This window comes from Polyodon spathula, chromosome 6 (genome assembly GCF_017654505.1).
Source record: "Polyodon spathula isolate WHYD16114869_AA chromosome 6, ASM1765450v1, whole genome shotgun sequence".
Taxonomy (NCBI): Eukaryota; Metazoa; Chordata; class Actinopteri; order Acipenseriformes; family Polyodontidae; genus Polyodon; species Polyodon spathula.
The window spans coordinates 61265400-61388565 of NC_054539.1; the positions used below are offsets into that span (position 1 = coordinate 61265400).

At 37.5% G+C, this 123166-nt stretch overlaps 4 protein-coding genes and 2 pseudogenes across 8 annotated transcripts; 3 read left to right on the top strand and 3 right to left on the bottom strand.

Annotated features, from left to right (window-relative positions):
• The first annotated feature begins 22211 nt into the window (after positions 1-22211).
• On the top strand, positions 22212-43613 carry LOC121317428 (cerebral cavernous malformations protein 2 homolog). Of its 2 annotated transcripts, none has more exons than XM_041253350.1 (10): positions 22212-22567; positions 33019-33195; positions 35262-35345; positions 36137-36320; positions 36850-36986; positions 37444-37579; positions 37904-37961; positions 38198-38336; positions 38886-39024; positions 39846-43613. In XM_041253350.1, the coding sequence occupies exons 1-10, from the start codon at positions 22538-22540 to the stop codon at positions 40124-40126; spliced, it is 1365 nt and encodes a 454-aa protein (XP_041109284.1). In that variant the 5' UTR covers positions 22212-22537; the 3' UTR covers positions 40127-43613. The 2 variants fall into 2 exon arrangements, with proteins under 2 accessions (XP_041109284.1, XP_041109286.1); XM_041253352.1 differs by lacking the exon at positions 22212-22567 and adding an exon at positions 32359-32504.
• Positions 43614-52410: 8797 nt separating this feature from the next.
• On the bottom strand, positions 52411-53718 carry LOC121317720 (annotated as a pseudogene).
• Positions 53719-59050: 5332 nt separating this feature from the next.
• LOC121316580 (protein FAM167A-like) lies at positions 59051-66164 on the bottom strand. The gene is made up of 3 exons (XM_041251621.1): positions 66064-66164; positions 61524-62415; positions 59051-59751 (listed from the first exon to the last, which is right to left on the bottom strand). Exons 2-3 carry the CDS (start codon positions 61902-61904, stop codon positions 59488-59490), a joined length of 645 nt encoding a protein of 214 aa, XP_041107555.1. The 5' UTR covers positions 61905-62415; positions 66064-66164; the 3' UTR covers positions 59051-59487.
• Positions 66165-69800: 3636 nt separating this feature from the next.
• LOC121317429 (bis(5'-adenosyl)-triphosphatase enpp4-like) lies at positions 69801-78785 on the bottom strand. Of its 2 annotated transcripts, none has more exons than XM_041253353.1 (4): positions 78628-78785; positions 73452-74354; positions 72898-73068; positions 69801-71187 (listed from the first exon to the last, which is right to left on the bottom strand). In XM_041253353.1, the coding sequence occupies exons 1-4, from the start codon at positions 78644-78646 to the stop codon at positions 70817-70819; spliced, it is 1464 nt and encodes a 487-aa protein (XP_041109287.1). In that variant the 5' UTR covers positions 78647-78785; the 3' UTR covers positions 69801-70816. The 2 variants fall into 2 exon arrangements, with proteins under 2 accessions (XP_041109287.1, XP_041109288.1); XM_041253354.1 differs by lacking the exon at positions 78628-78785 and adding an exon at positions 78496-78551.
• A 1530-nt stretch (positions 78786-80315) lies between these two features.
• LOC121317721 lies at positions 80316-86134 on the top strand (annotated as a pseudogene).
• A 4603-nt stretch (positions 86135-90737) lies between these two features.
• On the top strand, positions 90738-120327 carry clic5b (chloride intracellular channel 5b). 3 transcript variants are annotated; one of them, XM_041253355.1, is made up of 6 exons: positions 90738-91489; positions 113804-113913; positions 115733-115858; positions 116656-116762; positions 117822-118003; positions 119368-120327. In XM_041253355.1, exons 1-6 carry the CDS (start codon positions 90893-90895, stop codon positions 119530-119532), a joined length of 1287 nt encoding a protein of 428 aa, XP_041109289.1. In that variant the 5' UTR covers positions 90738-90892; the 3' UTR covers positions 119533-120327. The 3 variants fall into 3 exon arrangements, with proteins under 3 accessions (XP_041109289.1, XP_041109290.1, XP_041109291.1); XM_041253357.1 differs by lacking the exon at positions 90738-91489 and adding an exon at positions 105810-106080; XM_041253356.1 differs by lacking the exons at positions 117822-118003; positions 119368-120327 and adding an exon at positions 117040-117796 and having other exon boundaries at positions 90740-91489.
• The last annotated feature ends 2839 nt before the right edge of the window (positions 120328-123166 follow it).

Here is a 123166-nt window from a genome sequence, read left to right on the forward strand (position 1 = left end):
TTAGGTATTTGAATGGAAGACTAAGAAGTCCTCCAGTAGAATGACGGACAAGCATTTCCCTGCTGGAAAAATACAGCCTAAAATCCTAGCCAATGTGACACTACACGTACAACTATTTTCAAAAGCAATGGACATAAAGACTGGGGGTTTATTAGAGGTTGTCATCTTTCTGTTGCTGTACGGTATATGTTTGCTGAGTTTTAAAGTAATTTACATACATGTCACTATAGTATTTATCAGCTGACCCCACGATCTACATTTCATTTACAAGGGGGTCATGGCAAGAGAAGCTGTCAAGAAATAGCATTGTAAAATCAGTGACACTACATGCAAAACTATTTTCAAAAGCAATTAGATGCATGGGCAATTTGGAACAGCCACTTTACCATCACAGTCAAATGTTTGTCCGCATTCTTCAGGTAGTTCTGTTTCACTTCAGAAACTCTGGTACACTGCTGTTTGCTGGAGAATCTATCTTTAGTCTTCATACTATTTTACTAGAAGAAAAAAAAAAAGTTTGCTGCCTAGCACAGAAACTCATACTTCATGGTGCATCTTCATTGAAATACTGTACTGTATATAACACAAGAGAGAGAGTTGAATCCTCTGGGTGCTAAAACACTGTGATTTTTTTTTTCTTCTCCACATCAAATGACTATTGTAATAAGTAAGAGCCTTTGCACAGTTACTGCTAGTCATAATAACGATATTCTTGGTGCACTAGCCTGCTATGCAGAGATAATAGTCTTAGTAACCAGAGGGTTTTCTGTCTAGTTTTGATTGGTTATTATATCATACCTTTTTAGTCTAGAAAAGGATTGTATAAGCTTTGTTGCTTTTGTTTTCTCCAACCCACCCGGCCTATTTTGTTCCATTGGGGGCATTTATGAAATGTTGATCAGTTGGTCTAACACAGTTTCAACAAAGAACTGCTCAAACTGTTCACACTGTATTATGTTACTGTAGTTGTGAGCTTTTTAGGATCCCCAAGAAGCAGGTGGGCATTACTGGTATCAATTATTTTAATATAGTGAATTTTCCAATCCAGTTATCCTTATCCTTTTGCAACCAGATTTTGAGCATGCCTTGTAGAATAAAAAAGGCATTATATGATAAACAGATTGCTGAAGAAAGAAATCTTCATTGCTACTAATGGAGCTGAAAATAATGCAAACGTGCATTAGTTTGAATAAAACTTTACTTTCTATTCACTTCTGCTCTGCACACTATCACCTCATATTCTCATTTTATAAAAACAAATATCATTAGCTTTGTAAGTAAATGCAAAAAACTACTGTCAGCAGGTTACATCCGTGGACCTTCAATGCTACAGACATTGCAGGAGCTTCATGTTCTGTAAATATTACAACCCCCCTCCCCCATCAGCAGCAAGAGAACGAAATGTATTTTGACAAATTCTTTTTTTTTTATTTACACATTTATTTATTAATTTCCTTATTCTTAATAAATTTGTTATATACATATTTTTCACATCTGACTTTGGCCACAACACCGACACATTTAAATAAACACTTGAAAGTATTTGGAATTGCTGCAGCTTACACAGTTTTAAAGCACTGAGAAATTGAAGAAATAAAACTATATTGGGGAAACTATCCATTTATTAGGACTAGCAATTCTAGTCAACCAATCCATCCATAAAACTAAGCAGCAGTATTGTTTAAAAACTTCATATGCAAATAAACAGTTTCTCATATATATAATATATATATATAGATATATAAATAATTACAAGACATTACAAATGTACTGTAAACGTCATGACCCGGTTAGCACTACAACATAAAAACCTAGGTTCTAGTGGTATTAACCCCATACAACGCCTGTCTATATGTATGAAATAAAGCGATTAAGGCCACAGAGACATCGCTTGCACAAACTGTCTACTGAAAGCCTTGACAGAAAAATCCCTTTTGATGAAAAAAAAAAAAAAAATTATTTGTTGTTTGTTTTTAACCATAGCCCTTTTGTTTGACATTTAACAAAGAAACACACACACACAGAAACAAAGGTAAACCAACAAAACATCTCGTATCTTATAGTGCCATTATTCTAGGTGCTTATAACCCCTATGGCAGCCACTTTCAGCAAACAACAATGCCAGTAGGTTTTTTTTTTTTCTTTTTTTTTGTTCTGTATACATGTGCAAGTCATTGTCTCATTTTTATATATATATATATATATATATATATATATATATATAGACACACACACACACACACAAATATGTATATATACATACAGTATATCTATTCTAATGTTGTTATTATCATGGTTATTATTATATTCTAATAGATGTGAGGTTCTGATGTAGCTGTATTTAGAATGGAGCATTCCCTTACAGAACTCCTATACTGTTCTAGAGGTGAATAACAAGTGTTTCGTAAAAACCAAGGCAATATTTGATATCTGCTAGTGAACGTTCTTTTAATATATTCATATAACTATTTTAAAGGGTTTTGCGTAGAACTTAAAACGCAATTTTTGTTTGCTCATTGCATTTGTAATGCTATTAACATTTAGATTTTGTTTGCCGCACCTAAAATGAGAGAAACTGTCCAAATACCGTCTTTAAAGTGACATTGGTAGGGTAACCAAATGGTTCCTTGTTCACTGAGACAGACTGGGACAGTGCAGGTTTTTCAACCTCGACCGCAGTACATTCTCGTACACTTACCTATTGCAGGTACTTTTCATTTTTTTTTTTTATTTAAGACTACCACATATGGAGTCATATGGTCACCCTAAACCATACATGGCAGAGAACATTATTGGGGAGGGGGGGGAGGGGGGAGGGGGGGGGGGGGGGGGTCTATTTTAATCACCTAAGCAGCAGCTAATCTAAATACCATTGTCAGTAAACCTGCTCTAGCACAGACCTCATTAAACCTGGAAAGTTCTAAAAATGACTTTCATAAAACCCTGTCCTGGAAAGAGGGCTTTTTTGTTTTTAGGCTATAGAAAGAAAAAGTCATGATTTTAATGTTGTTGTTGGAATGGAAAATTATTCTTAGTTCAGTTCAGTTGTTTGGCACAGGTTGTGTATTCTAAATATTTGTATGTCCTACAAGAATATAAGAACAAAAGAAGGATTCCTATTGAGTTACATAGTGGCTATATTTAGATTGCTCAGAATTTAGACCATTAAAATAGACCCTGTAAGTAATGCTGGGCAAGAGCTTTCTGTCAGACATATCTTGTAGTGATTGAAAACAATACTGTGTCTGTAAATTGTATTTAATACGGTGCTGGGTTACACACAGTGATCTGAAGGTGCTAAAAATTGTGAACAACTGAAAAGGCAGTGTTTTAATTATATTGTGTAAAAAGCAGTCTGAGAGGGACTGAGTGTTAATTAAAGCACTGTTTCTTTAATAAATTACCAAATACATTTTTAAAAAGCAACTAAAAAAAAGTGATTTTAGCAGTTTTAACTACAAACATAATTGCAATTAGCTTCATCACATTGTGCTGTTATTTTAAAGTCATTGTAAATCAATGCCATGATTAAAATTGGTCATTTATTAATAATAAAAAAAGAGAATACCCTCTCGGCATGTTTTTATATAATTTAAACACTGCATGACACGTTCTAAGTAATGGAAAAATTATACCCTTTGTTTGAGTATAAAAAGGTATGCAAAATGAGGCAACTATTTTATCTGTTGTGTTTGTTTTTCTATAAACAGTCAAAGGAATACTATCAGCATTCACTTTTGTTAAATTTGAGATTAGAAGTTAAATAATATTATGATAGATTTCTTTTGGTATTATTATGTTTGTTTGGATCAAGGGTGTCTCGTATCTGCCCCTCCCCCCTGTTTTATTGGGAACAATATCAATAATCCAAGGTGCTAAAGTCGAACCTCATTTTGTATACTTTGGTTTTAAGAGACATATTACACAGAATACTTCCTGTGAAGCCTTATTGTAGATTGAAAAAACCCACAAAGAAACTGTACATAGTGTATGAAGAAAAAATTACAATTTCCTATATAAATGTATATGTTTAATGGTATGTCTGGTTTTGCCTTTGGGAGACAGCAACAATTTAAAAATAAAAATTGCAAAATTCCTGTTAATAAACATGGTATTTGCAAAGGGGGTGCTGTGCTAGACGAGTTTGTTGCAGTCTTTCTTCTAATCTGGCACCATATGCAGGTTTAAAAGAAAACCTGAATTTGAAACTAAATGGGTATTTACTGAAACGTGCACACCACAAGAATATCCCTATGCTTTTGCAACACCTCTATTGCTTGTAATTTTAAGCTTGATATAGAACAATTTTGAATTATTGCTGTCTCTTTGGGATGTTAGTAAACTTCTCTTACCTCAAAAGATAGCTTGACATTCAGTTGGTTATCTCCCCCACCCCTCCTTCTTCAAAACAAAAATAACGTAAATTAATATGTTGAATTAAATATTTTAAAACATAACGGTGTAACAGCCAGTTATCGCCAGGTGCTTTCATTCTCTTTCCCTTCTTGAAGAAAATGATGAAGAAGAGGTGGCTATAGAACGATGTTAGGAAACGTTAAGGAGAGATGTTAATTGTATTAAAAAAAAAAAAAAATCTGCATGACTTAAATAAGGTTGGACTTTCAATGAAAATGGCTGTTAAAATAGGGAGTTTGATGTTAGCATGTGCGTGTGTACTGTATATATCCCTGCCTGTCCTAAGATTATACAGCCGACAACAGAAACAAATGAGGGAAGAAAAGTTTAAACACATAAATTAGAGGTCATTTTAACAGGAAACAAAATGCACTTTTTCACCTTGATACAAAGCCACATTTCCAAACTATGCAATCTTTCAGTCTCTCCGTTACTCTCAAATCATCAGACTTGAGGATTTACTCCATATTACAAAAATATTTTCTAAGAGGTTAAACCACATCAAAACTCAGGTTCAAGGTGAGAGTGCTTGCTTCCCCCCCCCCAAAAAAAAAAGAAATGAAAAAATGACTTTTTCTTGAATGATTACAATATGAGATGTTTTATTATGATTACAATTAATTTCAAAGTGGCAACTTGATGTCTTTTCTCCTGTTAATCATTGGTAACGAGATAATAATGTCCTCTGTAGTACATGTGCCAGTATTTTGTCTCTGTTATGCTTCTATCTTTGAAGTTTGTCCCTGTTTACACTACCATTTGTATGCATCAACCAAGAAAACAGTTTTGAGAAAAAAAAAAAAAAAACAGCTTTGTAATAGAAAGCAGGAAGTTTGTATATTTAAATTCAAGCCAGTAAGCCCTACTTTTGTTCTTTCGGGACCAGAGCTTCTATGCATCTTGTTTATTAGATCTCTGACTATTAATGGTCTGACAGCACTGTACCCCTGGTAGTGGAATACTGTATATATAGTAATATCCCACTGTATTCTGCAGTGATAAAACTGTGGTCTTCTGTTGTTTAGATCGATTCTGGGACCCCAGTAGCATGTATTGTAAATTTTAGTTTTCATTGCTTTTTCTGTAGATTCCGAGGACTGCTTTGAATTGAGCCAGATTGCCCCACTTTCGCATACAAAAATTGGGCAACGGGCCTTCATAAAAGCTTCCCATTCATGTTAAATTACAAAGCTTTCTTCTTTTTTTTTTCAAAATTGATGAATTGTATATCCTAGTCAAACAAAGCCTTTAAACAGGGCTGTTTCTAAGATGCTTTGGTGAAAAACAGTTGCCTGCAAATAATGCTACCATAGAGAGTACAACATGCTATTTGTATAGTGTAAACAGGTTTGTAAATGTATTATTATTATTATTATTATTATTATTATTATTATTATTATTTGCATCTTATTACTGGGGGAGAGGAGTTCAGAACAAATATATATATTTTTTTTTTCAAACACCGTATTCAACTCTTTCCCATACACTTGTTGCAAGGTAAAAAACCCATCCTGGAGATCTACTATCAGGCCTTTGAAATTAGTTCTAACTGTTTTGGCAATTGGGTGAGGGCATCCCTAAATATCAGCAGAGCTTTCAAGACATCAATGCTGTTTGCAGCACAAGGAAAAATAAAGTAGTGTATATCAGCTGATGGGCTCTGTCTCCAAGTAGCTGGAAGACAATGAGTTAATGAACAAACTGCGTTTATGTTTTCATCCAAAATTGTTATGGAGTTTTAATGTGCCGCCCCTCAAATTATTCCTCAATAATGTTGGATCAATTACTTCCATGCGATAACTTGATGTGCATTCTTGACCCTGTTTGCTAAATCTATATCCATTGCAAAAAAGTACCTGGTTGAAAAGTACATACCCGCATACAGTGAGCATTTATTTAATTGGGAAGCCTTGGTTCTTCTTTTTCCCCCAGTTGATATGTTTCTACCTCACCTACAAGTCATATGGTTTCAAGTCCTTTCAACCACCTACTTCTTGAGTCTCAATGTTGAAGGTCCTGTCACTTGTAATACTGTTATGATGGTAAGGGAATATTTTTAGTCATGGACCTTGTCCTTAATACTTTTTTTTTTTTACATAGTTATTCAAAATCTTGAAATGCCTGTCTCATCACAGCTGTGACATTTACAAAGATTGCAAATCTTGTGTTCAATGTTCTAAGATGTGTTGTACGTTGGACTGATTGAAGCTGTAGTTCCATTTTGCTTGATTGACAAAAGGTACCCCAGTCTGTTCTGCATCATTAAATGGGCTCCTTTTCCCACTGAACACAACAGTATACTTGCAATATACCATAGATGTGTTATGTTTACTTCTTTTTTGCAATTTCCAAAACCTAAACACTGTTGCCCATGTACCCACTTCCCAGCAGGTTACATTCCCAGTAATCACTAATAACAATATGTATTTATATATGTTGCTGGTTGGAAGATGAGGTTCATAAGATTCATTTATATTGACATACTGTACATAGAAAAATTTGAGAGCAGATTGAAGGTACATTTCTAAGCATTGTGGCATTGCACCATGGGACATCCTAAAGTCCCTTTCCCAATTCCATAACAAGTTCATTTTCAACAGAAAGTGTAATTTGCGTTTTACAAATGACCTTTTTGTTATACTAGACGTGAACTCAAATGCAATCGTATATTGTATTTTAAGCAACTAGAACTGGACAGTATTCTAAATGGTGTCAACTCAACTAGGGCATTAGAAAATCTTCTCTAGAATTCTACATGTCCCAGCTATGACTTGAAACAATGAAACTTGAAACACTTACATGGTCTTTAAAATAACACAGTAGGTTAATTACAAAAATTCAACCTCTTGGATGTAAAAAATACTGTAAACAACACTGGTTTTCCTAATCCTAAATTGCATGTCATGGGTCAGATACTCTTGCACTACCTGATGATGTTATCCAGCATGGTTCCCCATAATATTTTGTGATGTGATTTGTAAACCGCCAAGGAGAGTATAGAGCAAAGAATCTGCACATGCTTTTGCTTGTTGAATCCAGCAAAATCTGTCTATTGCAAAATTGACCTTAATCCACTGAAAATATAGTGTTAAATGAACAACAACAGCAAAGTATAATACACATTTTAGATGTCTTTATAAAAGAACAGTGAGCACGATAATTTTTTAGATATATTTGTAGATATAAATACAGGTCAGATTCGGTGAAATTAAATGGTTCAACTTAAACTCCTGACTAAATAAGTAAACAATACAGTACATAAAAACTTGGATCCTGGAGTTAGCAAATTCATTGTTAACAAATTTAACAAAACCTCAGCTGGGCTGGGATCTTAGAGCCACAAGGTGCAGCAGTAAACTCAGTACTGGGATAGAAAAGTCAACACATTCAATATGAACACATCTGTGCTTTTCCAGAGCCAACCAGCTCAATATGGAAGTCTATGCACCAGCATAAAAAAGCTAACAAAATAAAGCTGGAGGGTGACATTTAGAACTTAATCATTGAACAAATGGATGAAAAAAATCACTGTAAACATGGACCTTTGCCAACAAGCCCCATGTAGAGTGACATACAGAGCCAGAAGAAGCATTTATTGAATATAATTTTGTAACAGAGCTGGAATTCAGTCTACATAAAAACAAAAACTACGAAGGGTCATATTTCCATTCAATTGGAGGTGAAAGAAATTTGTAACAGTTTGTTTAAAGATTTTTAATTAAAATGTAATTTATATTAACAAAACGTAAGTTGGCAACCAATTTTATTTACACTGTGATTACACAAGTAGCTGTATTGTTAAAGAGCAGTTGAAATGTTACCGTGTGAAATGAAAGTGTATGGCCACCAAAAATAAAGCGTGCCAATAATTCATAACCAGCACTGTGCTCTAACAGCCAACAGTATAAATGCATAGATGATCTTAGTACTGCAGAATTAGGGTATTTGTCATAACCACTTTTTTTATTGGAAAAATTAGTGATGGCTGGGATAAACCTAGTGAAGCCAACATAGAAAAACAAGTGTGTATGATAGAACATATACGACTGGTAACCAGATCCATTCAGCATTCTACCAAGCTATATTCCACACTGTGCTTCTTCACTCACAGTATTAAGTGTACAATTTCAAATAACTGAATTAATCAAAGGTGCTGATTTTCTTTTCATTAAATTGGGAGAGGGAAGGAACTTGTCACTCAGCTATGCTGCACACGTTTTAACTGAACTTACTTTATGCTACTAAAACACAGATTACAGCCACCAACACTTATGTCAAAGGAAGGAAGACCCCGATCAGTAAGCATGGGTCTCTTTTTGGGGCTTATGAAAAGACGATAGCACAACTACAACGGCATGTCAGTTTTGTTTTTCCTTTCTCTTTTAAGAATTGACATGCACTAAAATAATATACATACACGCTTATCAAGAAAGACCGAAAAACTCTGGAGATTAATCCATGCTGTTAACATTTTATATATTAATAAAGAAAAGGTGTGTGAATTGGTTCATTTTATTTACAATCCACTTTAGAGATTTAACAACTTCTAAAAACACTAAAACAGCGCTATAGAAATTTGCAAGATAGGTAGGTATAGGTATATGGATAAGAGGTGAAAGTAGCACAAAATAAAAAAAAAAAGCGGCACTGAATTCCAGTGGAAAATCTAATACAGAATTCATTTTAATCACTAAAACTGGGACCAGATAAACCAAAGATTAATTAAGACTGGGATTTTGTTATGTTATTTATAACTTTGTCAGCACTGTTGCCAATGAAACCGTGTTAAATATTTATTTCCCTTTTACCATGTAAACTGCCGAGCTGCAGCACACCATGGTAAATGTATAGCACAACATGGAATTCCATTGCAAAGCTGCAAAATCACTGTGCAGGTTCATGGTTTATATGTCCCACATTAGTACTCTTAAAAGACTTTGCAAATATCTACTGGTTTATTCAGGTGTAGTAAAGGTGGCACTCTTAGTTTAAGTGCACAGTGCTTCTGTTTTGTCCTGGATAGTATACGTGCAAAGAAAATATTTTTTATGGGGAATCACAGCTAAAATGGCAAACAGATTTACAAATCAAAGGCTTGTGCTTATTGCTTTGAGAAACAAATAGGGTACAATGACCAGTGTTATTCCTACCTGAATGCTTTAGGATATAATTAATTCTATCCGTATCTACTGTAGTTTATATGGATAGATATTGTACTTCATGTGCATCTCTCACTACAATAGTATTGCAACTGCACCCATAGTTTGAGGAGTAGGTCCTTTAGCACACTATAGCAAGTGCTGTTCCCTAAACAGAAGACATGCTTTCCACCAGTTTTCATCTAAAAAAGGCAAGCACTTTGGGGTCCTAGAGCTCATTAACATGTATGATTGTTAATGGCTGGGCAGAATCTAGTTGTTTTCCTTATAGTTCTTGCCATTTATGTAAATATGCCTTTTCTTAGCTAGATTGTTATACATCTCTTCTGTTTGATTCTCTATTACTTTTTGAGACAATTATTAGTATTGTTATTTTTGTTTATAGTACATGACCATTTTACCATTAAGGGATTTTTCTAAAGAAGTGGCTACACCCTTGATTAAAATATTTCTGTTGAATCTTATTATTAGTGATATTATTGATTGATGCCTTTCAGATGTCATAATCTCTGCAGCCGTGATAATGACAGTCGTGTCTGATTACTCAGTGTCTTCCACAGGACAGTGTCCCTGAGTCTGGGTTCCAGAGCCTTGACTATTCAGTCACTTACTATGACACTGTCTGTCCAATTTACAGCTAACTGTTCTACTTACTGATTACATGATCACGTGGCTTGTCTTCTTTGCATAACACGCTGTGCCTACTTCCTTTATTTTCTAAATTCAGTTTGTCTTAGTTAAGCTCTGAAGCCACTGATGAGAACAAAGAAAGCAACAGAGAATCACACAGTCACAAAGGGATATTATCCAGGTAAGACGCCTTATTTAATGTGAGGAACAAAAAAAAGGAAGTGTCTTTTTACAGCCCACTTTATTTAAAAGCTTCTCCTGTTTTTACAATATAGGTGCTGACTATGCCTTTTAAAAACCTGGGTGTGATCTTGGAATCTATTCTGAAAGAAAAGCAAAAAACAAAACAAAAAAAAAAAAAAAAAAAAGTGCTATTACTATAAATTCTGTTTTGCCAGAATATCAGGGCTGCATACAAATGTGTTTTTTTATTCCTTTTTATTCTGTTACAGAATGAATTTTCATGGCCAAAATAATATAGTTACACTATCTTTCCTCAGTTGAGCAGCATAACAGAGTGACGATTTTTATCCCAAACCTACCACAATGCAGTTTTGTACAAACTTTCCATGACACAGGCTGCATTCATATTTTTTTATTTACTAATAAAAAAAAAAAAAAAAAAAAACTAACAAAAGTAAATAAAGAGATTGGAACAATTACGTATGTGAAAAAGGCACTACACAACAATGTCTTTGTTATAATTTTATTTTATTTTTTTGTAATGAAACGAACAACAAAAATACACATTGTTAATCATTAGTCTGTTTTTTTCTGCTGGGTGTCTTTCAATCTGGTGCATGCAGTTCACAGTCAGGGACCTCTGTATACTTTGTATCTTATACCAATCAGTTACCGTGATACTGTAATCTGAAACCCAGCAGATAAATGGCAATGATTTATCAAGTTTCCATTTTTTGTGTATATTTTCTGATTTGTACATGTATTTCACAAATGCAATTCATGTATGTATGTATGTATGTATGTATGTTTTAAATAGTACAGGTGGGACTTTGTTTATATTTGGTTGGATTAACTTCATGTTAGAGGGGGACCTATGTGCATTGCTTCAAGACACCAAGACAGTGCTTAGAAATGCAAGACGGCCAGAGCCTTTGAAGCAAAATCTAATTACAATCAACAGCCTTTGATTTCATTACATTACACACTAATAAATAAGACAGAGTTTGTGTGAATTAACTGGAGATATCATTGCTAGAAACAAAAAAACAACAACCATATTCAAATGAAAAAGCTGATTGACAGATTGCTTTAAAAGGGATTGCAATGCATTATTAAAACATATTGCCTTTTTGTTGTTTGGCTTGAATAACTTGTAGGAAGTGTTGTGTGTTTGGTTCCTCTTTAGTGGTGCAACTCTTCTGTTAAAGTTCTGAACGAACTATCTGTAACAAGTAAACTTTTTTATACATTTTTTTTTTGGTTCTCTGAGACTGTCCAAGTATATATATATATATATATATATATATATATATATATATATATATATATATATATATATATATATACGTGCATATATATATATATATGCAGTTATCACGTAATCAATACTGCAGATCTCATCCACTGAATGAAACCTAACATTAAACAGCTTCATGAGTTCTTCCATTTATTAGGCATTATATAAATAATTTTTTTTTGTATACTCTCTCTTTCCCTCACTGGCAGAAGTGGTGTCAGGAAGCAATGTATCATAGTTACAAAACAGCATAGTTACAAATAGAAAATGTGCCCTAAACCAATGTTCGAAAGCTTAATTAAAAAAAAAAAAAAAAAAAAAAAAAAAAAAAAGAACATTATGATGTGAACCCGTTTTTGTTGGTGTTATTTATAATACATTTATACCCTACCGTGTGTGTTGTCTTGATGTTATTCAGCTTTTAAACACAAAATAAATTTTAAAAAAGAATAATAATAGTGATTAAATGTGATGCTAAGTTGGGGCCATTTTATAAATGATGAGTAACGTGATTGGAAATATTTTGTTGTAAACGTTTATTTTGGGTAGTAGTAACTTTTATTTCCTAATGTTTAGAATTTAAAAACAAACAAAAATAAGAATTACAAAAATACTAAGCTGTTTTCTAGGATTGTGTAATGTTGTGTTGTCAGGATCCTGTATTAAAAAAAAAAAAAAATGTATATGATGTATCTGATATTTGGCAGCCTTCTGTTGGCTGTGTCTTTATCTGATATAATTAACACAAAAAAAGCATAATGTCATGTGTTTAAAAAGTTTAAAAATAAAATACAAAATGATCTAGTTAAGATGTTTGTGTAATCTTGCATGGTTAAAATGTACTTAGTGCATTGAGAAATGTTGTTGAGGCCTTCAGTGAAAGGGATGGGATCTCCTCTCCTTTCCTCAGACTCTTATAATGGTGACTGGTTTGTAGAACAGAATACTATGTCCCCATTCTTTGTGTAAGTCTGGTTTATTCAAACATCTATTTTTGTTCATTTTCTTTGTTGCGTATTTTGTTCCATACAAGAACATATAAACTCGGTTCCTTAAAACCAAGTTGTGGAAGCAAGAAAGTACTTTATTGTAAACTTCCATTTACTACCATCAGCGCATTTTGGTTTGCCAGAAGCCCAGATCTGAAACATCTCTAGCTCTTTACATGACGGTAAACAGAATATTAATACCTTCTAGACACAAATGGTGCTAAGGATACGTTGTAAAAACAAATACCAACAAAAACAAATCATAATAGTCGACATTCTGTCCAACTTGTATTCCATTTATCTCTTTCCAGTTGCAATAAAGATTAATAAAAGATATGATTCAATATTAACTATTTAAAATAGTGATGGTATTGAATAATTATTTTTAAAAAATCGACAGATGCTATAAATTGTACATTACCTGAAAATGCTGCTTAAAATGCTAACCCTATAGACACACTTTTGTAGAGCTCTTTAACAGCTGTTGGAATTATTTCTTTGTAACAGAATTACATTATTTTACTTAAACAACCTTCTACACTTGTAAATGTTTTATGCAACCCACATGTTGTACTCCATAATGTCATCGTATAAAGGTAAGGACATAAACTTAACTCTCATTCTAAACTCTACCCTACCCATTGCTGAGTTTCTATTGAAGCTTGGCTTTTAAATCACTGTACTGACATCAAAGCCCTAGCTACCCTGTGACTAATATGACCGGTTTCAAGCAATCCACTTTATTCCCCAAGTGACATTCCCAAAACTAAATAAAACCCAGCCAAACTCACAGACTTCTGCAGGAGACCTCAGACTAATGGGTGATTCAAAGGCAACTATAATGTCATACTGCCACTACACTATTGATTAAGCCATGCAGGGGTAGATCTCTAAGCAGTCCAATTGGCCAGTGCCCAAATCAATTAGCTTATTAGACAATTAAAGGCATGATTGGAACAAGGCTTTGGATCCCTGACTGCAATAGATTGAAAGAAGCACAAGTGAGTACCACTGCCCTAGCCCCAAGCCATACTCAGCTATGGTCAGGTGACAGTTCTGAGGTTCAGTGTTACACACAATGCCGCTCAGTATGCTTCTGGACAGGTATTCTCCTGTATTTTTAAACTGTAAAGACTGAAAAGTTTAGTTTCGAAATGTTATTTGTTTTTAACCTAGCCAGTAAGAAGAAAATGCAAAAAGCTGTTTAGATACTTTTACAGAAAGTAATTTGTATGGTCCTGAAAAGGTCCTGTTTCTGTGCTGATTTGTGACTTGTGTTTTATTTGAATTTGCTTTTCGCCACTAACAAAAATACTGCGTTCTTAGTACAAACACACATTAACTAGTCTTATAATAAGGTCATAAACTGCCTAATTTCAAAAGGGCCTAAACTATTTTTTTGTTTTTAATTGTCAAAGGGCATAGTCAATATCAGGTTTTTCAAAACACATACTAACCTAAGTTATTGTTTTTTGTGTGTTTTTTTTTAAGAAATAAGAAGTTTTTGACACAGTTTTTAAACTGACAATTTTTTTTACCATTAATAATGATTAATATCAGTGGCAACTCCAGGATTCTGGAAGAGGGGAGGCGAAGGGGTGGCTGACAGATGGGCTTGGGGAGCAAAGGTTAACCCTAACCCAGCACACATACAGGGAGAATGTGTCTCACATGCACACGCACACGCACAGACACAAATATCATGAAAGAAACAGGTGGAAATTATTCTGGGGAAAAAAAAAAAAAACACTAGCCTGGATGTTTACTTGGCAAAAAAATAATAATAATTATGATATGTAGCTTTATTACTTACTGTGATGTGCACAATAAAATCTAATATTAATAAAAAATAAAGTCAACTTTTAAAATAGTTTCACCTTACAGATGACAGATAACCAGAACTTCTCTAAATGTACTGCAGGTTGAAGTAGAACATTATCCATCCATGCCTTTCTTTAAAATGCAATCAAGGTGCTTTCCACATTTTCAAGAACGAACAAACCATCGCACTTTAAGCTAAATATATTTATATGATCAGCTGATTTAAATAATATTATAAGTGAATTAGCCTACATTTATTAATAACGTCTTTAAGGTTTTTTCACCACGTATACGGGTCCCGTTTCATCTACAGTAATGCAGTATAATCAATATGCACTAGAAACCTGTCAGACATTAAACAGTTTTCAAACTCTGTGGGCACATTCCAGCAATGCAGGTTTCCAAGACAACACAACATATTCAGGTTTTATTATTTATTTTATTATTATTTCTCAAATGTCATTCGTAAATATGTATTTATTTATTTATTTTTTAACATAATACTCAACTTTTTTTAAAGCGTTTACTTATTTTCAAGCAATAAAGAAAATGTGCTCTTCGTAAACCGTCACAGTGACTTGCTGTCGTATGTTTCCTAAAGGAGAAAGTTTGGTCTCTTCATTGGAATGGAAACTAAGATCCATTCATAAATATTTACGTTTATACCGGGTTAATGAAAACATATCACTTTGACTAGGAATATGTGAAGTGCTGTTGTACACAAATATGAAGGAACCTACGAGTTCTAAATTCTACTCAATCCATATTGCGCACCAAACTCTACCTGTGTCATCAGCGTTTTTATTGTCAGCCCCTTTTCCGTGCATACATTCATAAGCATAAATACAAGTACCACATGTAGCAGCTGGGTTTCATACAACCGTGAGTGCGTGTGTGTGTTCTACACAAGGTTCTTTATCAGCTCGGCCGCACATTTTTTCATTGTTTGACACTGATTGGAAATAATTACGTTACTTGGGTCCTGTATTTAACATGACATTTTTAATCTCAGTTAACCGTGGAATAGCTTACAAGATCACATCACAGCAAAATAAAATAAGGAAATACATACATTAGAAAATCCATGTTATAAAACACTAATATTATGGGCACCTTTCTTACTGCAAGTCATCATGCCCTTACAAAAATAACCTATAGGTTTCTATAGACCTATCGGCCAAATGTCGATAAATAAATAAAGGTAACCGATGGGCTATTTTCATAAGGGCATTGACAATGACTCGGTGAGTTAAGATTTTCTTAATTCTTAAGCCCGAGACAGACAGGCGTGGTGCGGCACCGCTGGGTATTTTCAGTACAGTACTGCTAGTCTGCACCCGGGCACACAAGAGCGTCAGTACCACACTGTAGGCTATGTACTCGAATATAATTTACATTATGGGCAAAACTATTGCATCACCTAGTAGAATATTAGGATGCAGACATAATTTTAAAAAAAAACCTATACGAACATAATTTCGATATTTTATTTAACATCATGCAAAACTTTTGGCCATAGCTGTAATGCCCCTATATAATCTACTAAATAAAAACACTGGTTTGTTTTTCAATGTTGTTTTTCTGTCATCTACATGCAGGTGATTGAAATGAGAGATCTGATCTTATGAAAGAAACATACTGTAATGGTCCGTGTCCTTGATGATGAAGCAGAAGACTGAGAACATTGGCAGGTACAATTAAAAAGCACTTTATTAATCGGAATAACACGGTCCCACACAAGCTCTCCGGCGGTGAGGTCGTAATTCCGCTTCTGCCATACACCAGCGTCCTGCAGCTGGTCCCTGCGAAGCGGTGGGCTGATTTCCATCAATCTTGCAGCCTCTTGGCGTACTCAGGACCCAGGGGTACACTGGTAACATCTGGGGTACAACTGAAGAATAGCTCTGTGGGCGAGCGCAGCTCCCGCCCCAGCATGAGCAGGGCAGGGGTGCAGGCAGTGGAGTCCTATATGGGTTAGCGGCAGGCCAACAGCAAGACAAGCATGTGGGTGCCCTAGTCCCACTGCTGGGCGGCCAGTGCGTGGCTGAACCCCTCCACCAGTCTGTCGCTCTGTGGGTGCAGGGGGGTGGTCCGTGTCATATTGATTCCCAAGCGCCGGCACATCTCTGTGAAGACCCTGGACTGAAAGTTGTGCCCCTCATAAGAATGCAGCTCCTGAGGGATCCCGAACCCGGCTGAAGAACCCCTCAGCAGTGCTTCAGCGACCATCTCCGGCTCTTGGTCTGGCAGAGCGTATGCCTCTGGCCACTTAGTTGAGGGCCACTAGGACGAACTGGTTCCCCCTCTTGGAGCGTGGAAAGGGGCCTAGTACATCCACGGCAACCCTCTCCATGGGCCCACCGACCTGGTACTGCTGGAGCAGGGCGTGCGACCGGCCCTGGGGTCCCTTCCGGGCAGTGCAGGTGTCGGCAGTGTATCTCCCCCAAAAAATCTCCTGATATTGTATTTTCAAAAGTTGGCAGGTATACAGACTGCAAATCATTATTTGGAAGATTCTTCAAAAAGAAAAAGAATAGAAGAAAGATGATGGCTGTTCTCAGCATGATGGTGGCAACAAGAAATGTTTCATGAAATGCATAATTACAAGTGTTGCTCAACTGGTTGCTCCTCTGTGGGCACTGCATGATTGATTCTGGTGGTAAAAGGTGATCAGTGTAGCATTGTGGCAAATCATTTGCGTACATTAGCTTTAAGTACAGTGAAGTACAGTTTGCTGCTGGAGCGTCATATGAAACCAAGGTGCACCAGAGGCACCAGAGCAGCAGAGGAAGGCTAGAGTCAAAAGAACGTCAAGGCGTACTTAATTGTTTCAGACACCACTCTACTCATGTACACATATTTTGTGCTTGAATTGCATTCGGCATGCTGCTGGAGCATCAGTTTGAAACAGGGGTTACTCCCCTAGTAACCAAATTTATTTTCACAGTGATGAAATGCTTACTGGATTCTTAAGTTTACAGCAACGATACAATACGATTGTTGTATAGTTTTACTTGAAGAGAGATAATAGAAATAAAAAATACGTAAAAATGTATACACCGTTAGTGAACATGTTTCAGATCTGGGCTTTATCTAGACAATTAACACAATTATTAAATAAGAGAAATCAAATGATGGCCCTATGTGTTTTTTTCACTTCCTGTTTTCCTGTCTAAATTGATGTCAGCCGCACTGGTTCAGTTACAACAAGTTCCTTTTGAATATTTTTTTTTTTTTTTTAGTCCAAACATTAGTGGCTGTCCCTTTGGACAATAATCAATGTACAAGAATGTACATGGAATGCTCATTGGATTTAAACACATATTTTTAAACCACCAATTCAAATGGTTTTGAGGAACTACCTTTTGACAAGATTATCATGCCAAATCTGATCCTAAATTTTACTTTTTTGTTCTTTTTTTAATTTTCTGAAGAAACGTTTTCAATGATAATTCCAATATTATGTCAAATGTTTTAGTAATGAAAAGTAACAAAAAACATGTACAGATCTTCTGGATTAAAGATAAGATTTATACATGAATAAGAAAGCATATATCTGTGTGGATTTTTTTTTTCTTTTTCTGACCACTTTTTATCTAAGACAAATGTGTCTCAAAATTAACATCTAGAATTAAGACAAGGGGGGGCAAGTCGATGGAACTACTTTCTGATCGACATGCCCCATGCAAGCTTCCTTTGCACCGGCTTGGGCAATGGCGAATACAGTTCAGTGCAGTTCTAGTACTATAGTAACACACCAACACCTTGTTTAAACTCACATTTTCATCTCTAAGGGAAAAGCTACTTGTAACTAATGTTTAAGGTATATAGAATACAATCTTCTCGTTAGCCATATTATATTTAGTTTGTCTTAGAAAAGTCAAGGTTTTGCTTGAGGAGACTTCAGTGCGTGCTTTGCATTAATTTATAATAATTCTGACTGCAGATCTGAAGATTACTGGCCAGTGAACTATTCTGTTTTTCTGAAACATGGGTGAGTGGTGGGAACCATAGGATAGGTGAAACTTAATCTGTGTCTTTTAGTTTTAAGGGTTCTAAATGTAACGGCTCACTGGCAATGCAGGGTAGTCATAAGTATAAAATCTGAAACTTTTATATTATTATTAACTATTCATGTGTCCTGTTAATTAATCAAATTAATCTGTTTAATTTTAAGGAATAATAACAGTAAAACTTTGCAATACACAGTACCAATATTGTACTTTCTAAGCTTCACTATACTGCAGTGCGGTGCTGTTATGCAGGGCACTTTAGCATGTCTTTCAAAGAAACAACATAACATGGCTAGTAGTACAATGTAAACTCATTATTAGCAGTTTTGGTTTTCTATAAAACAAAACATGACATTATACACCCTGGTTCCTGCATCATCCAAAAATCGATTGTAAAGGTAAATCCAAATATTCACAGAAGCACACAAAATCAGAGCAACACTGCACTACTGTCACACAAGCACTACTGCACACACCCAGGACTGGTTACCATGTTTAATATTATTGTGTTTATTGTTTTTGGGCTGCAACCCGTTGTTATTATTAGCTCAGCACAGTACACATTGGTGTGTATTGCCGGGGCTCATTCTTTTGGTCACCAGACCTGGATTAAAAATAAAACCCTTTTCCAAACCGTATTACAATTGTCTGATGCTACTCCTGCACTGCATCTGCAAGCATCCCTGCTGGGGATGCCACCCAGAACCCTCTCCATCAGCCGTTTGAACGTGCACAGTCCGAACAGCGTGTCATTGGACTGCCAGAGACCCTGTCTGGTGGAGAATGTGGTCTTTGGCTTGGCATCAGGGGCGAGCTCCACTTGCCAACAGCCACTCTCCAGATATGGGGAGCTAAACCAGGAGGACCCGGCGAAGAGGTCCAGTAACTCGTCGATGCCAAGGAGTGGGTAGTCCTTCCTGGTGACTGTGTTTAGTTGCGGTAGTCAATCAATCAATTAATCAATCTTTATTTTATAAAGCATCTTTTCAAAATTCAATAAATACAAGAAAATCCATAGTCGATGCAGAACTGCAGACTTCCGTCCTTCTTGGTCACTAGTACCAGGGACTGTCGGATATCTCGATCACCCTGGCTTCTCGCATCTCCCTGATGACCACTGCAGCCGCCTCGTGCCTGAACAGGGGCAGCCGGCAGGGCGATTCGCAACTGGGTGGGGATGGTCCAGTATTGATGTGGTGCCTGACCATTCCCGTTTATCCTCCAACCTCCATCCTCCGGCTGACCGCAAAGAGGTGCTCGGAGTTGATTGCACTGTCATTCCTGGAATCCCTCCTTGCTGCGCTGGTACACTGACACTGGCTAAGATCCTTGGGTTGATGCTGGGACCGGTCACCACTCTCTCGCTCTGCCCACGTTGGTTGCAGGAGCTCTCAAAATAGCTGAAGCTGGCTGGGATCTGGGGGGCTGATGCTTGGACTGGTCGCCACTTTCTCGCTCTTACATGTCTGTTGCAGGAGCCCTTGAAAAGACTGACACTCGCTGGGGTCTAGGGGTTGATGCAGGGACCGGTTGCTGCTCTCTTGCTCTGCCCACGTCTGTTGCAGGAGCCCTTGAAATGATGTCAGGTATGACCAGAGTGACGGTGGATCCGGTGTCTATCAGCACAGTGCACGGCACCCTGCAGTTCAGATGGAGATGCGCCCCAATACTTGTTCTACCCATGATGAATGGTGTGCTGGTGGTTTGTTTGGGGTTGGAGACATGGGCCGAAGCTTCCTCTTCTACTTCTACTTTAGCTGCATGTGGAAGGTCTCCCAGCTTGTGGTGCCATCAAAGCTGGGCAGCTTTATGGCCCGCCATCCTGCGGCACTGCCTGCGCCATCCGGTTTATCTGCCTGCATTCTTGTTCGATTGCAAGCCTCCAGCATGGCACTCTGCGGGACCCTGCCAGACCCCATGTGCACTGCCGTGTTCAGCTTTTTTTTATAGGAGTTTTTTAAATTAATTTATTAGGTCTAAATTATCTGCTGGTTCCTGAAAATAAAATAAAAACAATGTACTTCACTGTTAATTACAGGTTGCTTTGCGGGGGGGTTTGGCTTTAATTGTGACTTCTACTTACGTCTTGGTCCTGTCCTGTTCTTGGTCTTTGAACTTGGGATTGATTTAGATTCATGGACAACTTAAATTTAAATAATAAAGTAATCGTAACAAGTGCCACGATAAGACATCTTAGAGCAAACTTTGTGTATCTTCCAACATGAAACAGATCCACTAGTCAGTGTGTCTACCACTGAGGTTTGTCCCTGGGACACCTGGACCCCTCACCTGCACCTGAGGTGTAAACACCCAAAAACTTCGGGCACCAGCCTTCATTGGCCTGAAATCACAGTAATTTTGGGGGAAAATGTCAAATGGATGGGCAACGATACAGGAGGATGCACTATGTTGCTGTATCACAAAACACAGGAAAATCTTTTAAGTTCGTAATTCATCATAGCTCGTGTTATTTACTAATGTTATCACACTGAGGGCAGGTTTCTGTCTACTTACAGTTTAATTACATTTTAAATTGAAACAGTAAACTTAAAACCTTTGTGCCTTGTGCAAATAAATATAGACTTCAATAAAAACGAAATACATTGTTATGAACTTTTTACACAATTATTATACTAAGTTAATCACGATACGTTACTGATTCTAAATTATTTTACGTGTTTACGTCTCTATTTATCAATGTTCCAAAAACTCACAATGGGTAACTTTTTACTAAATATTTTTAAACTGATAAATAAACAGTTATAACGAACATTATGGTATTAAGCAAAATTGATTTCTTACCTGTAAACAGCAACACTATTAGAGTTTGAAACACACTGTCTGGAACTTGGTGCTATTTACATTTTTGCCGAAACACCGCGGTTTGAGATTCAAGCTGCATATTTTAATAGATGAAAGCCGCCCTTTTCTTATATCAGTATAGTACTAGCACCATTTTAATTACATTTTGTATTTATCTTATGTATTTAAATTGTGGGGAAAACTCAACGTTTCTTGAAATATATTTCTGGGGACATTCTCATCCCTCATTAAATCTGCATTATGCCACACTCGCTCTACGCTCAACGCTGCCTCAGGGGGTGTCGTACTAACGATTTGAGCGGAGCTTCAATGCTCCTCGAAGACTAGTCAATGCCATTACTCAGAAGCAACTGAATAATATAGCTATTTGCCACACTCATCACTCATGGCACCATTGTGTCAATGTATTGTTTTTAATGATTGCCGCAGGTTGTCTTTGGATCTTTTATTAATTAGACATACAAAGGATGCAATGTTTTGTTATATTGTTTGTGACATATTTTATTATTTCACCACCATCAAACACACTTTTGAAACCAAAGTTATGCCACTGGCCCTGACAGCAGCGGAAAGGAATAGCCACAAAACTACTCTGGGAATCAGATGATTCTAGGGCATTTGCCAAACACTCCCGCCTTTCACTTCCCCAGCTCGGCACCTCTCTGACCCTAACCTTAAACAATCCCAGACCTAATACCTAACCCTTAAGAATCGCCTGATACTCTGAGGACAGTATCTAGTGGATACTCCCTTGTGCTGCGCCCTGACAGTAGCAGTCCGCAGTTGTTTCACTTTCCAGGACTTGCTAATTTTAAAAAAAAAATTTGCTCCACCTAAATCCTTCCGCGCGGGGCACGCTGGGAGCCCTTTATACGCCCAAGATGGCGGCAGGATTGAAAAGTTGATGTTGTTTCATTCAGCGCCCTCTTTCAAGTTCATTATCTCGGGATTTTGTGGGTGTTTTGAGCAACCCGAGAGGCGGGGTTGGGAGCCAAACGGGAGTTATTTCGGGAAAGGAAGCCAGGAACGCGTCAGGAAATGGCTACCGCTTGTTAAACTGTGTTGTTCGCGATCAGAGTCTCTCTTTGCACGGGGAGAGATCCCCTGATGCTGGGTGCATTGTGTTGTTGTGGCAGCAGTGATGTAATTGGGGTCTCTAGGAACTGTTTCTAATGGGATGATAATGAAGAGGAGATACAGATAGAAATGGAGGATGATGTGAAGAAAGCAAAAAAGGTAACGTCTTTTTTATACAAGAAAATAAGTCGAGTCTGACTTTTCTCCATTATTTAAATACAGTACGGTACTTTGTTTCGGTACGACAAGACGCGTACAGACTACGGTGCTGAGGTATGTACTTCACTATTCGGCTAAGCTTCTAGTGCGCTTGTTCTTCTGTGTCAGGTGTGCATTACAAAAATGTTTGTGTAGGACGTGGTTTAACTTGCATTGGTTGGGAGTTAAGTATTAACTTCTTGGACATACACTCATTCCATCAATCACAAACAAGCCAGGCAGTGCAGAGCACTACTGTACAGTAGTACAGACGGGTTCTAGATGTTGGGATCCAGACGTTATACACTGACAATTTCCAGAAGTTACAAATAAGTGGTATTGTTTGCAAATAAAACAGCTCAATAGAGTCTACGGCACAGGCTTATATTTGCAAGGCTTTTTTTTGTACCTGTACGATATGTATTCCTACAGTTGGCTATTGAAAAAAAAAAAAAAAAAATCATGCTGTATCTTACCACGTACGGTATAATACTATTCATTTTGGTTTGTCTATGCATGAGATACACATCAACAGTAAACACTGTCGCAAGGGTGTGCCGGTATGATTGTTTTGATCTGTGACGTTGTAATCTTCGGGCACACGTGTAACAGTTCATTCAGAGTTAACCCAAATTCTCAGTACTGTCAATATTTTAATTTTCATGTTTAAAAAAAAAAAATTAAATACACCGTAGGATAGTTCGCGCTTTCTGTACAGTACTGCATTGTTACATGGGGTAAAAGGAAACCTAGCATCTGGTGCAAAAAATAAAGAAATCAATAAAACTCCTAGGTTTAGCTATGTGCCAATTTCCAATGGTCCGGCCCTGGGCCGGTGTATAGAAAGGAACAAAATAAAGAAAATAATACAAATTATTTCATCCAAACAAATACATAGTTATAATAATAAAAGACAAACAGCTAAAATTCATAGTACCAAAATAATTGCACTCCCACCCCTGGTTTTAATAATCACAGTACAACAGTTTGCCAAAATCTACTAATATACTACAGTTAATAACATGCTAAAGTTCCAATCTAATAAAATAGTATATTTACAATTAGTGATCACAGATTTGTTTTTGTTTTAACCACACTTTTAGTTTATAAGTAAAATCTTTAAATTCGCGCGTACCTTGCCTGGTAAAGCATTCCAGAAAGTTACGTCTTTTAAATGAAAATGCAGTTTGTGCAAATAGTGTGTGTTGTCCTGCCTTCATGCAGTTACCTTTAACAGCTGCCCTGGCAATTGTGTTATTTTAATCTGAGCAGAGTTTTATAAATTCCATTATGGGGGAGGGGCAAGATCACGTAGAGACTTTGAGGTGATTTGCGGGTGCAAAACCCCTGTAATACTGTCGTAAATAGCATTTAACAGCTGCAAAGTCTGATTTTAACTGGCCGCTAATAATGCGGCGTATGTAAAGAATGGTGTTCACATGGTGTTCTGCACCCGCTGTCAAATTTGCACTTTGCCATCATTAAGCCATTTAAATTATATTGAAATGCATTCAAATGAAGAAAAGGGCGTGGCATTGGGGGCGCAACCATTATAATGAGATGTAAGGATTTTGCCTTGCACTATCTCGGGTTCATCCCCAGCTGCGTACTAACATAATACCAATTGCAAGAAAAAAGAAGCGGAACAATGTTGGGGACTAGCTGATCCCCAGCTTTAATATGGTACTGTGGTTTGTTTTGGTGTGTTTACAAACAGGAACTGAAGAGGGCCGGGGCTGAAAATCTCAGCGATTGGTATAAATTATATTTTAAGTGTGTGTTTTTGTAAAGGTTTTTTTTTTTTTTTTTTAAATATTGAAAAAAGAAAATGTATTGCGCAGGCAGAGACTGAACCCGGCACCTCCAGCATAGCGGCTACAGCGCAGATCAGCTATGCAAGAGAGTTGCGATCCCTCTTATAAGTGTATCTATGTTGTTGTGTTGCGACACCTACCAGTCCTGACCACTACCCAATGCATGCTACAGCCTACTAATATGTAACATTGGCTACTAAAAGCATTCTTTGACACAATACATACATACATATAGCCTGTTATATATAACTTAAAATATATTACTCGTATATTAAATATTGCAAATTTATCACCAGCAGTTCGTCACGGAGGGTACAGGGTATTTTGTTACAGCTGTTTAAAACGCTACAGGTGAAAATGGCCGGTGCGGCGCTTGTAATCCTAATCGGTGAGTTATTGTCCATGATGAATTGTCGCTGGTGATTAATTGTTGGTGATGAAAAGTGCGTGACAAATTGACAGGATACCTGCATAATTACTGTACGGCTTTAAATATATTCTCAATTATTTAATGACATTTGTAATAAATCCTTTCAATCGTAATTGTAATATTTTGCCGTTAGATATTTTTTTTTCGCTGTGGAAGCGATTTGATTAGTGTGGGGGTATCTATTCCGTATTATGTCACGAAACTCATTCCAACGCTACATGAATATAGTGCAATGCCAGCAATGACTTCCCTTTTATATATCGTCGTAGTTCTGGCTAGGAGTACCGCATACACACACTGAATACGTGTTTGGAAAGCCCAGGGTCTGTACTTTTAAACAACCAGGTAGGTGGCGCTTACGGTGCCTGAGCAATAGATGTGTATAACCTTCGTGCGCCGGCGCCCCAGAATGAATGGGGCCGAGTTTTAAGAGTTAAAGCGAAAGTCAACGCTTGCAAAACAACACCTAGATAGACTTAATATCGTCTTTCTTTTCAAAACTGTTTACTTACTGCAGTGTACTCCTTAACAATAGCGGCCGAGAATCCCGTATGAGAGAATAGTCTTGCGGCTCTTAAAATATCCAGCATAATTTATTTATTTTAACCAGATGTACTCGGTGTTTTCGTCACTGACACCCACTTCCTTAGAGATTGTTGTAGCGTTTCAGGCATTCTAAATTGGGTGAAAAATACAGTAGTTGCAGGTATGCTGGAGTATCTTGGAAAATGCACGATTCCTGCAATCCTGCACTGAAATTCAATCCCTGAATAAACTATTGTTTTATATTTCTGACAAGTTGTGTGAATGTCAGTTATTGTCAAGGGAATCCGAGTTCTACATGATCCAGAACTTAAATATGGTATGTCTCATTTGTTACATTTTGACGTCCCTGAGTGGGTGACTAGAGACTAATTTTAAATAAATTGTATACCTAATTCACTACAATATCGTAAGTAGTTCGGCAAATGTACACCTCACAAGACCACCACCAGCCTCAAAATGCTGGTGGTGGTCTTTCATTTTGGGCCAGCTGCTTGTTTTCCACATATAGTCCTACTGTACAAGTACTGAACATTTTCACAACCTATTTTTTAAGTTTAGTTATAAAAAATCATTTCTTAATACAGTGCAAGTAGTCCTTGTCTGTGATCCTTTCATAAATACACAGGACAGGCATGCAAATGTCAGGCAGGATGCAACACCCTTCTATTATGCATACACAAATAGAATGCCAGCATTTTATTATTATTATTTTTTTTTTGTGTGGCTAGTACCATCTAACTATAGAACTGTGAGGGCAGAACTGTAGTATTATCATGCCATTCTGGGAGTGCATATCCCCGGCAGTATATGGAGAGTGTTATGATCATGGAATATGCTGTTTTACCTAAAGAACCGCTTCTCCAATTGTGATAACGGAATATTGAGTATCAGAATCTGGTTCTACAGTATGGACTGGGTGGAGTAAAATGTCCCTCCATATAAAATTTACCTTTTTAAAATGTAACATGGCTGTAGATCATGTTGGTCTACCCCAGCTGGGTATGCACATCCCAGTCAGAGTGACAGAAGGTCCTACTGTCCTGTATGTCACACTCAAGGCTTTTACGTGTACCTTAAATTTTGGTATTCATCCAAGGTACTAGAGGAGACAATAAACTGGCAAACAGAGTACAAAATTTGTATTTATCATTAACTGAAGTCTTCATCCTCAGCACAGTAATTACTGTGTGTTTTGTCTCTGTTTACATTGACAAGAGGAAGGAAAGGTTGTGCTGTTGTATGGAAGCTCCATGTTGCCAGGTGTGACGCATTTTAATTAGACTCTTAAGGAAGCAGCTGTACATTTTGGTCTGCAGCAGCATGACTAAGATCTAAGGTGTCCTGGGAGTGTGTAATTCAGTCTTTTTTACTGGCATGCTTTCACCTTTGCTGATAGTGCTCCCACTTTATAATGGTTTAGTTGGGAGTCATTGTTATTAGTTACAAGGCTGTGCTATTTGTGGTGGAAAGTCAACACAGTCTTGTTTAGGAAAAATGTTGAAATCTCAACATTTGGAAAATCTTTAAAAATAAACTCAACAGTTAATTCCTTCATAAACAATGTTCATTTCAGGTCTATGATGTAATATTTCCCTCAAATGGAAGCAGCGAGTGCAAAAACAAATACCGTAGATCAATGTTCTCAATTACTTAATCAAACCCTTAATTGAACTAATAATGTGGTTAATCAGACCTTTTTAGTTGTTCTCGGCTCCTAAAAAGTTGCCGATTCCAAGTTACTTATAAAATTCTACAGTTAACTTCAAATCTCCAACTGTTTAAATGCTGAAAACAGTTCAAAATGTCTAATTAAGCAAATGAGTAGTTCAGTTAAGAGTTCAATTAAGTAATTGGGAACTCAATTGGAATGAAAACCAGCAGACACAGGGGTCCCCCAGGACTGGGAAACCCTGCTGAAGATAATTGCAAGCCACAGGTATCCAACCTGAAGTGTGTGTGGATCCGCGGTAGAAAGAAACAAAGATGATGTGTTAAAGATTTAAAAAAAAAAAAGCCATTGTCATCTGGTGAAAGCAGTCAAATATGCATTTGACATGTATCTATAAATATATTCTGCTCATTATTTTGTTAACTGTATTGAAAAAAAAAATCTGTTGCAGAGAAGTTTGTCTAATGTGTTTATTTGAAAAACTATATGCAGGTCTGTGGCAGGGCATGCGTGTATATGGTATTTTGTTAGAAATGTATTATTTTGAATTGAAGTTTGGCAGGGAAGGGGTTAATTCTCAACCCTGCCAAATCTATGTGCAGAATGTGGCTGGATCTTGATTAAATCAATCAATCAAGCCTAGCCACATGGTATGGTCAGTCAATTATGGTCAATCAAGCCTAGCCACATGGTATATAAAGGGAACCAGACCGTTTCTTGGAGGTAGCTAGGAGATGATCTGGGAGCAGCAGGTTGGCTACCACACTGTGATAGCACTGCTTGGGTGTGTGTTTGGTTTGTCAATGGGTTTGTTTAAACCTTTATTTTGGCCTGCATGCCTTGTTTGTTTTATCTTTTGTTGTTTGTTTAATTCAACGTGAGCACCAGCGCTTAAACTGCAGCCATTTCTGACAGAAAAAGCTGCAGATTAAGTACTGGTGTGCACGTTTAATTAAACAAACAAACAGTGCATGATAGCCAAAATAAAGGTTTAAACAAACAAATCCATGCACAAGCAAAACCAACACACCCAAGCAGTGCTATCAGGGCATGCCAGCTCTTCTCCTACTCTAGCAAACAAAGGGTCTGGTGCCCCTTAATTAACCCCATCCCTGCCAAACTTCAATTCAAAATACTATAAACACGCAGCATGGCTATGTCCAGCCACAAACGCTCTCAAACCTTTTCCCATTAAGGGTCCAGGACTAAAACAATTGAAGGTCCCAGAGGAGATTATGGGGGTCCTAATAAAGTACAAAGTCTTAATTTTATGGTATACAAATCAGTTTGTTTTCTTCATTTATTAAAATTTTGACAAGGAGGCTACAAATGAAGAACAAAACTACATAGCAATAGAATTCATGAAAGCAAAATTCCAACTTGCTTTTGCAAACTATGCTCTAGGAGTGCTAGATATTCAATCAAATGTGAACTATGATAGCTATGATGATGTCACCAGTAAATTGTGCAAATTAGTACCATTGAAGGTGCGAACCTTCCTTTGGTAATCTGTTCTGAACCTTCGAAGGTCAAAATGTACCCTTTGTTGTAGCCCTACACCACAGCTGTATTACTGGCATGATTTAAAAGAAAATAAATAAATAACTCTGCGGTGGGGCTGTCCACGTCAGACTGACTGACAGACGCAGACAACTGTAAACTTGATACCCGCAACCCCGAGAGCCTTGTATATGAACATAATTTAAATATTTTATTTAACATGTTCTATATATAGTTATATAGAAAAATGCACAGCCTCTTTTATTAAATAGAAATCTTCATAGCACTCTACTATGCAAGTAACTGATATGCTACAAAATTATATTGCAAAAGTCTACCGGAAGCCATAATAGTAGTACAGTATTTCATGGGTGTGACTGCTTTTCAGACAAGGCTCTATGCTGGTCATACACATTCACAGATTTTCATTAACATTGAGATGGGTACAGTATTTGCTTTTGATTGCAACCAGATTCAAACAAGCTGACTCACTAAGGCATGTCGATGCAAAAGGCACAAGCTCTTCCATGGCTTCACATTCTAGTTTTGAGTATTCTATGCATAGAGATAATCAAGAATCGCAAAGTAATTGTTTTGGAAAAGTGAGCTTCTGGGTATTATCACATGATAACTACACAAACTTTACCTGCAGTCTGCTGCTGGGGGCAAAGCTGCATTTTTAACAACATCATCTTCAAATGGGTTTCTTATCCAAGCTACCTGTTGCTGTAACTTAAGGAAAATAATGCAGCATCTGGTTTTGTAGGCCTTGCAAGTGCGACAGGATGATATCACTGAATTAATTTTCTCTCATCAAAACTGCCATCCTGCACATGTGAACACCAGATAATAAGCTTGTGAATGAATGCTTTGATCGTGTCATTCATAAAAAGATTTGTATCACGTCCTTAATGTTACACAGGTCTCCTTTCTTCGGGAGTAATGTCAATACTGCTCGACGGCAACTCATTCTCCCTTATGCTTTTTGTGAACACATCCCACAGATCTTCTCCAATCTGTGGCCTAACAGTTTTATAAAATTCAGTGGTCAAACCATCAATTCCTGGGGCCTTTTCAGTATTCAGCCCAGCCAGAGCCTCAAACAGCTCTTTCAATGTCGTCTCTCCCTCAAACTGCTCTTTCTCCTCTTTTCAAACCTGAGGCAGCCCCTCAAGGAAACGCTGTGTCTCCTCTCTCATCCACCGCCTCCACCTTGAACAATTCTGAAAAGAAATCCACTGCACACCTCCGGATCTCCCCAGGCTCATGTAACAATTTATCCGTCGCTTTCTGCAGGCAGTGCATCAGTTTACCTTGATGTTGTTTTCTTTTTTTTTTTTTTTCAAGATCAAATAAATATTTTGTTGGTACATCCATCTGATCAAGAGTCTGAAATCTTGAGCGTACCAGTGCCCCCTGTACTTGTGTGTCCAACAGATCGGTTAATCTCTTTCTCTTCGTTTTCAGGTCCTCAACCAGCCTGAGGCTGTAGCCTGACTCCAGAGCTCTGTGGAGCTTCCAGCTCTCATCGCTTCACTAGTGCTTTGTGTAATGTTCTTAGTGTATTGCTGAGATAGCATTTTGATCTGAACTTTAGCCACATATATCACCACTGTCTCAATGAAGAAAAAGGTGTTTTTTTCCAAAAGAATCTAAAAAATGTGGGCGTCCTGCAGCAATTTGTTATTAAAATGCCAGTATGAGGAATGAACCTTCAATTGGGGAATAACCAGGTCTAAAACAACAATTATATGGTGTGAGAATTGATTGGGAATAATCTGTGACTTAATAAATAGATTTAAAAAGTGATTAAACACATACAATATATCCAGCCTTCCCAGCGCTACCTTTGGCCCATGTGTATAGCATATACAGCTATCTTCTAATGGAGACTGTTTCATATTTACAGCCTAGAGGAATTGTAGTAATCTCCAACAGTATTTGACCATAGCGGCTTAATTCTCTGATTAGTAATTATCTCTTTATAAACGGCAGGACATTCGAAATAGTGACTTTTCTCGCCGGAGCTACGAGGGGCAAAACAGACGAAGACATCATTGATTACTAAACCCTCCTGAACAGCTCTCTGAACTAACTCTTCACTATTCAGAAACACAACCACCGCTATATTCGTTCAAGAAGACGATTTTATGTTTTTACATCCTTCTACTTTTCCAAGCTCGAGTGCACATTTCTAAACACTCACAATAGCCTCAGCTATGATTTTAATGCCATGTCTGCGTGTGTTGTTTTCAAAACATGAGCTGTGCCCTCTCGGGACTCCCCCTGCTGTGGCCATGACGGCAGTCTCTGCTTCCACAAATTTTTGATCTGATGTAACAGTCAAACAAAATAACCATAGAAAGGAAAAATGAAGAATAAAAATAAAAAAAAGGCTGGGGACAAACCCCTTACTTGCTGAAAACTCCACTCGCTTCCCACATACACAGCTTCCTCACTCTCAGCTCTCCCACACACACAGTGACAGACAGCAACAACAGACCGACAGACAGAGACAGATAGATGAACGGGCCAGTAAAAACACTACCTAAGGAGCCGGTAGTTAAAAATCTAAATGCCCTGGTGTAACTGGCGTGTTACAGTTTTGTTTATGCACTTCTAAAGGAATTAATACTGTGTGACCAAACTTTATTTAATTTGATGTCATCATCATGTTACTTACAGTATTTGTTGACTGGACTGTACTTGAAAGCAAATTTGTGTTTGTCTCATGAACAGTAGATGGCACTGTTTTTACACTAATGCTTGGGGATTTTGTTTCTTTTAATATTTGAGTGAAATTTTGAATGGTAGTGAACTTTCCCCTCATCGGTGCCTGAAAATATATAAAGAAAGAATAGAGTGGTGTTAAACATTTGTCATCCACAGAATGAAAATATATATATATATATATATATATATATATATATATATATATATATATATATATATATATATATATATATATATATATATATATATTTTTTTTTTTTTTTTTTTCAATGAATTTTAATTAAATTTTTTGTGACCAAAAGCTTATTGTGTCAGTCCATTTTCTGGCACTGTATTTTGTTTTTTGTTAAGTACTGGTTGTACATAATTACCACAGGGAATGTCACAAACCTATCTTGTAGTAATTAACAGTTATACATCTGTGTACACTGCAATATGTGTCCAAAAAAAAAACAAGAATGCTGTCAAAAGATTTAAAAATAATAATGATAGTGAAAAAAGTATAATCCACTACGGTCATGGCATTTGCCCTAAACTCAAATACAGCAGTCTGTCTTCCGACTACAGCATTATACTGTGATCATGGTTTCTAGTCTATGTGTTTTGATTTCTAGTCTTGCAGTAAACTCTAAGCTTCTAGCTTCAATATTTCTTAAGATTTGGGGCTGTAAAAAACCCAAAGTTAGCATGAGATTTTGGGGGGTAACTTTGAGTATGGTAGAAACTGTTGTGCAGTTAGTTATCTGTAGTATATTGATAGGATATTGAACATCATGTGAAAGTGTTATGCATAATAGTTCTAAATCCAAGAAGGTGGACCTTCCAGCATTTACTGTGGACCTGGTTTATTTTTTGACAATCATGGTGCCTTGACTGGTCTCTGCTTAGATCTTGTCTTGCACTCTGTTATAAATCATCTGCTTCTATGTGTGTGTGGGTTGCATCAAGGTTTTACAAAAGAAGTGTGGATTGTCAGAGTGCAGGTGGAAGTTAGCAACAAATGTTATGGCAGGAAGTGGCAGTTACTTCACTTCCTGCTCATCTGCCTTGGAATCGATCTGCAGTGTAGTACAGCTATGAAGTCATAAAAGTACAGAGGGAATGTAAGACATAAACAACCTGAAAGAATAGTCTAACTTCAGTTGAAAAGCTGCTGAATAGTGTCCTGTGAACTCCAGATTCATCTGAAGTTTCATGGAGAATGAGGTAAGTTACATCTGTTATCAAATTAGTGTTACAGACAAGCAAGTGGAACACAGCTGTCATTAATCATGGGTTAGAGGCCCCACCATACAGTTCATGGTGCCTTCTGTTGTACTGTAGCACTTTGGGAGTGCATTGCTCGATAGGCTTTGGTTGTTTTTTTGTTTTTTTCGCCCCAAGGGTTTAGGGTGTTCAAACAGAAAGTTTTGTGTTGCTATGTGGCATTAGAAGTCTTTACTGTACAGATGAGTCCGGCCTGAAGTTAAACAGTATATAAATGGTATGCCAATGCCTACTTTACCAAGGAGCTTGGCAGTACATTCTGGGAAGATATACAAATTCAGCCATCCATTTTTTGGTACGTTGGCTCCAACAATAACAAACAAATCCTGCATGAAATCTCAAGTTATATTCCTCGTTGAGAAGATTTATTTTTATTCACTTACCAAAAATACTGGTGTTCTCGTTTTGCATTCGTACTGTGCAGTCTAACCTATGCTTCCTTGCTCTTCTTCAGCCTGGTATTGTCTCACCGTTCAAGCGTGTCTTCCTGAAGGGTGAGAAGGGGAGGGACAAGAAGGCACAGGAGAAAGTGACGGAGAGGAGACCCCTGCACACAGTCCCCCTGTCCCTCCCAGATCACCGGGTCGACGCTGACATACTGCTCAACGACTATATTGAGAAGGAGGTCAAGGTATAATGTGCAGTATACTCTCCAGATTAAAAAACCTTTATGCATATACTGTAACATGTTGGTATGTATTTCTACCCAGTGGTGTAAAGCACGCCGGAGGCTGATCAAGAAGGGTTTACACAACCTACTCAACACTTTCACTGTGTGAAACAAATGATTGGGGGGGGGGGGGGGGGGTGAAAAAACAAATCAATTCAAAATAAAAACCTGAAAGGGAAGTATTCACCCCCTTTGCTGTGACACTCCTCAATAAGCTCAGGTGCAACCACTTGCCTTGAGAATTCACACAGTAATGTTAATGGAGTCCGTCTGTGTGCAATAAAAGTTGTTCGCATGATTTCAGATTAAATACACCAGTCTTTGTTAGGTCCCACAGTTGGGTAGTGCATTCAAAGTGAAGATACTACCATGAAGACCAAGGAGCTTTCAAAACAACTCTGGGATAAAGTTGTGGAAAGCCACAGATCAGGGGAGGGGTATAAAAAGATTTCAAAGACATTGAATATCCCTTGGAGCACAGTCAAGTCGATCATTAAGAAGTGGAAGGTATACGGCACCGTCCAGAATCTGCTTAGAGCAGGCTGTCCTCCCAAACTGAGAAGGTTAAGAAGGGCATTGATCAGAGAAGCCACCAAGAGGCCAATGACAACGGTGAAAGACCTACAACGTTCCATGGCTAAGATGGGAGAAACTGTCCATGTGTCAACAATAGCTGAGGTACTCCACAAATCTGACAAGTGGCAAGAAGGAAGACATTTCTGAAAAAAGCACATGAAAAATTCAGTTTGGAAAGTTTAAAAAGGCATGTGGGAGACTCTGAAAAGATGTTGCAAAAGATTCTGTGGTCCGATGAAACAAAAATGGAACTATTTGGCCTAAAGGCAAAGTGTTATGTCTGGCGCAAACCCAACACAGCACATCACCTAGGTAACACCATCCCTACTGTGAAGCATGGTGGTGGCAGCATCATGCTTTGGGGATGCGTTTCATCAGCAGGGACTTGGAAGCTTTTCAGGGTAGAGGGCAAAATGGATGGAGCTAAATACAGGTAAATCCTTGAGGAAAACCTGCTTCAGTCTGCAAAAGACCAAGACTGGGACGGAGATTCACCTTTCAGCAGGACAATGACCTCAAGCACACAGCCAAAGCGACACTGGAGTGGCTTAAAAACAAGAAAGTCCTAGAGTGTCACAGTCAAAGCCCGGACTTGAATCCGATTTGAGAATCTGTGGCAAGACTTGAAGATTGCTGTCCACCAATGATCCCCATCGAACTTGACCTAGCTTGAACAATTTTGTCAAGAAGAATGGGCGAATATTGCACAATCCAGATGTGCAAACCTGGTAGAGACTTTCCCCAGAATTCTCACTGCTGTAATTGCTGCCAACGTGGTTCTACCAAGTATTGACTCAGGTGGATGAATACTTACCTAACCAAGGCATTTTTTTTTTTTTTTTTTTAACTGTTTCACAATAAAAATTCTCATGCCTCAAAGTTTTGAGTAGGTTGTCTTAATCAAAGGGAAAAAAATCCCACTTAAATGAATCAAGATTTCAGGTTGTAACACAACAAACTGAAAACATTCAAGGGGGGTGAATACTTATTATAGTTTTTTGTTTACTTTAGCAAGAATGTGTATGTTTACTGAAATAAAGAAGTTTAGAATGTAAAATCCTGACATGTAAAATCATTTTATTTTATTTTTTTTCTATGGTAGTCCTTTTTTTTTCCCCATCCACTGATTTCCTATTTACCAGGCAGCTGACCCCAGTGATCTCTCCTGCAATGACTGTCCCTTGTGACAGGAATATTGAGGAGGCTGTATCTTGAGAATCACTCATCCAGGAGTGATGAAAGATACGTGAGATATTCCACAGTTTTGTTAAGGGTATCAAAATCCAGGTTACGGTTATCTACTTTTGCATGAGCTTTGACACCCAGATGGTCTTTAATTGAAAGCTTTGTCCTTACAGCCTCTTGTCTGAATTTGAACAATGCAGCAGCATTTATAGAAAATGCATGTACTCTGTCTTTAGACTATCTTTTTTTTTTTTTTTTCCCTAAAGTATTTAGGGCAGCTCACCTCAGTGCCAGGGTACCTGAATCCATCCAGTCGAACTGAAGTACTGCACTTGATCGACAATGCAAGGGTGAGTTCTTATTCGTACAACAGTATTTCACAATTATATGTATATGTGTGTGTGTGTGTGTGTGTGTGTGTGTGTGTGTGTGTGTGTGTGTGTGTGTGTGTGTGTGTGTGTGTGTGTGTATATATATATATATATATATATATATATATATATATATATATATATATATATATATATATATATATATATATATATATAGTTTTTTTTTATTTTTATTTTGCTTGTTTTAAAATCTATGTCTGTGCAGGAATAAAGATGAGAATCTAGCTAGACAGATGGGCCAGAAGCTCAGGGTGTTTCAGTAACATGCAGGATTACAGGCTGCACTGTGAGTCTCAGTTGTATTTTGAACCCTGGGTTCCAGGCACTTAGTCAGTAGACTTTATTGCAGGCTTAATTAAACTGCTTACAGGTCACACTTGAGCATTTGTTTTGTCTGCTATAGCTCAGTTCTGACTAATTAAGCTTGCAGTGAAATCTGGAATGAAGTCTTATTGTATTTCCACCCCTGTTATATATATTTTTTAAAGACACTGAGTTGAGCCTGCCTAGAGCTAATTATTTAGATTCCACATTATTGCAGTTGTTTGAACCATCTGCTTTACTATTATTTGCTTAAATTTCACCCTGCTCCTTGTTTGAGTGCGAGTGTTTGTGGTAGCTTGATTGGTGACTGAGTAACATACACGTGTCTTAGATTCTCTACTTTCAGTCCAGCTCATCACCATGCACCACCTAGTGGGGAGGTCTGGCAGGATTCTTACTTTATCTACATGTCCCTTGTTCCTCAGAAAGCACATCAGCTTCCTGGGCAGCTGACTGCGGAGCATGATGCAGTGGTCAGCCTGTCTGCCTACAATGTGAAACTGGTGTGGAGAGATGGTGAGGATATCATACTCAGGGTTCCCATCCATGACATTGCTGCCGTGTCCTATATCAGAGATGACTCCCTGCATCTTGTAGTGCTCAAAACAGGTAAAAATTAAAAAGCAACTATGGAATCTGAGGCCTTGCCACTCCCCTAAAAACAAGATGCACTCATCATTTTCAACATGTATTTACACCACGTGGCGGCCACATTTTGTGAAACACTGCGTTAAGCTGTTTGTTCCTGGGTTGCAGTTTAAAAAAAAAAAAAAAAAAAAACTTGGTTAAAGACAGACAAACTAAGTCCAAACCAAGCTTGTTTGAGTGACAAAACAGGGAATGGAATAATGAACTCTGCTGAATTCCTGAGAAACAGGAAGCAAAATTTGTGTGTTGAAATACTGAAATCATCTAATTAAACTACATATTTTCCTTGGGTGCTGTACTTAAAACAACTTAAAACTGTAAAATAAAACAAGTTGTGCATGGTTACATGGGAAAGTGGCTGATTTGGACTGATAACAGTAACTGAGTTTTCATGTGTGTTCAAAAGACCATGCAGAAAGTGCAGTCAAAGTCATGAAGGGTGAAGGGCTTGATCATATTCCTAAAAGCCTACCTATGGTTGTTTTTCCAGCTCAGGAGCCTGGAAGCTCTCCTTGTCCCAGCACATGTCCTGAGATTTCCAAATCTCAGGCTTTGGGGTCCCTGTCAGAGAGTGGTGCTGTGCTGGTCGAGGTGTGCTGTCTGGTGCTGTTGGCTGCAGAGAACAAGGTTTGAGAGCTGTCCCGGTCATTCATTGAAAATCATTTATTGTTTTATCTTTGAGGCCTGGGAAATTGTATCATTTTTTGTTGTGAACACCCTACTGGCCATGAAAGTAAATCGTGCCATATACATATAACAAAGCTTTAAATTATGAATTTACAAGCTTATAAGTGATTATTGCTGATTTGTTTTTGGTTTTCTTGTTATTGCTTGGGTTGCTTTGTGTATACCCCCATATAGTAAGCACAGTAAGAATGGAACTTGCACTTGTATGGCACCTTTCATTTACAAAGGATCTCAGTGCAAACACTGACCAGTACTTGTGCTTGGGCAACTGTTAAAGTTTCCAATGAAACTGTCTGCCAGTATTTTTTAATTCTAAGTATAATAATGTTGGTCCAAAACAAGATCCATGGGAAAAAAAAGGCATACATGTGACACTCAACATTATCTTTTATTTTAGACAGCAGCCGAGGAACTCTGTTTACTACTCAGCCAGGTCTTCCAGATTGTTTACACAGAATCTACTATAGACTTTTTAGATAGAGCAATATTCGATGGGGCCACAACGCCTACAAGACACATGTCTGTGTACAGTGGTAAGTGTGGACAGCTTGATTCTCTCGATGGTGTTGTTAAACTGTAAATGCAACAGCTAACTGTCATATGACTGTTTTTTCCGTGCTTACCGCTGTAGAGTTGAACATGCATTGCAAATGTGGTTTCCAAGTTTCCCCTTAAGAAGAAACCTGCTGTGGAAAATTAGTGTCAATTATGTAAAATGTTGGTCTAATAAAATATATTAAGCACCAGTTTTGGAATTTTTTACTTTTCAATGGGGAAAGTGGAATTTTTGTGCAATAACAAAATGGCATTTCTTCTTAATATTGCAAATATTGATTTATTTACTTCTAATTTTATAGATGATTCTTCTAGCAAAATTGATGTCAAGGAAGCCTATGAAACAGAAGCAAGTACATTGTAAGTACTGTATCGTGTTTCATCCTAATTGGCTTGCATACTGTAAAACATACACACGCCTCTCAACCATTGAAAATAAGTAAGAACCTACTGAACTTACCTGATTTATCACATTTGTCATAAAAAGGGAGTATTTAGTGTTGTCCCTAATTTGCAGTCTCCTAGTAGAACCTGGTTATGACAGCTGTGTCCCCCTGGTATCCTTTAAGACTGTGGGCCTAGCCTTCCTTTTTCAGTTCATTTCAGGGATCTCTGGACACTGGTGGGAACTCTCCTTCCTCCTCATCTACACAGGCCTTCCCTCAGGCTAAAACTGTCAGCGAGAGCGAGCTGAGCACCACCGCTGCCGAGCTGCTCCAGGACTACATAAAGACGGTAAGCAGGGCGCTTACTATCCACATTGTTGCTGTATACAGATCCTTTGGTCGTGTGCGAGTGCTTCTCGCTGCCAGTATGCATTTACTGGTTGATTGCTAAGTGCTCAGCAAGTGTACAGTTACCAGTAGGCTTGGTGATAAACTCAGGGTATTTTTACAGTGTTTGTTTAATTAAATAGAAAACTGAATACTGAATTCTTAAAATGCTAATTTTGTGTCCAGTATTGGTAAATGAAATCCTCTTTTCATATGGCTCTAATAGGCTTATGTGTTTTTGCTACTTTTTATTTAGTGCAAATGGCCATTTAAACTTCTTTTTAAATTTTTATTTCATGCAGTTATTCTTAATTATCCAAACATTTGTGACAGATACTTAATCAGCGGTACTGATGTATCTAGTTCAACTCCAAATATGCAATGATAACAATTTAAGGGAAACTGTATTAGGCTAAACATAAATAAATAAATGTTTTCATCATTGAAAAAAAAGTTAATAGTGATGATAACAATGTTAATAAATAATAAAAAAAAAAACTTTTGTTTCTAGTTAAAAACGAAGCTCTCCTCCCAGGAGATCCAGCAATTTGCAATGCTTCTCCACGAGTACAGAAATGGATCCTCCATCCATGAGTTCTGCATCAACCTACGACAGCTCTATGGAGACAGCAGGAAGTTCCTCCTGTTGGGTAAGCATTAGATGTATAAACCAGGGTAGCAGATTGTCCAAAATCTTCGGGCGCAGACTGCAAACCTTCCGGAACCAAATAGTTATACATTTTTAATAACTCAAGACAAAAGTTATAGGCTTGGCTTAATATTTCAATTTTATTTCAAATCTGATGAGAGACATGACATGAGAATGTTCTTGTCAGCTCCCTAACTATTCTGTAGCCCTGGCATTAACATATTTTGTCATGAGACTGTAGCATGATTTTCTTCAGAAAGAGAAAGAACACCCAGTTAATCTACTAAACCATAAATAACCAACTGAGACATGTAATTTAGGGGGCTGTTAGTTAGTACTGCAGTATTAAAGTGGTCCTCATTAGATTCAGAACTGTAGTTCTGTGTTTCAAGAAAGAAAAAGAAAAAAACTTGTCCAGGGGTGTCACATTATCTCTATGAAGGTGAGCAGTATCTACAGGTTAACTTTTTAGTTGCATCGTTACTTTGTTGATCATCTCAGGACTTATTTTGTGAAATTGGTGGGAGCAATGCCAGAGTGGTGACTGCATCAGTGGCATGCATTGCATAGCAGCTTGATCCATTCCTGGTTTCACTAGTTGCACTTGCTACCTCTACACTGGGGCTAATGAGGCTCATTTTAAAACCTGGAATAGGCGAAACTGCTATGAAATAGGTGTCTTATTTCCATCACTGCAGTGTCAGTATTTCATAATGTCAGTGAAATGTAGCAGGCTGTTTTGTCAAGCCTTAAATGTGTGATGTTTAGTGGCAGTAGGCTTATATGCAAATTAATTAAAAAAAACTCCTCTTTTCTGCCAAGGGCTCAGGCCATTTATTCCTGAAAAGGACAGCCAGCATTTTGAGAACTTCCTGGAGACGATTGGGGTGAAGGATGGGAGGGGCATCATCACTGACAGTTTCGGAAGGTACCGTCGGACAACCAATGCCACCTCCAACTCCACCACCAATGGCAATGATGCGGCTGGGAGCTCCTATGACCAGTCGGTGCCCTCTGAAGGCGATGAGTGGGATCGCATGATCTCTGACATCAGTAATGACATTGAAGCGCTGGGCTGCAGTATGGACCAGGACTCCTCCTGAGGGTTAGGGTGGGGCAGGGGGAACAGACTATGGACTCCTGCTATTGTATTTGTACCATTATTTTGCACTGCCGTGCCCTTTCTGTAGCTCCAAGTCTCAAACACCAAGTTCCTTGTAGGAATGCAATATAGATTGACCTCTATATAGAGGGCTTGATTGAGATGAGGATTTTATTTCCATTATATATCTAACAGTTATTTTTAGGCTAAAGAATGTTCGTTTCGATTAACTTTTGTGAATATGGGCCAACATTTTAAAAATATGAGGTAATGCTTTTGCACTTGTTTCAGTCTTTGATGGCTGAGGCCCACTCCCTTGGTATCAATCCACCAGTTTTCCTGTGACTGCCTGACTGACAGACAGAATTGCGCTTGTATATATATGTCAGTCTGTTCACACTTTCATAATGACACACCACAGGTTTTGAGCAATATCAAGTTTATTGCTTCCAATTTCTTTTTTTTTTTAATTGGAGACCAACATTGAAAGAAGGTTTTTCAGTTTGCTGGTTACTCTGTTAAAAACCCATATTATTTGCATTAGTGAAGCACCACATAAGTAATTGGTTGACTTACTGATTGCTCATTACCATATTACACATTGAAATTAATAATTTACTTGTATTTAGTGTATGGACCCCTTCTAGTTCTTGATTCATGATATAACTCTACACTAATCCATATGAAATCATGACCCTCATTATATACATATTATATAGTCTTCTTTCCTGTATAGCAACACCACATGTTTTGTGCCAAAGAATGAAGGATAAATATTTGGTGCTATTTAGGCACAAATATTCAATGGAAATTGAAAATTAGAGAAGGATTGCAAAGTTTTCTTCAAAAAATCATTAGTAGATCTGGAATTGAATGGGATTGTAATGTCTGGTTCAGATGGTAAACAGTCATTTTAGATTAAGGGTTGTTATGATTACTATGAATTAGTGTGGAATTGATTGCATAGTCATCTGTGTTCAAGATTTATTCATGTTTGGCTTTCTGCAGGTGCTGTGAACTGTAAAGTGAGCATAGCTAACTACAGTGGAATCCAGTTCATTGGAAGGTGATGTGAGTCAAACAGGGTACAGGTTGTCTTGGGACAATGTGAATATTCATTGCGTCCTGATTGGACCTTCATCCATGGTTTTACCCCCGGCTTTAAAACTTAATCGGATGCATCTCAATTTACATATTTTAAGAATACAGTAAATATGTGTTAGACATTTTAACACCTACATTTTAATACACACTCTGCACTTGTTTAATTGGGGAGCATAAATAATATCAGTCTGTCAGGAATATTCACAATTTAATTTCATCTTGCCTCTTGTGCAGATATCCACGTATCTGTGAATATGAATAAGTATTCTGAATATTTATGACCGTAGTGCGCCGCACCCCTTAAGTTGTCACCCTTCACCTGTTTCTACCAGGGTGATTCGCCTGCTACCCAGAGAGCATGAGAGTCCAAGCTCAGGCCCAGGCTGATCTGCTGATGGATAGACGTTAGGACTCATTGTATACTTTTCAGCTGGGCTACTCTGGGCAAATTTCTTATAAATTAAAAAGAGGGAAAAGGAGAAACATGAGTACCGTATTTCTTTGAATATGACACTTTTTAAACCATTTTTTTTCTTCTCAAAAATATCCTGTGTCTTAAATTTGAGTACAATTAAGTGAGAACAATAGTAATGCGTGTATTTAAAATCAGCAACAAATGACATGACTACCCGACTACACAAACAGCAACGTGACTGACTGCTGGGAAAATCCATGACATACAGGCAGCCATTTTCAGCCATTGTCATTAGCTTCCTGAGGAATTCAAAGAGACGTTGTTACAATTTCAGCAATTCTAACAAACAGTACCAGCTTGGGCAGGTCGGAAATGCTGTTCAGACTCCCGTATTTTTTGACATGCCAAGCAATACCACAGTTCACAAACTGGAAGAAGAACAGGTGTGAGTAATCATGACTGGAAATGAGAAGTAGCACATTACTATTGCTCTATGTGAAAGCAGACCACCTCAGGCTGCCTCCATATGCATAATTGAGGTTGTATTTTTGTAAATCCATAGTTATTTGATTTATTTTTTCCTCAAATTGAGGGTGGAAAATTTGGGTTGCATCTTAAATTCAAAGGAATACGGTATACTGCAATGTGAATGAATACCTTCTAAACCGTTACTGCTTGTTGCATTTCTTTTAAACAAATTAATTAGTGGCCTACCAGAGAGCCAGCCTTTTTTGTTTTTTGGTTACGTGTTCTAGGTTTTTTTAGTGTGTGTGTGTGTGGTTTTTTAAATTTTTTTTTTAATTCCCATTATTTGTAGCAAATAAAGTTTGAAAGCTTTGTATGAAAGACCTACATGTACTATGTGATGACTGGTAGTGAAGTGGGATGTAATAATGCAAAATATCTAATATGGTGAATGAATGCACATTAGTACTAATAATCCAGCATATTTTGAGAGAGAGAGAGCATTTTAATGTTTTGCTAAAAATATAAGATTATCCATCCAAGGGCAACACATTTTTTTTCTTTCATATTTTATTTGGATGTGGGGCCACCATGAGTGCTTGTATGTGTGTGTTTATGGTATGGTTTGTGGTGAGTGCAACTTTTGGGGTCATTCTCTGCAGGCAGGTAAGAACAAAGTACCATACACTGCCCCCTTCAGATAGCTGAGATGAAAATAATCAAGCATCACAGACTTGGAAACATTACATTTATTCCTGCAAGGGTTGTGTGATAAAAGCAGTACCGTTAACCTGTGATCTAACCGTTGTGTGTGTTTGTGTACACGCACACCCTTTTAAAATATATACACATTACCCTGGAACATATTGGGTTATTCTGTACTTTGGTGTTCAAGAAGCCTTTCTGAATTGCATTTATGTCCTAATTTCATTTATTTTACACAGAACCCTGTATTCTTGTAACTAGTACACTGTATTTGCTTTTCCTAACTTTGTATCTTTTTTTTTGTTTTGTTTAATCTATTAATTTGTATCCTACAGCTTTATGTGTAGATTGTTTTGATATAGATAAATATTACATTTCAATAACAATGGAATTTGTATTGAATCTGTAAACTGCGGCTGGGATTAAACACATACATACACTTAGCAGGATTCACAAATATTGCAATTCTGTAAGCACTGTGATAACTCCAGTTTGAATTGCTCACTGATAAAACTGCCTTGCGTGTAATAAAACACGCCAGTAGACTTTCATTTTTTAAATTGAGAGTATATGGTGTCCACTCAAGCAAAATGTTAAATATATTTTATTTTACCAATCAAAACGTTGCTTTAAGGAATGTAAGCACTGATTTATGCATATAAATTGCTGCTTTGAAAATATTTTCGAAATGGTGGTGTGTTTGAATTTGTACTTCTGTCTTAATGTCATAGTGCAATCCATTGTCTTGTTAGGGAATTTTCAACTGCTCAGGTGTTTTTGGGGGATATGTCCATTTAGTTGTCACATATTAAAGTAAAATAAAATAGTTTTTTGCTGAATCTCGTGGCACCTATATCTTAAAGGCACACAACCTTTAAAAAATAATCCTCTGCTTTACATTTTTACTTTAAGTGCTCTGCTCTTACAAAAAGCTGTTTCAGGGTTTGGCCAGCAGGTGGTGGCAGTGTTGTCTCTTACTTCAATACCCATTTACTTTTGTAAGACACCAAAGCTAAACCTGGGTACAAACAGGACCCAGCTAGAAATAATGAGGACACTTCGCCTGGGATATACCGGGGAAATAGGTTGCCTGGATTTCCCTAAAGATATTTAAAGTTTAGTAACTTTGGTATAAATTTATTTTCCTACTCATAATTAGCTTTAGTGTCTTTTTGACAACTACCTCTCTCTCTCCTCTCTCTCTCTCACACATTTTTTACACTTTTCGTTTATCTAAAGGTGCAACACAAAGAGTGAGCAGCCCTCATGGCAGACCATGACAATCGATCTTAAAACCTAAAAGGCAAAAAGCCTGCACATTATAGATTCTGCTGGTTAATTCAGCCTTCGATATCTTGTAATTCATGCTCATGTAATTCATATCATTAGTTGTGATCGACCACTGTCGGTATTTTCCATTCTGTTTCATGCTGATGCTTCTGTAAGCATGCTGTTATGTGTTTTTAAAGTGCGTGCTTTGCTGTCCTACTCAGAATAAGCTTATTCAGAATGCTCTCTTACCGTTGTCATTCTCAGTCAGTTTAGCCTTTTTGCTTACATCTTTGTGTCAGTTTCCTTTTTTGTTTTACACACTTCATTTCTGCTTTGACTCCTGTGAAGCCAGTTATTTTTTTTTCTAGTGTGTAACAGATAACAGAACCCCACCTGAGCCTTATAATTACAAGCTATGCTGTGGTCATGTTTAACCTTATTCTGGGTACCTCACAAAGCAAAGCTCCCGATGTCTTCCTATTGTTACCTAATTCTTTTGTTACATTTATTTTCGTAGTGCAGGTTGAGTTCGTAGGTTTTTGTTAAAAAAAACAAAACAAACTGAAACACAGCATATGTTGCAAAGCCACTGCAGATGGCACCATAGGAATTTAATAAGCACAACACTTTAAGCTGTTTAAGCGTTATGGTAAAAGAAAACCTTTTGAATTGGATGCAAGCAGCATTAGGGATACAGTGCAGAGAACGGAGCAGCAATGTAGCGTGGGAGAAACGAGGAAGGGAAAAGACAAGGCAAACAGCAGAGTTTTGGATGAGCTGGAGCAGACGGATAGCAGATGCAGGAAGGCTGGCCAGGAGGGATTTGCAGTAGTCAGGGCGGGACAGTACCAGGGCCTGAACTAGGAGTTTTGTGGAGTAGTCAGTGAGGAAGGGGCGAATTCTGCATATATTGCTGAGGAAGAAGCGAGGAGCATGCCACAGTAGAGATGTGCTGAGTAGGAGAGGGAGTAGTTGAGGGTGACTCAGAGATTCTTGGTGGATGAAGAGGGAGAGAGGGTGGTGGATTCAAGAGGAATAGAGATAGAAAGATCAGAGGTGGGGGAGGAAAAGGGGGTAAGAAAAGGAGGTTTGATTTGGAGAATGAAATGATGTGAGTGCATCCAAGAGGCAGGCAGAGATACGGGAGGAAATGTTGGAGTCAGAGTGAGGGAAAGCAGAGAAAGATCTGGGCATCATCAGCATAGAAATGATACGAGAAGCCATGGGAGGAGACCCAGGGAGCAGGTGTAAAGAAAACAGGAGGGGTCCCAGGACTGAGCCTTGGTGGACACCTATCGAAATGGCAAGAGGCAGAGGGTGAGCCACGCCAGGACTCTCGGTACATGCAATCAGCGAGGTAGGAGGAGAACCACGCAGAAGCAGTGCCAGTGTGTCCCAAGGTCAGGGAGGGAGGACAGGAGAAGAGTGGTTGACTGTGTCATAGGCTGTAGAGGTCGAGGAGAATCAGAACAGAGGAGAGCAAGATGGCACAGGCAGAGTAGTGAGTTAGTGACGGAGAGAAGAGCAGTTTCAGTAGTGTGCAGGGTGAAAACCAGATTGGAGGAAGTTGAGCAGAGAGATGGCGATGTATCGCTTGCTCAAGGGTTTTAGAGAGGAACAGGAGAAGGGAGACAGGACAGTAGTTCTGGAGGGATCAAGGGAGGGTTTGTTTTTTTAAGATGGGGTGATGCAATAGCACAGAGGTGTTGAGAAGAGAGGAAATGAAAAGGAGTAGGGGGAATATATGATAGGACTGAATAATAAAAATGTGTTACTACTTGAATTTATGTATTTCTTAAGCCAATGTGACATATATTGCCTGCCACTAGTAATATTTTTTGTATAATATTAATAATAGTAGTATACTAGTAATAATTTGTATTTTTTAGAGCCAGTATTCAGTCAATGGAGAGTGTACGGTTTCTAAATTGATGAGACTGCTATTTATTTGGAGGTGGATTACATAGGCACTGTAATTTATACTTGACCTAGATTCTTAAATAGTGCAGCCCATTTTAGTTATGCAAGATAATAACTGCATAACATGCAGAATATGAGATATATGCATATACTGTTTACTGTTTTGTCTGTAAAACAATTTTGTATTTTAACATTGTGTACTTTTTTATTGCCCATGTGGCTGCTGTCTCTTTTGCTGTGGTTACTCTCTTCCACCTTGAATGGTACTGTCAGAGCTGCAACTACTTGCCTTAGATTTCTCTGTGCTTCTGGGTGATCTACTTTTGGAACTTGGTCTGCCTAGGCGGGTGGCCACAATTGTTTTTTTTTTATTTTTATTTTTTTCTGTTAGGAATTGGCAGATTAATGCAGTGGTTTTTTGCCTGTCAAGTGTAGTGATTCTAACACCTGTTTAAATTGGGGGAAAAGTTTTATAAACGATTCAAACAGAAAATGTATCCTCCCCCCCCCCCCCCCCCCCCATGACGATTGAAAGAGAGTTGACATCTATTGAAGTTCCTCTGAATTGAGGAACATTCTATCAGAAAAGAGGTCATGCCCCCAGCCATCTGAAAGAGCAGAGGGACAAGTCGTCCTGCAAATGGATCTGTCGCCAGGGACAACAGAATGCTAGCAGGGATTGCTGAATGTTTGTATTGCATTCCCATTCATTCTTCAGGATGAAAACTAATAACCCCATTCTTCTAATGAAGGCATTGTCAGTGATTTTATATTCTCCCAGAAGAGGATCTTCTTTCTGACCTTGGGTTGACCTTAGTGCACGACCAGGGCAATGCAATGATAATGGAGATCCAACCTGTCCAGGAAATAGGTTTGTTTGGATTTCACAAAAATAAAGTATTATTGAAATATTCCCACAGTGACTGGTTTGCAAGAGGATCACATTGCCAATCCTATAATTTGGATTGTTTAGACAAGGTAGAAAGCATAGTAAAACAGCCCTGGCAAGCATGATGCATTCTTCACACATTTACTATGGGAAAGCATAGTGGTTAACTGCAGAAATGCATAGTATAAGCATTTCAAAGGCATGGTTCTACATGGAAAATGCAGTTTAACAAAAATGAACCTTAATAAAGGGAGGTGAGTGCAGTTTAAAAAGCAAAGAACAGGATAGGGTGCAAGCTGGAATTGACTAGGAATGACACTAATCAAAGATAAGTTATCGTTTCTGTACAGTATATGCACCTTAGGAAGAAGAATGTAAATACCCTTATTAATCTTTATACACACGAGATAGTTAGTGATATGCTTGGTGGCCACACACTGACAGAGCTCCAGCTGATCATTTTATTCTGAAGTCTCTGCTTTATAATGCAGCACTGGAGGAAGGGAGGCTGATGTTCTGCAGAATTATTGAGCTGATAATCATACAATACCCTCCATTACACTTCAAATGGTTTGTCTTTCAATGCACGAGGGATTCTTAACTAAAGTGAATCCTACAACTCAGAGTTTCTATTTATAGACACAGCGCCTTGGCTAGCCAGTGAGGGATCCAAGCCTTTACTGCAGTAGAGTGGTCTAGGAGGTTGATGTTTCCAGTGAGACTAGATTGCACTTGCATGGATTTCTTGCCAGGCACTGCTTGTGTCGGTGTATAAGCTGTCTTTTCCCAGCCACACTGGCTGCCAGGTCCACACTTTTCCTGCAGACTTGGGCTAGTATGAAAAGCCACCTGTAGGTCAGTGACGTGCTGGAGGTTGCTGTTTGTAAGCCTGCTTTCAGTTTTCCACAGCAGACACAACAATTTTAATAGGGTGCCTCTTTGTCTCTGCTTGCTGCTTTCCTTTATTTGAATTGTATTTGGGCTTTTCAAAATAAGTATTTATTGGGCAACTTTTGGATGATTTAAGTGATAAATATTGGATTTTTGGAATGTTTTTTTGAAGGATATATCTGGCACATATCTGGTTATCTGTTCTTTTTTGGTAAAACTTGTGAACCATGTTCACTGGCTCACACTCTCCTCTTATAAAATAATGTATACTGTAGATGCCTGTAACTCGGCCATTTGGTTGGTCCCTCCAGAGAACAGGTGGGTGTAATTAGGGCATAGTGTCTAAAATGGATAACTTAAAGGTGGGAGTGGAGGGGGAGGGGGGGTAAATAAAAAGAAGACCATATGGAATGTAGTATCATATAGGGCAGTCAGTGCTGGTCAGCACGTAGAATGCTTTGCTGTATCTACTGTTTCCATAGCAACTGGGGGAACTGCCTGAGAAAAAATGAATGCCAGCGGAGGGAGGTGCCCTGAGCAGAGTATTAATGAAATTATTAATTTGCTGAAATAAAAGATCTCACATTACAGAGTCAGGTAAGGCTTAAATTGTCGGCCGAATTCCCGCAATTTCCTGTGGGTGTTATGACACAGGTAATCGGCGCTGAATGTATGCTGCTTTCCTCTCTTAAACCAAGCCTCTTGCTCCTAACCCACTGACGAATGCAAACCTAGTGATATAGCCCAAAGCAGCCTCAATGCAAATCTAAAATGTAGGTTTCTATTGATCGCTTGGGCTACATCACTACATTTTCAATTTAGCGAATGCCCCTCCCAAAGTTAATATAAGTAATGTAATGATAATAGTACATAATGCATCCAGAGAAATAGTACACAAATATGCACAAACAAACCAGCCTTGCCCTTTTTTTGTGTCTTGGATAGGTTGAACCCCCCTGGCTCGCAAGAATATTCTTTAGTTAATCCAAGCCATTGAGTAAATAGTTGTTGCCATGGCAGGCACATTATTCAGGTATCTTACATATTTAAAAAAAAAAAAAAAAAAAAAAAAACTTTATTTAGTGCCTAGGGTTATTGAGTCAGAGCCATTTCCCCAAAAGGTCACAGAATAATGAATAATGTGAATAAGCTATATATGTTTTGAATAAAATGTGTAACAATTGAAACTTTACGATTCAACACGATGCAGAACAATGTTTTGAAACATGGGTCTGTCCTTCAGAATCTTTCCCAATTGTCCCTAACAAATGAAAAGTACAAGTACGGGTAGAGTGTAAAGTTGAATCTCAGTCGGGTGTGACAATGGTGTTTGTTTCTGTTGCAGTGAAAACCGTGAAATTACTCTTTCTCCCTTCCAAAGCCAGCAAATAGGCAAAGCAGTGTGAGAATGAGAATGAGCTAAACATTTGAAAGCTGACAGGGTCTCTGATTAGCCAAACAATCCTGGAGGGTTTGAGGCTGTGTGATACCAGATGTCAATGTACTATTCTAGTGCAAGATCTAAGTCTTTAAAATATGCTTATTGGTAATTTCCTAGAATATGAAATCCATGTTTTAACATCACAAAGGTCCTGCAGGAACTAATGAAGACCAAGTAATAGCTTCAGAGATTTCCTTGTTTTGTCACTATATCCAGGGATACCATTTTTCTAAAGCACTGACACCCACCATTTTGAATATAGAATTCAATTTTGTTATGTAGTTCTGGTCCCAAAATCAATTCTGTATAGCAAATACAGATGGAGCTAAATGCATTTTGAATATCAATTCATCTTTCAGAATATCAATTCTTCTATCATTATCTAAATCCAGGTTTCATTTGTGTTAAGCAGCTTTAAATGAATATGGTCACCATCGCCAGAAACCTTTAATTGTTGCTATTTGTCAGGGACAGACTGACTTTCAATTGTTTATTGTGGACAATCTAGTGCAATCAGTGATTTCTTTAAAAGAACATGAACAAAAGGCATACCAAGGAATAGCAAGAGTAATGCCCATGTAAACAATCTGTGAAAGGCTGAATGCTAATTAAGAGGGATCCTGTTTCTAACCCTGTGCAAGAGAGACACAGTAACTGACTTGTTCAGAAAGAGGCTATCCGTGCTATCCAAGAGCTAGCATGACAATAGAGTATGCTCAGGAATTTGTAAGAAGTTCAGTGCACTCTTTCTTTCACACATGAGAACAAGAATAGTTCATAGGTATACAAGTAAAAATACAAATCAATAATTAAGTATTTTAAAACATGCCTATAGCAGTCTGACTCTGTGGAAGCAATATTTTAAATCACAGAGGACAAAAAACTAAGATGAGTTGTAGCCTTTCACAGATTGTTTTACATGGCACTTGCTTCAGGGCTTATTTTTTAGAAGAAAACAAAAGAAAATGAGCAAAGAACGTAGGAAGATGAAAGAGAACAAAACATACTCACAACGGGCAAAGCATGATGGAAAGGAACAGAATGTGTGTGTTTGATTTTATTTTAAGTATCTTTTTATCTGGAGTGTTAGCATGTTGATGATTTTATCTCTGCACGGGCTGCTCTGTGGATGGTTGTGGATTTGTGCTCAGACACTTTTGTAGTTCCTGGCTTAGTTCTTCAGTGGCAAGTTTGGTATTAATCAATAATCTAAGTAAGATTGATGTGTCAGAGGCAAATAAATGCTGGTAAATCACTACAAAGAAACACCAAGAAGAAAAATAGTTTATCTTTTATGTAAAACAAAGTTCATGCAATCAAAGCTAAATTACTTGGGGTGGGAAACAATCATGCTGATAATGACTACAAAGCAGTTGAGGGGGGCTGCTGTGTCTCACTGATCCATCCTGTACCGAATGATTTTCAGTGATAATGTAATTCCACTGCAGTAGCAATGTGCTACTTTATTATGGAGGGGTGGAAGCACAAGGACAGCCACAATGGTATTGATAGAGCCAGTGATCGAACGGTACCACATTGGTAACATTGTTATACAGACTTTTTTCAGTCAAAGTTATTTGCCAATTTCAAGGACAATGGAATGGTTTGTTCACGGGGCCTTGGCTATCTTCTGCCAATGGTTGTCATGACAACCCTGCTGCACCTGTTTTACACTGAACGTTTCATGCAAAACACCTGACTACGTTTTTATCCAGTCTTTGAGCAGCAATGTGAAGCATTTTTGTACACAAATGAAGATTGTTTTTTTTGCTGTTTATATGTGTTAGTGTAATAACCTGGGGGGAGGGGTCAAACATAGGCAGCAAATTAACTCTTTGTAACAAAACAAGAAGAGCAGAAGTATGAAGCCATTTAAATGTAGACACTAGCTCAGCAATTATTTGAGGATGATTTTTGGGTGCCAAAATTTATTTATTTTTACAAAAATATTCACTGAGAGATTAATCACTTACAATGCAAAAAACCCCCCAAAAAACTATAAATGATTATTATTAAAAACTGTTCATTGTCACACAACTTGTTGGTCTGCTTGCTGCTATAAATGATCTAAAGACACTGACATTAGCATTGTAACACCAGTTAAAATCTGACAGCGTACAATGAAATGACAACATGCGGGGAACGTGGATTTTATTTATTTATTTATTTATTTATTTATTTATTTTAACAAATTGGATAATAAATAAACAAACTATGGCCATATATACAAAAGGGACCAACAGCAACCAACAAAAAACGGATTCATTGAAAATGTGCAAAAGAAAAAAAAAAGAAAAGAATAAAAAACCCATTCAAGTTATTCGTCCCAGCACTCTGATAATGTGGCACAAGATGAGGCTGTTCACTGTGGCTTGAATGGCCAGCACTGTGGCGGCCATGGCAACATAACCCTAAACAGTTCTGGTCTCATGCATCTGATCCACAAATGCGAAAAACAAATATATATTTATCAGAAAATAGGTCCTTGTGCCTTCAATGCCACAATTTCTCTTATTTTGTAAAGATTTTGTATGAAAATGTTTGATTACTATACTGAGTAGGTCTGTCTTTCAGCACAGCAGCAACATTCCAAAACACTAGCATTCAAGGCTATCTCCTAATATGGTTATCTACCATAGATACACAAATAAGACCTGTTTTAAAGCTCACAATCTCCTCTTTCGAATGACTACCACAAGTTGGGTTGTCTCTCACAGTGCCTGAGTTTGCCGGTGGGATATTTAACATTGGTCGGACCCTAAATTAAAAACTTGAAATGAGAAAAAATGATGGATACAAACTTAAGTGATAATATATTCACTGACCAAGCTGAGGGCCCAATTTGTCATTTCTAAAATGTATTATGTTGAAAAGGCTGGTTAAGGTTACTTAAGTTCAACCAAAGGGTTACATTCATAATAGTGACAGTCAGATAAGGAATTATTTTAAATCTTTTTTTATGTTTGTTTTGTGTGTCACTTTCATTTACAAAATTTCCAGCCATTTCCAGCCATTTGGAACTATGGTAATATATATATATATATATATATATATATATATATATATATATATATATATATATATATATATATATATATAGATAGATAGATAGATAGAGGGGGCGTGGGAAAGTGGTCAAAATGTATCTAAAGAACGTGGCCACAAATTTTATAAATGGCATTGTCAACAGCATACGTGTTTTTCAGTCTTTGGCTCATCAGGGTTGTATAGATCCAACGGAACCCCAACTGACATTCCATACCAGCCTTCCCTTATTGGAATGCGGCCTGCATGAAAAAGCTCATAGATTTCCATGGTCAGGCTCTCGAACACAGAGTCCACATTCAGGTTGTCTTTGGCCGAAACCTCCATGTAGTGTGCTATGCCAAGCTCTTTTGCTAGCCCTTCTGCCTCCTCTTTGGAAACCTGCTGCTCCTCTTTCAAGTCGCATTTGTGTCCAATCAGTATAAAAACCATCTTTGACGGCTTCACATAATTGGTCACCTCAATGTACCAGTCTCTCAGGCATTCAAACTTTTCCCTCTTGGTGAGGTCAAACACCAGGAGACAGCCCACCGAGTTCCTCACGTAGGATCTGGAGATGGACCTAAAGAAGATGGGAAAGGAGGGGGACATGATATGTGAACAAGGTGAGTATGTAACATCCACATCCCCTTCCAAGGATAGAGATACTGTAATGCATTGCAGGTCTGAAGAATTAAGACATCACCATGGCCTACAGCATGTCCACTGAATGTAGAATAGCATTGCATATCAAATGGCCATGCATTGTTTCATCAGAACTAAATAACTGTGTTCAAAGATATAGGCATCAATAGCTCATTCAATCTTCTTGTGGCAGACTTGAATAATAGAATATAGCACAGTTGGTTGGCAGGTGCTGATGTGCTGCATGAAAAACGATGACTGCCTATGGTGACCCTACGTCCAACTGACAATGTAATCCCATTCTTTGTAAGGGGTTTTGTCTGACCCCTGTATACCTGTATATGAACACAATAATAGACTACAATATATCAATTAGGGGTATAACAACTATTAATTGTATTGTCTAATAGTTGAGGTATAAATTGGTCAAACAGTCGACTAGTTAGCAATTAAAAACAAACAAACTTGTATTTGATATATGTCGGGTGCTTTATTTGTGAACGTACAAATCACTGGCAGTTTGTGAAGTCAACAATCCATTTTCTACTTGACTAGTGACTGACTATTCTGTGCTACCCCTAACAGTAATTAGTTAAGCTGTACCTACCTGAATCTTTCCTGCCCAGCTGTGTCCCAAAGCAGAAGTTAACTTGAGATTCCAGGTTCAAATTCCAGATGCCTCACTTTAAAATCAATCCCCAATGGAGACTGCCTGGACTTGTCGAACATGCCTTCAGTGTAGCGTTGCAGCAGGGATGACTTCTCCACAAATGAGTCTCCCAGTATGATAATCCCAAATCTGTAATTCCAAGAGAAGTCCATTGCCTTCTAACTGGTGAGGGAGATCCACTAACAGAAATAAATGTATGCTACTGTACTAGAATAGATACACGCTACAGCTTTTCCAGAGGCTTGCACGCTCATCTTGGATTCTTAAAGGCTGTTGTGCAGTACTGTAGTTAATCTGGATTTTGTGTGTGCAGATTAACACTCGCCCACACAGTTTCAGCTAGTTTAAACTGTTACTGTACCTGTTTTAAGACTTGTTTTAAACATGTTGTGGCATTCCATGAAAAAGCATTGAATAATACAGGGTTGTGACAGGATGCAGCCTGTCTGTGTTTTTGTGGTGGGGGTGCAGGGATTTTTGTTTTCTTTAAAAAAAATAAAATAAAATAAAATAAAAATGGAGCCGTCCCAAGAGCCTGAAGGGGAGGAGCCGTCGCCGCCATCCCAAGAGCTGGAAGGTGAGGAGTCGTCTTTGCCATCCCAAGAGCTGGAAGGTGAGGCGTCGTCTTTGCCATCCCAAGAGCTGGAAGGAGGGGGGGAGGAGCAGGAGGCCAAACTCCCAGAATTTTTTGGGGGGGGTGGGGATGTGAAGCTGGTACTGCACAGCAGCCCCTTTATTTACTGCTGAAGGGAGCCCTCCGGAGACGCTGACCACCAGCCCTGCTCTCAGAGGAGCCGGCAGAAAACTCAGCCCCAGCCCTGCTGCTAGAGGAAAACAGGTTTTTGAACCTGCCTCCACCACCAGAGGAGCTGAAACTGCCTCCACCGGCCGACAGTAAGGAGGAACTCTGGCCTCTGCCACCCTGGCCAGAGGATCCTACGCTGTTGGCCACGCCCGCACCGCTCAAGGATGCCACGGCCGCTCCTCTCAGGGATGCCACATTTGGATCGTCTGGGGTGGCCTTCTGCTCCGCAGCGCCAGGGGAGCCACCGGTTACAGGGTACGAGGGAGAAGTGGAGCTCCTGTTGCCACCTTCATGGCCAGGGGCTCCCCTCCCAAGTTTGCCTCCCTAGGGTCTGCTGTTGCCTTGCCTCCTGAGGATCTGCTTCTGCCGTCGCCCAGGGATGCCACCTGCCTGCCGTAGCCTGGGGATGTCGCCGAGTTGGGCCAAGTGAAGTCTCTGTTTTTCTGTCTGGACTTTGAGAAGAAACTTTGGGTATTTAAGTGGAGGTGTGTGACAGGGTGCAGCCTGTCTTTGTGTTTTTGTGGTACTTAGAGTGGATGTGAGTCTGCTGTGTGGATCTGAGTTAATGAATTTGTGTGAGGAATGTGTGAAAGGTGCTGCAGCTGATGAGGTGCAAATTGCCCAATTAGCTGCAGCACCTGTATAAAAGGGAGTGTTTGTGAGAGTGAGAGTGAGAGTGTGTAAGCAGTGTTGTTGCTAGTTGTTTATTAGTTATTGTTTAGACTGTTTTGTGTCTTTTTATTTGGCCATAGTGCCCTTTTGTTTTGTGTGTTGATTATTATTTAATTAAAAGTATTTTATTTGCTGCACTTTCTGTCTTTGAGTCTCGTCACTTTGGTTATCCTGTCACAAGGGTATATTGTTATTATATTTGATTATACACTCTTGGTATGAGGTTCTTACTGTGGAATGCAGTGTTTGGTTTTCCCCAGACATAACTTGAGATGAGCATTCATGTTCTTCTTAGTGAGCAGTGGTTTCTGCCTTGCTACTCTGCCATGAAACCCATTTTTGCCCAGTGTCTTTCTGATAGTGGAGTCATGAACACTGACCCAAGCCGAGGCGAGGGAGGCCTGCAGATCCCTGGAAGTTGTTCCTTAGAAATGGCTTTATAACCCTTTCCAGATTGATAGGCATCAAAAACTTATTTTTTTTCCGGAGGTCTTCAGGAATTTCTTTTGATTGTGACATGATGTGACAACTTCACTCTGATGGTAAGGGCCAAAGTTAGTCAGATTTATATTGGGCAGGGCTGGCCCAAATCAGACCTGATGTTAACCAAAGTATTCAAACAGCTGACCCTCATTATTCCTTTAATTGGGTTGAGTTAACTAGGGGGACAATAACATTTTCACACCTGAGGATTGCATGTTTGATTACCTTGCACACCAAACAAATAAAAGAAGCACCAAACTTTGGTGTCATTTTTTCTCTCAGACTCCCTCTATACAACTACTACAACCCACAAAAAGATCTGACCAAATTCAATGTGAAAAATGTAGAAAATCAGACAGGGGGCAAATACTTTTTCACAGCACTGTATCTATATTGTTGCGTACACAGGGGAAAGCAGCAGCAGGGCTGACAGTCCGATATACGCTCCTTGCAAAGGAGCCGGCTCTTTTGTACAGCGGTATCGGTACGATGCTTTAGTGCGGTTCGCGCCCGCCCTCTGCCTGTGTGTGGATTTCCTCGTCCTGTGTGAGGCATCTGCCTGCGGAGAGAGAGAGGGGGCCAAGTCTCAGGCAGTAACTCTGCGTGCTGCGCTTAATCTTTAAATAATTTACATAAAATATGCAATGCAAATATTTTTAAATAGCATGTTTACACAGATAACCATGAATAAACTAAAATAGGATAGATAGCATTTCGCTTTGTGCAAATTTGTTAAAACTACTGTTTTAAAGATCGTCATCTACAGCACAATTATTCGGAGAAAGTGGATTCGTAACTAAATCTAGTACGATGTTTCTCTTGTCTGGTGAAATTAAAAAATATATACATACTACATACTGAAATGTATTGTTTTTCTCAATAACAGTCGGCGAATTTCAGCGCTTACCCCTCATATTAATACCCCGCCTCTGCTCACGAATGATTGAACATCTGTCAGATCTTTCACTTAACCATTGGCTACTCACTCGCCTTCAATTTCATTCAAATACCGTGAACGGCACCGGCTTGCTTATGATTTGACAGCTGCGTAATACTGGACTCTCCTATTGGTTAAATTTACTGTCAGTACCTGCAACTGAAACAGACACAGTTTATGTCCCACCCAGCTAACTTATGATTGGGTTACCGCAGAGACAATGCAGATATTCAACTGGGTGATCATATCACAGAGGCCCTTTAGGAAAAAAAAAAAAAAAGTCAAGTACGTAAAAGCACAGCATAAGTGAGCAACCCTGTCAACAGACTGCTGTGACGCTTTTGTTTGAAAACGTGTTTAAAGCTTTATTTATTTTCCCACGCTACGATCCGACAAACTACCCATAATTTAAGAACAGCGTCCGCGGGCACCACTTTGAGGACCACTGGACTAGAGGAAACAGATATGGCAGTGTATGTTTAATGTTTATGTTGTATGCAGTGTGTTAATGTTGGTGTTTATGTATAAAATACACAGGATTTAAATATGGGTTACGAGCACAAGTGTTTAAAATGTGTATTTGTATTTAGGCACGAGGATTGCACAGCACTTCACATGCAGGTAAAATAATATGTGAGCACGGGGAATTGCACTTTATTAATTCACGTGCAGTTGTACCGACACTCCAATTGAATGACTGATCGAGTCTCGGGACAGCTGCATAAAAGCAGCATGTTTTCACTCACTCGGAGTTGTGTGTTCCATGAGTGGAGAACGGGAGAGAGAAGGAGAGATAAAAATAACAATTGCTACAGCGTGCTGAAGTGCCAGCTCGGTACTTGTTTGTTGGGTTTGCCCACGTTTGTTTGTTTTGTTTGCCTGTTTGTTTGGCCAACGAGCCGTTTTGTGTGTTTTGTTTAAATCTTTTTGTTTGTTGTTATTATTATTTAATAAAGCTCTGGACGCCGTAGCGTCACAGGTTCACCACCATTCCTCATTGTTTGGAGTGTGTATTTCTGGTCTGACGTCACATCTGCAAAGCCATCCAGTTCACATGCAGCTAGACATTCAAAACCAGAAAAAAACAGTGCTGCAATGCTGTGTGATGATTGTATAGAATAACTGCTCAATAAATATGGTATTAAAAGTCATTTTCCATCTTCTCTTATTGACCCTGATGAGGCCCCTCATTTAACTTCATTTACTATCAAAACATCATACCTGCCCCAATAATAAAACAATTAAACAAAAAAGGAAAAACTTTTAATGAACCGTAGTTTATTGTTGTCCCTCAAAAGGGCACTAATACATTTAACATGTATCCTTTTCATGTGACAATTACTAAAAGTAACACAATATATATGATTTTTCATATGCCTTAGCTTGCATCTATCATGCTGCTACTATTTGGAAATGTGACACTGAGAAAACTATGTTACAACATGTGCCTTTTCTACAGTACCTACTTTCCAAATTGCACTAGGTTTCTCTACTTGTTAGGTGCTTTGTAAACCTATGGCATTTGTTCTTTAAAAATAAATAAATCAATAAAAAGGTATGTAACCATATAGTACATACCTTGGTTTTATTGTCCATTTCTATAGATACAAACCTAGAAATCAGCACTGGCCTTTTGCAATTAGGATGCAGATGGTCTGTGTTCCATCACTTCACAGACTTTGCAAAATCACCTTTATGTGGTGCTATCATTTGCTATGCCTTCTACTGCAATTTTATTTAAAATAAATTAGCTTTCCTACAGCTAAGTGGTTGAAAGTGTTTGTCTACCACGGATGGTCCTAATAGCCTTCAGTTCTTAATAATACTGCACTAGACTGAAATCAATATCATCAAAAAATCACCTGAGACCATCTTTAGTGTCTCTGTGACTGTTTTCAATGTCAGCCATTCAAGGCACCCAAGACAGAAAGTAAGCATTGTGGAAGAGCCTCAGACTTTGCTGAGGATTAGGTTAAGTGACAAACAAAATGCAAATTATGCCCTGGATCAAAATGGTGACGCTGTGAGAAAACCCCATGATTGAACAAGGATGAAAAGTAAAGGAGCATGAAAGGCGTGGACATGATGGAGATCAGATTACTGAATGTGGCTGGTTAACTGAAAGGCATTTGGGAGGAACTTGAGTAAAAAAAGAACTTGAGCAATAAGCCTATTGATGTACCACACCAATAACTGTAAATTGACAGAAGAAAAGTCTAGTTCCTAACAGCTTCATCACCACAGAGCATTTTGGTATAAATACAGAAAATGTCAGTTCAAGCACTTAATGGCTTTTAAAAATTCGAGAACTCACAGTACACACTAACACATTACTGTTGTGCCACACACAATTCATAATTCGTGGTGGGTTTAAATGTTTTCTTTTATAAAAATGATTCACTAAAATTCCACCCATTTAAAAAAAAAAACTTCAAGACCTAATTACTGTAACCAGGCCAGTCATCTTTTTTATTTATTTATTTTTATTTGGAATCACCAATTACTTATTTTTATTTTAACCCGGCTCCCTGCTGCCACCCCGTGCTGACTCGGGAGAGACAAAGACAGACACACGCGTCCTCCGAAACATGTGCCGTTAGCCATCCGCTTCTTTTCACTTTGGAGGCCAGTCATGCTGCTACCTCAGAGCTACAGCATTAGAGGACCATGAAGCTCTGAGCAACTTACAGGCAGGCCTGCGGGCGCCCGGCAGGTCTACAGGGGTCTCTGATGTGTGGTGAGCTGCGGACATCCAGGCGGCGCTCGGCCAATTGTGTGCCACTCCCTAGGAATAGCCTCGACTCGAACCAGTGATCTCCAGGCTATGGGACACGTCCTGCATTCCACGCAGAGGGCCTTTACCGGATGCGCCATTCGGGAGCCCTGCCATCTTGGTTTTAATACTTTCTGAACAGAGTTCCCATCTCCATTAACCTGCATAGCACATTTACATTAAAGAGAAGTGATGAAGTCAAACGCAGATTGAAAACAGGAAGTGTAATGTCTCCGTGGATGCTGGAAAGGCTAACAAAGGGAAAAGCGGCGTGAGTTGATGTTCATTTTAGTGACACCAATGAGCTTGAGTGGGGTGGAAAGGCTGAACCCTGGAGTGAGGGGCAAGTCACAGAGCAAGTCAGACAGCTCGTCACGCTCCTCCAACTCATAGGTGGCGTCGTTGAGCATCTTCCTATGCAGGTGGCAGGTCTGCTCAATCTTCAGTTTGTTGATGTCACTACGCAGGCGCATCAGCTGCCGAGCCAACTGCTGGTCTTGAAGCCGCATTTCAGTCTACAAAAAAATAAAAAAATACAAAAATACATTACATTAATCCATATGCTGTATGTAATAGATACACACATCAGCTTGCTTTCCAGATATTGCAGTTTGGAATAACTATCATCTCTTATTTCAAAACAGTTAATCGTACTGTAGAGTATGAGGTAAAACCTATATTAAATTAACATTATATATTAAATAAAATATATAAAATAATATTTTTAGGTTTAGCAGAGCTGAGAGCTGTAAATTCACTGCATCACATTTAATTCACTGGACATGATCGAGAACTGCGTGGAGGAAGAGACCTCAGGAATTGATAATAGGCGATATGTGCTTATAACTTAGAAAAGAGGAAGGAAATTCCCTTTGGCTCGCGGAAAGCCGCCCTCATGGAGGTGAGACTGAACCGTTCCAAGGGAGATCTAGAGGTAAGAAATGGGAAGAGGACAGTGAAAGATAAATTTGGCCAGGGGTCTCCCTTGACTCGCGGAGGACGAAGCCAGTGGCAGATGGGCTTCTATGGTTGGGAAGTGAGCTTCACTTACCCCCGAGAGGGGGACCATTGCAGAGGTGGAGTAGCCGAATAGATGAGGAAAACATAGTGGGGAAGGAAGGGAGGATGGTGGAAAACAAAAATGCAAGACAGCGAGCAAACTCAAGGCTTGGGGTTTAAATAGGGGATTAGCAGATGCTACTGGTAGGAAGGAAGTAGTGGGAGGAGCCCTTGATCATACCCCACAAATAACACTCAAGTTTACAAAATGTAAAAATGTGCCAAAATCAATGCAATTTGTTTGTTTAATAATCAGAAATATGTAAATGATAAATGCACTGCACGCAGAAAGAAATAATTACCACAACAACACCCCCCCCCCCCCCCCCCCCCCCCCCCTTTGTACTTCCTGCATTTGAAATTACTGACCCTTCCATCAATGGAAAGTTTCCAATTCTATTACAATCTTGAAAAGGTCACAAGTTCCATTCCACGGAAGCACTGATCCTTAGGATGGAACAGTGGATAACAGTGCAGTAATGGACCGGCAAATTGTAGCAATACGGGAATCTAATTATAGCAAATGACTGGATCAAATTGATTTAGCCTTACAGTATCTTTAAAATCAAATTCAAGTATATTAAGCTTTAGAAGTTAGCATATAGAAAATAACCTGTTCCTATAATTTCTTTATATTTTTATTGCTTCAGTTTTAAATAAATTCACAAGCAAACATTGGACCAAAATTGTGAGGAATATTTATAGGAAAGTCATGTAGCCTTCATCAGTTTCTTATATTTTTACACATTATGTATTATACATTATTATGCAACATGAATTACACTATGTAACACAATTTTTGTTCCTGGGTAGTAGGTGTTATTTCCTAATTGCTTATGCCTCAAAAGTATAGAAAATGGCTATTATTCCCCACAAACTTTGCTTTTGTGACCAGGACAGTGATATTTCAAAATATCACTATTTCCAATGGGAAAACGGGCAAATGTGTGTCTTTTCATTCACATAAAGTCAGAATAAAACAACATATGAATCCAAATTAACATGTATTTATACTAAAGTAATACAAAAATGACTATAAAAGATTTAGAAGTGAGTAGTTTTTTGAGATTTACAATTATACTGTAAATACAATATTTGCTGGATAACTGCAAACAAAGTGTTTCTTATAAATGTATTACACTCCCTTCCCATTTCCCACCCCCTGCCTCATCTATTTGTGAAATCAGTGAATTGAATCCCTCTTTTTTTTTCTTTTTTTTTTTTTTACCAATTCCTTTCTGAGCCAGATTAGTGCTTCATCAATATTCCGAAAGCCCTTCAGGTTCCCTGTGCTGTGGCTCTCCTCCTTGACCACACTGCTGCTGAGGAGGTGTCGCTGAGACTGTCTGAAGGAGCCTACAGCCCCCTCACTGACTCTCTTCTCCTCTTTAGGAGCATCATCCTCCAGTGGTCTGAGGTCCTTGGAGCTGTGTGCTTCCACCTGAGCCCTCCACTCCAGATACGAGGGCCTTCTGGTCTCCAGCCTCAGCTTCTGGGTCAGGGCCTTGAGGCTCCTGAGGTGATCATCGTGAGGGGCCGCTGAGCTGGCCTGTCCATGGTCAACAGATTCATCCACTTCGATCTGGGGCACTGGCGCTGTACAAGACATTGTATCCTACGAGAAATTGAGGAAAGACTGATCTCTAATTTTGGGGTTCCTTAATGAATACTTGACATACATTTTAAAACAGGAACACTGATCATATAAATTCCTGATTAACACATTTTAGCCATCAAGAGAATCTGACAGCCTGGTGGTTACAGTGTTCTTCACAAAAAGATTTTCCTTAGGAAATATCTGGAAGATGACCCACAACAGAGTAGACAGACAATACACATTTCAGAAACAGTAAATACGTGCAGAACTCTACGGGACAACATTAATTAGATTAATTAGTGATCAACTTGGCACTGCATTCCTCAGAATGACTTTAACAGAATGTTTCTTGGAAGATAATCCTCAGAGGAAGAGATTTAGATTTAAGTAGATGGTCGTAATCCTCAGGGTGCTCCCAATTAGCAAGATTCAGTTGACATTTAGTCAAATTGGTTCCAATTAAGAGTTTAATCCAGAATACGGCAACATGACACCCCTTTTGTAATACTAGGAAGGGCTGCATCTAAAAAAAAAAATAAAAAAAACAGTTTAGTATGAATTGTACAGTACATCATTACAGCAAAACTAAGCAGTTAGTATATAAAAACACTGAAAGGTTCAATTGTGCAGTTTATTAAAAATCTGAGGCAAGATGAGAGTGCAGACTCGAAATCAGCTATAGCAGCTGTAGATGACAGTGATACACAAAGTGAAGAACCAATGGTGACTGAAAACAATCTAGCAGCATTAGATGTACGGCAACTGGAGGAAACAGACTTGCTGGTACTTGATGATGGGCCACAGCTAGAACAACAACACGCAGCACCTGAATTGGTGAGTAACCCAGCAAACTGGCCTAAAGTCATAGATAATGCAACCTGAGACTACTTGGTTATGAAAGGTCCCTTTAGAGTTATGGATTTCAATTTCCCCCGATCTGATGACAATCGGTGGATTACAGTAAATAACTATAAGTGTGCACTTAGAAATGGAGAGCAAGTGGACAGAAAATGACTTGTATATTCCGCATCAAGCAACGCAGTCTTCTGTTTTTGGTGTAAATTATTTTCAACCACAACAACAAATATTACAGGCTCTGGATTATGAGATTGGAAACATGTATCATCCTTGCTTAGTCAACATGAGTGCTCCCCCCATCACATTGACTAGTATAAAAAGTAGATGGAAGCCGAAATACGGCTGAACACTATCGATGACCAAAATCAAAGACTGATTCGCCAAGAAGCAGCAAAGTGGCGGAATGTGTTTGAAAGACTTCTGTGATCGTTCAGTTCTCAGCAGAGCACAATCTTGCTTTCCATGGTGCTAGTGACAAATTGTACCAACCGAGCAATGGCAACTTCCTAGGTTTGGTTAAGCTTCTTGCTAAATGTGATCCTGTAATGCAGGAGCATGTCAGATGTGCAATGTCACATGAAATCTGTGATCACTACCTAAACAAGGACATTCAGAATGAGCTGATACAGTGAGAAGCGAAATTCTGAAACGTCTTAAAGAAGCAAAGTACTTTTCTGTAATCTTGGATTGTAGCACCCTTTCTGGTCGGGAGGGAGATTTACAGTTTGAATTCTTCCTCTCTCTGTCACAGGGTCTTACAGAAGCATTTCTGTATTACACATCGATGGCTGTAGAGGTCAGGGATATGACAATGGCTGTAATATGAAAGAACCTAGATGTTCAAGGTAGAGTTCTGGACCTGAACCCTTTGGCTTTCTATATTCCTTGTGGATGCCACATTTGGAATCTTGTCATTGGTGATGGAGCTATGAGCTCCAATTAAGAAGTCACTTTTTCGGTGTTTTAAAAATAATTAACGTTATTTTCTGCATCAACACACCGCTGGAAACTGCTCACTGACTAATTCGGGTCCTATGTTAAAACCTCTCTCTCAAACACTATGGGAGTGTACATTGGAGTGTCAAAGTAACACGGTTTCAGATTGGAGAGGTGCAGGAGTATACATTCCAGGTCTTACTCATGGTGTGTTTTGATATCCTGTTTCGCATTAATCAGGTCAGTAAAGTAATGCAAAGCAAATAATTCGACATCAGTGCAGCAGTCCGAGTTGTTGAGGCAACATGTTCATTCCTGAGAAAGTACCGTGAAACAGAATTCAATGACGCCAAAATAACAGCAAGAGACCTTGCTGAAGAAATAGGAAATACACGGCACAAGAAAAAGCAGTTAGACTATGACAGCAATGACCAAGCAGCGCTAGATCCAGAACAGCAGTTTCGTGTTCAGTGCTTCAACACTGGTCGACACTGCCTTGCAATCTGTTGAGCATCGCTTTGAGCAGTTACAAGAACACTGCGGATACTTCAGTGTACTGTATGACATCCACAATGCAAGAGATCTGGATAAGGAGGACTTGCGCAGTATGTGTAAAAATCTTCAGACACGTTTGACATATTAATGAATGTCCAACATTGATGGAACTGAATTGTGTGAAAAACACTCCCCTACGTACTTTCAAAATACTCTCGGGCTCAAAACACTCTATATATTACGTGCAAAGGATTATACTTTCAAAACACTCTAACGCACACAACACCTTATAGCACATTAAGTTCAAAGCATTTAAGTAGATTTTTACAGTTAACGTTATGTTATTACATTTGTATTTCCCCAAACGTTTTTCAGCTAAAGCTAACTGAATTAACCAACATAACAATTTACTAACAAAAACTGTAACTGTACAAGCGTACTGTATATCAAAATAAAGAGAGTTGAAATACAAAGCAAACCAAAAATAATTTGCCAAAATTAACTAAATGCACATTAAAAAAAAAAAAAAAAAACACAGTACTACATCCAGAAAACACACACACACACACACGAATATAGTAAATTGGAATCTATGGCTAACGGGTGAACTTATTCAAGCATACTGGTATACAACAAGTTATTTTGCTTCAAAAACAACAATCATTCTCGAAGGATTACACAGTGTTACGCTAACAACATGTTTTGATGTTATCTCGCTTAATATAACTTTTTTTTAATGAAAAAATATGTTTAATATTAGATCTATGAGCATGCCACACAATTATAGCCTCAAATATTTTGCATCAACAGATATCCATATGCTAGATTGTAACATCAAATCATCCTACAGATTGAGCTTTAAAATGTACTGCAATGTCAGAGGCTGCTGAAGGCTGTCTGGTAAACCATGCAGGATTTTCACACATACTATGATATTTTTGGTTTATAGACCTAAGGCATACATTAAACTCAAGACTGTCCACTGCTCCAGCCCAGCTATGACAGAGATGAAAGCTAGACAGTAATAAGATTTTCCTCTAGTGCAAAGAAAAAAAGAAAAACTTATGTTAAAAAAAAAAAAAAAAAAAAAACTACGGTACTAGGAAATTAACTTTATTAACATTATTGTTTATAACTTAAAAAATAAAAAATAAAACTATTTTATAATGCATTTATAGTTGTTCCCAAAAAATAGATCTCGTTGCAAAAACAAAATGCTGTTACATAAACATTTAAAGTCAGTATTGCAAGGATCAGTGGACGGCATTGTTATTTTATACTTAATGACCATAAGTAATAAGCAGCCAGGGACAACAGCCATCTGATTTGCACTCAGCTAATTAATACAGAAGGAAGCAGTAAATGAAGGGTCTCAGCGTGGGTGGTTAACAGACAAGTCAAACACGATGGCAACTAATGGCGCTATCGGGAGTAAAAGGGGATTATTTAGTTTAATTCATGTATTTTTATTAATCACAAAGCAAATTAACTTTAAGATTTTTTTTTTTTTTTAATACGAAAAGTTATATTATTGGTTTAATACACTAAATGCACCTCTTTAAAAAAAAAAAAAAAAAAAAAAAAACCTGTTTTGTTTTAATAACTCGAACAAAAACAAGACCGTTACTTCAGTTCTGATCCTATAAGAAAACCTGACTCCAAGTAATTAACTAAACAGCTTCACGTTTCTCAAAGTTAATGAAAACGCTATGCATTGAAATAATATCAGAAGCATAGTGTAACTAACTAGCTGATAGTTTAAACACTATGCTGTTTTGTTTTAATAAAACAAAAACAAAAAACCTGAAAACCATGCATTCTCAGGAAACCGCTAGGTAGCCCGTGTTTACGCTTCTCGTTTCTTCCAAACAGCAGGACTCACCTTTTGATCAGTGGAAGTGATGCAAGTGTGATGCGATTCGTCATCTCGTTTTTGTTTAGTGTTTAAACTGCAGGTGCCTCCCTGGCCTGCGCTGCACTCTACTGTTGCTTGGCTTTTGAACTCTCACTATCAGAGAGAAGCACGTGGGGTGATTCATGCGTCAGGTCTCGGTTGCCTAGAGACAGGATATTTTCCAGACGGCTCCTTTACTCTATGGCTAGCTCTGTGCTGTATTAAAGTGTGGTCCTCTGACTCGATTCCACTGCGACTGTGCAATTAACAAGCACGCAGTTTGAGTGTCTTACCGATACAGAAAATGCTTTGTTCTGGTGTATCATTAAATACAGTCTATTTCAAAGCAAAACGAAGAGGTTGAATGAGAATAGTGACAAGTGGTATACATTACCAACATTTTCATTGCAAAATATGTGTGCCACCAATTAGTTCCCCTAGCTTATAGCTTCATTACACAATCTTAAAAAATAAAATAAAAAAAAAAGTCTAGCAAATCAGTGTTTCCGGGTTTGTTGACCATTTTTTAGGTACATCCCCAAAATGTGTTTGTGCCGTAGTGCCCTAGTTACACCCAGGATTCTCTGCTAAAGGATATCATTATGTGGTACGGTCACATTGTGATAGTGTTTTCCACACAGCAAATGCGTGCAATTATACAAGTCTCACTTGTGTCGTTTTTAAAGAAACACAGGTAAAGCAAACATGCATTTTCTTTTTACTGTAGCTTACAGCCTTAATTACAGTGAATCAGTTACATGCACTATTCCTGAGAAATTTCAACTCAGTGGTGTCTTCTAGGTGAGAGCATGTTACTGGCTGAAAGTCAGGAGTAGAATCAGCTGGTTGGTTAGTGACAAAAAAAGAAGGGGTTTATTGATCATGTAAGTAGCAACATTATCTGAACGCATGTAAATATATATTTCTTAACTTGTTCAGTACCAGATAACATTTTTTTTTGTTTCATGTGTTTCTTTCAAAACTGCACAACAGCAAAAATGTGTGCAATTATTTTGTTAGCTATATATGTGTGTGTGTGTGTATATGTATGTATGTATATATATAGCTTCCCCTTTAGGCTGGCCTGGAGTAGGTTTCATTACACAGACACTTCAAGATGCTAGTCCTCTAAGCAGGTTTGCTCACACGCAGGGTGCTCACTCTGCTCTCTGGTGGACAGAAGCAAAATAACCACATTCTTAACCTGCACCACTCTGCCCACAGTGGTTTTGAGAAGTAGCACATTTATTCTAAACAAAGTGGTATTTCTTCTCTTACCAGTGTATGTCTTGGGTGCAGAGTTTATCAGAATAATGCAGTACTTTTGAGTGCCGTAAGTTTTAACTTGTGTTTCCTAAAAAAATTTCATATTCTGATGCTTTTCTGCTTTTTTTTTTTAAACATTATTATTGCTTAAAGAATTTGTATTATCTAAATAAAGAGGCACTCACCCCTGCAGAAAAGGGTAACAATCTAGTTTAGGACTGACAAAATTGTCACTGCAGCTGTAATGTACACTACTGTATATGAGCAAACATACTTTATGCTAGTAACATACATCCTCCCACCACCACAGCTGTAAAATCCAAATTTGAACTGTAAGGTTCAATTACTTCTTAAAAATAACAAGTCAGTCTTCTTCAGGCAATTTCAATCAAAAGTGGTTTATTCAGGAACAAAGCAAAACAATACTGTAAGCAAAATAACAGTTCTCAGCAGATAGAACCTTGAGCCCCAAAACAACAGTTACAGACATTGTTATACTGGGCAGGTTACATATTCTGATAGTCTCTATTACTTTAATAAGTAGAATACTGGGTGGTGGTGGTGGTGGTGGTGGGGTGGCTGGTGACAGCTGTACTAGTTGTTTTTTTTTTTTTTTTTTTTACTTGCACACCCTGTTTTCATGTTTATTTTATTTTAAAGTGTTTAAGTTAAAAAACTAATGTTATTACTTTATGAAATGTGTCTATGGCCTTCACTTTACTTATTGGGAAGACACAACAATGGCAGAGATTATTTAAAATTAAAAAAAGCTTTGTCTCCTTTGTTTTTACTACAAAAATACACAAACGATTAACTACTGTATTGCTTTCTTTGTTTTGTAGTTAATTCACAAGGATAAAGTAAGACCTTTATTATTTCTCAGATATTTTTAAACTTTAATACAGGGTTAAATTAATATCCAAACGAACATCTAAATCTTGAATGACTATCCAAACTTGAAAATTCCATGTTCGTTCCAGCACTTAATTTTAGATATTGCATCCACAATGGTTGACCAAATCATTAGCCTGATCTGCACCCACCACACCAACATATTAAAAAGACAAGAACAAACCCTGGATTGAATTTTATTTACAGTAACTTGCAGTGCAGCTGTACGTTTTGTATGCAAGACCAAATGCACACAGCCCCCCCCGCCCCCAAAGTGGTTAAATACACTTCAACAGTTACATCATAAGAATTTCTGCTAGGAAAATAAATAATAAATAATAACATCAAACACATTTATTCATATGGTTTAACCAAATAAGGCTCACAAAGCATTTATAAGATTTTTATCTTCACTATGACTGTAAAGCGAGTAATACATTTACATAGTGCAATTTGTTTACCCAGTCCAATGAATGCCTTTTTTAAAACTTTTGCAGAAAGAAAGAAAGAAATAATGTACTCATAAGCAAACCTGGACAGGTACAAAGAACAACAAAACATGGAAATAAAGAGAAAAAACAGTGGTTGCAAACATTTTGTGACTTCCATCATAAAGAAGTAACATTGTTTTCAACATAAAAAATGACAAAAGTTATACAGTGCTTTTTCTTTGCATAACCATTATCTGGTTTTGTGCAACAAATGCTGAAAAATAGAATTTGCACAGTACAGTTAAAAACAAATAGTAGAATAAAACAGCAATGTATGATACAGCTACTATTTTAGGTGAAATAGTAACCGTATCTGTCCAGAGATAATAGACAAAGAGAGGGAGAGGTGATACCTTTTACTGGACTAAATAAAAAATAATAAAATTACAAGCTTTCAAGACTTTAGAGGTCTCTTCTTCAGATGAGGTCTTGAAAGCTTGTGATTTAATTATTTTTTATTTAGTCCAATAAAAGGTATCACCTTTGCTTCTCTTTGTCTATCAAATGATCTAAATAAATGTGTCAAATACCAAACCTACCCCCCCGAATATTTCCTTACTATAAATGGCAATGCACATACAAATAAAATGTAATGTATTGATATAGTCTCATTTGGCAAATGATAGACCACATGGCAGATGGCCTTTCATATCCAAATTGCATATAAAGGTGTGGAGTTTAAGTACAAATATTGGCAAATGATGTTCTGTACCTTTACCTGGATGGTAGCAATGAAAACAGCATTTCTGTGGGATGAGGCTGTTGAGGGGGTAGGATACATTTCCCTCAGGTTGACCTAATTGTCATACCTTCTGCAACAAAGCTGAAGCACAGACAATTTAGTAGACAAAAACAAAACAAAAGCAACCAGTATCTAGCAAAAGTATGGTACATTGACTGCCTAAATGTATGCTGCAGTTACATGCAAAAATAATATATGAAGCACATAGGGTTTCCCTGCAGCTTGAAATTCTAGTGCAGTAACACTAATATTTCAAGTTCTAATATATATATATATATATATATATATATATATATATATATATATATATATATATATTACTGTGCTGTGTGCTTTTATTATTCACCAGATTAAGGGTGTAGATAGCAGGTGTACACATTAAACAAATTTTCAGAGTTACGGATATTTCAGACTTACAAACAACCTCTACAATATATTTTAATTCCTTAAGTAAGAAGTTAAACTCTTGGCACAACCATGTAGGATATTTAAATAAATTGGCTTGTGACATCATCGGTAAGTTAAGAACACAAGGAAAGTGTGTAAGACTGAACTATCGGTTGTTCTGCAGTGCAAACTGAAAAACTGAAGCCATTTTAATGTATGTTTGGTTACTGGTGGGTAAAAGTGCATTTCAATTACAGGACTGAAAGCTCTAAAACAACTCAGAAAGAAGGACATTTTCATTTCAAAGATCCGATTCCCTAGATTACATCAGTTGCTCCAATGTGACGACTCCTGACATAGGCAGTTTCCAAATTCACAAACTGGATTTAATTATCTTTGATTACAATGATTACAATGAAATTATTATGGGTTAAAATAATCTCTGCTGGGAGAATATGGGTAACCTGTCACAGGAAGATATACAGTAACAGGTAGCAAGTATTATTATTATTACAATTTTCTGGTTTGTTTTTACTATATTGATGGATTAAAAGATCTCCAAATTGTTAAAATCGGTCCACATGGTGTCCCATGGGTATTAGTTTCATTTATAAATAGAAATTAAATTATCCCCCAACATAACCCAATATATACAAAGTGTTTCAAAAGTCCTGGCCCACAGTGATTTTATGCTTCTTTTGTCTTGTTGCAGGTGAAAAAATAATGTTCGTCAATGGCACAGTATATCATGTAGTGGGCCAGGATGTTTTGAAATACCTTGTATTTCAGCCCATTAGAATCCCAAGTTACACCACTCAAATTCAGGTGTGTAACTGGCTTTTGCGATTGTACTGTGCTTATGTGGGGGTTTAAATATCAATTTATTAGAATGAGGTAAAACAGTAATATTAATGGTAAAATAAGACTTTTTTTTTTTCTATTTGACAGGACCCCCGAATGCATTCTACCCAATTAATGCATCGTCGTCATCATCTTCCTGCAGCTCTAGGCGTGCAAAGGAGCGAGACGAGGATGACCCTTTGTTCTTCATGATGATAATCAGGCATGTTAGAGTGGTCAGCACCATAAAGACACCAATGACTATCCCTATGACTTCTGGAAGGTTAACACACCATTGGCTGGCAAGCATACACTTTGTGTTGGTGAAAGTGCCATTGTTGGGTTGCTCTTCCAGTCTCAGCAGATGGCACATTAATGAGTAGATGTCCACGGTGTTGATGCTGGTCAGTCTGTAGCCCTTCCGAAAGGCAGGGCCATGGGCTGCCAGAAAGGGGTGCATGCTGGGTAAAGTGTTGTCATAGCCATGATCGCCAACTGGAGGAAGAAAATTAAAACCAATTTTTATTATTTAGCTTTTGTTTTTAATAATACAGTGTACAACTTTTATAAGAATCACATCCATCCTGGGTGTTTTGATTCTTAAAGTGGACCGATATGATTACTATGGTGCAGAATCAAACTTAGTATGAGAATGATAAGAACTTGTTCCCTGGCTGCAGTGTAATGGGTTGACCATTAGACGTGACGAGTTCCCGCATGTATGCATGCCCACGAAAAATCCGCAGCTGCTTTTTTTTAATGAATTATGGATAATAGTCCATTGGTTAGCTGAAAGTTAATGACACCTCGATAGAAATGGCTTCGCCAACAGCTTTGTGATGGGGGTATAGAGGAGTAAGGAAGCAGAAGTAACAAAAAAGAAATAAATCAAAACTCAAGTAAGCGATCTAGTGTTTGTTCCAATCAAAGTACTGTTTAGTTAGTGCTCCAACCTACAGCTACGTTTATTTTGTTTGTTTTATTAGTGGTTGTTTCACCACCGCCGTGTAAGAAAAATAAAACCAACACCGGTTTAAAACTGTAAATCAAGACTCCAGCCTGATAATTTACACTGCCCTCGGCCACTCTGTCACATTACATTACGTGCCATCAGCACTTTAAATACAGTATACAGATGTCATCGATGCTCAATCACTGATGACAATACATCAAAACAAGTCATCATGGGTAAGCTGCTTGTTATATGATCACGATTATGTTTACTCATGGCTGCAGAATCCTATTTTACTACAGTATACTTGAGAAGTGACCATCTTGTGAGGGTGCCTAGTTCAACTGCCCTGCAGTGTTACATTTAATGGGTTTTGAATTACATTGACATTACACTATAGTATTTTACTGTCAGGACTACCACTGCATTTAAGCATCTCTGGCTTACTTATTTGAAATTGCGATGCAAATCTCACAGTTTTTCACTAAGCGAAGACACAAAGCTTCACAACCCCCACCCCACCCCCCCCCTCGTGCCGCACCGCCACACAATAACACTGCTGTACTCAGTATATATTCAATGAATGTGTATTCACTTTATTAAAACATATTTTCACTAACAGAGAACAAAAAAAAACATACCTGCACAATGCAGTGGTGCAGTCACTGTTTGATTACAAACTTGTCCAGTGTTTTCTGCATCACTGCACGATCCACGCTGCCTATGTGCCTAAATGCACACGATGTGATCAAATTAAAAAACAGCTTTATTGGCTGTACACATCCTTGCACTTGACACAGTACCGTACTACATGTAGTCAGTCTGACCCAAAATGATTCTTATAAGCGTATTGCTTGATTCTTACAACCAGATTATTTTACATTGGTTAGTATAGGAATGATTTTGTCCCAGTGGTTTTGATCACTAAATGCGGTTGATTCTTATATTAATGATTCTAATAAATGGAGTGCACTGTAATAATAATAATAATAATAATAATAATAATAATAATAATAATACCACCATATATGAATGAAATTTAAATAGAAAATACTGCATGGTTGGTAAAGCCACACAATTTCAGTTCATCCTCGCACAGCATTTGTTTTGTGATAATATTCAGAAAACTACAAAACAAAAACAAGGAGATTGAACATCAGCCTAAATAAAATAAACCACAGACACATTTAGTAAGAAAGTCTAGCTTAAAACAAAAACCAAAAAACAGTATCTGTAACAGTAAGAATACTTACACCGAGGAAGTGATCCATTCCGAACAATAGTCCAGCCTTCGTCAGCAACAAGGATGATAGGCTGGATCCTCCTATTGTTCTTGTAATGAAGCCTATCTGGAATGTCCTCCTTCATGTACACTTTCATATGAGGGTTACACTTCTTCAGCAAATCATAGACGTAAGTTACATCTGTAAAAATAAAGGTTTGTAATGTTTTCATGAAGGCTCCTGACTAATTCAATATGTAGAGCGTTTTATTTTCCGATAAGTAAAGCATTTTTCTTTGGATTAGGAGATATATTTTCTTTAAGAGTAAACCGCATACTGGACACTTACAGGACTAATATTCATAATATTGTCATTAGAAAAAAAACAAAACAAAAAAAGTGTTGGTATAAATCGATTGCTTTTGAGTACATATACACAGTAGATTAGTACTTTTAATGTCTAGGTGGAAGCACTGAGAAAATGTAAATAACTATGTTTCTTCTTTATTACTACTATGAATGTCTAGCTCCTTTAACTGCTTATGATATCTGACCTGGACACGCAAAAAAGAGAAACATGCTTACTAGTCTGTGGTAAAATTGCAGAAACGGGAGTAAAATCCACCAAGGTGTAATTTTTTGGACCAATGCAGTCATCAAGCCGTATCAGCCTGTCAGGGGAACACTGGACCATTCCATGATCACTGGTAATGATGATATTAATATTGCTCCATAGCCCCGTCTGTTTGAGTTTGTCAATCAGGTAGCCAATGTGATCATCCACTTGTTTCAGAGCTTTTGTCATTTCTTTTGTATTATCTGGCCCATAGAAGTGGCCGGAGTAGTCTGGCTCCTCCCAGTATAATGTTGCAAACTTCACTAAATCTTGGCTAAGCCATTTTGTAAGGTTGTCAACTCTCTCTTGAAATGGCACATTATGCTGATAATTTAAAAAATATGAAGCTGTCAGATTGTGAATCTTAATATCGGTCCCAGGCCACATGGCTGCAGCACTCTTGTAACCTTTCTGCTGAATGGATACCCAGAGTGGTGTGGCCTGCTCCCACCAAAACGAGTCTGAATCATGGCTTAAAGAAAATGTCTTATTTGTGTCCGGATCATACATACTGCTTGAGAGAATGCCATGGCTTTCAGCATAACGGCCAGTAACTATGCTATAATGGTTGGGGAAAGTTTTGGTAATAAAGACGTTAGAGACATGGTCCACAAGGACGCCATCAGAAAATAACTTCTCAAGGTTTGGAAAGCTGTACTTCTTTAAGTAATCTGCCCTGAAGCCATCAAAGGAGACAAGTAGTAACGGGGTGACAGTGCTGTTCCCCAAAACAGTGTCGTTCTCAGTGCCATGCCCATGACATGCAGAGAATCCAGAAAAAACAATGAGTAGAATTAAAAAACAGCAGGCTGGCATTGTGGAGAATTTCAGCTTCATTTTTCCTGCTGATTGTTCCTCTTCTGCTGTAGTACCTTCAAATAAAACACAAGTATTCAATGTTAATGCACGACTAGACAGTATAACAGAATAGCATGACAATCTGTATTTTATGATTTATATAAAAACAAATACAGTATTGAAAGTCAATAACTATGACATGTGATCATTATGCGGGGTCATAATTTAAAATGTCAAAAATGAAATAATGCATCCCTGCCATGTTCAGGAAGTTTTGAAATAATTTCATAAGTTACAGGCAGAACTGCTACCTAATTTATTTGTACAAAATGTTACTAGTAGTATTTCAGAACATGTACACTATTTAACTTTTCAGGTTTATGCATTTGCCAAAGAGTTTAAGCTTCATTTAAGAAATTTAGACTTCAGTTGAAAAGCACCTTGTGATTATTTTAACCAAGATTGTGTCAGCAGTCTATTTAAAGGTCAATTTAACAACAACACAAACTTTAAAACCCTGTTATTTTTTAAAGTATCATATAATAATTACTGGCCAATACATTACCAAAAAATGCAACTGGTTGAAACATGTATTGTAATCCTTTTTTAAACTACATGATGCCTTATCTCCCAGCAGTAATATGCATACATATTACAGGAGAAACTACTTTTCCCCCAGCAGAATACAAAGCCCTATGCTTATTAGACACAGAGTTAGTACCATCATACAGCAATATCGAACACAAGGATGCTTGTCATATTGCCTCTTTTCCAAAACCGGTTGGTATAGCATTTTTCTAGATAGGGTCTCATACTCAGTCATTGTTCAGTTTGATATCAAAACTGAATTTAGAGTTTACTGATGCAAAATAAGGTAAAAATAAGATACAAGTAAAAGTCTGGTTTCATTGTCATCATTTGCTGACAAGTTTATCATTTATAGATAATTTTTTTAATTGGACATGTGGCCCCCAAGATTCAGTAGCCAAACAGGTGTCAATGCTGTATGATAATTTTTTTAAAACAAATACCCAGGCAAAGTTTAATCCCTATTGATTGAGCATCTCTCAACATAGCAAAGTGTGAACAACATACATAAAGCAGATAAGTAATCCTTCAATAAATGGTAGGGAAACATGTGTTGTCCATTTCAGTTATACAACAGCACCTACTTATCAGTCATTTTGACAAAAGCAGAACATTTGTGCTTAGTTCCTCTTTCTATGCAAATGATTATATGGCTGACCACTATCTTAGCTCACATGCAGAGGAACAGCATGGGACCAATATGGCCAACTTTAATTGGTTTGACTAATTGTTTTATTAGTTCAGTGAAACTGTGGAATATAGCCAGATGGGAATTGAATTATTGAAGTTAATTACCCCTGGACATGCCCTATAAAAGCAGACAAAGGAATGTTTGTTTGGGGTGTGTGTAGCGTTCAGCGAAGGCGTTGACAAGCCTGATCAGAACAGTGTTTAGAGAAGAGTGAAAGTGAAGGTAATGGGATAGCTGTGCTTGGGTGCTGTTTTGGATTTGCTTTGTTTAAACCTTTTGTTTGTTCCTTTTTTCTGGTCTGACCACACAGGTTACACCCAGGCTTCACACAGGGGCCGAGAGACTATGAAGACACCGTTGTCTTAGCTTGGCTTGCTCCTATAGTGGCAAGCTAAAGAAAAGTTCAACATCCCCAGCTCTGAGGGTGTAGGGAACCCGCTGTGGCTTGAGTCCCCTCTTCCTTTTCATATATTTCTCTTTTACACACAGACAATTTAGTGTGAAACATGCATTCTCCACCAGATGGTAAAGTGATGGTCTGTTGGTCTGGTCAATGGTGAGAACAGCACACCCAGAAGCAGTAACTGCCTTGGTGCACATTTATTATTTTACAATAACAAACATGGGAACAAACAAAAGGTTTAAAGAAAACAGCACCCTAGCACAGCTATCCCGGTACCTACTCTTTCACTGTTCCCTCCACACTGTTCTGATCAGGCTTGGCAACACCGTCACTGAACTCTACACACACTCCAAACAAGCATTCCTTTGTCTGTTTTTATATGGTAGGGCCAGGGGTAACTGACTTACTAGATAAGAGGTTCTCAATCTTGGTCCTGGGTGACCACTGCCCTGCTGGTTTGTTCCAACCAACCCTTAATTGAACTAATAATTTACCTAATTTGAGCTTTTTACTTATTTTAAATAGATGGAGATTTCAATTTAGGTATAAACTAAGGAACTAAAATTCTTCAACTTTTTATAAGCTACACTATTTAAAAAGTCAAATTAAGCTAATTAGTTCAATTAAGGGTTCAGTTAAGTAATTGAGGGTAATCTGGTTGGAACAAAAACCAGCAGGGCAGTGGTCCCCCAGGACCAGGATTGCGAATCACTGTACTAGATAACTGCTAGCCACCAAACACACGTCCTAACCAGCCATGCAGATTCAAATTATACAGTGTATTACTGATGTTACATTTTCCAGTCTTCTTGAGCAACAAGAAAATCAGTAAAGTATCACATGAACAAAAACAACAGTTAGAATACCCTCATACTGTACTGCTCAATTTGCTCTGAAATGTTAATCTAATTTTTTAACATAACGTTATAGTGAGTAATTCAAGATTATGGGGTGTGATGTCCGATCGTTGTAAATTAATATATTAACAACTGACCAGACAGTGACATTGTTAGAAAGCAGGGACTGACAAAAATTATTTCATTAACATAACAGTTTGATTTTATAATAAATTATTTTTATATAGCTTTATTTGCATATATAGAGGGATGTTTGGTAATTTGTTTTTAATTATGTTCATAACGAAAGTAAGTGGGAATTGAGCTTTCGATGAACAACATGAATGAGAGGGAGCCTTTCTGAAGTTCAAACCCAGGTTTGTGCTGTACTGATGCAAGCCCACATGAAAGGCGGGTTTTGGATGCAGCTTATACCTACGTTTTAAAACTGAAAATTTTGTGAACACTGTATCTTTCGGAAATCCGTTGAAAGTGCGCTAAACTGAACCGAGAACATTGCGAAATTTTCATATAGAGGGATGTTGGGTATATATATATATATATATATATATTATATATATATATATATATAATATTAGAATATATATATATATATATATATATATTATACATATGCTCCTAATATGCTCACTAAGGTAAAACATGAATAAACAAACATGCAAGCTAGGTCATATTTAGTGAACAACAGCAACACAAAACATTATACAAAATGTGAATTTGTTTCACGAAAGCATATTTTTGTACTTAAAATACAGGCTTCAAGGCAGAAACCAATTAGGTTCCACTAGTAAAATATTGATCACAACCTTACATTAATAGACATGAAGCTGTATCCTGTATTATTGTCTACCAGCAATGCTGTTAACAAAACACATGCTGTGGGACTTTCTGCAGGAAAATTTTATTTGGTCACAATAAAGATGGGGGTTCCCTGTGGAACTAATTCCTTGCTTAATTTCTTGAAAATAGTAAAGTGAGACCAGAACAAATTGAATAGGAACATATGCGGTCATGTCATAGTGCTGTAAAATATATTACTGTATTTAAACTACCATATGTGAAATAAAACATATATACAGTATATAGCCCCTGGATTTGAAAATTTCAGTACCGACTAGGCTGGAAACCATAGGTGACCCATACGATGTTGACACTGTTAGCAACAGCAGGTGTTTTATATTTTTTGTTCAACCTCTTCGTTACAGAGTACAGTATTTCTCAAACATACATTTTTTTCTATGAATTCAAATTGCATATTATTAATTTCAGTATTTTCAAACAATACAATATCTATCTAACCTGAATATTACATACTAGCACTGCCCTGTGTTACATCACAACTTGACATCGTACAGCACTAGAACTTACAGTACCTCCATTACAATGTTCAGTTTGCCAGTCCACATTTTAAACAGGAACTGTGTTCATAATAACAATAACAATGGTTTATAAGTTTATTGTTTTTGTTTTTCAGGGAGCCCATCAATCTGACTATACAGCTTACTGACTATACAGAGCAGAAGTTACGTAACCCTACGACTGTGCATTACAAGACAAGACTAATTAGCGAAAACACATAAGAACAATATTTCCACAGATAGACACATTAAATAAAACATTACATAGTATTAGAACTAAGTTAACAAACTAAAATAAACCCACGATTTAAAACTCACGTAGTTACACTGTTAAAACCAGGAAGACGGCGAACCTGTATTTGAAGGTTAAAATTACGGAAACACAAAACTGCACACATAGTACAGACTCATAAATTACTGCAGCTGGCTTCTCAGTTTATCAATACTTACCCTTCTGCGACGCGGTCATTCACAACTTACTTAGCAGTGTATATTTATCTAGCTTTGCTAATATAATAACTTAGCAACAACTTCCTCGAAATAAACAGTTCCGTGACGTCTTCTGAATGGCAGCCAATCTGTCCATTAAGATCAGGGCTGAAAGAGAGTGCGCACCTACCCAGGCTCACGTGCACAAATAGTTGTGTGTTTGGTTTTTTTTTGGACGGGCGAAGGTGGGTGTTTTTCTAGAGTGAGTGAATATAGTGTTGCTGTTCTTCGTTTATATACAGCATTTGGCTAACACGGTATTTTTAAAATCAAGGTTCATCTGCAATGAAGCCCTGATTTTGACAACATAACGTGTTGATATATTTGATACCGTTGTATTTGTATTTACAGTGCAGAAATATTTCACATTGTATCAAAACTGAACCACACCGACATGTCATCTCATGCCGATAACGATTCTGTTTCAACATGATGTAAAGTTCTTTCCTAGTTTCACAGCACATGCACACTGTCACAGTAGAAAACTGCAATCAAATTGCATCACAGTTTCCCTATATAAAAACAAATAAACACAGCGCGCTGCCATCGAGACAGGACATCAACTACAATGACAGCCAAAAAGCCCACGACAACAATAAAAGGTACACATAAACCTATTTGAAATACAGACTTAAACTATGCAAAAAACGGTCTCACAAATCTGTTATGTTGGTTTAATTTCTAATCATTACTCACCCGCTAAGCATGTTATAAATATTACGTTTTTATTTGTATTTTTTTATCTTACGTTGTGACAATACAGGCAGTTTAAAATAAATAAATAAATAAAATTATAAAATTATTATTTATTAGCAGACACCCTTATCCAGGGCGATTTCTAATTATTACAAAATATCACAATATAAAGTATCACATTACAAAATATCACATTGCAAAGCATCACATTACAGATAATAGCAATTGCAAATGTGGTGCAGTGGTGGTCTGATGCCACCGCTGCACATCAAATTGGGCCTTGTGAAACAATTTGTCAGAGCTCAAGATAAGGAGTCGGCAGCCTTCAAGTACCTTCAAGACTTCTTCCCTAAGCTGTCTGAGGCAAAGATCAAAGCCGGTGTCTTCGTTGGACCACAGATAAAGAAGATCCTGGAGTGCAATGAATTCCCCAAGAAGCTCACTAGTAAGGAGAAAGCGGCTTGGAACAGCTTTGTCGCAGTGGTTCGGGGCTTCCTGGGCAATCACAAGGCCGAAAACTATGTGGAGCTGGTTGAAGTGTGTATACCTGCCGTTCACTGGAGAGGAATGCTTAATAATATCAATGCATAATGATGCCTTTAACTCACACTGTCTTTGCCTATACCCAGCAAACCAGACAAAACTAAAATATCTCAATTTATAAAAGCAAAATGTTTTTATTTCATTTAAACAACACAATTGCCTAATATTAAAATTAGGTTTTAAAAAAATATATATATATATATATATATATATATATATATATATATATATATATATATATATATATATATATATATATATATATATATATATATATATATGTTTAGCTCATTATATTTGTTGTTTTTACTAAGCTTTGTGTCTTCTGTATAAAAACAGTTTTCCCTTCCCGCTGGCATTTACTGTTTGTTGCCTGTATATGCAGCCGTGATGTAACAACAGGCTGCCCAATGACTTTCCCCTGCTGCGTTCGGTGTGAACAGTGGTCTGCAGCAACTGCTGGCGAGAGCAACACACAAGGAGGCGTCATGCACGCTGCGGTGTGAATGGCCCTTGAGGCTCTCTGAAAAACTGATTGCTGTTTGGTCCTATTCAGAAGTCTCTGCCTTTTGAAGACAGTTCTTATTTTTCATATATCCTACACTACACTTCCGTAGCCTTGTTTATATTGAATGCATTGCTACAAGGTATAGAAATGATGTGTTAGTTTTAAGAGCGTGATATATTGAATGTTTTAGAACGTAGCTGTGGGTGCTCTAGCTTTTTGCATGGCTAGCCTGAAGGCTAAGCACTTAATAATCATATTTGTAATACTATATTGAAGTACTAATGCTGTTAAAACAGTAAAGGCATTGGATCACCCAGATTGCTTATTACTTGGCATTTACGGTGGTCTGCACAACCAGCCAATCCAAAACATTAATAAACCAAAAGAGCACTATTACAGCTCGGATTCGTTAAAACTTCAAATTAAATAAGACTGTGTGATTTTCTTGCTTATTAAGATATTGTCTGGACATATAGCATGTCCAGTGCATGAACAAAACCACTTACAGGAGTTGAAAACATCTCTGTCCTCCTTAAACGTCTCCCCTGAGTTTAAGAGTGTGCTCAGAGCATATATACTGTATACTGTTAAAATTGCACGGTCTTCTTATATATATATATATATATATATATATATATAAAGAAGACCGTGCAATTTAAAAAATATATATATTTCACGCTACATATACCCACTCTAGTGGTATAAAAACACATCTATGCATGATATTTTGAGAACCCCATTTTATTGTATTTTTATTTTACTGTATGTAGTCATTTTAATAACTGGGTCAGTATGGACACCTGGCAGTAAGTTGCTTTCAAATGCTATTTTACAATACATTTCACTTAACCTTTTTTTAAATAAGAAGATTATTTGATTCACCAAATTGTGTTTTTGTTAACACTACCCGGAAACACATTGAGGTGGCATTTTCAACATTGGTTTATGTTATGATGGAACAAAAGTGAAACAATCTTTTTTAAAATTGTGGGCATAAATATAAATAAAGTAGCGTCAGCCTTATATTTTTGTCAGGGTGAGATATTAAAGTTAGGTTGTGTGATTTTCCAAAAGACACAGCTTCTCTTTTTCACAGGTTAATCTCATTTATGAGAAAGTGACATTGTGGAGCTGCTCACGCTGAAATTCTATAGCGCAGCAGTTTTCTATAACAACACTGATGAAAGCATTATAATGTAACATACTCATTGTTTGTATTGATACAGCTTATTGAGGTTAAAACATTACCTGAAAACCATTGTCTTTCCTTGTGCTTCATGTCATTGTTAGCTTTTGTTTTTATGCTTTTTAGAAGATGTGAAGCTTTTCATTCAACATTTTGCTTTTCTTGTGCTGTTAATTACCTTGCTTTGGTGTTACACAAAAGACCTATTCAAACAATCATGCTTCACTGTTATATAACAGTTAATTTACAGGTGCAGTGAAGTTTCTAATTTGTCCCAAAAATGTAGACATGCCATGTCACTGTGCCGTAAATGGACACTTTGCAACTTAATCTATTCAGAAACAAAATTTGATGCAACCTTGGCTTCTGCAAATCAGGTGTCAGAACAGAAAAAAGTACAGTAAATCATATCAGTCTTAAAATGAAGTACCCATGATCATGTGTTAGTGTCTCCCAAGGTATAGACAAAAATAATGCAGAAATCCTGTAGGTCAGATTCTAGATCTTTGTGAGAATTACATGCAGACTTGTATGTGCAGTCCACTTTCCTGTCATTAGGTGATAAGTGAAAACATCCATCCATCCATCATCTGCAACCGCTTAATCCCATAGAGCAGTGGTTCTTAATCTGTGGTCCGTGGACCTCTGGTGGTCCGCCAGCTCCTTTCAAGTGGTCCGTGGAAAGGTTACATAATTATGTAAGGAAGCGGCAGCATAGTTTATAGATCACATTGCAAACCCAGAAACGGAGATCTTACAAACTCAGCTACAGAAGCAGGAAGAAAATGTATACATTAAGAATATCTCCAAGTTAAAAAAAGTCTAAACTCTCCGTCATATATAGTTTTGGAGTGTCTAAAATGAATTCTTTACAAGGGAGTTTTTGTGTATTGCGCTCACTTGCACTCAACACAGCAGCTTGTAAAGTAAGCACACTGTGTGGTCCAGTAGTAAAGAAAAATTAGTGTATTTTTATTGATAATGAAAAGATACAGAAAAGGAGGCAAAGACAAAGTTCACTATCAACGCATTACAAAAATAGGATATTGGAAATTTTAAATGCTTGATCACTGACAGGCTATGATTGCAGTTTATGTCAGCACTGTTTATGGGGTGATTGAGACCAGCACTGAGGCTAACATAACAAAATTGAGTAGCCTCCTCTTGACCAGCCGAATTACGCACTGAAGCTGAGTTACGCACTGAAGCTGAGTTACGCACTGAAGCTGAATTACGCACTGAAGCTGAGTTACGCACTGAAGCTGAGTTACGCACTGAAGCTGAGTTACGCACTGAAGCTGAATTACGCACTGAAGCTGAGTTACGCACTGAAGCTGAGTTACGCACTGAAGCTGAATTACGCACTGAAGCTGAATTACGCACTGAAGCTGAATTACGCACTGAAGCTGAGTTACGCACTGAAGCTGAGTTACGCACTGAAGCTGAATTACGCACTGAAGCTGAATTACGCACTGAAGCTGAATTACGCACTGAAGCCGAGTTACGCACTGAAGCCGAATTACGCACTGAAGCCGAATTACGCACTGAAGCCGAATTACGCACTGAAGCCGAGTTACACACTGAAGCCGAGTTACGCACTGAGCTTGCCACTGCATGCAAACAGTATTCTAAGGTCTGTTTTGAATAATTAAACAGGAATACTGTATTCACTGAATTGTTCTAAACTGTTGTGTCAACCTCTTGAAGAGTAGTCTGTTAAATTGTTTTTAACCCACAAAACAGCCTTTAAATCATTTAAAGTTATTTACTGTAGATAGCGGCCAATGTTTCTACGAAACCAAGAAATATGTAAGCCCCTTTATATCTGTGATATTTTTATAAAGCTGTTTGCCCGAAACTCGAACATTTCCTGATGAATTGAAATTGAGTATTTGTTGTATTGTATACAGACATGAGCTTCACCAAATTGATTCAATTAAATGAAAACAAAAGTTAATCAAAATACAATTATGTAAAACACACTCTGCTGTGTCTTTGTATTAATATATGTTCAATCTGAGTCATTCAGTGCAGTTATGTTCGTGTGCGCTTCTTGTTATTCCAATCTATCAAGCTATAATCTGTCAAGCACATCCTGTACTCCAGTCCAATGTTTGCAAACAGCAAAAACCCGCAGTCTTGCTATCTCTCTCTGTTTTGCTTTTTGAACTATAATAACATAGCTTGAAAATGTCATTTATAGTAACGTATTATTTTTAATGTAAACAAAGAGGACTAGAGATAAATGTTGCAAAAATAGACAAAGAAAATATGTTGGTATAAAATCTTACATGATTGCAGGTTAATTGCAACAACTCTTTGTCTAGTAAGCTAGTGCCTAATATACATCTATAGCCTAAAATCGATGATGATCAGTAATGACATTTGAAGCAAATAAAATGTAATTGTCTTCAGTGTTCCCAAACATTGTTTCTTCAATTTATATTATTAGTTAACTCTTTGAGAAAGTAAAATAAAATATCTGATTTTCTCCCAGCTGTTGTGTACAGGAAACGCGACAGTCCTTGTTGCTGCTGTTAAGAAATCTTCTTGATTGAAGCCGTCGGAGCTCCTGAGTGTGAATTTAGCTGTGACTGATCTTGGGATGGCTGTCAGTGTTTATCCACTGGCTATAGCCTCTGCCTTCAACCATAGTTGGTTAGGAGGAGATATATCTTGCATTTACTATGGGTTCCTAGGACTGTTCTTTGGTGTGGTGAGTATCATGACTTTAACAGTCATGGTAGTGGTTCGATTAATCCTGACATCAACATCACAAATCACTGGTAATACCACATTTAAAAAAAAATGCATCCTTATATTGCAGTCATAGAGAAAGGTGTGACTTTTTTGTTTCGTTCTTTTGCTTAACTAATCTTTTTTTTTCAGTGATATTGAATAGACAAGAATAGAAAAGTTATCAGTCAAATAATTGATATCAGCCTACTCTCATTTTCATAATCCAATTTTAGCTTTATTAAAAATGTGATCATCTACTGGGTCGTTAAACAGTCAGTATGTCACTTTGTAACACTTTTGTGGGGGGAAAAAAAAGATACTTTGTTGATGGAGGCATCAAATGGTATTGAACCAGATTCCAGGACCACAATTATAAGTGTGACTGCGCTTAGTGACTAATAAAACCTTTGTTTGTAATCCATCTTCAAGATAACAGTAGAAACATAGTTGAATGTAACATTGTCTCAGCGACACACACAGTACTTCACAGAGCGGTTTTTTTAATACACAGCAGCCTGTTCAAGGTAGCCTACTGACTCATGTTTTCTATCATGTATTTAAGGCATCATTCTTACTGATTCCTTTCTGTTTTGTAGCAAACAAAATAAACAAGAGGAAAATCCAACTTACCATTGTGTATATTTGGCTCTATACTTTGGTTTGGGCGATCCTTCCACTATGTGGCTGTGGGAAATATGGACCTGAACCATTTGGGATCTCCTGTACAATCAATTGGTCCGAAACACGTAACTTTCAAAAATCATCATACATCATTGCATTCTTTGTCCTCTGTGTCATGCTGCCAACCTTGACTCTTATATTGTGCTACTCTGCAATAGCCTGGAAACACTGGAAAAGAAGCTAACACTGGTGTGTTTAATTTGAAATGTATAGACTCCTAAAATTCTAGGCAGATATGCTACTGTAGCCAGGCCAATGGCACTGCTCAATTCAAGCGTAATCTGTAGTAATGTTTTTTTTTTTCCTATGTTGCAGTGTTTATGAATCTTAGATTTGGTCTACCTTGTTAATGCTTTTTTTTTTTTTTTTTTTTTACAATAACGTATGGAAGAGTTGGCATACTTTTTAGCAGGGTTTAGTACACATTCCCATAGGAGGTTACAGTACATTTCTGTCTATGCTGTAGGTAGCACTGTAGTTCTGCAAGATGCAAGATATGTTTTGATTGCTGTGACTGCATATAAACAGAATCAGTGACTCGCAGAAAACAGGAACAAGGGCTATGTTCTTGGTTCGCAAAATCTCATTTTCTAGTCTCTTCTGTTTTACATCTTCAGTAAAGATTTCTTTAATTACTACCCTAACTGTGGGAAAGGTTTATCATTTGAAACGTTACCTCAAATAATTAGCTGAAAGCAAACCGTTATTTATTAAATAAAGCAGGTACAACAGCTGTTTTCTTCAATTCCTTTTTTTCCAGATGACTGTAACGGTCATGGCTGGCTCCCTTAGCTCTTGGGCGCCCTATGCTGCTATCAGTTTCTGGTCTATGTTCAACTCCAGTGACAATATACCTCCTGAAATAAGTGTGCTGCCTTGTCTGCTTGCAAAATCATCAACAGTGTACAGCCCATTAATCTACTACGCTTTCAGCAAAACCTTCAGGAGGGAAATCAAGGAGCTGAAATGCTGCTGCCTTTGCCAGATCGACCTGTTGAACAATCCAGCTGAAAATGAACTGAGAGTGAGGTGGAGTGGACGAAACAATGGGCAAATCCAACCATTCTCTGAATAAAACAACCACCCTGAAATGATTGAATGAAACCATCACGTGATTTCCCCTGCTATTCTATGGAAATGCACTTATTATGTTCCATCAGTGTGTTCTGATTTTTTTTTTTTTTTCAGATTAGTTGGTTTACTACATGTAGCTCATTCTCGTTTCTAGTTCACTGAGACAAAGCTTTTTTTAATTTTTTTCTCATACACAATTGCAAAATTAAAGATCGTAAGCAGCCGTTAATGCAAAAGAGCCGCCAGAGGGCGCGCTCTCAACACACAGTAACATAAATGTATATTCTTATCTGTTATTTTCTGTACAGTATAGTATATATTGTAGTAGGGATATGTGTTTTACTTTTCAAATGTGTTAATTTCTGTGATCTCTGTACCTGTATGAATTGTGAATGCCTTTATTTATCTATTCTGTAAATGCATGTACTTGGTCATATCTCTAAGATCACACGGTCTGTCTTTGTACCTAGCTGCTCTCAGTATCCCAATGTCTTTTGTATATGTTGGTCTTGTACTATAATCCTTTGCATTTCCTTTGCCACAAATGATATCTCTCCACTCGCCGTAATAAATTGATATCCTAAAAAAGCAGAATTAAAAGGTGTATCATCATACCAGTCTTGGCAATCGTTGTTTAAATTAATTTTTGTGGTAAAATAGGAAGAAAAAAATAGTCATACTGAAACATTCGGCATTGGCTGTAAATGGAAGATCACATTGCTCATTAAAATCCTTTGTATGCGTTTGAAGATTGTCTTTTCAAGGATATACAGATATTTAAACATACCAAGTGAAAAATGTGTCAGAGTGGGATAAAGCATTGCATGTCATACCCGAACTTGTTCTGCTTCCTCTTACATTTTACGGTACCACTGAAGTTGTGCGATGTGTTTCCGATAACAATATTTTGTTTATATATGAAGAGAAACAATGGTCTGTTCAAGGATACAAACATATTTATTGAAGTAGATGGTCTACAATTATGTATTTTTCCTAAAACTTACTCTGGGTTGACTGCTTTATTCTCTAACATGTTACAGTGAGTTTCTTTATAATAAATATTTACGAAACTCTTCATTTCACTGGGTACGCTTAGCACTAGTTTTTAGCCATGTGCTTTATTCTAAGCCCTATTCACTGCCTCCCTTGTTGAAATTTCTTGCAACGGGTTTATAGTTGAGTTGAGCCTACACGCTTCGTACAACAAACCTAACTTGTGCTGAAGAGCGCCGCTAGCAAGTTTCATCGAAACTGGATGTGCGGTTCGCTACATATATATTCAAAAGAGGGTTAACCTTTGAATTGACAAATAGTTTCTAAATACCCCCAAATAATTTGTGTTAAAGAGTATTCTCAACATGTTTCATCACAAGAAACCCAGATGGACAGACAGACAGAGAGCCCCCATTTTGCATTTCCATCAACTACATAGATCTCAAATGTGCAGTTTTTCAAGAAACATGTTATTGCAAACATGTATGTTCTCTTTAAAACACACATCAGGTTAATGACCGTTTGTGAGTTTGTTTGCCTTGCCTTCCAGGAAGTATGTCTTTACTTTGTTTTTTTGTTTTTTTGTTTTTTTTTCTTGGTTATTTCACCCCAGCAGTGTATTCTGGGTCAAAGCATGTTACTGGCTGAAAGCATGTCAGTCATTAAGGTAAACAGCTGATGGGTTATTGACAGGAAAGAAGCCAGGGGAAAGCATGGCTTTCAAACTCTAGTGTTGTACCATATATCATGTTTTAAAAAGAAAAATATCTGTTTGTTAAAACATGCATTTCTTTTTAAAAACTGCATATATCTGACCTATATATAATGAATGGATGTGCATGGCAGAGAAAATTCATGGCACTATTTTGTTAGCTGCAATTAGTTTAATAGGCTAATGCAGACAACAGTGGTGTACAGTATGTAGATCTAAGTAACAGCTGGTGTGAGAAAAAAGGGGGAAACATGGCATCAGATCTCAGCTGGGAAAACCTTCCACAATGAAGATGATTTCACAACATTAGATAAGAAAGAGATTCACACAATAAAATGGTGAAATTTAACTTGGAGGTGTAACAGATTATGTTTGCCATGATGCTACTGTTAAAGATACTGGGGAGGTAATAAGAGAGGAACTACGTGTAAAGAGGATCTACAACAACCTGTTTAAACAGATCTGTAGTTCAATAGGAACAATGTAGGCTTTGATTGAAGTGGATTTAAAAAGGTTTGGCCCAGTGGTCTAACTCTGCCGCAGCAGAGGGGTAATGCCTGACAATGTCAAGACTGCTTGGATGGAGTGAAGAGACTCAACAGCGTTGATAAAGTGAAAACCAAGTGTATGAGCCAACCTTCATTTATAGAGTATAATGAGAAGATTGTGACAAATCGGTTGGCTCTAGTGCAACAAGCAAGCTTGTAAGGCACAAATATCAAATTCGTAAGCAATATGTCACTGTTCTGTTTGTTACCCAGGATTCTACCATTTGCAATGCTGTGATGAACTTACAGCTTGCAAGCTCCTTTAGTAGTTCTAATCCCAGAGTTTGTAACAAAATAATTCCCAATGAGAATTGCTTTTTGGCCTAGATACAGTACTATCCAGTATGCCTGCTTAAAGTACAATAAGCATATTATTCATCTGACCTTTAAGCTTGTCCTTGGTTGCCGCACTAAATCTTCAGTGACTGTCTTTCTAATTTACTTTTGCACTTTGTGCCTGGTAATCTTCAAACCCCCGGGACAATCAAAGCCATATAATAATTAGAACAAATGTAAGGTTGTGTTCTACAGATAGATTAAACAATGTTCTCAAGGCAGATGTGAGGTGTGAGTATCACATCACTGTTATAGTTCTGTCAATGACATTCATACTTCCTATGTACTCTAGTGACTCTTTTAGGCATGTCGAGAGCATCTCCCTGTCTTAATGACTGCTTTCATTTCAGCTAGAGTCTTACCAGGCAGGATATTGTGATAGTGGAAGCACTAGCAGCCTAACAGCTTACTGTTACCTTTGTTTGCCAAACAGTGACAGCGCAAATGTATGCTGGAAGCGTTTCTCATGTGTTCAAGACTGCCTACAGACTTCATGGACCCTGGGGAAGGACAGGTATGTAATAAACACACAGCCAACGAGTCTCACTATATATTTCAAATACTGAATTTAAAATAAATAATGAGTAATACGACATTGCCTCCACTGCTTAAACAACATTTTTGTGTCGCCGTCTCCGGGCACCCTTCGGGGGAGCGTGACCCGGGGAAATATATCCAGCCTCCCGGCCTGGATGCGACTGCACCAACTCTGTTGGTCAGCTGCTGTATGTATTGGTATCAATTACAGCTGTACAGTGAAAATCTATTAAAAATAAATTAAAAGCAAGCAGGATTTAGACAGCCCCAAGTCCTTCTCAACACAATTACCAAGAAAACATTACATATATATGCTATGTCTAATAAACACATTTACATTTAATTTTCTCGAATATTAATAAAAACAATTGTATTAACGCACTGTGCACCTTGGACAATCACAGAACGCAAATTTGTAGTAAAATCCAATATGGCTGCCAAACCATGTGACCAATCGCATTCTTTCAGCTGTGGACATTAGTTCCTATTGGCCTCTACAACTCTGTGAAATTTCAAGTGTTTTCGTGCAATGGTTTTCATTTTATGGAACTTAAGGTTTTGTTGGCGGAAAGAAAAAAAAAAATCTTAACAACAGCATGGGCACGGAAGCCTAAAAAACATCTTAACATAAAACTTGAAAAAAGGATGCTAAACATAAAAGAAGTAAAAGCAGTGAAAAAAATGTAAATCCTTAATATTTAAAATGTTATGGTGATCATCATCATTATAATAAATTGAATCTTGTTCACAGCAACAAACTTTACCTGTCTTGATATCTGTTGCACTTAATTCATTGATTGTTTTTTTCCGTATCAATCATCAACAATAAGTGATCGTGAATCTTGCCAGTGGGAGCCTGTGCAGATGCATGCTAATTATAATATTGTGGTCCCTGTTCACAAGGACCTTAAGTCTGCTTTAAGGAATGTGTTTTTAGGGATTATTTTTTGTCAAGTGTTTTTTTTTTTTTTTTTTTTTTATTATTATGTATATATTTAAATAAAAATTCTGATCACAGATGAAAGTAGTGTTCATCACAAGTAAACTTGTAAATTTGAAGAAATTTTGAAACAAATGGTATATATATATATATATATATATATATATATATATATATATATATATATATATATATATATATATATATACATATATACACACACACACACACACACACACACACACACACACACACACACACACACACACACACACAGTATTATCACATATATGGGAAGTGTCGATTATATTGAAGAATACCCCAAACTATAAAATATTGTGCCAATATAAAAATATATACAATATGGTAATTGGCACATTTCTATTGATTCTACATGTACTGATAATACACTGAAAATAATAGTTTCTAGTTTCATAATGATTAGAAAGTATATCTGTTGCTCTTAGCAAACTTTGCATATGGAACCGCAATTACGTGTAGTAGAGTATTTTAGTGACTGCAGATCAAGATTAGCTGTCAGAGGCGCTGAGTAAATCATTGTTAGAAATCGGTCACGCGCAGCACCTGCAGTATAGGCTTTGAACAAAAGGCAAGCTTAGACACTGTAATACCGTTGTGGTGTCTATATTCAGATGAGAACACTAGGCTTTTGCAACCTGTTACACATCTCAGTCCCCCTAAGCTACAGAGACAGCCAAAACGCCTAGCTAACATGGAAAACGAATACAGTCAAAACATCTACCAGAACATTGAAGGACAAGGTGAGGTACCGGTACTTTATGAGTCTATCGATGATATAGCGCAGACCCAAAATCATAACCAATACGAGAATAACCCCATGGCAGAAGACGACACTCCAGCTGAAAGGAAAGCTACGAGTTCTTCCGAGAAAATTTACGATGAAGTTGCTGAGGAAGTTCCGGATTCCACGTCCTCAGCTAGCCCCACTGAATACATGGACATCCGACAAACCCCAGTTGAGAACAGGCTAGCTTCATTTGAGCAAAGCGTGGACGGGAAAAATAGCTCATTAGGTTCATCCGTAGGCTCGTCTTCCTCTCATCAAGGTGATGAAAACGGTCAAGGTGATCAAGGTGATGCTGACGAATATGACGAAATATCAAGCCCAACAGAGGTGGTAGACGACAATGCCATGGACGAGATGCTTATGGCGTACAGACTGCCGTCCAGTGGCACCACTGCAGCTGAGGAGATGAGTGACCAGGAGACAACTGGTGACAGCAACAATAATATCGAGGAGAACGACAACTCCGAGCAGGAACAGATGGCAATCACACTGTTCGTCAAGGTAACGCACTTTTAAACTTATAGCCATATCATGTCGTGTGTTTCACACATGCATTCATCGACTTGGTGCAACTTCAGTGTGTGTGTGGGCGGGTATTACTGTAATTGTCGGGTGAAAATTTGAGAAAATGCCCGCACAAAGGCAGTAACTCCTGAAAAAAAAATGACGTTGTGGGAACGTCCCCACTTTGTAAAACACTATTTTAACAACTAAATATGCCTTTTAAAAAAAAGGCCAAAATATTTAGTTTGTTGTCGACATTCACCCTGTGTGGTTTTGTCTGACTTGAGTTAGAAATAGTAAATTAAAATATAGTAAGAGTCAATGAGAAGTCCCCACAAACACTGGAGTGCAAATGCGTGTGTGAGAGTGTGATATGCACAAAAATGCACGAGACGTTGGGGATCCAAGACGTTTAGAATACAAAAAGTTTGATATTACACCTGCATTCTTGTCAACACGATACCTAAAAGTGTGTGTGTGTGTGTGTGTGTGTGTGTGTGTGTGTGTGTGTGTGTCTCTCTCTCTCTCTCTCTCTCTCTCTCTCTCTCTCTCTCTCTCTCTCTCTCTCTCTCTATATATATATATATATATATATATATATATATATATATATATATATATATATATATACACACACACACTAATAAAAGCGTTTAAGATTTGTAACCTGTTTATCCGTTTTACTATTTTTTGGCTATTTGCACTGTGCTGTTCTGTTAATCAGTTATCACTGCAGTAGATGGTGTGTTTAATCCAGGTGTTAACTGTATTCTGGACTTTGAAGTAAAAGTAAAGGCCTTATTCTGTGTGGATGAGAATGAAATTAATTTGGGACTTTTTCACATTTCTGCTTTGTGCTTTGTGCTTACTCAATCATATTGTATTATTATTATTATTATTATTATTATTATTATTATTATTATTATTATTATTATTATTATTGATTTCTTAGCAGACACCCTTAACTAGGGCAAATTACAGTTGTATACACAAAATACATATCAAGGGCATTGTATTGGACACTTGCAAGTGTTACATTTTGTTCTGGAGTCCTTTTAAAACACCAGTATGGAATTTTAACAAAGGAAAACTGAAAATCAACATATCTTTTTCATTTCACCTCATACCGCATGTTCAGATAAGACTTATCTTGTGATCAGTGAAGTGATACAAGGCTTTATTCTTTCAGTTTATAAAATGAGAACTCTCAAGAGCACTTTGAGTGTGTGTGGCTGGTGTTTATTGGCTAAGAGATTATAATTACAACAAAACTGTAAAACAGTTATCAATCCTGTTGTTTTTATTCTTTGTCATTTCTTTTGAATTCTCTGGATTTGATCAAGCTGAATAATTAAAAATACTAAGTTATAAGACACTGCATATACGGAATAGTTTTCCCAAAATGCATTTTGAATGCCAGATGAATCCCTTTTCCACCCAAAAGCCTCGTGTCACTCAATTACTTCTACTACGGACATTAATGCTTAATTGCAGTCTGAGGATGCTGATGGGTTTACTTCTGACCACCACAACAGACTTGTTCTAAAATATATTAGGGTTAATTTGAGGTATGATAAGCCTTTGTGTATAGAGTGGAATAGTGCACAGTAGATATAATGAGGTTCAATTAACAAATTTGACAAAAGAACTTCCCAGATGTTACAGTTCCAAAGTCTGCTAATAGAATGTTGTTTTGTTCAAATGCAAAGTTCAAGAGCAAAGTGAGGTTTCTGTGAAAGCTGCAGAGTCCCCTTCCCTCACCAGCACCCCTGAACACATGGGTGGCAGATTTTTCAGTTCCCCTAATTAAAGGACAAGGTGAACACAATATGCATTAAAAGTTGTCAAACTCCAGGCTGGTGGGGGATGAGCATGCTAGTACTGGGAAGGGTCTAAATGCAAAGTGCATTCCAGGGCCATCCAATCTCGGCTGATCGACTCCAGCAGCTTACAGCCAATAATCTTGAAGAGAACAGCAACTCGAATCTGGGTTTATCCCTCTACATCAACTTACGTTAATTGCAAGTAGTGAGGCAGTGTGCCATAAATTTAATACAGTAGTGCTGTAGTACCCATGATCAAGCCCGTCTGAGCACAAAACAAAAATGATCTTTTCTTCAAGGTAGAGCTTGGCCGTCTGTTAACTTGTTTTGTTTTCCGTGTTCCAGGTTGATAGTTAATGGAAAGGTAATTGACTTTGTTAGCTTTTGTTTTGATAGTTGATGAATGAGAAAGGTTTTTCAGATTTTAGTAGCTGAAGGTACTCTAGCCATTTGCAAGTTTGCCTCGATAATCTTTATTTTGATGGTGTATTCTCTATACAAATTTGCTCATGGTTTATTGTATATGACTTAAGTATGTTAGTGGTTAGTTATTCATATTGATATTGTCCTTTGAACCTTCTGGCACGGCATTTCATCTTTTATTAGCATAGTAAATCATATTGATTGGAACAGTTTAAAGCATTCCGCTCACTGTGTGCAAGTTATAGCAACTGCTGATTATTAAACATAATCTATCACACAGTCCATAGTGCAAAGGAAAGGTACAGAGAGTATATTGGGTGTTACTTATTCACACTTTACATCTGCCACACCTATCACAAGTAAGGTAATAAGACGCTCTTCAATAGTTACTCACTTTTGGGGAATGTGAAACAGCAACAGTGTTGCACATTCATGTCTATTTTTATACTACAATATTTCGCATGGTGTCTGTTTTCTTCTTTATTGAAAAAAAAGCTTTTTGTGCTCTTTGTGTTCTCTCATGTTCTGTTAATACGCCCTTCAAAGTGACACAAGCTTCACCCCTTGAAACCAGATTGTTATTATGTCACTCAGACAAGTACTAATGCTCAGCTGGTACTACAAAAGAAGACTATGTATTACCTTCATTCTCTGTAAAGTAAAAGCTTAGGAAGCAAAACAAAAATGTAAAAAGGGACTCTTTGCAAGTTGTGGTTTTGCTTTAGATCATATGATAGAAAACACCTTTAAAAAAACAAAGGTAGTAATGGCCCATACTCTATTTGGATTACTTATTTTATATATATATATATATATATATATATATATATATATATATATATATATATATATATATATATATAAAATAAGTAATCCAAATAGAGTATGGGCCATTACTACCTTAGAAACAATGCTAACAAAACAGCATTATTTAATGTGCTTTTATCTGCAACATTTGGAATAAAATCACACAAGATATCTGTGTTTTCCAAAATTGTGTACACATACTAAAGTGCTATTGATTTTTTTTTTTTTCTGATAACAAAACATTCATGCTTTCACCTTCACAAGTAGATACTGGCAAGTGTTTTGTTTTGTAGCACACTCATCACACACTGTACAGCGATGTTTCTGTTGGGAAAGGAGTATTCTTACATGGAGCTTTGTATTTTGGGAAGGGGTATGGCAGAGATTGTTCAGAAATGTTATTTTTTATCTTTTTCAGAAGCACTATAGTATATGGAATTTATTGATAAGGCTTAATACACACTAATCTGCTTCCTAAGTGTTATTTCTCTGCAGTCTTTGCTCACATTTACTTCATCGAAACACACTGTGGCATACATTGTAAGTAAAGCTGCATGTTACATCTGGGCCTAAGCCTACATACTGACAAATCGGTTGAACTTCTCTTGCACAAGAGAATCACAGCACTCCCAGAGTGCTTAACTGACATACTGCTATCTCATTGAGATGCACAGTCCCCAGGTCCACAAGTCCTGGAGACAACACTTCAACACATGCACATCATGTAGCCCTTTCCAGTCTGGAACAGTGCTATTAGTTCCAGACTGCATGTTGCGTATGATTCCTCTATTATCTCACATCGTCCACTTGGTATGAAGTCATCATTATACTAAAGGTCTGGGGCTGCGTGTAAAGTGCAGATTGACTACCATTTCAAAAAGTTAAGATTGTGAGACCAATATTAGGGACTTATTTCCTTAATTTTATTGACTGGCACAACCACCCAGGGGTTCCCATGACATCTTGATTGAGAACCCCTACCCCATGAATCCATAGCAACGTGAGATGTTGTTTTCCCTACAACCATCCCCTGTCACTGTAAAATGTACTGCTAGTGTAAAAATTGTAAATGTACTGTATATTGTAAATATATTATGAAATACAGTAACCCACAGCACCTATGACACATTGTTTACTGTAAATAGAGTGATCTCTTGGCCTTGGAAACATTGTTGTTTGGGTCATTTGGGAGAAAATATTTCTGTATGTACTGCAGGCCCCTAGGTACCGAGTTTGAGAACCCCTATAGTATCTTAATATTAGGATTGTCATATGGAAAAGGACAGTGACTATAACGGTTGTTCTGAGCACTGCTGCTTAAATATTTAATTTCCTTGTTCCTGGTAAGTCATTTAATAACATCGCAGGAATTCAGGTAGCAAGTTGACAGTTCAGCACACTAGTGTTCAGAGCATCACCACTTTGTGAACAATACAGTAAATCAATTTTCACACAGAATAGATCTTTACATATCATTTCTATCAATTCTTTGTACATTTTTTTGTAGCTTTTGTTTCCATGACACCCCATTTTCAACAGTTTTTTTTTTTTTTTAATCATATAATCATATTTATAAAAAATATGTTATAATATATTATATTATAGTAAATTAAAATATATTATAGTAAATAAAAAATGAACACAGCAGTTGTATCCAAATATTCACCAGTTTTACATTTTCTTCATACTGTCATAACCAAGACCACACAACATTAGTAACAGGGAGATTGTTTAGCATTGCAGAACTGAGGAACAAGTCAAATGCAATTTTCCTTTTTTACACCAAGTCGCTGGAACTCTGTAGCAGGTATTGTTTAGTCTGTAGTTTTTTAAAGGCCACTTCAGAGTTACTCACCTGTATATCTTTGTAATAGGTGAAGGGCAGTTAGAAAATGTATTTAAACTCTTGATTTTTTTTATTTCTATGACAAGTAGCTCTAGTGACCCATATTGTTGTCATGTAATTAATTCACTGCAGTAATCTTAATTGCAAGCATGCAAAGTGGTTGATAACTAAGATGTTTTGTTCCCACCATTATGAATAAAATAACAAAGAATCCCTGCAGTCCGTTTCCTGAGAGTCTTTGAAATTCTTAATTCATGGTTCATAAAGATACCATGACAACAGCATGCAGCATTAGAACATATCCTGATGATTACATCCTGTAGCTAATAATATTGATATACCGGCCCTATCTGTGGTGGATAAGAAGATGAGAATCTAAATCACAAGGATGGCAGGTAAAGATTATGTAAAGCTGTAAAGGACTAGGCCAGATTATGGTTTTCTTATTTTTTTCATTTTCTTATTAAAACTGCTTTGTTTTATGAAAAATAACACAGAACTCTGTATCTATGTACAAGGTGGGTCAAGCTGCAAAAAACAGTAATAATAACACATGTGACAGCACTGCAAGGGGAAGCTCTCATGGGTGCCTGCCTGCCAGCACTGTGCTGGTGTAATATAATCAAGGTCCTCACATTAACCTCAGTATCAGTACTAAATTATGTTAAACAGCCTTGATATGCGCTAAATTTATTTCATTATTTATATAAATGTATCTACCAGAAGGTATCTAATGTGAAGCCGTGCATTTTCACATGCTTAAATCTGTCAAATAGTGAATTAAAATAGTTACAAAATGACCTACAGCACAAACCTAGTATAAAATATAAATTATATAAAAATATATATAATAAAAATTGGCAATAACTGAAAATTGATAACCAGCTTTTCTTGTTAAAAGTTTTCCCAGAGTGCAGTATTGTTTTATACGGTTATAAATAGCATTTAGGTGTTAAAAGTTTCCCTTCTCTCTTTGTTATTACTATACTGTACACTATACATATAAATCTTTTGATAATCCTTACAGGAATGTATAAATAAGCAAATATAATATCGTGGGTGCTATGCAAAGAGAGGGAGGTCTCTGTGTTTAACATCAGAAGAATGCCTATATTTTGACCCAGATTGGTAGCATAGCAACAATATCACCATCACTAAATATTACTATTCGCTTCTTGCATCTTTATACAGGAACTCTGTTGTTTGTTAGCATTGAAATCAACTGGTCAATCCATAAAAGTGGTTTGACATGCAACTGCATGTATTTAAAAAAATGTGCAGTATCATACAGTACATTGTACTTCAGGGTAAATGTGATTTAGAGAGATATTTCCTTACAAATCAGTGGGCTGGAGTAAAGGCAGGACATGAAGCATATTGTAATTCATGGCTGAAGAGTAATTTTTGTTCCATTTGATGAATAGAATAGAAACAGTGATTTGTATTCCATCTAAAAATGATTTGCTGTGGTTTGTTTATTTTGATAACATACTTATCTGTTTAAGTTGTTTGTTTATATGGAGTACCTTAAGGGTGTTCTCTTACGTGGATAACTTTGAATCTGTAAGTTTGATATAATTTCTGATCATTTAATAATCTCATTAAAGCAGGTGAAAATCGCAATGAAAATGTGACCATTTTGATGTTCTGGTTTTGAGGTTGGTGCTGCAGGAGTTGAAGTACAGTTTTTAGAAAGGTTTTTCTTTTGTAAAAATGGAATTGCATTTTGTTGTAAAGACCTCGCCAATGTCCTGATTTTGTTTACTTTTTTTTTTTTTTTAGAACCACAGTTCAGATGTTAATCGCTGTCTAACTGGTCTGTGCCTTACTGTAATGTCTCCCCTCCTTACAGTTTAAATGACATTCTGCACATTTCAAACCTGTATTTGAATTCACTATTTGTCATGGAGCTGAAATTGGTTTCAAAATCTGTGGAGATATGAATATTGCTAAGCAAACACTCACCGTAACACTATCAGCAAAGCATTAAAGCACATTGATATGGCTACCAGAAAAGTTCACTAATGGAATTCCTAATGGCTATTATTACGATGTTAAAGCCCTAATTGCATGTACTGTTAATTATTAACAACTAGGTTTCCCAATGGATTTGTCTGTCAAATTCTCCTGGGTACTACTTATTGAACTGCCTTCACCTCGTAGGTACAGCATAACCTGCACACCAGGGGAGTTCGCTGAGTGACCTTGACTTCCTATCCACAGCTGCTAAAATGTACTGTACCACCGGCCTTTCTACAGCCTTACTCATAGTGATACAGAACATTATTCATCCTGACATATGTATTCTGTGATTGCGATAGTCAGTGCTGTACAAGAAGAATCGAGCCAGTTATTTTACAAAGCCTCAAAGTGTAGGTCATGCAGTGGTACATATGTTTTTGGTTTTTTTTAGAGGTTATAACACTTTTCTCTTTGGGGGACAACTCTAAAAAAAAAAATAAATAAATAAATAAATGCAACATTTTGATTTGGTACCCCCAACTAAAATCAGAGGAAAAGGCCAATCACACAATGTGCATTGCATATTGACTGTATCACAAACTTGTCTTTCTTAACAATAGTGAAAGACCCCCTTTTTATGTTAAGCACCAGTATTTGTTCATTTTAAATAATTGTTTAATTGTTTTAGGGGGACCCCCCCCACCCCAGATTACCTCTGCGTTCCCCATTTTAATAACCACCATCCTAAAACACGCCTGTAAAAGCACTGCACGCAGAACTACCACATCGTTAAGTGTGAAAATCACACAGAAATAAGGGACATCACAAGGAAATTGTGTGCACTTACGACATGAAAGCTAAATAAAGGTGGAGGGGAAAGTAGTTGCAGTTTGTCACCTACTGTAGATTGTGACAAGCCCGTGTTGGACTTTTTGGAGTCCCGTTATTGCTTAGTGCACAGTACATCTTCAGTTCAACACACTTTTCTCAAGCTTGCACCACACTGTACTTTTACAGGTGTATGTTTTGTTTAATTGTATCTACCTCTGCTTCAACCTGGTGGTTTATAATTTACTAAGCTTACTTCACTTTGCTATGCTTTTACCATTACATATCATTGTAAATAATTACAAGGGACCCACAAGCTTTTTTATGCTACTTATTAACTTTTGGTGTTCCAAAGTCATTTTGACCCTTCTCATCAAGGTTCTTTTTTATAGACAATATTAAACAGCCAAATGGACTTTGTATTTTTCCTTTTGTGCCTGCTAACCTATTTGAGCAGCTGAGGTGCAGTTTAGGGGTATTCTGTCTGGTATTAAACTTCAGCAGTATTGGTATATGTGTTGCTGGATGTCCATTTGAATGAGGTGCTTACTTCTCCCAGACCAACATATGGGAAAGAATAAATATTACTGTATACATAACATTGTGTTCATATTAGCTTGTCTGGTAGCCCATTTACACTCTTGTGGTGGACACCAGTAGTGACAAAGTGTTATGTCAGGGCTTCTCAAACTCAGTCCTGGGGACCCCCTGTAGCTTCTAGTTTTCATTCCAACCGAGCTCTCAATTACTTAATTAGACCGTTTATTGAACTGATAATTTGCTTAATTAGACTGTGACAGGGAGCGTGAGGATCTGAGCTGCAAATCTCCCTCCCGACCCAAGAGGGCACTAAGCAGAGGTACTTGCATGCCTGTTCAGAGATGGCCCGGCTTGGAGAGAGGGGCGGAAAAGGAAGTCGGCCATCTTGGTGCAGGGCGGAATGACCATATTAGGGGACAAAATCACTGTGATCAGCTGTGTTGCATTAGACAACTGGCAGGTGTGCTGAGTCGCGCTGATCATGGGGTGGAGTCCCCTGGTATATAAGGGCTGTATAATAATAATAATTGCGGTAATACTGGAGCTAGGTTCCTGAGCTGTGTGTTTGTTTATTTGGTTATTTTTGTGCTACGTGTTTGTGTTTATTGTCAGAGTGATCCCTGACGCCAAGGAGCTGCCGCACCACTGCCAGCACTTTTCACCTTGGACACCACACAACCGGGACAACAGAACTGGACACTTAAGCACCTGAGCACCTGCACTTTTCACCACCCCAGAAGTGCACCCAAGGAGCTGAGAGGGACTCGCTCTGTTGGGACTTATGATTTATATTTTTGTTGCTTTGAACTGTGTTTTTTTGTTAATAAAGTTCACCCTACCATTGTGGTAGGGTATTTGCAAATTCAAAAGTGACTCTGTGACGTCTGCTCCACACCCACACCCACTGCACCGTCACATAGACCTTTTTAATTCTTTTCAGCTATTGAATAGTTGCATGTTAGCTATAGCATTTTATAAGTAACTTGAACTGCAACTGTTTAAGAGCTGAAAACAAGTAAAAGTCTAGTTAAGTAATTGAGAGCTCGGTTAGAATGAAAACCAGCAGACACAGGGGGTCCCCAGGGTCAAGTTTGAGAAGCCCTGTGTTATGTGATCTCAGAAGAGGATGGAAGAAGGGAGACAGAGCATATCAGGACTTGCTTAGTGATGTTTAACATACATAAATAAGGCTAAATTGACCTTGGGGTAGAAACTGCACTACCCTTGCACACAAAAAATAGCAACTACAGTGGCTTTTAACATAAGCATTGTCCAATTCAGAAAATTTGCAGTTTGAATTCTTTCAGAGTTTTACACTATCCTCAACTCCTCACTAGAGGGCTCCATTTCCTGTGCTGTGAGAGACATGGAACAGACCAGAATGAAATAGATGACTGAAGGGAAGTGTTTGGTCTTTTGCCGGATGGAGCACAAGAATGCCACTGGCACATCAGAGGCTGCAATAATGTGGTCCCATGTGTTTGTGTTATAATAAATACCTAATGCGTGTAGGTCAGCTTCTATCTCTGACTCCTGGGGAGGCGATTTAACAAATTGTGCGTTTGCTTACCCTGAGCCGACAGCAAAGGCCTCATGGGGGCTTGTGCAACAGCCAGGCTTTCAGATTCTGCTCCTGCCTGCCGGTTTGTAAACCCAGCAGTGGTTGTGATTGAATATCAAATTGTACGCTAATGAACCTCTCTGGTTATCAGGAATTTCGGTCATCCGAATTTATCTATAGATAAGGGAGAAGGGCTAAAAAAAATCCCACCAGGAAAGTGATAACCAGTCTTACTCAGAGTTCACCTTGGAAACTCAGGGCATATTTTATTACTATTCTTAGCAACAGAAAGCTGTTGAATATCTAGGCTCAACTGTAAACAGTTACTCACTAGGAATGCGTATCTTATTTATTGCCCAATTTTGTTATCTTAATTTGGGCACATAAAAAAATGTGAATGCATTTGTCCAGAGCACGTACATTGTTGAACAGTTACATTTCTGAATATTTAAGAGGCTGGGGATAATAGATTGGCTTGGAGTCCATTATAAGTGGGTTAAAGACAGCCAGGGGTTTGAATGAAGTGACAAATTGTGTCACTGAGACAATAGATTTTTAATTAGCATTCTAGATTTAATAAGAGAGCTATTTGAGGAAGTTAACAATGGAAAGCAGGTGTCTGTATACATTGCGTTTTTAGTCTTGACTTGAAAACTGTAACGATCCCAGCTTCTCTGATAAATGAAGGCAGAGCATTCCATAATTTAGGAGATTTACAAGAAAAAGCCCTACCTCCCGTGTTGCTTTTGTTGACCCTAGGAATAACTCGTCACCCTGTATCCTGTGATGTCAGAGTGCAGTTTGGAAGATACTGGGTAAGTAACTCCTGCAAATAACTAGGTGCTAATCCATTCAGGGCCTTGTAAGTTAACAGCAAAATCAATTCTATACTGCACAGGGAGTCAGTGTAAAGAGGCCAAAACTTGGGTACTATGTTCACTTTTCCTGGTTTTATTTAGAATTCTAGTGGCGGTATTTTGAACAAACTGCAAGCAGGCTACCACACAATTTGGGACACCAGAAAAAAGTGTATTACAATAAACAATTCTAGATGAAACAAAGGCATGCCTTAGTCTCTCGTGATCAGATACGGAAATAATCGGTCTAAGTTTAGCTATATTTCTCAAATGGTAAAAAGATACTTTAGTAACGCCCCTAATATTAGTCTCAAATGAGAGACCAGGATCAAAGATGACGCCCAAACTCTTAATTTCTAGTTTAAGTTTTGATGATAGGCTGCAAAGGTCAAGCTCATGTAATCCCACATTTCTTTTTGTTTGTTCTGTTTGAGCCCACCAGCATAACCTCTGTTTTATCTGAACTGATAGGGCAGATAGGGCAAAAATAGTTTGTATGTAAGCCCAGAGTAGCTCATAGGTGCCAGAAATGACACATAACTTTAGTGCAATGAGGTTTGGCCTCTGACTGAAACTGTACATTTTATAAACAAGAGTGTTGCTACAATATACTAATCTACTAATCAGATTAAGATCTCTGCTCAAATGACTCTACCAGTAAGGTTTGAACAGTTTTGTTGTGGCTGTTGTAGCAAGCAGATATTACATTCCCCAGATGATATCAAGACCTCCTTTAAGCACTGCTCTTTCCTGCTAGTGGAGTCCTGGTTATAAAATTCATGAGTGGCTACAGCACTATGTTTTCCAGGTTTTGACAGTTGCTTATCAATACTAAAAGAAAGTAATGTTTTAGACAGACATCCCTCAATTCTAGCAGATTTCAAGGGCGTGGTCTTTTACGAAAATGACGCCGTTCATAATCTATTTGGGTTTCATATAAGTGCACTCAATAGTGAAACTGAGTCTGCGGTATGCAAATTCCAGCAGGTGGTATCTCATTAAAAAGCCTCAACAGGAAGTTTTGCTAAGCAAAGTTGGAAAAAAGGAAAACTATAGAAGTAAATATGTGTGTGTGTGTGTGTGTGTGTGTGTGTGTGTGTTTCCACCTGCTAAATGTACCTGTGCTGTGAACTGAGACAAGGGGAGCATTTTTGATCATCGTTGGCCAGTTCTTTAATTGAATAGGTTAATATTTATTTTAGTATGCATTTCTTGACTACTGCTAACTCCCTAGCCTATTTTCATACTCCAGTAACTTCTAATCAGCTGCAAGTGCATTTTCTAATGTGAACACAGTGAGTGGCACTCATGGGATTCTGTGTTGTTATAACAGTCTTGATCAACATCATGACAATTATTCTCAGGAGGTTGTTTGAATCCCAGCTCTGCTATTTGTTCCACGGTTCAACCTGGCAAATCACACAGAATATGTCAAGACTGTTTTAAGAATGGACATGTTGTGTCCACCAGCCATGCATTCTCATATATGATTGATCGACAAAACATACGCCATTGACCTAATGGCGAATTAGTCTTTGAGCATCTGTCTTTTTTTAATAAAAGTAGGGTGACATCAGTGTATCATCTCAGTGCCTTTTCACACCCACATGTACAGTATAAGTAAAATGATTATTTCCTGTAATGATTGTATTCATTATTCACTGTAATCTCAAAGTGAACCAAATTAAAGGTATACAAACAGGTATGTAAGAAGATGTGCCTGTTTGCTGTGCCACCATTGCATTTTTAATGCTCTTTCCCTCCTATGTTTAAAACCACGGCTTACTGATGGAACACTCTTTCAGTGGACTGCAGTGATCATTTCAGACAAACTATGTTAAATACATAAATAAAAAGGTTATAGTATATAGTTGTGATAATGACACTACTGTGGCATTTTCCTCTAATAATGGAACTCGTTTGTTCAGAAAATAAATTGACACAAGAGTTCTGTCATATTATTTTCTCTTGACAGACCACAACACTGCTATTATCCCTTATAAAACAAATAGGCTAAACTTATGTATTTATTTAAAGCTTCAAAGTTGTTGATCTGAAGATAGATTCAAGCTGTGCTAAAGGTATTGGGTAGCCTTAATTTGTTCATTCATATTACCTATTGATTTGTCAGGCTTGATAAGCAGCAAAATCAGAAGGTCATCTAAAGAACTCCATTCAGAGTTACTGGTACCTGCTGATATATGGTCTTCCCCTTCTCTGTCATGAACAGGGGAGCAGAGAATTTAAGATGCGTTTACCATAACCCTTAGAAGTGGAGTCTCTCAATAACAATATTAATGAGCTACCAGTGCTAAGAACTTAGATGGGGGTTTCCTGCTGTGTGTCACCCAAAAATCTACTGTGCATATTGGACAGTTAAAACTCACTCACTGTATGCTGGTAGCTTTCATCTTTTCCACTTAAATTTCTTATGCATCATTTTTGGTCAGCGATTGTAAGAATTTCCTGGGGTAAGAAGTATTTTAGGTGCAGATGCCGTAGTCAAAAAGCATTAGTGTGGCAGCACATATGGATTTTACAATGTTAAGCATTTACTTGCCTAGAGCACTGTTCAGTGGTACAATGTTGTCACCAGTTCATGACTGTTGTTTTTGGGTGATTATTCCAAGTGATGAAGTGTTGCAGAATATAATGGATTTGTGTTTTAGGAAACGCTGCATGTCCAGTCATCATAAACAATCTGCATAAACGCTATAATCTATTCGATCAATGTTCATCTTTTCTTTATTGTGAGTTTTTTTTTTTTATGGGGAATTTTCTGTTTTTTTACACTCAAGAGACCATATTCTTTCAAGTTTCCAGAACACTATATTGGGATTATAAATTATATGCAATGAAGTGGAGAGAATCAGATGGCAAAAAGTAGCAAGAGGCTTGTGGACCAGCAGCAGAAAATCAGATGCTAACCATAGCTGATCTGCACTGACACAACAAGCAGATGGCACATGTACATCCAGGCACGCCAGTGATTGGTTATTCTGTGAGTCCCACTCGCTATCAGACATGGTCTTTACAGGCTGTATTCTATGATTCTCGCAATAAGGTTCAAATACAGGTGTTGTTTTAAACCTCTGGACCGATGCATGATACAGATCTTTTTTTTATTTTTTTGCACAATACCTTATTAAATTAAATCTGATAGATACAACCTTTAGATTAGGCTATAGGGGATGCTTTGTTTTTGTTCACATTTGTAGTTGTTTTCGGGAGCTTCAGCAGGGATAATTAAATAGGAATTAAAAAGGAACTGGTTGGATCAAAGTCCTGCAATGACAAGGAGAGCCAAGGATGCAGTTTGCTGGTTTAAAACATTGTCAGAAAGAGTGTTTACTGATTAAGCTATAGCCTTTCACCAGAGATAGCTAGATCCTTAGAATGATGCATCCCAGTATGCCTTTTGTTATTGCAGAAATGTAATTAATCATAGGCTGCTTCATTTTGTTATGATTGCTTTTACTCTAGAAGATCTACATCAACCTTCATTTTCTCTCTTGGGATTAATAATGAGAAGAAAAAAGAAAATCCACTTGAAGCTTCACAGCACTGGCTCCTCCCTCTGATCAGTCTGCCCTCCTGTCTTTACTCCTGGCTATTTTTGGCTTCATCCTGACAGTGTGCTCTGGTAGCACTAACAGCTGGGTATAAGGTAAAAACAAAACAACACTGAGCACACACTTGTTGCTCCTTTAGGACCGCTAACTTAGGCAATAAAAAAAAAAAAAAGTTACTGCAAGGGAAAAGTTTATATAAGAGAAATTTTAATTACAGCTGTCCTGATAGACAGAGTGTGATTACAATGTTGTTGATGTTTAATGTGGCTTTATACTGAAGACATTTACAGAATATAAAGAACATTTTAAAAAATGACAGACCCTGCTCCTTCAAATGGAGAAGACCCTGAAATTGAGCTGTTTGTCAAGGTAAGAGGCTGGTGCAGTACCAGCTCATTTGATACCAGTTGGCAGACTTTTGAAGTATACAGCAGCATTGTATCTTTTAAGAGTGCTCTAAGCCTATCCATAATGTAATTTTATACAGCATGAAAGTTAATCTAAGAATGTTAATAGTTAAAAGGTGATGGATAATGTAACTGTGTTTGACTTTGTGTTGTCATGGTTAATTAATTATACATAGATGCATTTCTGTTAACTTTTTGACAGTAACCTATATTTCTAATGCTGTTATGAAGCCATTCTCTTATCTTTACAGTACCTTGAGTGAAGGTCCTACTTGGTATTATATTCATACGTAGTCATGAGCAGGGCATTATATTGAGTGCCTGTGGAAAAGTGGCTTGCAGTGTACAGGTGCAGCGGTGATGCGGTGATTAATGAAAAGGCAGACAAAAGAATCCAAGTGTAACAGTGTTTTTTTAATTATAATCCCGGTCTGGCAACTGCAAATAATAAATCCCAGGCAGTACCCAGAAATGAGTATTGCACTGTTCAAAAGAAAGAAATTGCAGTTCCAAATGATAAGCAAATTCAATTTCGGCACACACAATACACAAACACAGTCACCAGTCCTGGGTGCATGTTACAGTGCTCGTGGTGCAGGTACAATTTAATTTGTGATACAAGTGCAGTGCTGTTCCGGGTTCATGCTGGCCCTCGGCGACAGCTCTGGAAATGTGTTAGCCGTCTACTAATAATAACAAACAGTAAATTAGTGACAAACAAACAAAACACTTGTGGTACAAATAATCACAACTCTGTTCCTTCCGGGTCGTTTCTCTAACCAAAACAAAGGAACAAAATATGTTGCTTCGTCCCTTATTTGTAGCGTCACACATGACCTCTTGGCAAACGATCACAGCCGCTGCTTCAATCCGGGCTGCCACATCATTTCCCTTCGGGGTCGATGAGTTAGTGCACTGAAGCTCAGCCCCCTTTCTAGATAACTGACTTCCTTTTAACCCTAGGAATGAAGTGTCAGGCCAAACAGTCCAGGGTACTCTGTTCCCATTACTGTTCGGGAGGGAGATTTACCACCAAAGATCATTCTATTTCTGTCACAGTGCCATATGGTAATCTGTGTTTGTGCCTGGAGTGACTCTTGGATGAAGGTGTTGTGTCTGCTGTATTGATAACTTTGTTTCATTAGCAGGAATACTGTTTATTCAAGGAGATTCTTTGTTTTGTTTAGTTGAGGTGTTGCAGTAGCTGACCGAACATGACTTGAAGCAGCTTTATTAAATGTTTGGACTCTAGCACATCTGTCAATTAGGTAAATTTGGTACCTCACAGTAAAACAGAGGAAGCCTGAAGCTGGCTAAACTGGCCATGTCACCTTCCTAAAGTGCTGAGAAACTGTCACAAACACCATTTGCTCTGCTTGTCCAATGTGTTTGCACACAGACCAAAGGACTTTAGACCCTTAGAAATCTTGTATTTTTGCTATCAGTAACATCTGTTAGTTATTGCCTCCCACTCTAGGTTAGTCAACATGAGTGATGTTTTACTCCTGAGTGCAGTGGCTGGGGTAATAAGGTTTTAAAGGTTCAGTGTCACACAATCATGTTAAACTTTAATATTTGAATACAGTTTAAAATATCCTTTTGTTTACCCTTATGATGACAGCAGGTACACAAGCTTCCTTCCTTCTTTCCTGAGAATCTGTCATTGTGAACTACACAGGCGTACTTGGTCTACTTCTTGTAGCAGCAGGAGGTTATTAAAGTATCTGACAAAAATGTAAATAAAGGAAACAAATGTTCCCCTTTTTGAAGTTGCATTTGTTATCTGATAAAATATATCAGGAAACACAGACAGGGCTGATATTTTCAACATCGGTTTCCATGGTCCTGTGATACCCTTGTTTAAATATGTTTAAAAACAAAACTAAAAACATCATATGGACACAGTAGCTTTCAACTGTCAGTCTTTTTCAAATATAATCCAGATTAATAAATAATAGTTAAAGGTAAGCATTGAAACAGACTGAGTTAATGGTGTGTGACCCCTTCAGGCCCAGCTGCCACTAGTGTGGTAATGTCACTTTGTGAAAGGTTTTCACGCTTGGGTATCTCTGTGTATACAGACAAAAAAAAAAAAAAAAATCAGGACAGGAGATATTTACCGTGTGAAAATGGAAAATTTACATTGGAAGCAAATGTTTCCAGTGATAGAAGTTGTGCATAAAGCGTGCATTGTAATTATTTTTCTGTTAAAAGGAAGGAGGAAGGGAAGCAAAACAGGTGATTTTATTGAGTGTGTGATGCTATATAGAATACAGTGACAGATTTAGTGGTGTCTTTTAAAGTGTGTATTGTCTTGTATTAGATGGCCACCAGGTTGCAAAGTAAAGAGTGAGAGTTACGGCTGCGTCATACTTCTGTCGCAGATGAATGCGATATGTCAGGCGCAGACAGCTATAAAAGCTGTGCAGGTTCAGTATTTGTTGTACGAAGGACGCATCATCTCACAGCCCTTTTGACTGTGTAGCTGTCATTCATACTTTAAACACAGCCTGGATTTGCGTAATTGGGAAAAAATTGACATTTTAGGAGATGTGCTGAGTTTGTACTGCTTATACAAGAGGTTTAAACAAAAGCGACATTGTTGGTACATCCGTCCTCAACCAACAACCAACAGAGAATCCGAAAGGGAGAATTGTATACATTAATTAGAGCGATACGGGTATGTTGAGAGAAATTCTTAGAATGACAGGTGAAAGGTTTGAAAGGAGACAATTGCACCAGTGCCAAAATACACATGCGATGTCAGTGACACCTGCAGAAACACTTGCAGTCACACTGCACATAGCAACTGGCAATTCCCAGCAACGTGTGGCCACAAGCTTCCAACTCCACTCTTTACTTCAGGGTTGTCTTGCTCTTCACAAATCTGTCACTCATTTTTCTCCATAGGGCTTTACATTCTCTCCAGTCCTTTTCTTTTTTTTTCTGAATAATACACACGAACGCTGTTTCTGTTATTTGGTCGTCTCTATATTCTGTAATTGAGGGGTTATATAAATGTAAGTGTTTACAAACTTCTTCTATTAAAATTTCTTCAAAGTCTTGCTCCATGATGGTTATCAGCATAGGGCCATGCAGCAAATATTTAGAATTTTCAACATCATCCAACCCCATACAATTTCAGGTCGCAGATGCATGAGATAAGGCTGTACGACTTTCCAAAAAAGATGCACGTCGCAAGAGTGTGGATGATGTAATTCGGACCTGTTGCACAGGGTCAGAGAGCTTCAACTCTGACCAGAAATGATGTCGGAGTCTGATGTATGAACTAACCTTCAGTGAAAGCATATCCTTAGGCCTCAGCCTTTCAGCGTCTTGCTTGTTGTTTTCATACAGTCAGTCAGCAATGATGAAGATGCTATTATACAAGATACAAGACAGTGAGATCCCTAGTCAAGAGCAGTTCTAAAACTACCTGTTTAAAGTTTCACTTAGCCTGCTACAGTTTATATTTTCATGTTTGCTTTTTTTTCAAAAAAAGTCTAGAGATATATACCAAAACTTTGAGAGCTTTGTGTAAAATTGTTGGAAAAAACCTTATGGTAATACCATTAAAAGTTTCTATATATATATATATATTATATATATATATATATATATATATATATATATTATATATATACACTATAGACACATTTCTGATTCATGCTAACTGCTTTACTATTCTGAATTCTAGGCTATTCAGATTGTGGAGGCTGGTAAAAAGTGAGAGCTTTCGTGAAACAGAATCCCCCTGGTCTGCCCTGGTTGTTGTATCATTTTACTTTCAGAAAGAAACAATACCCTTGGAATATAACACTGCTGCAAAAAAACAAAAAAAAAAACAAACAAAAAAAAAAACAAAAAAAAAAAATGATCTTAAAGCATGAACTGAAACAGCAAAAATCATAACTTGCCACAGACCTAATTAGCATTAAGGTTTCACTTCAGCAATGATTAGAAATTACAGTAACAGGCTTCCCAGGGTTGTTATTGACTTTTTTTTTTTTTCCAAATTTAGGTATGCATGTGTTGTATGTTATTAGTGGTAGGCATTTGTTATTTCATTCAACTTCTGCTGTGTCAGCTATTGGCACTGCCTGAAGGTAAGGGTCATTCGTGGTGAAAGAAAGACCATTACCTCATGTTTTTTTTTTTTTTTAAATTATAAACTGAACCTCTATCCACTGCAGTGTAATTGTATATACCGATATATACCATTAAGTGCCAGAAGCAGTGCTTAACAGTAATTAACAGCAGTGAAACCAAGGTCAGTATTTAAAATAAAGTTACAGTAAAATGTACAGTATAGGGAACTGTGGCGTCTTAGCAGATAGAGTAGAGGACATTGAATTTCAAACAGCACTTTAAAGAGTTTGGATTACAATCAGCCCATAGCAAAACATGCAAATATGTACCTTTCTCCTGCTTGAGGAAAGGGAACTGCTGATTTAGTGCAGGCCCTTAGAATGCTGTGTTTCAAACTATGTACAGGTGCTTCCTTGGTGTCCTACTGCATTCTACAGTGTATTAACTTCACTTTTCGATCCAAACCTTTGGTTCCAAAACAAATGCAATGTGCACAAAGGATTGATTAATGAGCATGGGGGTGAATGCTCAAATATATTTTACATTTAAAATATAAATAATGATAACAATGAATGATGTTACTGGTAACTAAATATTTTCATTAAATTTAAAAGATAAGATGCTGCAGGATAGGTAAGAGACGCATTTAATTTTGCATACAATTAAAATATACGATGGCATGTTAGATATGTTGTTATGAAAAACCATATTGAGGTATTGGTGTGCATTCTCTGGGATCATATTGCCGTGTAACCTGAAAGGTGAAAGAGATTTGCCAACTTAAAAAAGTGGACGTCAATAATAGCATCACTGTTGTCAAAGCATTGTGATATGTATCGTCTCTGACAGTTTTGTCTCTCACTCACACTTAACTAAGTTTTTTCATTGATAGCATGTTCTAATATTACAGGTGGGTTTTCCTTCCACAAAGAATAGCACACATTGCACCGTTAAATTCCAGCCCAGTACACTTTGTGAATCTGCCTCACCCTGGTATCGGTACTGCATACTAATGCCCCATGGAATCACTGAATGCAGGTTTTTTCCAGTTTCATTAGACAGACATGATGGGTTCACTTATTGAAAAAGGTTGTTTGGCATTTTGGCATTCATTTATATATATATATATATATATATATATATATATATATATATATATATATATATATATATATATATATATATATATATATATATATATATATATATATATATAACAGTCAGCCAAGCTGACTGTTGGTAACTGACTGAATCCTTCTTCTAGTTTCTTCTATGATGAACTCACACACGTGCCTGTCAGATTAGAGTCAACAAGGAGCCACTGTTGCGTGACTGCTACTGTTATTGTCATTTTCTAGATCTTGATTGACTGTTTATCTTGCGGCTGTACTGTGTTACAGCTGTGCTTTTCCTTTATTCACTGGATAAATATCAGACTTCAAACAAAACAGACTGAATGTCAGGCGGATGCAAATTACATTTTTTTCTTCATGCTCAGTTTATTGTATCAGACCATTGTAATTGGGCATATTGTACAAGCAGATTGGCCTGATCATTTTGTGATTGATGTTTCTATAAGAATGAATTAACACAATTAGTTCCACCCTTTTTCTCTGCAGTTTATTGATGGGTAAAATGTCCAATAGATGAGCTTGTCACAGGTTTTAGCACCTCATGTTATCGGTTCATGGAATTTTAAAATAATATGATTCAGTGCTCATCTGTGACTGCTGAGTTTGCACCAGAGTTAGAAGGCCTAATGAAGCAGGTAATGGAATTTTCATGTATAATTCAGCCTATTCCAAGTTTCCAGTTTCAGTATTAGCTTTCTGCACCTGTCTCATGTTGTTATTTGAAAACCTGATACCTTGTACAAAGATATAGACATTTGGCTGAGATTCATTCCCTTGTACTGTATATTTTGCATGTACTGTAGAGATCACAACTGTTAAATGCAGCACCAATGTTTGGAAAGACGTATGAGTGTGTGCGCTTCAAGCTTCTTAAGGAGAATTGTTTGAAGCTAACACAAAATGGCACCGTAGATGGCTTTAACATCTGTCCATTTAGTACAGTAGTACTGTACTGTGTTTAGAAAACTAGACATTATGTTAAGTTTGACTTGTAATCTTAGCCAAATACAACATGACATTTGAGCTGTTTTCGACTAGCAGTCAAATTATATTGAAAAAAAACAAAGAGGATCATGAATTATTGACATCACTGAAAGAAATGCTCATATGCAAAACAATTATAAAGCAGATAAATAAATAAAAAAATCTTGAAAATCTCCATCCTGCCAATGAATGCAGCTTAATTTTAAAAGACTAATCAGTTCTAATTGGGAGAATAACTGACCAGGAAAAAGCAGTGTTGTTGCTAGGTGACTCATTACACATGGATACAAACTTTATTGTTAGCAATACAAGAGCATAACAAGGCGAATTACCCTGGGACAGAACTTTGCCACGATTAGCACTGAAATGGTTAAAGACTCTTAAAGGCTTCTGTTAACACCAAGAGACTGCATGCAAGCTTAGAAAGAGTGAATTACAGTACTGTGCCATACACAATGGATCTGGTAACACAAAACCAAATGCAGCAGGGATGTCTGGGTTTATTATTCCAAAGCGAAACTCCCTTTTTGGAGTATTTTTTGTAGATCTGATTGTCCTTTTAACCTTGTGTTATAACAAAGTGAATATAAATGGCTGTTTAAATGTAATGTGACGTTTTGTATTCACCAGCTATCACGTTCAATAATATATATTTTTTTGAGATGCCTCTCTTTGGAGCGGCTGTAATTATGTGACTAGAAGTTCAAACACACAATAAAGACTGTATCCACTGTTAAAAGAAAAAATGTGCGCGGCATACCTTTAGTGACTTCTATTACCAACATGCTTTGCAACGTGTAGACTTTTTGAAAATATATTTTCTGTGAGTAATTGGTAAAAACAGTATAATGCTTTATCAATTAAATCTTCATTTTGTTCTCTTTTGAGTTACAACAGATGTAGATGGTGTACATCGGGTATAGATTTACAAAACTAATCTTCCAGTAGAACAATGTAGGAATGTAAATATAACATTAGTGACACAAGCTAAGTAAATGGCAGTTGTACAAATGAATGAATGATTTCTGATTTAGACATGCAACGTGGTTTAAAAGGCAATGTTTTCTGTAGATAGGGACCTTCAAAAGTGTAATTAAGTATGCAGTATATGATCACAATATTAAGAATCTGTTGGTATGTCAGACACACGTTTTCACATAATATACTGTAGCTCATGGTAATCGAGTTATTTCATGTTCCTGATGGTGCTAATTTTGAATTTGTCGTTGGAATGTTACTGACACACTTGTTAATTTATTGCTGTCAACAGTTTCTACTTGGTACTCAAGGTTAGCTTCTATCTGACGAAGCTTAGGGTGGGGGGGAGGCAACAGGTGTTCAAGTTAAGTTCAATGTCAGATATTATGTTGATCAGTGAACCATTGAAGGATTTAAAACAATTATGAAATGAAATGCAGGTAGGTGGCTAGTATCAAGCTGCTGTGCTGAACTGACTAGTTAGCTGGTTGTGTATTTCAGGCTGGCAGTGATGGAGAAAGCATTGGGAACTGTCCTTTCTCTCAGCGTCTCTTCATGATCCTCTGGCTCAAAGGGGTTGTCTTCAATGTCACCACCATCGACTTAAAAAGGTAAATATCTGCATCAGGCAGATTAAATACACGTCTTTCTTTTGTGTAATGAACAGCACAACCCTCATATAAACAGGTCTACGGTGGTCAATACTCGGATTTTACGATAAATCTATTATTTTTTGTCAGCAAGTATTTAATGACACCAAACAATCAATTATGTGCTGATTTCACAACATAAAAAGCTACCTTTCCCTCACATTTACAATTGAGTACCAATCAATGCACTAACATTCCCATAAGCTGACAGTGGAAATATGTTGCAAAACTAGTAAATGCAACCGATTTGTTGCATGACCTTTTACTAGACTTAACTTAAGAGCTACCTCTGTGCAAACTGGGAAATGTTTTTGTGGAGTTTAGTCAAAGATTACATCCAGGACTACAATTCCCTGTAGCCATTCACTGCCAATGTAAACATCTCTAAGGAAACAAGCCATGTGAAATCAAAGTGTCATGGGAGACAGTCAACATGGTTTTAGGAAAGGGAGATCGTGTCTAGCTAACCTGCTTGATTTTTTTTGAGGATGCAACATTGGTAATGGATAATTGCAAAGCATATGACATGGTTTATTTAGATTTCCAGAAAGCTTTTGACCAAGTCCCGCATAAAAGATTAATTCTCAAACTGAACGCAGTAGGGATTCAAGGAAATGCATGTACATGGATTAGGGAGTGGTTAACATGTAGAAAACAAAAGTACTGATTACAGGAGAAACCTCAAAATGGAGTGTGGTAACCAGGGGAGTACCACAGGGATCAGTATTAGGTCCTCTGCTATTCCTAATCTACATAAATGATTTAGATTCTGGTGCAGTAAGCAAACTTGTTAAATTTGCAGACAACACAAAAATAGGAGGAGTGGCAAACACTGTTGCAGCAGCAAAGGTCATTCAAAATGATCTAGACAAGATTCAGAACTGGGCAGACACATGGCAAATGACATTTAATAGAGAAAAGTGTAAGGTACTGCATGCAGGAAATAAAAATGTGCATTATAAATATTATATGGGAGATACTGAAATCGGAGAAGGAATCTATGAAAAAGACCTAGGAGTTTTTGTTGACTCAGAAATGTCTTCATCTAGACAATGTGGGGAAGCTATAAAAAAGGCCAACAAGGTGCTCGGATACATTGTGAAAAGTGTTGAATTTAAATCAAGGGAAGTAATGTTAAAACTGTACAATGCATTAGTAAGACCTCATCTTGAATATTGTGTTCAGTTCTGGTCACCTCGCTATAAAAAAGATATTGCTGCTCTAGAAAGAGTGCAAAGATGAGCGACCAGAATTATTCCGGGTTTAAAAGGCATGTCATATGCAGACAGGCTAAAAGAATTGAATCTGTTCAGTCTTGAACAAAGAAGACTACGCGGCGACCTAATTCAAGCATTCAAAATTCTAAAAGGTATTGACAATGTCGATCCAAGGGACTTTTTCGACCTGAAAAAAGAAACAAGGACCAGGGGTCACAAATGGAGATTAGACAAAGGGGCATTCAGAACAGAAAATAGGAGGCACTTTTTTACACAGAGAATTGTGAGGGTCTGGAATCAACTCCCCAGTAATGTTGTTGAAGCTGACACCCTGGGATCCTTCAAGAAGCTGCTTGATGAGATTCTGGGATCAATAAGCTACTAACAACCAAACGAGCAAGATAGGCCGAATGGCCTCCTCTCGTTTGTAAACTTTCTTATGTTCTTATGTTCTTATATCAAAAGGATAAAACAAAGTAAGACAAAGTTAGATTGATCATGACTGGTTCTGAATTAAATCAAACTGTCGTTCTTAGAATAATGAATCTGCCTGTTTCTTTTAGAAAGCCCACAGACCTGCATAATCTGGCCCCAGGGACTCATCCACCTTTCCTGACCTTTAATGGCGAGGTCAAGACTGACATCAACAAAATCGAGGAGTTTCTGGAGGAAGTCCTTGCACCACCAAAGTAAGTTCAAACTCTGCCTTTACTGCTTGGGCAACTGAAACACTTTTCAGTTTGAGTGAAATATGTCCTGGTGGCGGTATACAACAAAATTACAGCAACAACAAATATGCAATGACAATGCTTGACCACATTTTGCCACTTGCAATATAGGTCTTAGTGGCCTACTGTTGTATGTGTTCTGTTTTCTGAATGGTTGATGTAATGAAGTCTGTATCCACAGAAACTCTTTCCCAAATTCCTTGGACAATTACTCCAAGAATGTAGATATTGGGAAGGTAGGACACTGTACCCTACTCTTTCACAGAACTAACACGTGAATGGCTAAGCTATTGAAGGATATGTCTTTGGAGCATATAGTGTTTATTCAATAAAAAGTACAATATGTGAAAAGTATTAACATGTGAAACGTGTCGAAATCTTATGATGTGTGAGTTGTGCTGTTTGTTGACGAAGGGGACACTTGTCACATTGCACATTTTAACAGAAACAGATCCTGTTTCATTAGGGTTGGGAGTAAAAATAGCCTAAAAGACCTATGCTCATGGTTTCCAGTTACACTTGCGACAGTACATACGTAATTTGCATTGGGCTTGAGGCATCAAGCTTACTGTCAAGAAAACTACTAAATGCAAAAGTATGAAAAGTGATGTAATATAGTGCTGTGATTCGAATCAGTATTTTGCACTGGTGACAGTCAGACACATGTTCCCTTCAGAGCTCTGAGAAGGCTGCTGAGCACCCCCTGATATTCAGTCCTGGTTGGCTGTGGATGACTTATTCTGTGATTTTCTCATCAGGTACCCCAAGCTTGCTGCTAAACAGCGAGAATCCAACACTGCAGGAAATGACATTTTTGCAAAGTTCTCAGCATTTATAAAGAACACAAAACCAGAGGCCAATGAAGGTGAGTTTGCAGATTTATAGTATTTTTTTGATACAGTATAATATTTTATTAAACATCATAATAGATGTTGTACACAAAATCTCCTTCATCAGTAGAGTGGTCAAAGCTTTAAACCTATTACTGACAGACACCTTCTTAAATATCTAAAGATGGCTACCAAGGGGATCTTTGTCGTTGTAGCTAGTACAGTTTTTAATTGTCACGTCTTTATTTTCTGTTATTTATTTCATGTCTTTTTTTTCTTCTCTTTTCCATTCATGCCTGCGTGACTGACTAGCCACTCGCACCTCTGGGTCCCATTTGTGGATAATTAGCAGCCACCCACTTACACCATTCACACTTCAAAAGTCAGGGGTGGGACGGAATGGCTTCTAGAGCACTCATGTGGATCTTCCTATGAAATGCAAATGTTCATGTTGAGCGGCAAGAAGTATCAGGGTGTTGAGAGCAGCCAAACAAGCACACTGGCATCAAAATGTAAAGGAGAGAAAATGTAATGCAATGTCAATTTAAATTTAGAAACATTACAAACATTATAAATAGATGTGCTTGTGATAATCACAAATTCCTATATTTATTTTAGTTACCTGCAATGTACATTGTGATCATCATGCACAGACCATCTGTTTTTTGGCAACGTTTCATTTTTTTTTTTTACCACTGATCACCCTATATTCTATTTGAATAGGATTCATTTTCTTGGATGTTTAAGCGGTGGTCAACTGTTTGTTTTACTTTGCTGCCACCTAGTGGAAGTACACCTGCAGTGAAGTGGTGAATTCCTCAGCACCCAGCAGGAGCACTATTTAAACTTTCCTGTCAGGTTTCAAGGTGAAATAATTGCAAGCAAATAATTTGTGTTGTAAATTCAACATCAGGTATTACTGCAATATAATTGAACGTAGTCTAGCAAAAGTAACGTGTAATATCTAGTATACGTGTAATCTACTAGTATATCTAGTAGTATCCCCTTGCTTTCTAAATTGGTATTTGCAAGAGAGAAGGTCCTGCTATGGAGAATTGGTAGTAGCGAATTCACAGAAAGGTGTTTTTTTTCAGCTCTGGAGAAGGCCCTGTCCAAGGCGCTGAGGAAGCTGGACAGTTATCTGAACACCGTGCTGCCTGAGGAGATCGACGCAGACAGTGCTGAAGAGATGAACGTGTCAAATCGCAAGTTCCTGGATGGAGACGAGCTGACGCTTGCGGACTGCAATCTCCTGCCAAAGCTTCATATAGTGAAGGTAGGGAGTGGAGAAAAAGAAACAGTACACACGAGCCCTGGGAGTCCTGCTGTCGCATCATACACACGGCGGATATACAGAATATGTCATGGTGGTTAATTATCTATTTCTTCATGACACTGATTACTCTAACAAATGGGCAGTAAATAGGAAACACACCTATTCTATTAATGTGTAGGTGGTTTGTAATTGTGCACAATTTAGCACTGCACCCCTGACTAACTTAAATAAAAACGCACAGTATACATTTGGCTATAATAATGCAAAATTTGTTGCTGGTCCCTTGAAATTGGTATTAACGAGAATTGACTGGCCTCCTGTAAGTGTCATAACTTGTCAGTGTGGCACCGTGATATATTTTATGTTACATAATAATAATAATAATAATAATAATAATAATAATAATAATACAAGTATATTTATACATTAAGCACTGTAAATGTATGTGTATGTGATTTTATTGTATTTATTTAAACCTGACAACAAATGTTGTTTTGATTCTTGCACCCTATCATGTACAGACGTTATCCTTCGGGCACCCTCTGTTGCAGCAAACTACAACTCAAATCCCTCTATTTATTTGAACAATGTCTCATAGAGATCTCGCTAAGAAGTATATTGCGGCTCTTTTTATTAGCATATTTTCTCTTAGTACATACGACAAAATGTATACTTTGCGAATCGTCGGAACGAAAATGCAAACTGTGGTATGTTTGTACTGCGACTGGCCCATCTTCGTACACCTGCTCCCTAGGTATTTAACTGCTGCAGATTGGTTTAATATATATATAAATGGCTTCTTACAATACAAATTATTTTGGAGCCCCCAGGGATTCATTATTTTTTTAAATTAAACTAATCCCCCCCATTCAAACTGGTGAGTGTAAATTATATTGGGAAATGTTTTAACTGGTATCCATATTGGTGAGTAAATAGCGCAAAAAACAGTGCAAAAAAGGTGAATAGTGCATGACTGCAAAATAGACAGATGTTGTTGCAGATTTCACCGTTCCTGCAAACACTTTCTCAACCATTGTGATGCTGAGGACATCTTGGTTTTGTAGTTTAAAAATGCCTGTGATCAAAATGGGGCATTCTGATATGAAGTTGCAATGTATACTTTTTAAAAGTTTGCTACAACCATATTTTTAATAAAATGCACAGTACTTTTAAATGTATAATACTTTTCTTGTACTGTAATTGAAATGTGATTTTAGTGTTCAATAAAAAAACTGACAGTGTGCATGTGGCTTAGACTTTTGATAACAAAAATTACTGATAAGACAATTCTTTTTTGCTTGTCCCTTGAAATTCTTATTAACGAGAGTTGACTGTGTGTTGCCTTTGTGTTTGTGTTGTCTTAGATTGTAGCGAAAACGTATCGCAACTATGAAATCCCGTCTGACATGACAGGAGTGTGGCGATACCTGCAGAATGCCTACGCCAGGGATGAGTTCACCAACACGTGTGCTGCAGACAAGGAGATTGAGATGGCATACAGGGATGTGGCAAAGAGGCTCTCTAAATAGAAAACTTGCACCTGAAGGAACAGCTCAAATCCTATATACTGTAGCCTAATTTTTACAAATTGGTTGCTGTTGACTTTTTTTCTGGTGGTATCAGTATCAACATTTGCTTGGCTGGGACAAACCCTGTTTCATTCTTATCACTGAAATGAATAGGAGCCTGGATTCAGCAGTATTGCTGCTGTAGTTTGAAACTTTTGTTTGTCTTTATACATTATTTGATTGCACCTACATTTCAATTTAATAAGGGGTGCCACATTCAGTAAATTATTATTATTATTATTATTATTATTATTATTATTATTATTATTATTATTATTATATGTGTTCCTTTCGATTTGTAGCATTCGCGTAATCTACCAACAATATTAACTTCAGTTTAGGAAAATGACCCCACACCTGTTGGTAAACTCTTAGCTCTCAGTGGGGTGGTTGAGCAGCAGACAGTAGACAGGATAGCTCAGTAGTTGAGCAAATGCACATTATATAACGCTGATTCCTGTCTTGACACCCCTGTACTGCCCTATTTCTGCCTTCCCAACGCCCATACAAGCACTGACAATACATGCTTTATTCATATAAATCAAAGGATATGGTCTTGATGAACAGAAATGGTCTTGAAAGCTTGTGTTGTACAAACTAGTGGGCCAACAAAAGACATCAACGTTTTTTTTAAATGTATTTACATATGTCTGAATCAGTGTGCTTAAGTGAGTATAATGCTACAACAAGAACAACAAAAACATTATAGCTAAGCATTCAGTATAAAAACAAATCTCCATTATCCATTTTTAAAAAGTAAATCTGAAAATACACCCTAATAAAATTATTTTTAGAGAGTTAGGGGTAGATGTACTAAAGTGTTGTGCCTGTCGCAAACCAGTTGCAAACGAGTCGGAAGTCTAGGGTGAATGTACTGAACATGCACAATGCTGTTAGCAGCTTTTCAGGGAATGCTTTGCAGCAGCAGTTTTTCTTTGCAGTTCAGCCTTAGATGAATATGCAATTATGCGTGTTCCAAAATAAATTCTCAAAAAGGGCATGGAGATAATGCAAATGAGAATTCACAAATATTATAATGAGATGTAGTAAAGCTGCAGACAATTGCAACACTTACAATTGCATCAATTTATTAAGAACTTTTGAAAGCATGTTTTAAACAGAAGCAATTGTTGCTGGCATTTCCCAGTCCGCTTTTTCTCGTGCCTTGCCAGTTGTGCTCAATGGATTTTTGCGTACCTAATTTTCACCAAAGTCAGGGTGTACTTACAAGCCTTGAAAACAAATTTCTATAACATTTCTGGTTTCCCCAACATGTTGGGTGCAATAGACTGCACACATGTGCCACTAAACCCCTCCAGCTCATTCTGAACATCTGTATAGGACCATGATTAGTACAGATTTATATTTTTACATAATGTAATGTGTAGCCTACCCAAAACACATTAGTGTTATTTCAGCACAATGATTTATATTTAAAATACATCAAGAACTGTAAATGTATGTGTGTGCGATTTTATTGTATAGTTTTTATACCTGACACCTCCTTATGTCGGACAAACATGTCCGGTTTAGTGAGGGGCTACTGTAGGATTATGAAAAGCTTTTGGGGAGTGAAGGTTGGGGCCCCACTATAGAATCTGATGGGATTAAACTGCCATTCATTTTATATTATATATATATATATATATATATATATATATATATATATATATATATATATATATATATATATATATATATATATGTGTGTGTGTGTGTGTAACATTTATTAAAATAGGTAAAATGAACACGGAACAGAATGCATTGTATAGATGACGTTTACATTTAACAAAAACTATGTTATTTTGATTCTTGCGCCCTTCCATGTATAGACGTTATCCTTTGGGGACCCTCTGCTGCAGCAAAACTCAACTCAACCCTCACTATTTATTTGATCAATGTCGCACAACTCTCACAATGTATGCTAGAGATCTCGCTAAGAAGTCGCAACAAATATTTAAATTAGTATATTGCAGCTCTTTTCATTACATATGTTCCCTTAGTACATACGACAAAATGTATAGTTTGCAAATTGTCACAACGAAAATGCAAACTGCTGTATGTTTGCACTGCGACTAGCCCATCTTAGTACATCTACCCCTTAGTGTGTCTGGTCTGGAAGAAACAAGCATTTTCCTTGTATCTAATGGGGGGCGGTGACACACACAGCATGTCAACACATACAAGGTTATGGGTAGTGTTTCTCCTTCTCTGCCATTTCACCGGTCAGATTGATTAACACAAGGTTCTGTATAATATCTGTCTATTATTGTATTTTACTGTGGCATTAGGGCATTTACTGAATTGAAAACATGAAAAGAACTCCTAAACCACTGCATAAAAGCAAACACCAGACAACAGCTAAACTCCTTTTATAAATTAGTTTATTTTTTACAAGGTTTGTCCCAGACCTGCTATTTTCCTTGTAAATACAGTTTTTATTATATATCTGGTAGCGCACTGACAGTCTTTGAGTGATCATATGAAAAAGCTTGAAGAGCCGAATGCCTTTGATTAAGTATCTTGCATCTTTTTCACACTGAACTTTTGCAAATACGTTTCTCCTAAATGTGCTTTACTTTCAATAAGCTGTTTAAATGCCAAGTAATAAACATCTTTCCAATTCTTTTCAACTGTTAAACCCTTTATGAAGTGAGGGGGAAGTCTCTTTGTCTGAAACTCTTGACATGGTTGTTCTTTGCCAATTAGTCTAATTTCCTACAAGAACACATCTGTGAATGGAGGGGGAGAATTAAAAGCCAAGACAGGTGATGGCTTTCTTTGCAAGTCGACACCCTGCTTCAGTTGTTGCACATGAATCAGACCCCTACATGTATTTATCATTGAATTATCTCTGTATTTGATGTTCTTAGTGAAGAGCTACAATCCTGTTCTCAGCGCATAGCAAGATTGCTTGCACAATACTTTATAGAAACAATCTAACGCATGTTTCCTCTACTTCATTTTCTTTAGATCCATTTATATTATGTCTCATACAATGGCTTTTCCTTGAATCACAATACAAAATGGTTTTCTTGTAATAATAGCTGAGAATTTGCTTGTTGATTTATCGCTAATGTCTTATTTAAGCCACTGTGCATAAATCAATGCTTAAATTACTGGAAAAAAAATAAAATGAGATTATTGCATTAAATTCTAGATGTACAGACATTAACAGCTATGGCCAAACATTCTGCAAGACCAAGAACTGTAGGATTGAGACAAAAAATATACATAAAAAAATGTATCTATCTGTATATGAGCATAATTTAGTTATTTTATTTAACATCATGTAATCAAAGAAACTACAACATGATATCACAAAAGTCTTAATGTTAACATAACATTAATCATTTGACTTTATGAAGCAAAATTTGTTAATTCTATACTGTGATGCAAAACTTGTGGTAGGAAAATGGTTTACCAAAAATTTTTAAGAATTTAACCATATTTGTCTTGGTATAAAAAAACTGCACGTCATTCACCCCAGGGGAAGTCGGGGGTAAACTTTGCTTGTCACGAGAACATAAGGGTAACAGAAACCAAGTTCTTTGGGTCAGACTTAAATGTCTGACGATTACTTTAGTCTGCTAAG

What these genes read in the sequence shown, in the direction of transcription:
- LOC121317428 (XM_041253350.1), top strand. Translation starts at nt 22,538, where the DNA reads ATGGAGGATGATGTGAAGAAAGCAAAAAAG. An exon ending in ATATTGAGAAGGAGGTCAAG is followed by an intron (nt 33,196 to 35,261) that starts GTATAATGTGCA and finishes TTTTCCCTAAAG; the next exon opens with TATTTAGGGCAGCTCACCTC. An exon ending in TCTTGTAGTGCTCAAAACAG is followed by an intron (nt 36,321 to 36,849) that starts GTAAAAATTAAA and finishes TTGTTTTTCCAG; the next exon opens with CTCAGGAGCCTGGAAGCTCT.
- LOC121316580 (XM_041251621.1), bottom strand. Translation starts at nt 61,904, where the DNA reads ATGTCTTGTACAGCGCCAGTGCCCCAGATCGAAGTGGATGAATCTGTT. An exon ending in TCTGGCTCAGAAAGGAATTG is followed by an intron (nt 59,752 to 61,523) that starts GTAAAAAAAAAA and finishes ATTTTTTTGTAG; the next exon opens with ACTGAAATGCGGCTTCAAGA.
- LOC121317429 (XM_041253353.1), bottom strand. An exon ending in TGCAATTTTACCACAGACTA is followed by an intron (nt 73,069 to 73,451) that starts GTAAGCATGTTT and finishes TTATTTTTACAG; the next exon opens with ATGTAACTTACGTCTATGAT. An exon ending in GAATGGATCACTTCCTCGGT is followed by an intron (nt 71,188 to 72,897) that starts GTAAGTATTCTT and finishes TTCTTCCTCCAG; the next exon opens with TTGGCGATCATGGCTATGAC.
- clic5b (XM_041253355.1), top strand. Translation starts at nt 90,893, where the DNA reads ATGGAAAACGAATACAGTCAAAACATCTACCAGAACATTGAAGGACAA. An exon ending in AAAACCAGAGGCCAATGAAG is followed by an intron (nt 116,763 to 117,821) that starts GTGAGTTTGCAG and finishes GTTTTTTTTCAG; the next exon opens with CTCTGGAGAAGGCCCTGTCC. An exon ending in CAAAGCTTCATATAGTGAAG is followed by an intron (nt 118,004 to 119,367) that starts GTAGGGAGTGGA and finishes GTGTTGTCTTAG; the next exon opens with ATTGTAGCGAAAACGTATCG.